The 136,275-nt window shown below is 35.6% G+C and overlaps 19 protein-coding genes across 19 annotated transcripts; 11 read left to right on the top strand and 8 right to left on the bottom strand.

The window, feature by feature from the left end:
- Positions 1-41,264: 41,264 nt before the first annotated feature.
- J4E88_010798 (uncharacterized protein) lies at positions 41,265-41,765 on the top strand (the record flags this gene model as incomplete). Its single annotated transcript, XM_049404388.1, has 2 exons — positions 41,265-41,385; positions 41,440-41,765. The coding sequence occupies 2 exons, from the start codon at positions 41,265-41,267 to the stop codon at positions 41,763-41,765; spliced, it is 447 nt and encodes a 148-aa protein (XP_049249869.1).
- Positions 41,766-45,220: 3,455 nt separating this feature from the next.
- Positions 45,221-47,733, bottom strand: J4E88_010797 (uncharacterized protein; the record flags this gene model as incomplete). The annotated part of the gene is made up of 3 exons (XM_049404387.1): positions 45,221-45,292; positions 45,348-45,539; positions 45,589-47,733. The coding sequence occupies 3 exons, from the start codon at positions 47,731-47,733 to the stop codon at positions 45,221-45,223; spliced, it is 2,409 nt and encodes an 802-aa protein (XP_049249868.1).
- Positions 47,734-49,552: 1,819 nt separating this feature from the next.
- On the bottom strand, positions 49,553-50,557 carry J4E88_010796 (uncharacterized protein; the record flags this gene model as incomplete). Its single annotated transcript, XM_049404386.1, has 1 exon — positions 49,553-50,557. One exon carries the CDS (start codon positions 50,555-50,557, stop codon positions 49,553-49,555), a length of 1,005 nt encoding a protein of 334 aa, XP_049249867.1.
- Positions 50,558-51,407: 850 nt separating this feature from the next.
- J4E88_010795 (uncharacterized protein) lies at positions 51,408-52,121 on the top strand (the record flags this gene model as incomplete). Its single annotated transcript, XM_049404385.1, has 1 exon — positions 51,408-52,121. The coding sequence occupies one exon, from the start codon at positions 51,408-51,410 to the stop codon at positions 52,119-52,121; it is 714 nt and encodes a 237-aa protein (XP_049249866.1).
- Positions 52,122-53,109: 988 nt separating this feature from the next.
- On the top strand, positions 53,110-54,678 carry J4E88_010794 (uncharacterized protein; the record flags this gene model as incomplete). The annotated part of the gene is made up of 1 exon (XM_049404384.1): positions 53,110-54,678. The coding sequence occupies one exon, from the start codon at positions 53,110-53,112 to the stop codon at positions 54,676-54,678; it is 1,569 nt and encodes a 522-aa protein (XP_049249865.1).
- Positions 54,679-55,722: 1,044 nt separating this feature from the next.
- Positions 55,723-56,706, top strand: J4E88_010793 (uncharacterized protein; the record flags this gene model as incomplete). Its single annotated transcript, XM_049404383.1, has 2 exons — positions 55,723-55,729; positions 55,793-56,706. 2 exons carry the CDS (start codon positions 55,723-55,725, stop codon positions 56,704-56,706), a joined length of 921 nt encoding a protein of 306 aa, XP_049249864.1.
- Positions 56,707-56,864: 158 nt separating this feature from the next.
- J4E88_010792 (uncharacterized protein) lies at positions 56,865-58,439 on the bottom strand (the record flags this gene model as incomplete). Its single annotated transcript, XM_049404382.1, has 3 exons — positions 56,865-57,740; positions 57,800-58,308; positions 58,352-58,439. The coding sequence occupies 3 exons, from the start codon at positions 58,437-58,439 to the stop codon at positions 56,865-56,867; spliced, it is 1,473 nt and encodes a 490-aa protein (XP_049249863.1).
- An 834-nt stretch (positions 58,440-59,273) lies between these two features.
- J4E88_010791 (uncharacterized protein) lies at positions 59,274-60,341 on the top strand (the record flags this gene model as incomplete). The annotated part of the gene is made up of 1 exon (XM_049404381.1): positions 59,274-60,341. One exon carries the CDS (start codon positions 59,274-59,276, stop codon positions 60,339-60,341), a length of 1,068 nt encoding a protein of 355 aa, XP_049249862.1.
- Positions 60,342-60,481: 140 nt separating this feature from the next.
- On the bottom strand, positions 60,482-61,711 carry J4E88_010790 (uncharacterized protein; the record flags this gene model as incomplete). Its single annotated transcript, XM_049404380.1, has 2 exons — positions 60,482-61,447; positions 61,703-61,711. The coding sequence occupies 2 exons, from the start codon at positions 61,709-61,711 to the stop codon at positions 60,482-60,484; spliced, it is 975 nt and encodes a 324-aa protein (XP_049249861.1).
- Positions 61,712-62,939: 1,228 nt separating this feature from the next.
- Positions 62,940-64,005, bottom strand: J4E88_010789 (uncharacterized protein; the record flags this gene model as incomplete). Its single annotated transcript, XM_049404379.1, has 3 exons — positions 62,940-63,655; positions 63,722-63,907; positions 63,963-64,005. 3 exons carry the CDS (start codon positions 64,003-64,005, stop codon positions 62,940-62,942), a joined length of 945 nt encoding a protein of 314 aa, XP_049249860.1.
- A 456-nt stretch (positions 64,006-64,461) lies between these two features.
- On the bottom strand, positions 64,462-65,358 carry J4E88_010788 (uncharacterized protein; the record flags this gene model as incomplete). Its single annotated transcript, XM_049404378.1, has 1 exon — positions 64,462-65,358. The coding sequence occupies one exon, from the start codon at positions 65,356-65,358 to the stop codon at positions 64,462-64,464; it is 897 nt and encodes a 298-aa protein (XP_049249859.1).
- A 1,375-nt stretch (positions 65,359-66,733) lies between these two features.
- Positions 66,734-67,902, top strand: J4E88_010787 (uncharacterized protein; the record flags this gene model as incomplete). The annotated part of the gene is made up of 2 exons (XM_049404377.1): positions 66,734-67,115; positions 67,172-67,902. 2 exons carry the CDS (start codon positions 66,734-66,736, stop codon positions 67,900-67,902), a joined length of 1,113 nt encoding a protein of 370 aa, XP_049249858.1.
- A 1,991-nt stretch (positions 67,903-69,893) lies between these two features.
- J4E88_010786 (uncharacterized protein) lies at positions 69,894-70,697 on the bottom strand (the record flags this gene model as incomplete). The annotated part of the gene is made up of 2 exons (XM_049404376.1): positions 69,894-70,643; positions 70,689-70,697. 2 exons carry the CDS (start codon positions 70,695-70,697, stop codon positions 69,894-69,896), a joined length of 759 nt encoding a protein of 252 aa, XP_049249857.1.
- A 260-nt stretch (positions 70,698-70,957) lies between these two features.
- J4E88_010785 (uncharacterized protein) lies at positions 70,958-74,239 on the bottom strand (the record flags this gene model as incomplete). Its single annotated transcript, XM_049404375.1, has 5 exons — positions 70,958-71,959; positions 72,434-72,607; positions 72,669-73,426; positions 73,556-74,137; positions 74,191-74,239. 5 exons carry the CDS (start codon positions 74,237-74,239, stop codon positions 70,958-70,960), a joined length of 2,565 nt encoding a protein of 854 aa, XP_049249856.1.
- Positions 74,240-75,279: 1,040 nt separating this feature from the next.
- Positions 75,280-77,061, top strand: J4E88_010784 (uncharacterized protein; the record flags this gene model as incomplete). The annotated part of the gene is made up of 1 exon (XM_049404374.1): positions 75,280-77,061. One exon carries the CDS (start codon positions 75,280-75,282, stop codon positions 77,059-77,061), a length of 1,782 nt encoding a protein of 593 aa, XP_049249855.1.
- A 7,030-nt stretch (positions 77,062-84,091) lies between these two features.
- On the top strand, positions 84,092-86,475 carry J4E88_010783 (uncharacterized protein; the record flags this gene model as incomplete). Its single annotated transcript, XM_049404373.1, has 2 exons — positions 84,092-84,229; positions 84,295-86,475. 2 exons carry the CDS (start codon positions 84,092-84,094, stop codon positions 86,473-86,475), a joined length of 2,319 nt encoding a protein of 772 aa, XP_049249854.1.
- A 1,663-nt stretch (positions 86,476-88,138) lies between these two features.
- J4E88_010782 (uncharacterized protein) lies at positions 88,139-89,430 on the top strand (the record flags this gene model as incomplete). The annotated part of the gene is made up of 2 exons (XM_049404372.1): positions 88,139-88,146; positions 88,191-89,430. The coding sequence occupies 2 exons, from the start codon at positions 88,139-88,141 to the stop codon at positions 89,428-89,430; spliced, it is 1,248 nt and encodes a 415-aa protein (XP_049249853.1).
- Positions 89,431-90,017: 587 nt separating this feature from the next.
- Positions 90,018-91,371, top strand: J4E88_010781 (uncharacterized protein; the record flags this gene model as incomplete). The annotated part of the gene is made up of 3 exons (XM_049404371.1): positions 90,018-90,094; positions 90,184-90,940; positions 90,997-91,371. Coding segments are annotated over 3 exons (1,209 nt in total), but the record flags the coding sequence as incomplete, so codon positions are not given.
- An 83-nt stretch (positions 91,372-91,454) lies between these two features.
- J4E88_010780 (uncharacterized protein) lies at positions 91,455-91,688 on the top strand (the record flags this gene model as incomplete). The annotated part of the gene is made up of 1 exon (XM_049404370.1): positions 91,455-91,688. A coding segment is annotated over one exon (234 nt), but the record flags the coding sequence as incomplete, so codon positions are not given.
- Between the last annotated feature and the right edge of the window lie 44,587 nt (positions 91,689-136,275).

The raw sequence follows: 136,275 nt of genomic DNA, 5'->3' as shown, positions 1-136,275 counted from the left end.
CTACTACGCTCTAGATTCTTAAGCTTAGACTCTACTAGAGTATACTAATTATAGTAGATTTAATAGAATTAATTTTAGTAAAGTAGATTAATACTCTTACTACTCTAGAAAGTATATTAAAGTTAGAGAGTAGTTATAATTACTTAATTATAGATACGTAATTGCTTAGCTCTTAGGTATATAGCTAGAGATTTTATTCTAACTTTCTTTTATAGTAGATTAATTATAATATACTTAATTATCTCTAATTATTAATTATCTCTAGCTCTAATAATAGTTTATTTTTAAGCTAAGTATTAAAGTACTCTTCTCTAGTAGAGGCTTCTAGCTATAACTAATTAAGTAAGTAGTATATAGTAGTCTACTTATAGTAGTATAAAGAGTATATATAAAAGAGTAGCTTTTAGAAAAGTAGTATAGTCTAGAAATATAGTAGTAAGAATAGGTTTAAGAAGTAGTAGTTAGTATAAAAAAGATAAAAGTTATAAGTAAAAAGCTTACTTTATATATAGATATAGTATAGACTTAATATTATAGATAAGAGAAAAGTAAGCTTCTTTTATCTTATATACTAGAGTTAAACTCTTATAGAAAGAAATATTATAATATATAGTATTACTAAGATATAAAGTAAGTAGAGATAAAAGTATTATTTACTACTAGAAATAGTATATATAAGACTATAGTGTATATAGATTACTAAGTAATAGTAATAGTAGATAATATTATAGAAAAGCTATAGTAGCTTAAAGTTCTAGTAGAGTATAATTAATTAAAATAAAAAGTAGCTACTACTTTATTAAACTAAGCTTATATAAGTAAATAATAGTTATTAGACTTATAGATAGAAAAGTTAGAAAAGCTTTTTAAAAAGTAAGCTATAAAAAAAGTAAATACTATAGAAAATACTAAAAAGTAGAAAAATGCCTATAAGTAAAAAAAAAGTAAAAATACTAAAGTTAAGAAAAATAAAAATCTACTATTTATAGTAATAAGTATAATACTTTAGAGTAGTATTATAAAAGGTATAGTCTAAGTATAGTCTACTATCTACTAATAGAGAAAGCTACTAAGTTAGTCTTAAAAAGTACTTTATTATTAACGCGTATAGTAATAACTTTCTTATAGTAGTTACTAGACTAAATAGACTTATAAAGAGGCTTATAAAAAAATAAAAAGTTATAACTACTAAAGTTATAAATAGTATTAATACCTTAGAGATTAAGTTTATTATAAAGTTATAGATTCTTTACTTACTATAAAAAAGATAGTATATAAACTAAATAATTATTATTAATACTTTTATTAGTAACTATAGTACTTTCTAGTAAAACTAGTATTATTATTTCTTAGTGTTATAGATTAAATCTATAACCTCTATCTAATTAGAACTAGCTCTAATTAAGTAAGAAACTTTAAAAGTTCTACTATATAGGTAAATTTATCTATACGTAATATTTTATTTTAATAGAGGTATATACCTACTATTATAGTATATACTACCTTTACACTATATTACGTTAAATCTATATTTCTAGAATACTTTATATTAGACTTAGTTATCTAAAATATATCTACACGTAATAATAAGTCTTATTATTACTACTACTACTAATTAAGTAACTACTTACTATATTAGGTAGAATATCTAAGATTATTATTACTAATACTTATAATAGCTATAAGCGCTATATCTACGCGTAATAGTTAGATAAGTTAGTAAGTAACTTACTAGAATAGCTTATAATATATTATATTATAATAATAAGAATTATATAAGTATTACACTAAAAGCTTATAAGTAGAAAGATACTAGGCTTAGTAAGTAAATATTACTATTACTTATAAGAGTAGTTACTAATACTAGTAGAGAATAGGTCTACTTAATAAAGAATAAGTAGGTAGAAAGTAAAGACTAGCTTATATAAGCGCGACTCTATAATAAGCTCTATACTAACTAATATAACTAAGACTATTATAATAGTAACTAGAATCTAGAATACTACTACTAGTAGTATAACTCTTAGATATACTTAAAACTAATTATTAATAAGCCTACTACTACTTCTCTACTAGATATAAGCGCGTATCTTATAGCGCTAGAAGAGTATACTTTAGATAGTCTATTTACCTATATCTTTAGATCTAGATAGTAAAGACTAAGAGTCTATAACTATATAAAAGTAAAAACTTATTAGTATTAATATTAGTAACGCTTTCTTAGAATATCTTAAGAACACTAACTATATATACCTATACTAAACTACTAATAATAAGTAGTATAAGCTTTAAGAAAACTCTAACACTAATAAATATAGTAAATACTTCTACTTTATAAGTATAGACTAACTTTACACTAAAGGTAATATCTAATATAATATAATAAACGTTACTATTACTAATACTTCTAATCTCTAGAAGAATATTACTTAGCGCTCTAACTTCTAGTAGACTTTTATTATTACTTCTCTTATTAACTTACGTAACTATACTAACACTATCTACGCTTACTTTATTAAGAATAAGTAAAATAAATAAACTATTAATAATATACGCGTATAACTATAGAAAGTAGAATGTACTCTTAATAATACTTTATAGTTATAGTCTATAAAGTCTATAGCTAGCGCTATCTACTATAAAAAGCTTACTAAGATTTATTATCTTACTTCTAAAGTAGACTAACTTAAGAAGCTTACTACTACTATAAATAATATCTATAATAACTCTATTTATAAAGCTTTTATTTAAGAATATAACGCTTTATATACTAAGTGTAATAATCTTAAGTAATAGATTAAGAATTTTAGTTACTATAGTAATAAGCTTAAGAATAGACCTATCTATATATAACTTAAGAAAAATCTTTAGAAGAAAGTTAAGAGTATAGACTAGTAAGTAAATAAAGCTAAGGCTATAGCTAAAATCTAAGATAAGTATAAGAGTTAAGTAAACTACTATAGTATAGAGCTTTATAACTATAATATTAAGTATACTAATATAATTAAGAATAAAAATAAAGTATATAATAAGCTTAATAATACTCTTACTAAAGTCTATTATAAAACTAAGTCTATTACTAATTATCTTCTCTACTATAAACTAAACTACTAACTATATACTTTATTTTATTAAAAGCGCTTACATAAACCTATTAGATAGTAACTATAGTAGCTATAATAATAATCTATATCTATATCTAATTATATAAGTATTAACTATTAATAAAGTAGTTATACGCTAGTATAAAAGTTTTTATAACTACTATTTCTACTACTAAATACTACTTCTCTAATATCTATAAATTCTTACACTAACTCTACTACTACACTATTCTATCTACTACTAGTTTCTATATTAACTATTAGTAGTAGTGTATATATCTATAAGCTATCTAAGCTTAAACTCTTTAAAGATAAGACTAATAATAATTATAAGCGTTAGCGTAAGATAGCTATTACTAAGTATAGAATATACCTAGAGAATTAGTAAGCTATTAACTACTTAAAGTTTTATATTTAATAGAAAGTCTATAAGTATATCTATAATATTAAGACTAAATACTTCTTAGACTATCTTAAAGTTCTAGATAGTTAGTATTTAATATATAACTAGAAAGTAGATACTAAGATAATAATTACTAATAGATTATTATAATATAAGTCTAGCTAGAAGTTTATAGAATAAAAGTTTAACTTTATATTCTATATATATATTCTTAAGTATAAGAATACTACTTAGATTTATTACACTTACAAATTTATATAACTAGGTCTAGCTATTACTACTACTATAAGTTTTTATAAAGATAAAACTATTTACTTATTTTTTTTTTACGCTTAGTATATTAACTAAGAATATTAGTAGATTAACGCTAGCTATAAAACTACTACTCTAGTAATAAAGTTAGCTACTTCTATAACTAGATAAACTATAAAGTTAGTATCTTTCTAAATATCTAATACTAGTAAATATAATAATGCTACTAGTATATATACCTATAGAAAGATAGTATTTAAGTAGTTAAATAAAAATAAGAAGTAGTTAGCTAAGCTTAAACTATACTTTAAGTATAGTAAGAATAACTATTAAATATATTACTAGTTAGCTTCTTACTATAGAAAAGCCTTTATATCTTTAAGTTAAATTTCTGCTCTTATAGCAATCTATATTAGTACTTTTAATACTAAGAATAAGAATATAATAATAGAAAATAAGATAGAACTAGATAATAATAATCTAGTTAATAATAATAGCTTCTATATTAATAATAAAGCACTTCTTAGTTATTTAAACTAGATGCTTCTATATAGAACTATATATAGAAGCTTAACTAGCGTATAGTAAGTTAATATTAATACTACGTTTAAGACTAGTTTTACTAAGTTAAGATTACTACTATACTACTTACTAGTTTATATAAGACTTCTATAATAAAGAAAACTCTCTTTATCTCTACTATAGCTATTAGTAGTAAAGTATCTAAAGACTTTAGTTAATAGCTTAAATTTCTAGAGTCTACTATAATATAACTAGATTATTAGTAGCCTATCTCTACTTTTATTAATACTAGAGTAAGTGCCTACTTTATTAATAAAGTATAGACTAATAACTATTACCTTAAAATAATTCTAGTAGTAAAATCTATCTACTTATTTCTTACTAATAGTAAGAAGGTTACTAAACTTACTACTACTATTAACCTTTTAATCTAATATAGTAGCTATACTAGTTATATTATATATTATATTATAAATATTAGTAAGTATAATATTATTCTTAGAATAAATTAGATAGACTATTACTAACTATTACTTTACTTTAGAGACTAGTAGTTTCTTACCTTCTTAGAAGTAGACTATAAGCTTAACTACCTTTATAAAGGTCTACCTAAAATAGTCTATAATAATAAAGTTTATTATAGCTATATCTATATTATTAAAAAAGAAGATAAGACTAGAGAAACTATAACAAAGACTAATAAGTATAGTAATAATATCTCTAAAGAAACTATAGTAGATATCTATTTTATTTTAGTATAAGCTACTACTTTACTTACTACTAAATATTCTAAGTAAGTAATCTAGATTAACTTAGTATATTAGATATAATCTAAAGATTCTTCTAATAAAGACTATAAGAGTATAGAAGTAGCTACTATATTATAGAATAACTTTAAGAAATATATAAATAAAATAGAGTAACTACTAATAACCTAAGAGTAGATTAGTAAGATAGTTTCTAGTTAGATCTTAGATAAGTTACTAGACTTATTTAATTCTTACCTTACGTACTAACTTCTAGAGTAAAGACCTAGAGTAGACTACTCTATAGATATTCTTCTAAACACTACTATACTAAAATCTTATATCTATAGCTTTATACGTATTAAAACTAAAGTAGTTAAAAAGTATATTAATAATATATTATAGAAGAGTTTTATTAAAGCTAGTAACTTCTTTTATACTTTACTAGTTTTAATTATTTATAAATCTAAAGGTAGCTTAAAAGTATATATAAACTATTACGCTCTTAATTATATTATAAAGAAGAACTAGAACGTACTACTAGTAATTAAGAAGACTATAGCTTAAATAGTAAAAGTTAAGATTATAATACTAGTTAATATTATTACTACTTTTAATACTATATAAATTAAAGTAGGTAATAAGAAAAAAATAGCCTTTCTTACCTAATATAGACTATATAAATATAATATTATACTCTTTAGCTTATATAATACTTCTAGAATATTCTAGAACTTTATTAATAAAGTATTATAGAAATACTTAGATATTCTATATAGTGTATACTTAGATAATATTCTTATCTATAGTAAGAGTATAAATAACTATTACGCTTATATCTTAAAAGTTCTCTATAAGATTTAGAGCACTAGTTTATTTTTTAATTCTATAAAGTATAAGTTTAAAGTAATCTATATTAAGTATCTTAGGCTTATTTTTACTACTAAAGGTATAGAGATAGATTCTAATAAGGTCTCTACTATCTTAGAGTAGAAGCTTCTCTAATTAGTAAAGAATATTTAATTATTTCTTAGATTCTATAACTTCTATTATTACTTTATTAAAGAGTTTTTATATATTATAAAGCTTTTTATAGAACTTACTAAAAATAGTAGCTAATAATACTTCTCTTTAGATTCTAATAGAGCTACTATTTATACTTTTAAGCGTCTTAAATAAGCGTTTAAAAACGCTAGAGTTTTTACCTACTTTAATCTAAACTTAGAGATCTAGTTAGAAACTAATATATCTAATTTTATTACTACTACTATTTTATTCTAGATATACTATAACGTATTAAAGCTAGTTACGTTTCTATCTTATAAGATAATACTAGCTAAGTATAATTATAAAATCTATAATAAGAAGCTTTTTATAATTATTTATACTTTTAAAAAGTAGCGCTTTAAACTATTAGAGACTAGTAATTCTATTTAGGTATTATTAGATTATTAAGTATTATAGACTTTTATAACTAATAAGTAGTTAAATTACTAATAAGCTTAATAGGCTAAGTTTCTTACTAAGTTTAATTTTAGAATTAAGTATTAATCTAGAAAATAAAGCACTAAGCCTAACACTCTTACCTATTACTCTAGTAATCTACTAGCTAACACTAAAGATAAATAATATTAATATTAAGTATAAGTTATTCTAAAGCCTAACTAGGTTAACTCTATTTATAGAGTTACTACTATATAATTTATTTCTAATAGTAGAGGTTAATATACTATCTATCTTATCTAGATACTTTAAGAAGATATATAGAAGATATCTATTACTCTAGCTATAATAATATACTAAGATATAGAAATAGATAACTTTAGTAATAAGTACTTTTTTACTCTAGAAGATAGTAATACTACTAAGAACGCTTTACCTACTACTAACGTATAAAACTCTACGCTAAATAAAGTAAATATACTTTAAATAGTGTATAATACCTATAAAGATAATACTATAGCTACTAAGGTACTAAATACTAAGGCTTAAGAATAATACTATATTTTATATTACTTTATATATAGTACTAACTAATTATAGATTAAGTTAAGTAACTACTTTATATATAATAGCGTACTCTATATTAAAGAAAAAATCTATATTTCTAACTCTAGTATATTATAAACTTATATTATTAAAAAGGTCTACTAGTTCTTTTATAAAGGTTATAGTAGTAAGTATAGTAGCTATAATACTATTAACTAATAGTATTACTAGCCTAAGATAATTAATAACGTTACTTAATATATTAAGAACTATCTATCTTACTAATACTCTAAGCTATATTAAAATAGTAAATATAGCCTATTATATCTCTTACTAGTACCTAAGCGCTATTAGAGTAGTATTAGTATAGACTATATTACGTATCTACTATCTTATACTAATAATAGTTATATCTATATTAATATTCTTATTATTATAAACTATCTAAGTAAAAAAAAGAAATTTATTCTTATTATTAATCTTAAAGTAAATACTCTAGTATAAGCTTTTATTAAATACGTCTAGCGTAAAGAAAGCTATCTAGATAATATTATAAGTAACTATAGAGTCTAGTTTCTTTCTTACTTCTAGACCTAAGTATATTAATAATTAGAAATAAAGCCTAAGCTCTCTATAAGCTATTACCTAGAAACTAATAGATAAACTAAGAATATAAATATATAGCTTAAATAGTATCTCTATTTATATATTAACTATAACTAGAATAACTAGGCGCTTTTCTTACTAATAGTAGAATTTAAAGCTAATAATACTATTAATACTAGTATAGAGATAATAGCGTTCTAGCTAATAAAGAGATATAATTCTAAGTATAGCCTAGAGCTTCTAAGACTTACTTAGAAACTTACTATACTAGTTTAATATAATTAGAATAATATAGATAAGTTTATAGATAAGCTTAATATATTACGCTACGCTCTATAACTTAAGCTCTAATAGTTATAAGCTAAGTAAGCTAAGTATACTAATAATAGCTATCTATCTACTTCTAAATCTAAAGTTAGTAATTAGATTATACTTAATATAAGAAACTTCTATACTACTAGACCTAGCTCTTTACTAAACTATAAGAACTATAAGCTATTTACTATTATATAAGTTATTAATAATAGAGTTTATAAACTACTACTACTACTAGAGATAGGTAAGTTATATAATATATTTTATCTATAGTTACTTTACCTTTATAAAGAAGCTCTCTTACCTAAGTAGATTTATAATATAGCTCTAGTATAGTTTACTAACTCTAATAATAAAGATAGTACTAACTATAAAGTAGAAGCTATACTAAACTTCTATATTAATAAGTATTACTATAACTTTTATACTTATAGTAAGCTACTCTAATACTTTATTAAGTAGATAAACTATTTAAAAAGTAATAATAATTCTTTATAAAAGCTTTATATAAACCTAATTAGTTTATCTAATATTATTAACTAGTTTTATAAGATAAAACTAATATTACCTAGACTATATAAGTAGTTTATAATACTTTTAGATAAGTAGAACTTACTTATAATATATATAGCTCTAAAATCTAGTAGTTAGTAATAAATAAATATTTTAATAGTTACGTAGTAAGTATTTACATAATACCTTACTATATACGTTAACCTATAGTAAGAAGAATACCTCTACTACTTATCTTACTAGAATATTCTTATTACGTATATAAGAATAGAGTAATAGTATATAGTAAGCTAGCTATTATTATAAAGTATATTATATAATCTATAGATATAGAGTTAGAGATGTAGACTAGAGGCTTTATACTACGCCTAGTTAATAGATCTAATATATCTAAGTTAATCTATTATATATTTTTTATATAATAGCGTGCCTAAAAGCTAATAGACTTTAGTATAATACTAAGTGTACTCTTATAGTAGATACTATACGCCTACTATTCTCTACTACTTACTTCTATTCTTTATCTTTTACTCTTTAAGTTAGATAAATATATATAATTATTATAATAATGTAATAGCGTAGATAAAGTAAGCTAGAATTATAATATACGTAATTAAGGCTATAATTAGTATAATAACGTATTTATTATATATAATTTTATTTATATTATACTTAATATTTAGACTTATAGTAGCTTTTATAATAGTAAGCTAAAAAGAACTATATATAATAGTTTAAGTAATAGAACCTACTCTTTTTTAAAAAGAGAGGTAGTATTATAAATTAAATCTATAATCTCTACCTAATTAGAACTAGCTCTAATTAGGTAAAAAACTTTAAAAGTTCTACTATATAAGTAAATCTACTTATATATAATATCTTATTTTAATAAAGGTATATACCTACTATTATAGTATATAGTACCTTTATATTAGAGCTAGAGTACTAGCTCTACTAGTAGAGCGTTCTTATTAATAGCTATAATATTTTCTAGTAAAACTAGTATTATAGTTTCTTAGAGCTAGAATTCTAGTTCTACTAGTAGTAAGTTATCTTGCGCCTAAGGTTCTAAATCTAGTAGTTATTCTATAAGCTTATAATCTTATATAGTTTATTAGAACTTATAGTTTTATATATAATAAAGCTTACGCTAGTTCTACTTAGTAAAAAGAAATTAGAAATTATAATTATCTTATATCTTATAAGTAGTACTAAGCTATATAGTAGATAGCTATTAGTTATAAGTAGTACTTTTATTCTTCTATTTAATAAAGTACTTAAGCTTAGTAGTAGTATTATTTACTTAATACTTAAGTATATATTTAATTAGCTTTAGCTTTTACTTACTAGACTTATTAGTTACTATAAAGAGAAGCGCTAAAAAAAAGTAATAGAAAGAATTTTATTCTATAGTATAATATAGTTTAAGCTAGATAGTGTTTATAATATTAAAGATATAAAAGTCTAGTAGTTACTTAATATAGTAAGCGTTCTTACCTACTTTTCTAAGTACTTTTAGTAAACTATAGCGCTACTAACTAATCTTTCTAAAGAGATTTTCTTAAAGCTTATAGCTTTTATTTAAGATAAGTATAATATAGTTACTAAATTAGAGCTCTAAAGACTAATAGCGTAAGTTATAATAGTTTTTTTTAGATAACTTTAGTAAATATAAAAGCTTTCTTAGTTTCTTTTTAGTAGTTAAGATATAAGCTAAGATAGTTTTTCTAAAAGAGTATATATTTAGCGTATATAAGGTTAAAGCCTTCTACTATAGCTTTATTACTATAGTTTTAGGTATATAGAAGTAGTAGTATTTACTTATTACTTAGCACTTAGCACTTAGTATTTGTTTATAATCTATTATATTATTATAATATAGATATAACTATGTAAATACTAATAATAATAATAATAGCTTATTTCTTTCTCTTTCTTTCTAATACGCTCTACTAGTTACCTTACCTATCTAAGCCTAATACCTACGCCTAACTCTTAATTTCTATCTATAATATATTCTTCTATCTTATTAATTCTAGCTATATATTATTAAAGGCGTGCGCTTTAGTTAGTTAATTTAATTTATATATAAGATAGCTTATAAAGCTATATAATTCTAAAAAGAGTAGAAAAGTAGCTAAACTACCTAAGCTATATACTAGCGTAACTATTATTAGCTATATACTTAAGAAAGTCTTTCTTCTAGTCTAGAAGATTCTAGAGCTTACTATAGGTATTAAGCTTTATAATTATAGCGTATAGGTTTTTTTTTTTAACCTAAAAATCTACTAGTTCTATATACTCTTAACTACTAGAAACTAAAACACTAGCTTACTTCTTAATAATTAATAGCATGCGTAGTAGCTTATTACTAGTAATATAGCTTAGAATTAATCTAAAAAGCTTATCTATAGTACTAAGGTTATAAAGAGAAAGTATAGGCTTATTATAAAGTCTAAGGTTAAGAAAAAAGTTAGTTAGCTAAATATATAGTATATATATATTATTCTAGATAAACTTCTTAAAGAGAGTTAGAGAAAGCGTCTTCTAGTATTAATTATAGTAGTTATTTATATCTATTTTCTTAGTTTATTAAATACTTTATAGATAGTTATAATAGATATTATAGATTATATAGAATTGTAGTAGGTCTAGAAAGTAGCGTAAGATATATAGATATCTCTTTCTATAAACACTTATTTACTTAGTAAAGTATTATATACTATTACTCTATACTTTAGACCTAGCTATTTAATAATATATTATTATAACTCTAAGTCTCTAGTTTACTATACTCTTCTCTCTCTTACCTCTTACCTCTATAGGTATAACACTAATTATAATATTACTTATAGTATTACTCTAGTCTAATAGTAATTATGTAATAGTTTATTATATAATTACTTTTACTTAATACTTTTAGAGTCTTAAAGCTCTAGATAATTATATATTAACTACTTTAGAATCTAATAGAATAGGCTATAAGACTCTTCTAGATCTTTCTACCTATTATAAGCTTACTAGAGCTTATAGAATTACGTATTAAGAATCTTATTAAATTATAGCTCTTTTAGACTAGCTTAGAAGTTTAAATTAAAGCCTTCTATATATAAAAAAACTAATCTTTCTTACTATATATTTATTAATTAAAAGTATATAGTAAAGTACTAATTATAGCTATAAATATATAGAATAAAAATAGAATAGTAGTATACTTATAAGAGTAAAAGCTTAGAACTCTAAATAAAAAAAAAAAAAAAAAAAAAAAAAAAAAGTTAAAGCTTTAGTAGAGATTAAAACCTATAATATATTTATAAAGTAAATAGCTAAAAGAGTAGTTTTAACTTATATTTAGTATAAACTAAATATATAGTAGTACCTCTATCTAGTTAGAGTCTTAATTTATAGTAATAAAAAACCTAGAAGTAATACTAATAGTTTAGTTTATACGCTTAGATTAGCTATCTACCTAAGAATACTATATAGTAGTAGTATAAAACTTAGTGCTAAAAGTATAGTATTACTTACTAAATATACTTTTAATAAATATTAGAGCTTAGTTACTAATAATTACTCTTTAGTTTCTCTAACTAGAAAGATAGTTTATTCTAGTAAGTATAATAGACTATTTTTCTCTAGACTAATAGTTCTTACTAGAGATAATATTAATAGCCTTAGATACTTAGTAGATCTTAGTTAAGATAGTGTTAAAACTATTAGTTATCTTTAGTAAGTAAGTTATAATATTAATATAAATAGCCTTAAAGAGCTAAACTTATTAATTAATAGATTCTAATAATCTATACTCTTTATATTAAAGAGTTTAGTTAACTTTATACTATAAATAGTATTTAATATAGATTTTAAAGTACTTTATTAATTTATAGATAAAGAAAAAAGACTTAATATAGTTATAAGTTTAATTAAACTCTTAATAATAGAAACTATTATAAGTATACTTAAAGATTTTATTTATAAAGCTTTTTAGAATATATAGCTACTTAGAGCTATTCTTTATATTCTAGTAATATATATAGTTACTTTTAAGTAGAAAATAAAAGCTATATATTAGGCGTTTAGAGTCTTTATTATTATAGCGTTTACTAAAAATTACTATAAGAATATATACCTATAAAGTATTATTATTATAAGTTTATTTAAGCTATATTTTAAAGCTATCTTCTATTTTAATAATAAGTACGTAAAATATATATATAATATTAGTAAGTATATTAGTCTTAAAGTTAGACTCTAGTATAGCTATAGAGTATAGCCTTAATAATGTATCTAGTATAATATATAGCCTACTAGAGTAGTAGTATATATTAAAGTTAAACTATTATAAGTATATAAAAGTCTTAGCTAAATAAAGATTAAGACTTTTAAGTAACTCTATTATAGTTAGCTTTCTTTAATAGATAATAGTAGTAATAGCTATATAATCTATAAAGATAAATACCTTAGAAGTAGCTTTAATTATATAGTATAGCTTTTTTACTATCTAATATAATTCTACTATTTCTAGCTTAGTTAGAAAGTAGTAATACTTAGTACTAGATAAATACTTTAATAGAAATATAAAAGACTTAATACTAGCTATTATAAAGTTAGTTAAGTATTTTAGCTAGGCTATTAGAGAGAAATTATTATTCTTATAGCTAGTAGGTATATTAAAGTTAACTATATTTAGATTAGAGTTATTCTTTACGTAATACGCTATAGCTACTATACTATACTATTTAAAGGTATTAATATTAATATATAGCTTATAGCTATAGTTCTAGTATAATAGTTAAATTATATTACTTTATAAAAACTAAATATTATTAAAAGTTTTATAGATTAGTTTAGTTACTAGAATTAGTACTTTTATTAATACTATAGTTCTTACTCTACTTTTCTTCTTTAGTGTAAACTATAGAAGCTTAGTTTTAAGTAATATAAGTAGCTCTAAAATCTATATAAGGTATAAAGTCTATTTATTAAAAAAGTTAATAGTACTATAGTAAATCTTTATATCTTTTATATACTAAAGAAACTTAATATTTTAAAGTACTTAAATTTACTTATTAGTAGAGGTAATACTAAAAGCGTTTACTTAGTAACTTAAAAGCTTAACTATAAAATATCTAATAAAAGTCTTATTAGAAGTAAGTAATATATTTATCTAAGTAATCTAGTAAAAGAAATAATTAAAGTAGTAGATATATTTATTAAGTATCTTTAAGAAAATTATAAAGTTATCTATATAAGCTTTTATAAAGTTAACTATATTATATAAAAATAAGTCTCTATAGCGCTATATATAAAATATACTATTCTTAAACTTTATAGTATATATATTAAGTACTTCTACTCTATAATAAGTATTAATAGTAAACTTACTATAGTCTTTAGGCTAGATAGTAAACTAGTAAAAATACAAGAGTCTATCTATAATAGTAATATAGTTAGCTTCTTAGAGCTATATAAGAATATCTATCTATATAGTTAGAAAGTAAGTATTTTTAATTAACTAGAAATTAATCTTCTTTATATTAAGAACTAGTTAACCTTTCTAATCTATAGTAGCTACTATACTATTAGTATTCTATATATATATCTTCTTCTAAATAATAAAAACTAGTATAGAAAAAGAAGCTAGTAGATAAGCTAGTTCTATCTTTTAATTATACGTAAGCTTATTAAAAATCTTATTAATAACTTTCTAGTTCTATAGTCTACTATTATATACTTTAAAGAAGATTTTTATATTTTACTACTTATCTTAAAGATTAATAAGTATTATAAACTCTAGTAGTATATTTATAATTAATCTATAATTAGTTTATATCTTAGAGTATACTATAGCTACTTAATAAAAACCTTTCTTAGTTACTAAAGTTCTATAAATAGTAATACTAAGATTAGTTTTAAACTTACTAGATAGAGTAGACTATAAGTCTAGTAAAGTAGTAAGAGCGTAATTATATAAGTTAATTACGTAAATAGTATCTACACTAAGTAGTTTAGTATACCTAACTAGAGTTTAGCGTAGAAGCTAAATAACGTTACTAGTATTATTATAAAAAATAATATTAAGATTAGTATTTTTTAGAAGTATACTATATATATAAAAATACTATATAGCTATATTAAAAAGCTTAAATATATAATTATATATATCTAAAAGTAGATATAAAGCGTATATCTTAACTTTAATAGCTAAGTAGAGAGAGATTTTTATAGCGCTATTAATAGTAACTTTTTACTTTTTTTTAGTATTATTATTCTTAGCTCTAATAATAAGTTTAGTAGTTATATCTTTATAGAGTAGCTATATTATAGTATACTCTTTAATATTTAAAATAATATTTTATAGTACTAAGATATCTATACTAAGAAGTATATTTAGACTAAGTTATTTAATAATATAAACTTAGATACGCTATAGTATATATACGTATTTACTAAACTTAAGAACTAAAAGTATATAAAGTATAAGATAAGCTATCTTAGTAGTACGTATACTTTTTAGTTCTATACTAGTATAGTAAGTAAGTTTCTTAAGTTATCTATATAAAGTGCTTAAGAAGTACTATTTAATAAAAGCCTTATTAGTAAAGCTAATTACTACGCTAGTATCTAGAATAATAGTAAGATTAGGTCTATCTCTACTACTATAGATAATAAGCTTTATCTTATACTAATTTTATACTATAGCTATACTATTAACTAGCGCTAGAGCTATAGACTTTACTATATATAAACGCTATAGCTTAGAGCACTCTAAAGTTACTAGATTATTAATTAGTAGCTAGAAACTCTAAGAGATACTAAGTACTATTATTATAATAGTATAGATATAAGTAATATTAACTTAGATTTAGCTACTTTAGTATTTCTTATAAACGTACTAATATAGCTTATTATTTAAAATAAAAACCTAAGTATAGTTATAGTAAGAAAAAAGCTAGGCTAGCTAAGTAGTATTTTTATTATATAGAACTATAATATAACTAGTAAAGTATAAATACCTATTATTATTATTCTTATAGTTATAATATATATATTTATTACCTTACGCCTAAGCTAAGAAATAGTAATCTTTAGAATTATCTAAGAAGTAATCTTTATTACTAGAGAAGTAGCTAAAGTTAGGTAATTAGTCTAGTAGTATAGAGAGTTTATTAAAAAAGCTCTTCTTTTAATACTATAATATTATAGTAGCTTAATTATTATATAGTAATAGTAGTTCTTTTAGAAATAAAGCTAGAGAATAAGCTAAGATATTATAGTATAAGAGTAGAGATTATATAGTAATACTAAGCTTATTAAAGCTAAAGTTCTAGTTAAAGTAGGCGCTCTAGACTTTATTATATAATTAAGACCTACTACTAGAGTAGAAACTATTCTAGCGCTAGCTATTACTCTACTAAGTATTATTATAGCTACTACTACTCTAGGCTTAGTAAGAGTATAATATAAACTTACTTAACTAGCTCTAGTTACTATTTCTATTCTACTATAGAGACTTACTTCTATTTTACTATATATAAGTATTAGAGTTACTACTATAGGCACGCTAATTACTATTATTATAATAACTATTATCTAAAGAAGTAGAAACTTAGAGTTACTAATAAGAGGCTCTACTAGTATTATCTTATACTAAGTTATTTAAATCTTTATAGCTTTAGCTATTATTTAGATAAGAAAAAGTCTACTTACTATTATTTACGTTAGATTAAAAAACTTTCTTAAGAATATATTTATACACTTTAAGTATAAAAAGAAAGTTATTAAATAATATTATAGAAATATTATTATAAAAATAGATTTAAATATAAGTATTAAAAAAGTTCTATATATAAATAATATAGAGATTATTATTATTATAGCTATACCTAGCGTTCTAATAGAAATACTTAACTTAAAGAAACTACTTAGCTAAAAAATAGTCTAAAACTAAGTTTTTTAGAGTAAAACGCTTTTTCTATAAGCTTTATATAGTAAGTACTAGCTAAATCTAGAAAGATTATAGCTTCTTTTTTTAGTAATTAAGTCTCTTACTAGAGATAATAAATATATAGCGCTTACTATTAAGATTTAATTAATACTATAATAGAGTAGTTCTCTTAAAGTACTAGTATAGATAGTTTTAGACTATATACTTTACTATTATATTTACTATAATATAAACTTTTATAAAGTTAATAAAGTTATAAATATTATAAAAGTAAGTCTTACTAGAGAGATTAACTATATTATCTAGATACTAGTTCTTAGGTATATCTAGCTAGAAGTAACTAACTTACTTTAAAGTAAACTTAAGAAAGCCTTTTATAGCTTTAATTATAGTATTATTATTTAAGATCTTAGCTTACTTAGATATAAGGTCTTAGTAATTAATATTATACTATAATAAAGCTAGTATATAGAGAGCGTACTACTATAGCCTAGCTACTATAGTTTAGATATTATAATAAAAAAGTAGATAGTTAGTAAAGCCTAGCTAGTAAAAGCTATTATTCTAAATACGCTTATACTATCTATATATTATATATTAAGTAGATAGAAACTTTTATTAGAATTACTAAAGTAGAGTAAGTATAGTGCTATCTAATATATACTTATTATAATAATCTTTAGTAGATAGATATTTAGTATATAAAGGCTACTAAGTTAGTATATATATATAATATTCTTATAATATCTCTACTAAGTTAAGTAAGTCTTATATAAAGGCTTTAGTAATATATAAAAGTAGACTATTTTATACTAAAAAAGAATTTATAAGTTAATAATATAAATACTAGTTAAGAAGCTAATAACTATAAGCGCTAGAAATCTAGAATAGCTAAAAAGGTAGAATCTAATATAACTAAGTATTCTAAAATAAGTAGAGTAGTAGTAGTTATAAGTAGCTATAAAATAGTTTATTAAAACTATATAGTAGTATTAGTTAGCTAGCCTATTAAAGCTATAAGTTCTAGTAGTAGCTTTAAAGCTTATTTAAATTATTATATAAATATAATATAAAATTTAGTAGAGTATCTAGTAGATTAGAGATATAGAGATTAGAAAAGAGTAAAGAAAAAAAAGTATTTCTAGTAAGCTATATAAAGATAGTAGTATATAAAATAAAGTTTTTCTATATAAGCTTACGTAGAAATAGTTTATATATAGTAGAAAGTAGTAGTTATTATATCTACTATAAAGGTACTAAAGAGTTCTACTACTTATTAGATTTAACTATTTTACTAGATTAGTTTATAATCTCTAAAGTCTATTAAAAAGATTTCTCTTACTAGACTTTTAAGTTATACTATCTTCTCTAGTTTCTAAAAAGTAGTTTAATAAATTCTAATATATTCTAAAATAGAAAGTATATTAGTTAGTGTATAATAGTATTAGTTATAGAGAGTAATAAAATATAAAAGTATTTTAGTAAAAGTATAGTACTATAAAAAAACTCTAAGTTAGTATTATCTTAGATAGACTTATAGAGAGTTAAAAAAAAAAAGTATTAGTAAAAGAATTAGTAATAAATATATAAAAATATAAAAAGCTATAGTAAAACTTTTAAAAAGCTAGTAAGTCTAGTAGTAGAAAAACTAATATAAAATAGAAGAGTATAGATTATAATAAAAGTAGCGCTAGAGGTAAAGAAATATAAAGCGCTACTATAAATAGTAAGATAAGTATAATAGAAGCTAGTTATATAATAGTAGAGTAATATTAATATAGTTTCTAAGTTCTTAAAGTAAATAAAGAGTAGAATTTAGTAGTATTTTATCTAAAGATATTAATCTTTTTTATAACTTTACGTTATACTATAGTAAGTTCTTTAATACTAGCTATCTAGTCTTAAGAATACCTTTATTTAGAGTTATTTTTAAAAAAAAGTTATTTTAAAAAGAAAATTAATAAAATTCTTTATTAAGATAGTAATATATCTAAAAAAGAATAGTTCTTAAAAGTAGTAAGCGTTTTATATAACTTAATAATTACTTAAGTAACTTAAAAATTAGTATTAAGTATAAAAGTAGTATATTAAGAAGTACTATAATAGTAGATAATAATATTATATATATAAATAATATTTATTATTATAATAGCTAGAAAGTTAAAAAATATAAAGTAATATTATAGTAGTAAAACTAGTAATATAATAATAGGCTAAATAGCTATTAGGCTTAAGAGTTAGTATGCTAGAGAAAGCTAGGTCTAAATAGCGTTTAGATAAAAATAATAACTAGATATATATATATAATATAATTAACTACATTAAGTATCTATTCTAATAGAGATACTTCTAATCTCTCTACTATATATAGTAACTAACTAAAACTTAACCTATTTAGCCTTTTACCTTAGAAAGGCTACGCGCTACCTTTAAGTGCGCATTTTACCTACTAAAGGCTTATTAGAATAATAGTTTAACTAGACTTTAGAAGAGACATAATTATTACGTAATATAATAAAATAAGTAATAGGTAAGTATATAAAATAAAGAATAAGATAATACGTAGAATAGTATACCTAAGAGACGTATAGAAGTAAACTATAAGCTATAGAAACTTAATAGTATAGATACCTAAGAAGTAGATACACTAAGAGACCTCTAATAATATAAATAATTAGATAATAATAACTACTACTTAGGCTAAAAAATAATATAGCTATAGTAGCGCTGCGCTAAGTAATATAAAAAGCTAGATAAGAGGTTTAAACTAGGCTAATTGCCTCTTAGATAGCTGTATAGATAAGAAATAATATAATAGAAAGTATATAGCTATATTATTCTACTAAAAATAAATAATAAGATCTAAGAAAGGTTAGAAGAGCTAACGCAGTAGATCTTAATTCTAGTATAGCTAGAAAGAAAGAGACTAAATAATAAGATAGTAGTAGAAAGCTATTATAGTATATAAAAAAGGTAGTAATAGCTCTTTTAGCAAAGAACACCTAACTTTATTAGTAAGTAAATAGTTAAACCTAATTAATAGCACTTATACGTTTAATATTTACACTAGCTATTATACTATTTATAATACTTATATACTACCTTATATAAATAAGTAAAAGTTAATCTAATAAAGCTAAAGTTAATAAATAATCTAAGTTAGTTACTAAAGCCTCTTTAAAAGCCTAGTTTACTAAATAACTATTTTTACCTTTCTAAACTAAGTTTATAAAACTTAAAGTAACACCTATATTATTCTAGAAGAATATTAAGATGCTAGATATTCTAGAGTTCTTAGGCACTACTAGCTAGTAGCCTTAGGCATAACCTCTAGTACAACTCTAGAATAATAATATAGTAAAGCTTCTTTAGATAATAGCTTAGTCTCTCTAGTAGCTAGGTAATTACTCTTTAGTCTATTCTATCTAGCTTTCTCTGTACCTATTAGAGATAGTTCTAGTATTTAATAGAACTAACGTTACTATATTCTTTAAGCGTTTTAAGAATATATTAAAGTACTATAAGTTTATAGATAAGATAAAGATTAATTATCTTTTAGCGCACTATAAACTTAAGTAGAGAGTAATTATCTAAGCCTTAAATAAATATTCTAATACTCTAGTTACTAAATTCTAGAAGAAGTTTAGAGAGGCTCTTAGAAAGCTCTTTTATACTAATAACAAAGACTAATAAGAAGCTTAGACTAAGTACTTTAAGCACTAGCTTCTCTAGTGCTAAGTAAAGTCTAATCTAAATATTAAGAAGTATTTATAGAAGTTTTAGATTTATAGTAAGTACTATATTAAAGTATTAACTATTAATAAAAATTGCTAAGGTTTCTACCTAGTTAAGAAACTACTCTTTAGGTATACTATAAAGATACTTAATAAGTTTAGTTTAAAGACTAATAATCTAAAGGCATTTAACTATACTAAAATTAGTAACTATCTTACTACCTATCTAAAGGTAGAGAAAGAAGCTTATATACTTAACCTCTCTAAAGTAGTTAAAGAAATTATTCTAGAAGTTAAATTTAACCTAGCGTAGCTAATAGCCTATTAGTAACTTTAGTAACTAGCACTAACTCTCTAAGATAACTATACGTAGGCTTTCTAGCTACCTAAGCTTAACGTTCTACTCTAAGATAAGCTACTTAGACTCTATACCTTCTAGTCTTCTCTAGAAAAAGCACCTACTAATATAAAGGTAGATAACTTAGTTAATAAGATACTTAATCTAAAGATTAATTATGCTAGCCTAAAGATAGAACTATAGAAGATCTAGTAGACCTACTATAAAACTAAACTTATAAATAACTCTAATATATATAGTAAAGTAGACTATTAAGCTAATAAATACGTAAACTACCTAAGAGCGTACCTATCTTAAGGCTAAAGGTAATTCTAGCTAAATAACTAGTATTAACCTTAGTAGTAGTAGTAATATAGTAGTTACTAATAGAACACTAGTTAGACTTTCTATAATAACTTCTAAGGCTTTTAGAATCTAGAAACTAGATATAATTAAGGTACTATAAATAGATAAGCTCTTAGAGTAACTATAAATTATTAGGTATATAATAAAAGTAATTATTATAAGTAGAACTATCTAACTTTTTAAGCGTATATAGATAAGAGCTAGCTTTATATAGATAAATAAAATATACTTTAGTAGAGTACGCTAGAGAACCTCTAGAGTTATATTAATAATCTAGGCTAGAGACTATAGGCTAAGAGTATTTTAGCTAAGATTAAGTAATAATTTCTAAAGAAGAATATTAACTCTCTTATAGTTAACGCTTAGTTTAGTAACCTAAAAGCTCTAATTAGTATAGAGAATAACGCTATTTTAGTTTAGCTTATGCTAAACTCTACTAGAAGCCTCTAAGTAAATAATGTAGAATAATTCTAGAAGCTTTTAAGTATCTTTACTAAAGACAAATTAGACTACTACCTACGCCTAGTAAACCTAAATTAATATAACAACACTATTATAGCTATAACTATTTCTAGAGTATTTTTAGAACTTAAAAAAGTAATATCTTATAATTCTTCTAAGGTTTAGAAGAAGATAATACTATAAAGACCTAGTAATAATTATATCTCTTATCTCTAAGATTATAAGAATAGAATAGAACACTCTTTAAGCTATTAGGCGCTAAACAAGAAGAGAGTTATCTAATTTAGTAAAGAAGATAATCTTATATAACTAGATAATAAAGTATCTAGAATACTATAAGAATAATTAGAGCTAAAGCCTAAGATAACTAATAAGTAACTAAGAAAGTATAAGATTATTAATAAGCTTAAGCCTAATATACAGGCTATAATCTATAGTATTCTAGGCACTTTAATCTCTTTTTAGATTAGTACTCTTCTTAGTAATATACCTAAAGTCTATAAGATGCTATTTAACTCTAACTATATAAATAAGAAGCTAGATAAGTTTAAAGTTAATATTATTAAGACGTTAAAATAATAGGCTAGATAAGAGAAGCTTTAAGAAGAGAAAGAAGAATAGAAGTTTAATAAGCTCTTAGGCGCTGTAGTTAATATAATTACTCTTAGCACTCTTTCTAACTACGTACTAGTAGAAGTAGAAGCTAGTAGAGTAGTTAACTACTATAGCCTAAAAGTAGAATACTAGACTAACTAAGAGATTAGCTATATATAATAGTATATTATTATAGATTAAAGCTAAGAGTATAACTCTAAAAATATAGATTATAACTATCTAAGAGATAATTAAGTGTATAACTAACTAATAGATATTAAGTACTTACGTTAAGACTACCTAAAAGTCTTTATTAATATTAGAGAGAACTCTTTTCTCTACCTCTTAGACTTAGGCACTAAGCTAAACACTATTAAGAAAGAAGTAGCTAAGAGAGCTATATTACTAATTATATTACTACTAGGTAGTATAAAGGCTGCTTAGATAGTTACTATAAATAGAAGTATAGTAAGCTTTATAGGTATTGTCTAGAGTATCTCTATTATTATAGAGTAGATTAAAGTCTAAATAAACTTTTTTATTATAGAATTCTGCACTAATCTAATTATTCTAAGTAACTCTTTTCTAATAGACGCTTAGGCGCGTATTAAGTATATAACTAATAGATTAATATACTATTACATCTTTAGCGTAGATAGCTAAGCTAATATAAGATTTATATATACTAGAAGTAATAAGCTTATAGCTTCTAGTCTTTATACTAGACTTATATTAGAAAAAGGTATAGAAGTATAGTAGCTAGCGCTATACTCTAGTATATAACTAAAGAGCTAGTAAATAGTGCAGCGTACGTATATATAGAGGTAGTAGATATAATAATAGAGAAGGTTAGAGATAGTAGACTAAATAGTAGTTAGATACCTATATAATCTATTAGTAAATAGATTCTATAGAAGAAGCGTAGAGCTTCTAGAAAAGATCTAATAGTATACTTATTAAGATTAAATAGTAAGTTAATAAGCCTTAGGCCTAATAGAAGTCTACTAATAAAAGATAATAAAGGCCTATACATTTTTAAGATAGAAAATATTAAAAAGTTATTAGCCTAACTTCTAAGTAATATTATAGAGATTATTAGTAATAAAAATACTATAAAATAGAGTAAAGTGTTCTTCTAGGTAAAGAACCTAGCTAAGATAGATAAAGGCCTTGCACTAAAGATTAATATAGTTATAGTATTACGTAAACCTGCGCGCCTACCTACTAAGTATATAGTAAGTTAGCTAAATAACACTTAGATTAATAGAGCTTATAAGCGCAAAAGCGTTAAGATTAAATCTATTAATAACTCTAGCTAACTAATGTAACCTATTAAGAGGTAGTTAGACTAGAAGAAGAGAGTAGTAGTAAAGTAAGTACCTAATACTAATAGCTAATTAGCTTTATTTACTAAGTATTTTAAGCTATAATACGCTGCATTTCTCTAAAGTACTTAAATAATATCTAAACGCATTTTAGAGATAAAAATCTTATTAAAGTTATTACTAGTAGAGAAAGATATACTCTTAAAGGTTCTCTACTAATAAGAAGTAGTACTAGCCTAGAACTTTAGAAAATCTAGAAGAGTTAGTAAAGATGTTATCTTTCTAGTTATTATTAATATAGTACTATATTAAGCCTAGAGAGCTAACTAGTTCTCTATTCTAAGAAAGCTTTAGTAGATTATAATTAATATAATTTAGAACTATATTAATAAAGGTACCTTAGAGTTATATAAGAGCTAGTATTATAATCTATAGTTCTTAGTTACTAAGAAAGATAAGAGGTATTACCTAATTAATAACGCTTAAAAACTTAATAAAGTTATAATTTATAACGCTAACTTACTACCTAATTCTAATAAGTTTTTAAAGAAATTCGCAGAATGCGTTATTATAAGCCTATTAGACTTCTTCTTAGAGTATAACTAAGTAGAACTATATAAGAACTTAAGAGATATAATAGCCTTTTTAATACTATTAAAACTTATATAATAGTGTACACTTCTAATAAGTATAATAAACTCTTTAGTAGAGTTTATACGTATTATAATAAAGATTTATAGAGACTATATTTCTAATAGATATATACTATACCTTAATAACGTATATATTAAGAGGCTAAAGAAGCGCTATAGTAACTATAAGGTAGAACTAGGTATAAGATAGTTTATTACTAAATACTTTTTAAATATTAATAAAGTACTTATAAATATTAAGCGCGTAGGCGTAATAATATTAGGCTATAAGTCTAACTTCTACTATCTTTCTATAATTATTATTAGCTATTAAATTAATAAGTATAGCTACTACTCTAATAAGAAGAAGGTTAATAAGATTACGCGTTAGCTAGATTATTATAATACTAAGAAAGTCTAAATATTTCTTAGAATCTACGTTTACTATAGAGTATAGATACTAGATTTTACTATTATTATAGTCTCTTTATTTAAGCTTCTTTATAAGAATATACTATTTAAATAGAGCCTAGAGTAGAAGCAGGTAATAGAATATCTTAAGGTAACTCTAATAACTACTCTAGCACTAGTTTCTATTAATTACACTAAGCCTATCTAAAAGATTATTCTTATAGTTAATAGTAGTAAGAAGAGTTAGAGTATAGTTATTATGTAGCTTAACCTAAATAGCTATTATTACCTAGTACGCTTTAAAAGTAGAGTTTAGTCTACTACTAAGAGAAATTAGAATTTAAGTAAGTATAAATATAAGGCTCTTCTACTTACTCTAAAGAAGTTTTAGTTCTACATCTATAAAGTAAACTTCTAAGTTAAGATAGATGTAAAGACGCTTATTACATAACTTTAATAAAGTATAATAGATCTTTCTAGAGCTCTAATTACTTAGTAGCTTATACTTCTTAATATATAAAAGTTTAATATTATCTATATAGCTAGTAAGAAGAATGTTATAGCTAATACTCTTTTAAGAATACCTAAGCTAGATAGCTAGAAGCTATCTAATAAATTTAAGAAAGATATAGAAAACTTTATTAATACGCACCTAAATATAGTTTAGCTTATCTTTAGTAAAGCTCTAGCGTACGCGTATAAAATATACTAGATAGATCTTTATTTTAATAATTAACTACTAGTAGATAGCTATAGTAATAAGTTATAAGTAATTATAGGCTAGCTTCTATTCTATAGAAGGCCTAAGTATATATCTACTACTAAGTTTTATAAGTTTAAGAAGAAGATGCTCTAAATAACTATTAGAAAATAATATCTCTTTATAATTCTCTTAGAAGGCTAGCTTCTATAAAGAGTAGTAGACTTAATAAATAAGTAGTATAAGATTATTAGATCTTTCTATAATAAGTCTAGCTACTAAGGTAAGAAAGGTACCTAGTGTAAGGTATAGGTACGCTACTATTAGAAAGAATAGTATAATTAAGTTAAATAATATATATAGTCTTACTCTAAGTGCTAATTATATATATTAGTAATAGTTTAAGAAGAGCTTTAGCTTATAGAGCTACTAATAGTACTATTTATATAAATTACTATTAATATTATTTATATACTACCTAGTTGTAATAGTAAGAAGTTTCTTATTATTACCTAAGACTACCTTTTATAATAAGTAGAAGCTAAAGCCTTAGCTAAAAATAACTTAAAGAGTATTTAAAAGTTTCTACTATATAATATATTTTATTAATAAAGTATTCTACTTAAGATATTAGCTAATAAAGGCTCTAAGAATAAGAGCCTTATTAAAGAACTTTAGAAGTAATAGAGAATTAATAGAGTTATTTTAAGCGCTTACTACTCTTAGAGGTAGAAACTTATTAAGTAAGAGTACGCGCCTATTATAGCTACTCTAAAAAAGCTTTCTAGTAACTAGGTAGATAACTTACCTAATATTCTATAGACTAACTATATAACTATTAAGTAATCTATAAATAAGATACTAGCTTACTTAGCCTTAGGCTAGTAGCATATCTTATCTATTAAGCTATTAATTCTAACTTAGTAGATACTTTTATAGAATAACGTTTAGAATATACCTACTTTTCTTATAATATAAGCCTACTAGTTTAACTATAAAGATAAATAATTTAAGAAGTCTATTAACTACACTATACGTCTTAGGTATAAGAATAAGAACTATTTTAACTAGTTAAGAGTTCTTTAGCTAAGTAAGCTTTTCTTAAGTAATCTTATTCTATTAAAAGACTCTTTCTATAAAAATAACTAATCTACGCTTACTAAGTTTCTACCTAAGTAGAAGAGGCTATTTTACATTTATAGCGTTAATAAGAAAGATTAGTATTAGTTAGAAGAGCTTAATAGTACTTCTTTCTAGAGTTATATACTAGAAAACTACCTAAAGGCCTTTTACTAGCGCATAGTAGTAGATCTTACTAAGATTAATAAGCTAGACTACGCTGCAACTATATCTTCTACTAATAAAACTAATAATATAGATTAAGAAGTAAGTAGTAATAATAATAATAAAACGCCTAAATAGTCTACGTATAGCTAAGATATTCTAAATACTCTAAAGTTAACTAAAGCTTAAAGAAGCCTATAGCTAAGAGCTTAACTAAATAATCTATTAGTTAATATAGAAGAGAAATAAGATATAGAATAGGTATTATCTAAACCTTAGTAATTATTAGTAGTTATTCTAATAAAGAAGCTAGATTTTAACTAGAATAAGTATTAGGTATATATATTATAGGTATAGTTTTAAGTAGTTTTAGATATATATATATTAAATACTATAACTAAGCTCTAAACTATATCTATAAATATATATAAAGAATAGCTACTACTATTTTAGCCTATAACTAAGTAATATACCTACTTCTTACTCTTCTTCTTCTTCTTACTAGAGATCTTCTAGACTAATAAGCTTTTAGACTTAAATAGAGTAAGAAATTTATTACTCTTATTATTATTAATATCTATAGCTTTAGTAGAAGGTATAGTAAGCTTATAAGTATAAAAAGTGCGTATAAAAGTAGATAGTAGTACTAGTTTCTTTATCTTCTTAGTAGAAGTAGACTTTATAGTACTCTTAGAAGAAACGCGCTTATACTTAGAAAATAGTAAAGCTAGAAGACTCTTTAGAGTAGCTATAGCCTTCTCTAGCTAAGTAAGCTTTAGCTTATAATTCTTCTTAGAAATACCTTTACTATAGTTACTAATATCTAAGTTCTAAAACTTCTTAGTAGAGTTATAGTTATTATTACTAACTAGCTTCTTAGAAGTATGTAGAGTCTAAACTATAGAACTCTTCTTATATAACTAAAGTGCGCTTAGACTATTAGAGCTATTAAGAGAAAAGAAAGGCTAGAATAATTAATAAAAAAGGTAGAATACTATAGAAGGCTTATTAAGATCTACTAGCTTAGTAAATATAACCTTCTTACTAGAGAAGTTAAGCTAACCTAAGAACAAGTTAGCTATTATACTAATACTAAGAAAGTAGATATCTAAAAGGTAGTTAGAAACTTATAAGTAAAAGAGTACTAAGGTTCTACGCTCTTTACGTAGTAATTAGTGTAAGTTCTTTATAGTATTAGAAAGCTATTTAATATAACTAAGTAATATAACTTAAATAGAAGCTTTAAACTACGTTTATAATAGCTATATATTTTATTATATCTACTAAGCTCTTTATTCTTACCTAAAGCTAACTTATACTTAATTGCGCTAATAAGATAATAGTATATAAGTATAGTAATAAGAGGCTTAAAGATAATTTACTTATAGTTTATACTAAGAGAGAAGAACTTATAGAAGAATAAATAGTTCTTAAATATATCTAGAGGCGCTAAATTAATTTTACGCTTAATCTAAGATTTTTTACTTTAAGTTAGAAAGTAGGCTGCTATAAGAACTAGTCTAGCTAGAGTCTCTAAAGTATTAAGGTTAATAATATATCTATAGAGGTCTTTAACCTAGTTAATAGTAAAGTCTACGCATAATATATATATTACTATAAAGAAATATAATATTAGTAAAATATCTTTTAGAAAGTAAGAAAAGAAGATAGTAGACTTACTCTAGCTAATAATAGTATTAGAAGTAGAAATACGCTTTAGTAGCTTATACAACTCTACTACCTAATTACTAAGAGCTCTAGGTACTAGACGCTTTTTTATAAGTAACTTAAAAAGAACTTTAGACTTAGATAGGCTAGAGCTCTTAATAGAGAGGCTAAATTTTTTAATATTAGATAGAGTTTTATAGTAGTTAGATAGCATAGTAGAGTATAAAGTATTCTTAACTATAATACTCTAAAGCGCTTAAGAGGCGCTTAGCGTATAATTAAAGTTAAAATCTATTTATATAATACCTAAGAATATCTTAATATTAATCTACTCTTAAAGGCTAAGAAGAGATCTTTTATTATCTAAAGTAGAGAAGTTAAAGTTATTAAAAAGCTGTGTATTTAGCTTATTAAACTTATTAGTACTTATAAGTATAGGCTAAGTAGTAATAGTAGCTAAATAGTTCTTAGCCTTAGACGTAGTAGTTATCTTATTAGTAGAAGTTAGCTTAGTAGTAGTAGCCTCTAGTATAGTAATTATAAATACTTACTTAAGTATAGCGCGTAAAAGAGCTTATAGAGTAGTAGAGTAGGTATTATTAAAGTTAGAGAAGATAATAAACGCGCTCTTAATAAGAGGCTACTTAATAGTCTTATCTTTAGGTATAGTGTTAATAGAGCTAAAAGCTATAGTAAGAATACGCGTAGAATAATAGTAGTAGTAGTAAAGTAAAAAGTAAGAAGAGGTAGAAAAGCGCGTAAAAGAGTATAAGGTAGTTAAAGTATAGAAAGAGTAGAAAGTAGTAATAGAGATATTATAGAAGAATTTACTTAATATATTTACTACCTAAAAAGCTATTAAGTCTATAGTAATAGATCTACTTTTCTTATAAGAACTACTATATAATACTAGATTATAACACTAAGATTTTAAAGCTAGCTAGTATATAATAATACTCTTAGAATATATTAGCGATGTAAGAAGAATATTATAATACTATAATATAAAATATAATATATTTAAAGTAGTTAGAAATTTAACTAAAGGCTACTTAGCTAGAGCTATAGTAAAACTCTAACTAGACATCTTAAGTAGGCGCTTAGATTAGTATCTACTAATAAGAAAAAGCTCTTAGATAGGCTAGAGAATAGCTTTAAGAACCTTAGAAATAGATCTTAACTTTATAGAAGAATTATTTTAATATAGAAAGATATTAGAAGATCTTCTACATAATTATAAAGGCTGCTAAGGCTATTACTATTAGTACTTCTTAATTATAGCTTAGAATCTAGTATTATTGTAATAGCTACTAGAAACCTAAGAATATTGTAATAGAAAGATTATGTCTAAACAATATTTAGAACCTAAGGCTAAAGAAAAAGAGACTTTCTTTCTTTTAAGTATAGAAGAGAAGTAATATAGGTTTAGCTATTATAATATTATAGGCGTAAGAATGTAAGGTAATAAGAGAAGACTTAGAAGTATATTATAATTTTATTTGCTATAACTATAGAGTAGAATAGATAGACCTAAGAGTTAATTAGAGAGAAAAGAGACTAGAGAACTACCTACGTATAGAAGAGCTAGCAGAGCTAGAAGTTATAGAATTAGTAGAAGTTAAAGAAGAAATAGGCTTAGTAGTTCTAGTAGAAGTAGTAATAGAAGTAGTAACAGCAGAAGCCTTAGACTTAATAATATTATTACTAATAGTATTAGCTTTATTAGTAATAGCTTTCTTAGGCTTAGGCTGCTTGTAAGGTTAACTACAACCTCTATCTAGAACCTAGACAGAAGAAGAAGCAGTACAGAGAGCGTAATAATAAGGTTTTCTAGTTAGTGTAATAGGCTTAAGAACACTAGCAGCTAAACTACTATTAGACCTAATAGAAAGCGTAGTGTCTAGAGTAGACTAGCTAGTAGACAGATTAGACTTCTTAGGTTAGCTCTAACTCTTAGAGATAGTTAACCTAGACTTATTATTACTCTTACTAAGAATCTTTAAGTGTAGTAATAATAACTAAATATAAGGCGCGCTAGCAGAAGTAGAAGTAGCCTTAGTATTAGAAGCCTTTTTAGGCAAATCGTAGCTAAGATCTCTTAGGCTTAGTTAGAAAGCTAAGTTACAACTAGCGTTAACATTACTTAAATAGTATCTATACTAAGTAGCTAGACTATTACTAGCCTAGGCAAATAAGGCCTTATTACTCTCTTTAGATATAGTAGTTAGCTTTTTACTAGCCTTAAGACGAGTAAGAACGCTCTTAGAGAGACTAGTAATTATATTAGAAGTAACTATAGACTTAGTAGCTATAGTAGACTTAAGGCTACGCCTTACTACTTAAGTCTCTAGAAGAATATATTAGCAAAGATATAGAGAATAAGAAAGTAAGTATCTAAAGAATAGTTAGCGACTTACTACAAAAAGAGTAGACCTAATAATTACTATGCTTTAAATAATTAGTGTAAACTCTACTCTTTATTAGCTAGCTATTAATATAGACCTAGATACACTAGCTAAATATCTTTCTATAATTTAATAACGCACACTAACTATAGATAATAATCTTAATAGAAGAATTCTTAACTAAAGAGTTAATTACACTAACTAACTTAGCGCTAAAATAATAAGATAGTATAAGCGCCTCTATATTAGAGTTAAATAGCTAGCGCGTAGACTTATTATCTAACTAAAAGAATTTACTAATAGTTATCTCTAGATTAGCTAAGTAGAAGTTACTATAAGCGTTAACTTATATATTAGACTAATAGCTTTTCTAATTAGTAGCTAGAATAGATAGAGAAGGTCTAAGTATGTATTCTACGCTTTATAAGGCATGTAAGTAATTCTACATATCTATAGTAAAGCTAAGAGTAATAACATAGACTCTCTAGTTAGTTACTAATAAAGTAGAAGATATTAGAATAATATTTAGTTAAAAGGCTCTAGAGAAGAGAAAAGACTTACGCTAGGTAATATACTAGTTGCAACTAGAGTTAGAAGTTTTGTACTTATATAACTTTACTATATATATACTACGCCTACTCTCTTTAATAGCCTTAGTTAGAGTAAAGATAGAAAGGCGTAGAGACTTACTCTAGTTCTTCTACTTCTTAGAAAGGCAAGATATAGACGTCTAAGAGGCTTTTATTAGAGACTTAAGAGCTAACTTAGGCTAAGAATAGCTAGTAGAGTTAACGTTATAGATAGAGGAAAGTAGTAGAGTAGTATTAGGTACGTTAGTTATAATAGTATTAGTTTTGCTAATACTAGCGCTAGTTTTAGCTTTAATTAAGAGCGTAGTCTTAGGTAGAGTAGATAGAGTAGGTTTAGCTAACAGCTGTTTAGGCGTACGCAAAGGTTAGAATAATAGCGTAGTATTATTACTAGTACTCTTAGTTATAGGCTAAGTAGTAATAGTAGTAGAGTTATCTATAGCCTTAGGCTTAATAGTTATCTTATTAGTAGAAGTTAGCTTAGAAAGCGTAAGCGCGTGCGTAGTAATAGTAGTAGCTTACTTAGCTATAGCAGGCTTAAGAGTAGATATAGTAGTAGAGGTAGTAGAGCTATTATTAGCCTTAGATATAATAGCTAGCTTAGCAGCAAGCTCTTAAGTGTAGAAGATAGATATAGTAACTAGTATAGTATCTATAGTAGCTAACTCGCCTTTAGAATACTTAGGTAAAGCTATAGTAAAGAAAGAAAGTTAAGGTAGAGTAGAGTAGAAGAAGAGAAAGAGATAGAGAGAGAACAGCGAAAGGCTACGCGCGTAAAGGTAAAGTTAAGAGTAGTAATTACTATGCGCAAGAAGAAAAGTTATAATATTATTATTTTAATAGTCTAGTTACTAAGCGCTAAAGAGCTTTTAGGTAAAAAAGTAGAGTAACTAGTGTATAGGTTCTAATAGCAGTGCAGTACGTGTAAACCTTCTAGAATATCTCTATAGATATACTAGTAATGTACTAAAGATAATAGAATATCTATTAGAGAAAAGGCTAATATTATAGAGAGTTAAGCGCTAGATAGGTAGGCGCTATAGAAAAGTAAAGATTAAACCTAAGAAAGACATAGATCTAAGCCTAAGAGATTATTAGCTACTAATATTAAAAGTAATTAAGATAAGGTTTAGAATACACTAGAGAAATAGAGGAAGAGGCTACAGGCTAGTAGAAGAGATTAAATTAAAATAAAAAGAGTAATAGAAAGAGATATACTAGAATAGAAATAGCCTAAAGAGATTTTGTATTTAGATTTCTAGGCAGAAGTTTAGCGTATAGTATATTTAGATTAAGTAGATAGAATCTAGTAATATAATAGGTAGAAGAGAATGTCTAAGAGCTATTCTCTTGTTTATACTTAAGAAGAAGAGAAAGCCTTCTTCTTAAGTATAGAAGAGATATAGTAGTAAAACTAGTAATATAATAATAGGCTGAATAGCTATTAGGCTTAAGAGTTAGTGTGCTAGAGAAAGCTAGGTCTAAACAGCGTTTAGACGAAAACAATAACTAGATATATATAATATAATTAACTACATTAAGCACTTATTCTAATAGAGATACTTCTAATCTCTCTACTATAGTAGGTTATAAGGTCTTACTTTATAAGGCAGCTATAGACTATAAATTCTACTATAGCTCTATACATCTTCTTTACATTAGCACTAATATTAGTATTTTCTATATTTTAGGCTATATCTATTAGCAGCGCTACTACTGTATAAGGTAGTAGTTACTATTTTCTATAGGCTTATTATCTACTAGCTATAGTTATAAGCGTAAGTAAATGTATAGTTAAAATAGAGAGAATATCTTGTTTTGTATAAGAATTCTAAACGCGATATCTATTAATAGCACTAGAGTAGCTAAGACTAGCTAAAATCTAGCCTATAGCTAATAGTCTATAGCTATATTTTATATTAGAATATTAGTGTAGACTCTAAGAGCTACTAAGAGCTTAGCCTAGCTAGGCACACCTAGTGCTTAATATTAATTAGCTAGTAATAATAAGAATTGCTAAATAAAAGACTAGAAACAGTAGTACTATAATAAGAAGATTAGAGTCTAGAGTTAATAGAAAGCAGGCTCTTAGGTCTACAGCTTCTACCTATACTACTCTACTAACACTTATAATACATTACACTAGTATTACTTTCTAAAAGCTCTAAGATACTAAAAATTATAACTATAGCCTAATACTTTTATAATCTTATTTAGACTATTACCTACAGCGTTAGCACTAATAGAGATAATATTTTAGATAGCACTAACCTTAAGGTTACTAAGAAGATAGCTAAATAAGATTAGGTTATTAAGAATATTAGAGCTAAACCTAGTAAAAATCTAGAAATAATAAGCAATTAATAGGCTACGCTCTTTGCTAGCGTCTAGAAGAACGCGAAAGAAGCCTATACGCTACGTACCTATAAGAGCTATACTTTATATATAACACTTTTCTTATCTAGGCTCTTTAGTTTTAATAAGTTTATAGTTAAATTACAAAACTAAAGGCTTTTACAAAGTAGTATTGCCTGCCTAAGTATTAAGATATTAGTAGGCTCTATAAGCACACTCTATAGATTCTATATCTTTAGATCTACTTTAGCTATAGAAAGAAACTCTATAGTCTCTTAGTAGATATAGAGGTTTTAGCGCATAATAGTAGTATTAACAAAGTAGATAATATGCTTTATAAGAAGAGCTAACCTTTTAGGTAGTCTACTACCTTTACTATATAAGCTGCTACTACGTACTACTATATTTACAAGCTTAGCTAGTCTAATACTACGTATACCTAAAATATTAATAGCTCTTAGTTAGAAAATCTATATAACTTAAACTCTATCTAGCTATATATATAGTCTCTTAAACGCTAAAAGGTACGTTAAAGCTCTATAATACTAAGGTAGCAATATTCTATATACTAACTACTCTAGGCGCGCAAGAGTATACTATTATCTAGTTAGAAGGCTATTACTAAGAAGGCGCTTAAGCAGTTGTACTAACATAACATAGGCGCAGAGTATAAAGCTAGAATTAACTAAGGTTCTTTTAATAAATCTAGAGAAAGACTTTAGAGTAGATACTACTAGCGACTTATAATAACGCTTACGTATATAGTTACGTTTTGTTATCTATTGCGCCTAGATAAAGTGCTACACATTTAAGTGTAATATATCTACTAGCAGAATTGTAAATTAGGTTAAGTTAAACTTACGCTAAGCTTCTGTAAAACTATATAAGCTAGAGGTAAGTCTCTATAAATACTAAGGTTTCTACGTAATACTTATAGAGGTATATAGGTGTTAAGCTCTTTATTTTATATTTTAACTAGAAGAAGCTATAGGTTAATATACCTACTCTATTAGTAGAGTAGCTTACTACCTCTAGAATTAAGAGAAAATACCTATTTATACTATTTACTATATCTAACTAACTAAAGCTTATAGATAGATAATAGAAGAAGCTAGTACTATTTACTAGAAATACTAAGCTTTTATACGCTAATACTCTATAGAGCTATATAACCTTTCTCTAAAACTTCTACTATAACCTACACAATATTAGTAAAGAGGTTTAGCTATATAGTAGCTACTTCTTTTAATAAGAGGCTGCATAGTAGTATATAATAAATAAGATATAGAATATTATTACACTTATTTAATAGAGAAGTTAGAGTAAGAAATTTAATATAGAAATAATTATTTAGTATATAATTAGCGTTTTTAATAAGTAGACGTATAGCTAGGTAGACTACCTCTATTTCTTCTCTAATAAGAATAGCCTATATTATACATATAGAAGAAGCTATAGATATAAACTCTAGCGTAGTTATTAGATTATAGGTTCTATAATAAAATTCTTATAAATACTAATAAATTTCTCTTTAGGTCTAGTAATATTACGTCGTGTATAGATTAGCGCTCTCTAGGCCTATTACTATAAACTATATAGTTCTACTACGTCTTTCTATCTTATAACTCTAAAATTCTCTATATACTCTATATTATAACTAACGCGTTGTAAACATAGACATAACGCTCTATATCTATTATAATCTCTACTCTTCTTTATACAGCCTTTTACTTTTCTCTTTAACACGTTTTATTACTAGTAATAGCTCTCTAATTAAAAAAGAATAGAAAGCTACCTAAACTGCGCGCGCGAGAAGTTAGTAGAAAGTTCTAGAAGTAATAGAATAAGCTTGCTATTTCTAAGGTTACTACTAATAGAACCTAGAATATCTATAATATTCTAGATAATAAGCTAGCTTCTATAAACTCTAAGCTACTATATAAGGTTTCTATTAATTCTACACTATATAGGCTGCGCAGAAATAATAGAGTCTAGTAGTAATAACCTTAGAGCCTCTATTACTCTCTATTACGCTTACTCTTACTATCTACACTTAATAGAGCTATTAATAGAGATAGAGGCAATAGTGCTACACTAGATAAAGACTAGGTAGCACTAGTTAGTATATAACAGGCTTCTACTTTATTAACCTAGTAAACTTACGTAACTATAGTAAAAGCTTTAGAAATTAAAGAGTATAAAAAGTAGAATAGTTAGCTACCTAAAGGTAGCTTTACTAGCTCTAGAGGCTGCTGTAAGACGTGCCTACTAGTAATTACGTTAGAGAAAAAAACCTAAGAACTCTAAGATAATAGAAGAAAAGCTTTAGTAATTCTAAGAACCTATAGCTTCTACAACGTCTACTTACATTAACTAAGTCTTACTTTTAGAGTAATAGTAATACCTACTCTTACTATTATAGCTATAAGATGTTATAGTCTATAAGCTATACCTTATTATTTCTAACATTCTAGCTACTAACTCTTAGTACTACAGCGCCTTACTATAGGTAATAATAGCTCTAATAGTACTAAAGATAGAAAGCTTCTTCTATATAGCTACCTCTATAAGGCATCTGTATTAGAGATATAGTGTATAAAGAAAGGTTTTTTTGCAGTATACACTAACTAATACTTGTTTTTTCTAGTCTTTCTAACATTAATTCTTATAGAATATAGAGAATAAATAGGTAGAGCTTAAAAAGGTAAGTAGCTAGATAGAGTATATTAGTTCTAAAACCTTTAGAAAATATAAACTACTACTTCTCTAATTCTAGAAGATAATATTTAGGCGCTTTAATTTTAATATAGTAGATTGTATTACACAGCATTTCTAGAGCGCCTTCTTATTATTAATAGATATAGCTATTTAATTACTATAGATAATAGAAAATAAGACTTATTACTTTTAATAATAAAGAAGAGCGTACTACTACCTATCTTTATAAGTCTATATTATTATAATAACGCGTCTATAGCTAATACGTAATACTAGAACTAAATTCTAGTTATATATAGTAAGTATAAAAGAAGTATAAGTAAATATAAAAGTAGTTACGTAGTATATAAATATAGTCTATACTAGATATTTAAAGTTTATCTAATCTACTACTTTAACTACTCTTATAATGTCTAGGTTCTACTATTATAGCTTTATTTATTATAAGATTCTGTTCTATAGTGCTATGTACTAACTAGTTATCTACTTCTCTACTTACTATAGAAATTCTACCTAGTTCTAAAGCACTACTACTTTATAGTAACTAGTAGGCTAGCTAGAATCTATAAGTTCTCTCTTACCTTTTCTCTAGTCTTTTATTTTAAAGCTTATTAATTCTAATTATATTCTTCTTCTCTACGTTAGAGTCTATTATAACATCTCTACTCTTAGCTACAACCTCTAAATCTATAAGCTTTCTCTCTTACCTTCTTAGTAGCTACCTTAGGCAGCGTAGAGTTAGCTTCTAATTTTTATTTTATATATTATATCTTACTACCTACTTACTACTTTTTGTTTTAAAACCTTATACTTTACAAGCTTTACTATCTTTTCTCTAGCTTCTTTCTTACTCTATGCTAACTACTTTACCTTCTAGACTTAGCTTTATATCTAGTAGAAGGCTCTACGCCTATAAGCATAATAATTATAATACTTCTTACTCTACTACTATTTTACGTGTCTCTTAAGTTACAGAAAGAAAAAGTCTATATAAAAAATAGCTATTTAGAGTAAATACCTTATTAAGACTAAGAATATTATTATAAATAGCTGTTAGAACGCGCTTAATATCTCTTAGACAATCTTAGTCTTATACTAGTAACTTTAGAAAGAAGAATAATAGTTAAGATATATATATAGAGAATAAGTTTTATTCTATATTCTATATAGCGAATATTAATTAGACTATAAACGTAGTAATAAGAATATTAAGCTCTAAACTCTTATCTCTACTAAGATTACGCCTCTAAAGAGCTAAAAGAAGCGTAATAAGCTATAGTAGTAGAAGCGTATACTAGAAGAGCCTAAGAGCTGTATTTAGGTAGCTACTCTACGCACTAAGTACAACGCTAGATAGACTAAGCTAAACTCTAGAAGTAAGAGTAAGAACGTATATTTCTAGACCTCTTAATTAAAATCTTATTTCTTCTAAGTAACTTTTTATATCTACTAGGCTAAATATAATATAAAGAACAAGATTATATAAGTAGAGCTCTATTCTCTTATTCTCTTTCTTCTACTACTACTTCTCTTCTATTCTATCCCTCTAGCACGCTTAGCTCTTTTTTTTCTTCTTTCTAATATCTACCTAGCTCTCTATTCTAAGCTCTTAGTTCTTCTAGTATCTACGCTTAGATATCTATAACTTTATCTATACAAAATCTAATATTCTCTAACTAAATATATAAAGATTTAAAGTGCTACTATAGCTAATCTATAGTAGTCTTATATATAGCCTATTTCTTCTTAAGATCTAGTTTCTTCTAATTATTCTAGATAGAATGCACAGAAATGTATAGCCTTTATAACCTCTTTATTTTCTACTCTATTACTATAATACCTTAGTAGATTTTATACTATAGTTGCTATCTAGTATATATACTCTTCTTAGCCTACGCTAAATAGCTATTATAATTTTAGACACTCTATACCTATTTCTTAGTAGTTCTAATCTCTACTACTCTAAATATTAGTAGTATTACGCTTTAACACCTTAAAGACTTTATAGTAGAGTTTACTCTCTTTTATATATATAAGGTTCTCTATACCTTCTTATAGTAGCTCTTAGAAATACTAAGAGAATAGTATTAATATCTATAGTCTATACTGCGCTAGATAAAGGTATACGCGTAGTAACTATACTATAAAGACTAAAGTAGTTATATACCTAGTATAGTATAAGCCTATAAACTTTCTCTTATATCTTCTAAAGTTATAATAGTCTTTTAACGTTTACTTTTAAGGCGTTATTTTTATAGTTAAGTTAAAACTATAGCTATTAGTATACTTAGAGAGTGTAATAGCTATAGTATAATAGAAGTTATATAGTTAACGTATAAAGAGAATAAGAACTAATATATTAAGTATTATTTAAGGCTTAATACTTAGTATTTCTAAGGTCTATAGTATAATTCCTAGTAAGTCTACTAACTTTTATTTTATTTATAGCTCTAAGAAATTCTATATATAATAATATATATTACGTAGGTATCTATACTTAATAAGAGAAAGCTAAAGAGTGTCTACTCTCTCTAAACGTATAAAAAGAAAAGCCTATTAATACTTACTCTTCTCTATATACTATTACTATAACTCTACCTCTATATATAGTACTTTTAAACCTACTTTAGTGCTATATATTATAAAAAGAGGTATACGTTTATAAACTCTATTTTTAATAGGCTTTTTAACTCTAGTACTTATATAGAGATACTAACCTAAAGTTAGGTTAGCTTCTAGATTTTAGCCGCGCAGGTTCGTGTTTACAACTTTACCTCTTAGCGCCTAATTCTGCATCTGCGCAGCTGTCGTGCAATCTTCAACATCACATCACATCACATCGTGCCGCTCGCTACGCCTTCATCAACCAACTGAAGTCTACGCCGTATCTCGGTTCGCGGAAGCTGCATCGGCCTGGAACATCCTTCCCGATCGCAGAGCCGCGCCGTACCGGCTTACCCATCCCACAATGTCCTATTGGTACGGCGCCACAACGTCCTGACCTGGAAGACTGCTCGGGTCTTTCCAATGCCGTCTCCGATTGACTGATCGGCTTGATGAAGGGTCTACCATACAGATCCCTCTGACGCGATTGTGACGAGCCTGTCGCTCAGTGCTGCTGATGTCAGAAGCCACCATACTGTTGGTGGAGTCGACTTCAGCAATCACGGTCCATTACAAGAGCAAGGGATGCGCCACTTATCTCGTCGATACGTTGACTTTTACGCCTGGAATCTTAAGAGGCGTAACTTGGTGTAGTGAGTAGGTCCAGAACAGGACGATGCGGACTTCTAGCCTGTGGGATTGCTCCACTGCCCTGCACAGTAGCGGTTTTCATCTCGCTATGCGACGGATGCGATTGTGATTGTGAAACGATTTGCAGCAAGCGACGTTGTTGATGTGCTGGAGCGGCGTAGAAGCGCGAATGTCACCGCAGTATTCGTCTTAGCCCCGGTGTCGGTTAAGAAAGATATTGCTGTGTACACACATGTCTGACTACAGGCCCTCTAATTCAGACTAGGATGGTAAGATTTTAGGAGCCTACAGGATAAAGTGCCAGAGGACGTACCACCTGCCTGTGAGCTTTTTGATCCGCTCCGACTAATGAAGGTCGCGATAGTCCACGAGAGCGTTATACCTGTAGGGCTCCGTTTTAAGAAACTCCTACTAAGCTTTGCTAGCGACGCTGTACAATCTAATAGCTTTGCCGCTAGATCTAGCGCTCAGTCGTACTATCTGCGCGGCATATAGTGCCACTGATGTCGATGCGCCGTAGATGAGAACGTTGGTTGCATCAGGTCCATCTGCTTCGTTGTATGTGGCTCTCCAGTCTGGGTGCTCTTGAAAGACTTGGTCGCGATCGTAAGCAAACGGAGCTTGCAGGCGCAGCCGATACCATATCGCTTGCGCGGCCGTGAGAGCTACGAGGCTCACACCAGCAGCCCGCTCCATGGTGACTGGCTTAGGTATTTTCCAGACTAGATCCCACGGTGCGACAACAAGTTCTGCGAATGCACCTGGCCGGTCATTGACGCTGCAAGCACCTGGCAAAAACCCTCCGACCTCATCGCCGACGCAAAGGTTCGCCTCCACGGGCACATCGCAACCTGCTTCGATAATGACCCTAGCGAAGTCGCTTCCAACGGTGCGCCCGGAACTGCCCGGTGGATGCGCAACGTATAGTGGGTCAACAGGGTTGAGCGCTATGGCTCTTACCCGGATGAGCAACTCGGTTGGTGAAGGTACCGGCTGCGGTCAATCGCGAATAGACGCCGTTCGAGCTTCGGCTGCGAGCACGAGGGCTTTCATCCTTTCTGGCGCTAGCTCATTTGAGTATGGGTAGGCTATACGGAATCGAGGCACGTTAGGAGACGTTATTTCCTCGCGTGTCTTTGGGCTAATGCCTACTGCGACGGCCTCGATCAAGGCCCTTTTGTAGGAAGAAAGACGTGTGCATGTAATGCTAAAGGGCGTGTGTTACTAATGCCGTGCAGGGTAAGCGACGTTCAGCTGGGAGCAATCTATCATAGGCAGCGCGATGTAATGGTACTCTCAAGTTGAATATCGATTACAAAATGCTTTTCGACTGTCACAGATGAACTCATGAACTCATACTCTACGCTTTGCACTTTTCAGTCGGCTGCCCGCACGGTACTGTGGACAGCTAGCGCCTGCACTGTGCGAAGTCTAGGACTATGTCTTGGTCTTTCTCCGTTCCTTCTTGATCTCTTCAACCATCGATTTTATCACTCATCATGTAATAAATTCGTCGGACTGTAAATAAATTCGTCGGACTGTAACGCCGACTTCCCGCCTACGTCGTCGCACCCCGACGACGACTCCGGCTACGATTCCAGCTTTGAAGACGACGCGGACGCCGCAAGTTTGACGTGCGAGGCCTGTGGCTACGTGGATACATCCACGCTGCAGCGGGTTGAAGCACCGAAACCAGTATGTAGGAATTGAGGATTAGTAGGCTCGGCCCGTTGGCGGCACGAAACATCCGATGCACCTCCACTCTATGTGAAGATGTGATGTGGCTTTGCGTACCCACAACCCCTGTCTAGTCCGTTTCAAGACCATCCAGACCGCAAATCCCATGAGACTGCGTAATTGGGTGGTACGTGTTTGTGGATCACCTACTCCTTCTCATGTAAATGGAAAAACACATTACCGTGATCGAAGGGGTTGGTGTTGTATAAGATACTCAATCGCTGTGGCTAAGCAAACCCGCTTCACCCCATACTCACAACACCACACGCTCGTTACCCGCTATCTACATCAAAATGATGTTCAACAATTACTCCATCGCAGCAGCCTTCATGCTAGCCACAGCCGTCACCGCAACCCTCGACCCCGCAACCTCCAACACAAACGGCAGTTACCCATCAGCCCCATCCTGCTCCCGTAAGCTCCCACGCCTCGTCACCCTTACCTTGCCATGAACTGACCCTCTCATAGCCATCAAAACAAGCAAAGCAATCCAAGCCGCAGAATGCAGCCACAACACCCGCACGTCCGGCCAGACCTTTGCCGTCTTCACCCAAGACCACCAGTACGACGGTAATCACGGGTACCCGTACGGCACGTGTGAAGCGTATAACTGCGCGCCGGGGAGTGCGATGAAGAAGAAAGCGGGGACTTGGACGTTCTTTTGGGCGAAGGCGGGGGTTGAGGGAGAGGAGGAGGGAGATGGCGCGGGGTGTATTAAGAGTCCGAAGGATGGGAGTTGTGGGTGTGAAAACTCGGATGGTACGTTCGTTTACAAGGGGACGAACTGCAAGTAGGGTGTTGGCGAGTATCAGGCGGGGAGACATTTTATATTCGTTTCGTTGTATGTATTGAGCTCAGCCTTCACAAGAAATTCTCTTTTGACTTCAATATGGACTGCGGGCCCGGAAAGACTCTTGGGTGGAAATTCTTCAGCTACGGACTGCTATGAGCCAGCGCTCATGCTCTGATGAACACATCCAAATCGAGTGTGTGGCTTTTGGTATTCTTCGTCCGCATGGAACAGCTGCATCGGCATTTCCATGAATTGAGAACGCCATAAATCGAGCCTGTAAAGGCTGACCAAACACATGGGTATGCAGTGGTAAATTTCGGAGTCTTTTCGCTGCTTTCATATTCTTCTCAACAGTACTTTGGTGAATCTTCACGTTTGTGATTTGATGAGACAAGTTCATACGACTTGTCAGAACATTGTTCTGGAGTTGCAAAGATCCCGACAAACATACGAACTTTTTTCGCTGGCTTAGGATTGCACATGCAAAATTCTGGTAGGGTAAGAAGAGTGAACTGTGGTGGCTGCAAGACTTTTATACGTGCGCGCAAAGGCAGAAATGATCGTGCAGCCCTCATACGTCCCGCTTCAAGTGCAAACGATCGAGTATCAACGAACACGATACACCAAGCTCATGAGACGTCTAGGTTTGCTTTTTGAGTACCTGGCTTTTAGTAGAGCGCAATGACAACGAGGAAACAATCTTCTGGAACATGGCATCGACCCAAATGCTTTTCACGACCGAAGGAGGCCAGGACTTTGAGCATGTCTTGTCTTTTTGATGAATTCAGAGTGTTGATATCCGCTTTTGAAATTGGGCTGCCTCGACGACAGCGAATTTTACTAGCGTTTTTTGGCACGCAGGGAAAGAACATGCCGAAGTCAAGGATGAATTTTGAGCGAAGCGAGCGGACAACATAAGCATGACCGCCTTCATTTTTGATATCGAACAATGTGGAAGAGGTTGAACAACGAGAGTCTGGAAGCACGGAAAAGAAGTTTATATAATGACCTCTAGATGCAGGCTCGGATCATCGTGTTCTTCTCCGAGTCTCAGCACCCAGACATTTTCAGTGAAGGTAAATCTTTGTGACATATTTACGCTCGGCGTCAAGATAGATCATGCGCAGAGTGATATCAAGTTTGAAGTGTTCACCCTCGGTCGCGGGAAGATTCAACATGACGGGTGCGAATACCATATTTTTGTCAGATCCGGTGGTCTTCTTCCCAACATCACCACAATCGTGCTCTTATTTAATTGAACTCGAACAACCATGATCTTTTTGGACTTCGTATTTTCGTGCCATCCAAAAAGACATAACAACAGAGCCGAAACATCCAAAGCTCGATTCGGCATTCTTTGGTGCCAGACGAGACAGCAGACATGTAGTTGTCTTCAGATCATTTTGGTGAAACAAGTGTAATTTTGGAGAGTAGTGGAGAGCAGAGATCCTGCTGTGCAGGACATGGCTTTTGTAGGCAGAAGCGTCAGGTAGTCGGGGTGCTTCAGCGCCGGCCGAACCATACATCGATGGTCGTTGCTATTTTGGAAGCAGCACATGCGGTATAGAGTCTCCGCGTTTTGTAATTTCGTTTAGAACAGTCGCTATCGCATAGAGAAAGCAGTCCATGTCTTTGATATGTCGTCCACCGGCAAAGTCATAGGAGGACAAGGCCACGTTTTTGGAATTTTATCGACGGAAAAGAGAGGAAGACTGGACATGGGTCGAGGGGGTAGTAATTTTGAGAAGCGCGAACCGAGCGACGGACATCCAGGAACTCGTCGTGTATTTGGTAATGAGAATGTAGGAATTGTTTTGTGGAAAGGAGAAAGAGAGTGAGAACATGGGAGATCTTATATAGTCGCTTCCGGCGAGACGTGCACATGCAAAGGTGTGATAGACGAAATGTTCAAAAAAGGTGTCGGCGTGAAGGCATGGTGAGTTTTGCGAAACGCGAAAATCGACAGCAGCAGTTTGCCATGTATCGATTGCGAGAATTCAAATCCGAGCGCTGCACCGTTCATGTAGAGGCTGGTCTATCATCACCCCCGAGTCCAGTATCGTTGACCGTCGCGCTGTCTAGTGATACACTGAGAGCAGTCCTCCATCATCGTGCCTGAGGTATCTTCCCTCTCATCCCCGGCGGCAACAGCGCATCCGCCTTCCTCGCAGCATCCACCTCTTCGGCTGTCGGCTCCTGCGGTACATCGACGATAACGCTGGGATCTTTCGAGCGGGAGGCCAGCATCGCGGCGCGTTTCTGTAGTATGTCAGCCCAGTGCTCTAATCATCTCGTCCGCCATCCACCAGCCACAATCGCGTAGCTGCGCCTTATGCCCAAAGTCTCAAGATGAGTGGACTAATATAGACATACCTCCCTAACCCCCCTCCCCGCCCCCACCCCCTCACCCAAAAACTCCGCATCAATCCCCTCCGCATCATCCGGGCTCCGCATGGAGCCTCTCACGCCCCCCAGACCATCTCCCACACTACCTACCCCATCTCCCGTTGTACTCATACGCCTCCTCAGCTCCTCAGGCGTTATCGCGCCGCCGTCCAACTCGACCGGCGCATCGTTTATCGCGGGTGTATTCGTGTCGATCAACGGAGTTTGGCTGGAGACTGCTGGACTAGTCTTGTGCGGGAAGGTAGAGGTGCGGGAGACGGGGGAGATGGGATCGGAGGTGGGAGGAGAGGAGGTTGCGGTGAGAGGGGGAGGGGAGATGGTGGGTGGGTTTGTCATTGTGTGTATGGCGGGGGGAGTCGTAATGTCGGTAGCTCAGATATGAAGAGGTCTTGGTAAAGGGTTGTTGGTAGTAGTAATGTGATGCGTACTTCTCAGCCTCGTCGCGTCGCTCTCACGGCTGTATATGGAAAAGGTGAGATGCGTGACGAGCAGACGTCGCAGACGTACGTAGGCGGTACAGCTGCCTCTTGTGCAACCCAAGCCTCAGGCAGGCCCGCCTTTCGCAGCCTCACGGCCAAACAAAAGCCCGCGAGCGCGTAAGCAAGTCGTGACCGCGATGACGTTTGACAGCCCACGCGCCGGCAATTCAGGGTCCAGCGGTTGAAGTGGGGCAGCGACGTGGGTCGATGTCTTGGTATGGACCTTGATCGTCGCGGGCTATATCGGGATACGAGTTGGGTGGAAAACGACACGACAACACTAAGGGTTGAGTTGGCGAGGAAGGCATGGGAACACTGCGTATGTGGGGATTTGAAACAAGCGCAAAGGCTGAGCTGAGTTCATTCATATTTGCCATCGCAGCGCGGGGCACACATGGGTTGCTGCGCCTCCTTCCTCCCGCCCTTTTGTACATCCAATAGCTGACGGGTATCTAGTAACACCACCAAGCTTCGGCCTCCGAAAGTACAAGTCATGCAAATACAAACGGCGCTCAAGTTACATAATCATAGGCTCATTACCCGCTCGCAAACAACGTAAGAGCGCGAAGTACTAGTTGGACTGCTTCGGCATCAGGAATCCCATGGTGTACGCTTCACCAGAGTTCGTCTTCGTGGGATCAGCCTTGTTGCTGTCAGCTATCAATAAAATGCAATGAATCATGATCATCAGTACTTACGCCCATGTAGACATCCTGCCCGAACATGTTTGCTCGGTTGCCTTGGATAGGTTGCTGGCTCGGTGTCTGTCCTGTGGCTGGCATTCCGTTTTGCTCAGTTTGCATAGGCATGCTACCAAGATCCATGGGGAAGAAGTTGTTGGTCGCTTCCATGCCAGGATTAGGACCTTGGATGTACGAGTCCCATGCGTCCTAGTCATGTTAGCCGAGTGATAATCGCGGGATTGTGATGACGACGAACCCAGTTGATGTTGTCTGTCGGCGGGAGATCTAGATTTTGGAACAGATTCGCTCCGAACAGGTTTGAGAACGGACTTGGTGCATTCTCTGGGCCTGTTGGTCCGCTTGTCGGCTGGTTGTATTGTGGTGTCAAGCCCGTCGACGGCTGAGGCATAGGGTCGTTTAGTAGATTGGCCATACCGGCAGGGTATCGCTGATCGAACATGTTGGCATTGGGCGTCATGCCGCCTGTGCTGAGTAGACCCAGTGTCATCGCTGCCGAATGTTCAGGTGCTACATTGGCGTCTTCCATTGGTGCCATTGTCGGGTATGCGGATGTAGCTGCTTGGAAGCCATTGGGCGTCTGTTTGGCTACCCGGTTCTTCTTGAGTTGATCCAGCATGACACTGAGCGTGGTGTGCGCTTTGTACGCTTCCATGGAGTGATCTTTCAGACCATCCCAGATGCCCACCGCTATCTCTATAGCTTCGAGCATCTCCTCGCAACGATCTGAACTCCACACGAGTGTGTCTCCTGACGGTGGAGATCGAGATGGCGCTTCCCTAGCAGTGTGGTAGAGATCAGAGGAGATGATCATCGCTGCAAGAAGGAAGTCGACAGTGGTCAGCGATGAGATGAACCATTTGACGTTGCGCAACCGACCGCCGGCCTGGCATTCCCGGTGCAAGGTCGCTTGGTGCTTGAGAAGCATCATCGAGGCTTCGATAACCGCTTTCCTGGAGTAGGCAAAACGTGATTGTACTCTCGCATAAGACAGGTACTTTCGATGCAGTACGCATATGATCTTGAGGAAGAGGAGATCCAATGTGAAGCGTTGCATGATCAAGGTAGAAGGGTCGCGCGCCGCTTCATCCATCCCTCGCATCTTGAGATGCGGCGAGATGTTGTCGTGTAGCTCTCGAGCCTCCGCGTCTAGCTTCATGACCTCTTCATACGAAGAGCATGTCAGAGTATCGGTGCACTCGACCGCTTCTCCGAGCTTGTAGATCAATCTTGTCCGATTGATGAGGAAGAGTGTAGGTGTAGCTTCGGTTTCCGGTCTCGAAGGAGGCAGTATCTTCATGTCTTTGTGGAGTTCATCGTCGTATATATTCCGCGGTATCTCAGTGTTGGTATCCCGCGGTCGGACGATGGGTGGCAACCCAGCCTGTGCGGAGAACAGCAGATCAAATGAGCGGACCGCAGCCCAGACACGTCTTCGCATCTCCGCCTGGAAAACGGGTATGCCGGCATATGGCGCCGCGTCCCGATGCAAACCCATGCGCATCGCTAGCCGCACAATGATACCCGTGCTTATCAAAATGCCAACTTCTGCATCTCTACTACGAGCATACTCTGCATGAACGTGCAAGATCAAGGTCTCCATCATCCCTGTAATGGGCTGCGTAATGTCTGACATGATCAAACATTGCGCCGTCAAGTCTCCATATTCTCTTGACATCTCCCAAGACTTGTTGTGGTATTCCGGAGGCTCATCGCCAGCTCGTGTGTACGACTGTAACGCGATACACATCATCGCAAACACAGTACCAAGCCAGATAATAGGCGTCTCTTCTGGTTGTGCCCAATGCCTGTCATATTCCTCCTGGAATGAAGGACCGTGTATTATGTGAATGCCGGGATCGTATGTGTTGAAGAAGCGCGAGACGAGGAGATCGGCTGTGGGCTTTGGTGGAAAGCGCGATAGAACCTCGGCTTTGGAGGTTGGTTTCTGTCCGCCCATCAGGAATGATGTGCCCGGCGGTCGATCTTCGACGTGAGTTGCCTTGAATCGCTTAAGCTGATCCTCGTACTGCTTCTTGTGCTCGGCGAAGTAGTTCTTGACTTCCGACAATTCGCCCAAGATTGCGTACCAGTGTGCTTCTGATGCGAATATGGTGTGGTTGTTGTGCACCTTCATCACTCCAATAGACTTTGTAACGGTCTCCATCTCGCTTTCATCGTTCACGTCCTCCTCGGGTATCGACTCGGGAGCGCCGGTGCTCATGCTCGTGATCATTTGGCTTGGATCGAATTGCTGGTCCGGGCCAGCATTGGCCATGCTGTTCGCGATAGCTGCTTGAGCAGCGGCAGGCCCTGCGCTCTGCGCGCCATTGGTCATCAGCGAGAGAACCAGCCCCTCGAGACGGTCAATGCGATTTTGCATATCATCGGGCGTCGTGGCGGAACCGGTGCTGGCTGAGCTCTTCTTGCGGTTGCCTGGAGCAGCGTACGTACATGATGCCGTATCTCCGCGTTTGGTGCAATTGTCGCAGGGATGACCTCGATTGCATTTCAGCCTACGATGGTCAGCATGTGGCGATGATTGCTTCGTTGTCGAGGTGTGTGCCTACTTTCGATGCCTGCATGCTCCACATGATAAGGGAACTCGATTCCGTTTACGTACAACTCTAAATTGCGGATCTGGCGGCGACTGTCCTGCGCTCGAAGAAGTCGTTGAAGGCGGAGTGGGCGGCATGGTCGCGATCGCGTCGTCCGCAGGTGTGATATGGGACGACGGAGAATGCGGACTTAAGCGCTAAAGTCCGTTTGAGATATATGATGGAATCTCACGCCTTGATGGTCGCCTAAGCAGCAAGACTAGGGTGCTGAGTGGTCCAGACTCGTGTCGTGCAGACGTTGGTGGTCGCTAGCACGCGCTTTGCAGAGGAGAGTGTAGCGAAAGGTCGTAAGGTGTGCGATTCTGCGATTGCGGCCCGGTGCGGTCTTAAATCTTCCGGAGCTGAGCTATCTCCATGCGCCAAGTGCTATGACTCTGAGGCGTGGACTTGAAATGGCGATACTGCCCTGGTGTTGACTTGTATGCGACTTGCTTCCGCCCTTCCCACCAGTGAATGTCGTCCAATACGGCACACTTTCCGCTCTTCTTCTCCCGATACTGCCTCTTGTATTGCGCAGACGTACGCTTCAATCGATGCGTAGGGAATCCGTCGTTGGGTGCTTCGTCTAGATTCGGCTTACGCAGCGCTTCTTATGAGGGGAAGGTGCAGCTCATGCAATGGGCAGTCGACCTCGCGGTGAGAGGAATGTGGTCTAGCGGTATACCGAAGGCTTGTTGACACCTGCTAGCCTCTGTCAGCAGCTGCACATTCGCAGAGCCATGCGCCGATTCGTACTTACTCTCAAACAGGCTTGCACGCACTGCCAGCTTTCCGTCTAACGCGCCCGACTCACGATAGCGACCTTTGATGTCGCAGGCTCCTCAATTAGGCGGTTGATGATATGCGCTAGCTTTGGCGACTCGCAATCCACAAGATAAGAAGGTCGCAAGAGGGTGTTGTGGTGTTGCAGTCAAAGGCTGGTACGGCCATGGGCAGAATTAGGCGGCCTTTAACTCCGACCACCCTCATCCGTCGCCGCCAAGATGTCCTGCGACATGCGACTCTTCACCATGTCGCCATCACGCATGTCCATATGACTGACTGTACAGACTCGGTCAGCTCCTTCGGTGGCGAGCTCATCTCCACCACTACCACTATCCTGCCTCCGTAGGGTCCCTCATCGCACACAGCTCTTTCCACATGTCAAGATTGCCCGTGGTCGCGCTTGCCCCAGGCGGGGTCGAACTAGCCCACGCTCAAGCCACCTGCTCGCTGGCGGCAACTCAGGCCCGCTACTTCGCACAGCGACAAGCTTTTGACAAGTCTGGGGCCTGCTCACAGTTCTCTGTATCACGCATCACTGTGCATATGGTAATTTGATGCGAAAAACTTTCCGAACGAAACTTTGTTCGAAGAGAAACAGAACTATCTGACGAAATACACCATCTAGGTCCGAACGCAAATATCGATTTCTTCGCAATCACCTCATACGAGGAAAACCCCGAACTGGTCTGCAGCCAACATCAAGCTAAAACCTTGCAAAGTAGGTAACCTAACGTCAACGTAGGCTCTAGGCTGTTCAGTTTATACCTAGGTTGGCGTGCAATAATCATTATCATCAAATTCGCCATATCGTCTGATCCATCAGGCTCCATTATTTGGCCCCGCGCTATTGCCATCGCCGTTCGAAGACGCTTGAGGCTCTGCAGCCGCCGTCCAAGGCACCATCTTCTCTGCCTTCGCGTCCCACCTGTGCACGCCTCCCGTGCCAACGTTATACTGGTAGTAGTTCTCAGTACCGCCCTTGATCATCGCCTTCCTGAAAGTGATATTGATCCTTCCCTTGCCAGCCTCAGGGCCGGCGCGCTTTGGAATACTATGTAGCCAGTTCGCCTGCGTCTTGCCACGCATCAAGACCATGTCTCCCGAGCCGAGAGGCAGCTTGATGCCCTTTGGCTCCTCAATCACAACGCCTGCCTTGGGTGGAATAGGCTTGTGCTTCATCAAGAAGTCGCGCTTTGCACCGAGACTGAATGATGCGATTGCTGGATTAGGACCGAGGAACCTCTCATCGTCGGAGTGGTACGATATGCTGTCCTTGCCATCGGCGTAGTAATTGACGAGGCAAAAGTTGAAGGTCTCGCCAGTGGTGCCCTCTGTCACTTTCTTCAGTTCCTCCAGACACTGTGGGATAGGACGAGGTGCGCACTTGTAGCGGCTCTTCTCAACCGGCTTTCCAGTCTTTGCATCTACGATGCTGCCATCAGCTGCAAAGCGCGATGTGTCATCCACACCAAATACGGTCGTAAACCGTGGCGTGTTGATCTGTGTTTGCGCTCCTCCGCGGGTGATGTTGTACTGCACGCGGTAGAAGGGAAGTTCCTGTCGAAGGAACTCGAAAAGCCCTGGCGCAATACCGGAAGGTACGTATGGCTGATAGTATACAAGTTCCAGATCCAGCTGGTCGTTCATGAGCTTGCCCTCCTCAGCAGGTGCGAATCCCAACTGCTCCGTGAACGGGGCAGGCAGATGTGGGATGGCGAAGGGATAAGACGCATGACTTGACTTGTGAAGACTTGCTTCATATCTGGGCTTCTTGGGCTCAGGGCGCTTAAAGAACGAGTCAATGGCACCTCGCTTCAGCGACATGGTTCTTGAAGCTGTGTTGGTCCACACCTGTCCAAGCCTTCCACCAACTATCACGGGCTGGAGGGCCTTCGCTATCACTATCTGGAAGCAGTACAGATCAGTTTGCCGAGGCGCTCAGCGTGAATTGCGTGAAGCGCGCGGAGTCTGTTAATTTGTTGGACCCTTTCCGAAACTTGAGACTGAGGAACGGAGCGACGCGACTATTGTACGCGACGATTGTGAACTTCTTGGGCTCCTGCCGAAACTTGAGAGCGAGGAACAGAGCGACGGGGTCTACCGGGACCAGAATTGAGGGATGCAGAACGTGTAGTGACCATTGTCGCGACGCGTCTTTGCGCTGATATTATTCAACAGGTCGATGACGTATGTGATTGGTCTGCACAGACGTCGATGTGATTGGCTGACGGCTGGTAGCGGGCCTTAACACCTGGGCAGGTGCGCGATGCGCGATCCTGTCAACCTCGGAAAGACCTCACCAAATCATCACGTTTCATCAGATCTTTCCATTCCCAGCACTCGCCCCAATCCTGCGCATCACAACAACAGTTCAGTCAACGTCGACCCTACCATGGATCACTGAATAGCATGTTCGACGCGGTACCACACAGCTGAAGTCGATGCCTTGAAGCCTGAGTACCTGTTCCCCACCGGGGTTAGCGTATTGTGCCTGAATGGTATCGCGGGGTAGTAATAATCTCAGCAACGCTTCCCCCAAGTACCACTTCTGCCTGATACATAACAGCGCTTACTAGCCAAAGTTTTTGAGAGAACAGCAATGGCTTCGAAGGATGCCAGTCTAGCGGTGTTGATAGACGGTGACAACGTCTCACCCAGGGTCATTGTCGGCTTAATGGCTGAGATAGCCAACTACGGCACGGCCAGCGTAAAGCGAATCTATGGCGACTGGACTTCTCCGTCGCTCAAAGGATGGAAGGAGTGCTTACTCAATCATTCAATAACACCGATCCAGCAATTTGCGTACACCACGGGCAAGAACGCAACTGATGGCGCCATGATTATCGACGCAATGGATCTACTATACACTGGTCGTTTCTCCAGCTTCTGTATCGTCTCGAGCGACAGCGACTTCACCCGGCTCGCATCCCGCATCCGGGAGCAGGGCGTCACCGTTTTCGGGTTTGGCGAACGCAAGACAAACAACGCGTTCATTGCCGCTTGCGATAAGTTTACCTACTTCGATGTACTCAACTTGCCGCCCGAGGAAACTGCCCTCACAGACCGGCCATTCGGCTTCGCCAGTTCCCACCCTGTGGTCAACACAATTCCCAGGCTGGGCAAAAGGCCTCTTGATCAGTCAGCAGTCGAGGGCTTGTCCAGGGCCGTGAATAGTTGCAGGAGCGACATTGACAATTGGGTTCATCTAGCCGACGTCGGCGTCTACCTCAGCAAGATCTCGCCCGACCTCAACGCACGCAACTACGGTTACGAACGCCTGCGTGATTTCGTGGAGGCGTCTGGGATCGTGGACGTCAAGAAGAGAGACATGGGTGATCACCCTCCCGTTGTTCTGGTCCGTCTTAGAGAGCATCGGGATCGAGCCTAGTCAGTAGGGGAAGAGGCCTCTACGGGGCCAAATGCAAGTTGTGTCACTCGTACAGGTGTCATGATGAGATGTTCAGCAAGTGGGGAGATTCCTTAGCTCCGCGATCATCTCATAACGAACAGATCATTTCACATCAGAAGTCATACTGGGGAGAGTGCGAAGTGTAAGGTATCATGGTATACCTTGGATGTACCCGACACTTCAACGTTGCCTCCGATATACTCCGAACCGTGAACTATCCATCCATACGTCTACTCCATCTTAATGGCAGGTACCTCTTTCCATCGTTTACTTCTTTTCCTTCTTTCTTGTTCTACCTGGGTTCATGAATTCTTCAAATTGTTTATCTTTTTCGTTCACCTTCACGTTTTCCTTTGCCTCCCGTTCCGCCTTAGCTTCACGCGCCCATTTGCCCTTACATGATTGACAGCCAGGCTGATTCTTCATGTGAGACTGGTTGACGCAGCCTTGACGACACGGCATTTGGTGCTTCTTGCAGTAGATGCCCCCTAGGTCCCCGTGATACTTTGTGTTGCAGCCACTAGGGCTCCATTCGCCTACCCAGCCGTTTTCGCCAGGACAGTGATGTATAGTTTTCTTAGTGTGCTTCGTACATCTGGGTTGATCCGATTCGCCAAAATTTCCCATGGTGATAGTGTTACAGGGGTCACTCTAGTGTAGTCTTTGGTTGTTTGTGGATTGTATTACTGTCGGGTTGCTTACAAGTGTTGCGCTGCACGTATGGAGCATTATATACGCAGACTCCAAGAAACCCACTGCGACAATACGGGACTTGACTCGGAGAAAGTGAATCACATTGAGCATTCACACCGCTCCTGCAGTGATGGTTCAGAAGGAAACGACCTTGTGCACCGACAAGGCTTGGCGTCCAGCAAACAAAGAGCTACGGCACAACAATGCGCCCTGACACCTTTTAAAGATCCTTCCGCCTACACTGCAACGTTCCTCCGTATTCAGAAGTCGCATCATGTCGACTTGCTCCCCCAACCCGGCGGCTCCGCCGACACGCATTTCGGATGCGCCAGACTCTGTCAACGCCCCCGCCGAGGACACTTGCATGCAAGACCAAGACAAACCAAAAGACATTGATGATGAACAGCATCACGATGTAGCAGACGATGCAGTCTCAGAAACAAACACGATGATTTATGGCCAGGAGCCATTCGAGACGATCCAACACAAAGTCGCCGCACTAGCCGCGAAGATATTCGGGCGAGACCCGCGAGACATCACAGTCTACGAGATGAAGGGCGGGTCTTACAACCGAGTCATCGGCGTCTCAATCGCGCAAAAGCCCAAAAGGTTCACCTTGGCCTGGTTTCTGTTTCCCTGCTTGCGCGCGCGCAAGAAGAAGGCGGCTACGAAGTCAGAGTCGTACGTCGTGCGCGTACCGAGAATGGAATACAACAATGACGAATCCATGGCCCAAGCCATGGAAAGGGAGGTGTCAATCCTGAAGGCAGCGGGCTCTCGGCTGCCTCTGTCCATTCCCAAGGTTGCGAGCTATGATCTTACCACTGCAAATATTTTCGAACGTCCATACATGATCCAAACCCATCTCCCTGGTCGCACTCTCGCGACGAACCTTTGGAACAATCTCAACATGGAGCAGAAGAAGCACCTCGCCAAGGAGATCATCGCTCTCGCTCCCACCATCGCCTCAGTAGAAGGATCAATTGGCGACATATCTTCTCAGAACCTGAACAAACCTCCGACTTCTCCGATCTTAACCCAGACGTTTTATATAACAAGTCGTGAGGGGTTTAAGCCTGAGCCGGCTTTGAACGATGACCCTTTCGACTACATGCTTGGGCGATGCAAGCAGTGGAGCGAATACCACAACTCCGAGGACGCTCCTTTCGACGACATCTGGATAAGCTTCGCGAGGATCACGAAGGCTCTAGAGGCTCGTGGCTTTCTCGAAGGGCCATGTGTACTCGTTCATGGTGATCTCAAATGTTACAACATCCTAGCCGAAGTACGTAGTGACACCGAGGCTGTCGTCACAGGCGTTATCGACTGGGATACGGCCATTATCGCGCCAGAGTTCATGGCTTATAGAGCACCGTTTTCCCTTTGGACTCCTGAAGACATGCCTAGCGCTAAGGAAGATGACGAAAGCGTGGCCAACGTGGAGCCCGTTACTGAGGAGGACAAGATCTTGAAGCAAGTTTTCCTTGACAATGCGTCGGAGAAGTACAAGTTCTTTGCCTTTGCACCAGAGGCAATGCTTGCTAGACGTATGTTCTATATCATGCAGAAGGGGGCGAACAGTCCTTGGTACAATGATGAGGCAATAAGCGTTGTCAAGGCGTGGGATAAGCTCCACCCTGAGGATAATGTTCGGTTCCGTTATGACTGGCAATCCGACTCCGAGTCTGAGTCTGACTCTGATGATGAGCCTACAGAGGACGATAAGATTACGGAGGACGATAAGACTACGGAGGACGATGAGACTACAAAAGACGATGAGCCTGGTAAAGACATTGAGTCTACAACGGATGCAGAAGAAGACGAGCCCATTGTCACGGAGTAGCAGTTACATGTTTTCGATATGTGAAGGAAATGCCAATACTGAATCACTTAGTTACATCCTCGTATTGAAGCTTTCGCGTTTTCTCTTGCATGACATGTGAAATGATCGGTGCTTCGAATTAAATGTACTTTATTGGTTCGCTAAGCTCCCTAGATACGAATATCCACTCTTGGTTAGCTATACGACCAAATTACCATCAAGACATATCTCTTAAGGATTCGAAGCTACATAATTTACGTCAACGTCTTCGAAGTGATTATTAGCATGAACCCATGAGTGATTGAAATGCCAGACAAAAGCCTTCAACGGCATGTTTTCGCAAACCTCATAGTGTTCATTGTGTTGGCTATCCTCTCAGAAGCTGTGCCGCTTACACAGCGCAAAGCTGTTTCACTTCCATCACACTATTGGATAGACGTTGTGCATTTACAGCGACTGTCGTATTCGAGCGATCGCTGAAACCTATTTCACAATGCACAAATCAGTTCAATATCGACAAAATTATCCGCGTAACTTCCCTTTCTGGGCTCGTCAGTAACGGAAACAAGAAAAGTGAAGTTCACATAACCATCAAGGCCGCACTTGATGGCGCATCTCAATATTCCATTTCATGGACTTGGCAAAGTTGACATCGCCTGCATTGAAGCGGCTAGAGGATACCTCCCAGATCGCATCCCGAGCAACGATAAGCTGACAACTTCTGGATATGAGAGTGAGAACCCCTTACGGCGCTTGTTCGACGACGAAAATATCTTCACTGAGGGTGGCGTAGGCTTTCTGGAAGGGAGAGAAACAGTCTTGAGATTGAAGTTCCGAATTCTTCAACTCGTTGCCGATCTGTTCCCTGAGAGCGAGATCGAAGAGTCTTCACTTCAAGTGCTTGGAATGGGCTCTTTCAACATCGTCGTAGCTGTCACATTGCAACACGAGGCGCAGCGACGTGACTCCGGGGTCGGAATTGGCGCTAGAGTGTCAAGGCTTCTTGGTATGCCTCCACGAACCCGTAGGTTTGCTTTGAGAATTCCACGGGACAAGAATGGAGACATGGACGGTCCTCCTGTGAGCGACGTTGCTGGCGACATTGTTACACAACGCATTCTCAGCTCCTGCCTAGGGCTACCCATACCCAAGATTGAGAAGTACGATCTTGGTCCGACAAATGCCTTGGGACGGCCATATACCCTGCAGACTTTACTACCTGGTAAAAACTTACATGCATTGTGGCTAGAGCTAAATCCACAACAGAAAGCGTCGGCCATCCAGCAGATTACCCAAACAGTGGAAAAGATTGCAGCCGTCACGACGCCCGCGGCTGGGTTCATCTCCCTGAGTAACTTGACCACCTCCAGAAACTCGGCTATAGCACTGGATCAATTCCCCGTTCCGACAAACCGAGAAGCGAAGAAACGACCACACTTCGCTCAGCCCAGCCAGAGTCCAGCGCCATCTCAAACACCTTTTGGGTATCTGATTGATCATTGCCAGCGCTGGCAGAAGTACGAAGAAGAGATTGGACGTGCAAGTCGAAACAAAAACCTGTGGCGAATCACGATCGCCGTTGCGAAAGCTCTGGATCGGCGCGGATGGCTAGGGCAGCGCTTCCATCTTACGCATGGCGACTTGTTTCCCCGTAACATACTCGCCAAGATCACAGGCCCAGAGACTGTGGAGATCACAGGTATCGTAGACTGGGATATGGCTTGCTTCGCACCCAAGTTTGTGGCCCTCCGGCCCCCGTTCTGGGCGTGGGTAGGTCACTCGATGGACGAGAGAGACGAAGACTTGGCAACGTACGAGCCGCCTGAGGGAAAGTTCAAGACGTTGAAGCAGGCTTTTAGGGGCGCAGCGTCAGAAGAATTCATCGTATTTGGTCTTTCGCGCGAGAGTGCCATCGCGAGAAAGCTGTTTAGGGTAGTCAACAGTGGATTGCTGGGCGATCGTCGGCATCTGGCGCTTCAGCTGGCAGAAGAATGGAATGCCTTGTATCCGGAGGATAAGATTGGTGATCTTGAAGCAGAGTGGAATTAAGGGAAATTCACTTCATTGTGCATATAATTCCAAACAACCGTATAACTTTCTTACTTCCTACCTACACACGTGCAACATTCTATGCAAAGGTTAATGGGTGGACTCGAAGAACTTCGTAACTACCAGAAACACGAGCCGGTTACTGAAGTTGAGGTTCCTCATCTCAGGGTGATGTAGCAGTGGTGACCCTTGGGGGCAATCAAGAAGTTGTTATCCATCTCCATCATCTCATCGTTCATTGAGTCGGCAATTCTGGCGCCGCGACAATGTCGGAACAAGAGAGCAGCTCCTAAGCGGAGCTCCATGTACGCCAGATGTATGCCAACACATACCCTCGAACCACCTCCAAAGGGCATGTATGACGCTTTCTGATGTGCTGACATCGTGCTCTTGTCCAAAAAGCGAAGGCCGTCAAATTCGTGGGGATTGGGAAAAGCGGAGGGATCGCGATGGTTTGTGTAAGCCTGAGTGCTGACCACAGTATCGCCGGGGATGTGATGGCCGCCTATGACAGTGCCCTGTTTCGGTACAACCCGAGGTAAGGCGCCAGGAGCAGCGCCGTAAAGCCTCAACGTCTCTGCGATGACGCTGTTCAATAGAGGCGCGTTCTCGAGCTCTTCCTTTGTAAGCTCCTCGCTGAGTTCTGCAATCTCGTTCTCGAGTCGAGACTGCAGATCAGGCTGCTTGAGAACCGCCCAGACGAGATACGTGAGCGTCACCGCGGTAGTGTCCGATCCGGCCACAATGAAGCCGGCCGCTTCCTCCCTTATGTGTTTATTCGAAAGCGCGGCAGTCTTATTGTCTTCCCCAGCAGCTATCATTTGATTGAAGAGATTCTTGGTATTGCCACCCTCACTGCGCATCTTCTGTATCGCCCGCTCGCCGTGTTCGTTGAGGACATCATCGATCGAGTAGAGAAACTTTATCCGTTTGATGGGGAGGCAACTGAGAAGTTTCCACAGGGTAGTTCCAATTTCAGACCGAATGATACCGCAAATAAGCGCAGCCTGAATAGCATCGATGTATGGTGTTTGCTACCTCAGTTATTAGAAAATGCATACATAGCAAGACTGAAGAAGGCTGAGTTGCATACCTTACCCATCTCAAGCATTTCGGAGCTCTCTCCAAAGCTGAGGTGAGCGATTACATCATTCGCCATGAGCGTCCACCATTTGAGGACATCGGCTCCTTGCGATGAACCCATTGCGTCGTGTCGAATTCTCTGGACAGCTAGGTTTGCTTTCGTCCTAATCTCTACGTCCCAGTTGCTGCTCAAGCTGGTGTTGCTGAAGGGTCGGGCAAACAGCCTTCTTCTTGCGGCGTGGGCATGTGGATCGCGCATCGGGAATATACCGGGTGTATCAGTTGGCAGGAGAGACGAGTAGAAGTCCGACTTCAGGTATCCAGCACCGATCTTGTGTATCTGACTGACACCGGCTATATCTGATACGGCTGTCTCGTTTGGCGATATTCGTACGACGCCGCCATAGCGCTGGTGAAGATTGTCCACGTAGAAAATCCGTTTGCCTGAAACCGTCTGGTAACGAAGGACGAGGTTGGTGTACTTAGTGTACCACGGCCCTGGCAGCTTTGACAGTGGACCTGTGAGCCCTGTCCATACGATCTTCGCATTGTTAGTCTTGACGTAAAGGAGCTTGATATGAGTCTTTTACCTTGATGATGTAGGCCAGTACCACCAAGAGAGCGGCCAAGACGCCCCGCTGAAGTGGCATGTTGATGAAGTTCGAGTGAGCTCGCAGTTCCCGCCCGTATAGATCTTGGTCGAGTAGAGAACTGATCTTGTGATCCAACTTGCAATATGTTCACTCAATTCTCTCGCTGCGTGGGCCTTTTACATATCGCCAGCACTTGCGGAATGTGGGGGCCAAGGTCGCGAACGGCCCTTCATTTTTGGCGGCGGTTGTTCGATTCAATGGTGACGCACGTCCTGGAGGGTACTTCGTGAGCCACCTTGGAAGTAGCATACCTCACAGACGCTCGCATCCGCACCATGAGAGACTTGTTGCATCCGCTCAGAGCTGCCGGTCAAAAGCATGGATGAGATCGACCGAGTAGTGGGTTTGAACGCATTTGAGTAGACACCATGGGACGCGACCAGTCAGGAGGCCCAAAAGGTATACGAGCACAAACACACGCAATTGGTCAGTCGAAGCCGATTGATGAGGGGATATTGCATTGGAGTGGGCGGAGCGGTGTATCAGATTCTCCGCCTCCACCTACGAATGGCTCGGATGTGTTGTTGCCCCGAATGAGGGCTCGGCACCCTAGAATGCGCTTCGTTTTGGGTCGGCCGAGTTTCGCTGGGTAACGGTGTTACTCCAGAGATTGATCACGGGGCCTACGGACGCCACGGCCGCCGCCGTAGCTCGTAAGTCGCTCCCGAGTTCGTACATTCCGGGATTAGCTCCCAGGCTAGACTTTATGAAGATTAGCGTGCGGGCCGCGAGCGGGGAAGGTGATGACGCAAGGAGGCTCAACAATATCACCAAAATCTATTCTCGCCATCTCCAGCTTGCACACATCTACTCAATATCGCTAGCGAACTAATGGAACGAGCTGAGTTCCCGAAGAACACATCGCGAGGGTTCGCGAGCTTGCCATTAGAGCTGTTCCTCAACGTTCTCGATCAACTTGTGGGTACCCACAACGGCCAGCATCCTGTAGCGTATGCACCGTCAAACATCATCACCAAGACGTTGCGCGCACTCACCCTGGTGTCGCGCAATACATATCTTATAGCAACACAGTATCTTTACTCGCATTGTCTGTATCTGGACAGTTGCACGACCTATGCGCGATTTCGCAGAACACTCGGACTAAACCTGGGGCATCACCCACAAGCTCTCAACTATGGAGAAGCCGGGCGAAACGAAGAACTGTTCGCGGAAGCCCAGGCACTCCGCCATATAACATCCATGTTCATCTCACCAACCGAGGTGCGCAGGCTCATCGAAGGCAACTACACGCCTTTGGTTCGACTACCACAGATAATTGATCTTTGTAGTCTGACAGGAACTTCACTCAAGAGACTGGCTTTAGATCTCTCTCCGATTTATGCACCACCAAGTGAGGTTGAGCAAATCAGGCCGCATATCACCGAGAACAGGGTCTTTTCACACATGTTGCACCTTGAAGAGCTCATTGTCAGCTACGATGTGGTCAACTACTTTCGACACCCACCGCCCAATCTCAAACGGCTTGCCATCACTACGCAAGAGATGTCGGATCTAGAAATAGCATTCTGTCTCAAGATCCCATCCTTGCAAACGCTTGTGATGATGCGACCCGTCAATCTAGCAGCGAAAGACATCGATACGATATTCAGATCATACGACGGGAAAAGCCTGGACGTCGTTCTGGTTGATGTGAACTCAAACCACAGGACACCAAACAAGACTCGGAACTGGACAGATCAAGATACGGTACGTATCTGGGAAGCTGATGTACCGGTCAGCTTTTACGGCGATGAGGACGACATCATTTTATGCGATGCCTGGATATGGAACCACGGAGTAGGTGGTACCCTATGGAGTCGAGACAAGCGGCGGATGGCATCATGGGAAGAGGTTGAGAAGCGTCTGGCCGGACCAGTACACACCATTGTTGATTTGTAGCTTCGAGGTTATTGTACACATCGGGACATCACGGCTTCAGCAGCACCAAGGTGGCATCAACATTGGTTTCGCATTTCTTGTCCGAGGCAACTCTCGGATCGACCATCCATCCGAATGCTTAATCTCCTCGCGATGAGGAGTTACACATGTCTTTCCGGTCCAGGGATATGGGTTCCCCAGGTTACACCCTCTTGTACCAGCAAGCCCCCCGGAAACTTGTCTTTCAGCGTACCTCGCCCGACTATATCGTCTGCTTCTCTTTCTAACTCTTCTATATCCCATGTAGTATGCACATAGCTACCCTTGAGCTTATCCGCTCTTCCGCCGCCTAGCCAAACCGAGAACATGCCGACTAGCTCTGGACTATCGAACGCAAAGGGCCTGAACATATCGCTCGTCCTCTCTGTCCTCACAATCCCAGGATCTAGCGAAAAGGCCTTCATATCTGGATATTCGACGTTGAGGAACTCGATGAGCCGGCGGTCGGTTTGTTTCGCTATGCCATAGGAAGAGAGACCAGGTGTCACGACCGTACCCGCACCGGACGTGATGGAGATGAATGTCCCGGTTGGTGCCGGGCCAAATGTGCGGATGTATTGGTGGGCGGGAAGATGTGTGCTGCGGAAGTTTGTCGTCATATCGGCCCACCACTCGTCGTTGTCGTCGGTCTCATCTATCCTGCTGAGATGTGCCGTACCGACGTTTGCGATGACTACATCCAGCTGACCGAACTGTTCTCTTATCGCATCAAAGAGTCTGGCGACTTCGGCCGATTTTGTGGTGTCGCAAGCCATGGCTAGGACCTGTGTTGTGGGGTTGAGTCGCTTCAGTCTGACGATGAAAGGCTCGAGATCGTCTTCGTTGCGACTACTGATGGCGATACCCGCGGCTCCTGCCTTTGCCCACGATGAAGCAATCGCTCTACCGATTTCCTCCGAAGCTTCGGTAACGAGGACGTATTTGCCGGCGCCTGTCTGTTGTACTTCTTCAAGAGCGGGATATGGTTGGCGATAGTATGTGCTAGTGAATTGGCACATCTTCGTGAGCATATCTGGATCAATGTGCTGGGCGATCATGGCGACGACGAGAAACTGTGTGGTATCTCCCTGCGGATGTGGTGGATGACTTCCTGATATCATCATTACATCCCCCAGAGACGGCTCCTCGCGGAATTAGCGTGCTATCAGCATCCGCCCGACGCGATACCACTTCAGAAGGCTTCTACACTCCCTGTGGTGTTGAGGCAACAACAACCGGTCACCAGCACCTCGGCAACATCCTTCGCGTGCTCGACCCACGGACGAGTATACCCAAAAGATAATGTCGATGATGGTTATATGCAATCTAAAGTTCTTTCACACTCCTAACATCTCTTTCACAGCAACTTCCTGCATGTGCTGCTTTGATAAAGGTGTAAGGCTATACGACCAAGCCAGTCACAAACTGCCCACGACCTACTCCAGCACGAAGGGGCAGGCCTAGGGCTACCTGGCAGATGACGTGCCGACTCCAGACACCAGTCTTTGAGCATTTGGAAAGGCAGCTGTCTAAGTATAGAGCGCTTCTAGGGAGAAAGTGTACAAGAGCATCTCGCTTGTATCCGCGGCCTATAATTAGGCCGCTAGCATGCAGGCCGGAGGGCCCACAGCACGGCTAAGAGACCGATAACAGGGTGGTTGGAGGCTGATCTATCCAAAATGTGGTCCAGACATTCGCCTTACGGTGTTGTGAACCAATGCGAAGCGATCAGACAGGTTGGCGCTCTCGCGTGTGAGCATTTGGGGGCCAAAAGCGCGGCCAGATTTTACCGGCGGAATTCTGCCGGTCACTTCTTAACATGGAATGCAGCGCGAACCTCGGAACGGCACGTGTGGACTTCTGTGTATAATGGCGATGATTGATCGATTAACAAGCATTAATTTGGCATCTAATGCGGTGTTTGTGGATATCGCCGAGGTAACCACGCATCCTATTTCATTCGCCACTCACTTCATCCCGTAGTACTGCGATGACGCAGAGCGAAACGAGCTACTTACAACTTCTTCAACATTAACAACTTAGACAAGAAGATACTCTCACAAATAAGAGAAGCCACAAGTATAACATACCATCGCGTATTTACTTGCAGTAACGACACACGTCTTCTCCACCAAACCTACGCAACAACCACCTCCTTCGCCCCAACATCCATCTTCGCGCTCTCCCCTTGCTTCGTCTTCTCCTGACCCCTCTTCCACTCCTCCGCCCTCCCATAACTCTCCCTATACCCCCCCAAAATCGCCTCTTCAACCGTAATCTCTCCCCACCTCTCCCCCTCCCCCCTACAATTCGGCAAACAACCTACCACGTAATTGTATTCATTAATCTGGTGTTGCAAGCAACAGTATATAAGTATATAAGGATAAGTATAAGGTGCAGGGCCCTTGCAGCCTGCTTACAATTAGTTAGGTTATAAATTTTGTAGGGCTTAGCGCGCTAAGCCTCTAGCTAATATTTTAACATTTTTAATTTTTTGCTAAAGGACTTTAGTACTGCGATCTATTAATGTAACGCCTATTTGTAGGCGTTTATTAAGTATAAGGTCTAGTACTAAGATACTTAGGTGCTGCGCATACTAGGCGCGATAAATAAAAGTTCTGTGAAGGTATCCTCCTGTAAACAACCCACCACATACTCCGGATTCCCGCTAAAAAACACCGGAATACTATACCTCTCCTGCCCACTCACATTGATAACACGATGCAGATTACTCACATACCGGTCGTTACTCCACCGCATCATCAGATTACCTAGGTTGATGACGAAAGCGCCAGGCGTGGGAGTCACATCGAGCCATTCTTTCGTGGCGTGGTCGTAGACTTGCAGCCCGGAGACGGTGTCTTGGAGGAGGAGGGTTATGCAACCGAAATCTGTGTGCGCGCCTATTCCGCGGGTGAGGTGTGTGGGGCTAGAGGGGGGCTGGGGCGGGTAGTGCAGGAGGCGCATTGTTGCTACTGCGCCTGTGGCGAAGGCGTTGAAGTAGGTTTCTTCCAAATCGAGTGTCAAGGCGAGGACTTTGAGGATGTCTTTTGCGAGGGAGACGACGGCGGCGTAGTATTCCAAGGATGTGGCTTTGAAGTCTTGGACCGAGGGGAGGGAGGCGGCGGACGGCCACATGTTGGGTCCGGAGTTGAGCTTCTTGTTGAGGAAGTAAGGGTGTGTTTTTGGGATTTCGTCGCCGATGTAGAAGCCTTCTTTTAGTTCGGGCGAGGTGCCGGCTTCGAGGATTTGGGACTTGAGGAGCTCGTAGCCGCGGTTCCAGGTGTTGGTTGTGTCTGGGTGGAAATGAGGATGAGCTGATGTGCCAAGAAGCTATTGCATGATGGTGGTACTGAACGTACCTTTGTTCACCTTGTTCTTCTCTTCCAGTGGTAGATCGAAGAACTTTTTGTTCCAGTCCATCATCCTGTTTTGCAGCTCGATTGGCACGTTGTGACCCGTGATCTGGAAGAAGCCATTGTGCAGGCAACAATTTCGCACTTCGTCTACGAGCTTTTTCTTGGAGGCTGGGTCGTTTTGGTAGAACTCTAGGCCTCGTCAGCAAGGTTTCGACTGCTAAGGCTGTTTAGCAGGTAAACGTACTTGAGAAGTCTAGGATGGGAGGCGCTTCACCGGCGTTTGGCATGGTGGGCTTTCTCAGTCAAGTCCAATGTGGTATCGAGGTAAAGGGTGTGATTGAAGTGACCAAGTGGTTGGAATGTGATAATACTCGGGTACCTGGTCACGTTGGGTGTGGATTCTAGGAAACAGCAGCGAGCTATCGAGACGTGTCGCCTGCAATTATACCACGATTGATCATTACTTCCGCTTTCCGTCATTATCATATCCCAGTATGTCGGTTACCCCTCAAAAGTGTTGCGCTATCGATAACAGCGGTGATGTTGTCGAAGATGGGGCAAGTGGGATTGCGAAGCTCTTCACCCCACTCTTGCTGTGAGCTTGTGATTGGCCATGCGACACATCATCTACGGGACGCATCATGCATAACAAGAGGTATTCTGCCAAGATCAAGATGTGCTATTGAGTGCAGACTGACATATCGCATGTCTTCTTCAACCACCACCATACTGTATTGCAGCCCTTAGTCATGCGAGTCGATAGCCCCGTCATCCTCGTCCCGCACATCGTCGAGCTCAAGGTCTTGTTGAGCCAACGTGTATATGCCTTCATCTTGGTCCCCAACGTCCATATTTGCCTCGGCACCATCGCTCTCGTCACTCGCGTACGCTGTGGCAAGCCTCTGATCGTAATGCAGCTTCTGCCACTCATCGACAATAGACCTGGCTTCCTCTTTGTCTCCATCATGACGAATGCCATCTCGGAGCAGAGCAAACATTCTCCTCGCGATCATATACTCCGGTTCGTAGGCGTACCGCTTCCACTCGACACTCACCGCTTCTTCCCACAAGCTCTTCAATCGCCGGTGATCAGCGTCTTTTGGCTCGTCTGCAGCTATCATTTCATTGTACTCGTGGCCACCTGATACCCACAGCCAGAACGGCGCACGATAAGCGACGAACTTGGGGCAAAAGTATGCGAACTGGGCATCCCAGTCCAGCAGTCCGGTGAGTGAGAGCTTGGAATCATCTTCAATCTCTACGAGCATGTTTCGTGGATAGAGGTCGAGATGGCAGAAGTAAAACTTGTCATCATCCGGGATGAAGTCTTTGTCGTATAATGCCTGTGTGATAATATCGAAGCAATACCAAGGAGCTTTGTCGCCGTCGTCACGGTCTTCCTCTAGTATCTTCCATCTATAGCTCTGATGTATCAAGAACTGGCGTGTAGTCATAGCCTCAGCGGGGCGGTCCGTGGGTCCTGAGAAAGCTGATGCCAGGTCTTGACTGGTTTTGAAGGCTTGAATTTCTGGTGTCACCTTGTTGGGAGAATGTGGTAGTCTTGTTAGACTGGCGATGATACCTGCCTTGGGTTGCTGAATAGTATGCAATTTCTCCATAACACGGACAACGATGTGCATAGCGTTTATCTTTTGGCTGATTGTAAGTTCAGGCTATATCTTGTTGAGATTTTGGCCGGACAGACGGCTCTGAATGGTATATGTCCGTGACAGAGGATTATGCGGGTGCTTATCTAGATGTATGACGTGAGGTACGATAATGCTGAAATTCGCGCACGCGAACACTAGGGTAGCTACATTATACCTTATGTCTAAGTTATTGCCTGAAGGCTCTCTTCGTGCGGTCCTGAGTATGTATTGCTTTGGCTGGTAAGCTTTGACGTAATCTTCGTCACTGGTCAGGATCGAACGGATCCACGGGACGCTAAAAGCGCGGGGAGGTAAAGGCGTGACAGTGATAGCGGTGATTCGGTTATAACTTCCACCGCGCAGATGCTCGATTCGATAGGTTGCTCTGGGAAATTGAGTGGCGCAAAGCTTCGCGACTCTTGTACTGAAGAATTCAAAGGACTCTTGACCATAGGCCACAGTAGATGTCTGAGATACACTGGAGCAGTCTTCGTCTTCAAAATCCTCGCTACGCTCTTCGTGCTGAGCCCTGACGAGGAGGTATCTGCGTATGTCCGTCGCTTTGAACCTGGAATTGGGCATGGAAGCTGTAGGAGTGTACGCGTCTGGGAACAGTGTCGGAATGTGTGCGAGCAACTAGATTAGTGGTAGAACGCCCTTTGCAATCTACAAAGGTGACATTTGTGCGACATTGCGACGTTCCCAAGGGAATATTTGCAGGTGTTTGCAGGGTACGAGCGTTTGCACGTACCAGAAGCTCCATAAGAAGCGGGCCGAAGAGCTCAGACGCTTGACATGAAAGCGAAGGAAGAGTGAGGACATCATGTCGAAGGAGAATGAAATTCACGAACCCTAGAGAATAGGAAAGCTGATACAAGACATGGGATTCTTGAACCCGCCGTCGTGGCTAGATGTCACCGGAATACCGTGATACGCGACGGTGCCGGGTATTGGGTGTGGGAGAACATCATCGACGTGTCTACACGTATCTTAACGACCTTGAGTATGGGGAGTAAGAACATGGTAGAACGGGACAGCAATGCGACGCGATGAGTAGACTCAAAGGAATGCTGGGTGTCGAGACGCGAGAGATGACGGAAGACATTCCGTCATCGACTCTTGTCTGATTGGCCACCGGAAGCTCCACCTTCCGTCAACCGCCCCACCTTCGCATTAGTGTTGCTTGGTCATGCTCGACATAAGCAGCGCACTCTCCGCCAAGCCTCAGGTTAACACGCGCCGGATTGTTAAACCTTTACCAACCAAGCAAGCTCACGATGGCACCCACACCAGACCGCCCCGAAGCCTCGCTCGAACATTCTCGTCACCCTAGTCGCGTTTTGCATAAAGCGCCCCCGCCCGACCCATGAAGACGCTTTCCTCCCTCTTCATCGCCCTCATCGCAATTGCACTTGCCGTATACAACAACGAGTACATGCTCTCGAGACTTACACAGTCACTGAGACACGTCACATCCCTCGCAAAGACCACCAAGCCCTTCTACAACGCCACCGAAGATATGTCGACCATGTTCCGCGGACTGCCCGTCATCCCCGACGAGAAGTTCACCACCGATGCGCCCCGCAAGATCGCAAAGTCGTTTCTTGCTGTCGAGCAATCTGAAGGCGCGGGAGCGAAAGTGAGGAGGAGTGTTGGCACCCCAAAACTCCGCAACTTCTCTCCCTTCCTCATGCTCGACCACTTTGCCATTCCACCAGGCGCAGGCTTCCCTGACCACCCACACCGAGGTACGTGATGAGCACGACGGAGTACTTAGGATCTACATACTGACTTTTTATTGCAGGCCAAGAAACCATCACATACCTCCTCTCCGGCGCCGTCGACCACGAAGACTTCGCCGGAAACAAGGGCACCATCGAGCAGGGCGACCTACAATTCATGACTGCCGGTCGCGGCATCGTCCACGCCGAGATGCCGCGCCAAAACGAGGACGGCGCGCCCAACGTCGGAATGCAACTCTGGGTCGATCTGCCCAAGGAGCTGAAGTCATGCGAACCCCGCTACCGAGACCTACGAGCGAAGGAGATCCCCGAGACGACCGCGGATAACGGCAAGGTGCACGTCAAAGTCATCAGTGGACAAGCGTACGGCACCGAGAGCCTGAAGGAACTGGCATACACACCTGTCTGGCTGCTCGACTTCACAGTCCAGCCCGGCGGCAAAGTTAGGCAGCCCCTACCAAAGGGCTGGAACGCCTTCGCATACCTCCTCAACGGCACCACTATCTTCTCTTCTGACGGCGTATCGCGGCCCATCGAACAATACCACAACGTTGTTTTCGAGAGCAACGGCGACAGCATCGAAGCTTCTGTGGAGGAAGGTGCCGACAAACCGTCGAGGTTCATCCTTGTCGCTGGTCTGCCGCTCGATCAGCCCATCGTACAATACGGGCCCTTCGTTGTCACGTCAAGAGATGAGGTCATGCAGGCAATGATGGACTACCAGAGCCACTCGAATGGTTTCGAGAGGGCGAATAACTGGGAGAGTGAGATTGGAAAGAGTATGGTGCATTGAGTTGCTTAATGCTGGTAACGGTTTCCTTTTCGACTTCTTCTTCTGTATATACCAAATCACGATACCTTCATTCCTATTCTCACAGCGTTTTCCACTACCCTATCTGCCGTCTCATTCCCTTTTTCTACGAACATCCATTCTACTATCAGTTGCCCAGGCACAACATCACGCTCAGCAAACGTTGTCTCATGATACGTCTCGTGCGTTCTACGATTGTCTTGCTAGTTGTCTCACAGACCTACAAATATCCCACCAAATGCACGATTCATCTGTTGCCTCTACAAGATCTAACAGACCTCAACCACCATCAATCTTTACCCAGGGCCGTCAGTTTACGATTCAATGGCAAATTCATCCACCACTCAAGCTTCAACAAGCTCAACGCTATGTTCGATGTGTCCGCAGCCCGGCACGATAGTTTGCCCTGAGTGCGACTGTAGCCGATACTGTTCGGAAGCTTGTCAAGAGGATGACGGGCCAACTCACAAGCTTCTGTGCGAATCGTACAAGGACTTCCACCAGAGCTTGGCTCCCTCTTCAGAACACTTTCGCGCAATATTCTTCTCAGAGGATGGACCGGGGCCTGTCTTTGTATGGCTACGCATCGAAGACTGCAATCAGCCTGATCAGGCGATGACCATCCACTGCAACAGCGTGCCATTTCCACCACGGTCCCAGGTCCACGGATCGCCACAGTCAACAGGCGGTAACGACGAAAACCGGGTTCTCCAGCGTCCCCACGAACCAATCAGCCAAGTTGGAGTTCTCGCTGCCGACGCAAACGGCGAGATGAGATTCGCAGGGAGACCGACTGGTAGCGTTGGAAGCATTGATCCAGAGTTAGTGGGTGGCTACAAAGGACCATTGCTATTCTGCGGTCTGCGATACCACCTCGACATGATATCCTTCCGGCACATAGTCGACGATCTGCGCTCGTATTGGTACGATGCCAGGATCGAGGCCGAGAGGCGGATACCAGGTCCCATAAAAGGCGTTCGTGTAAACTGCCTCGGCGACACTGTCATCAGCAAGCGACCAAATTACGAACCGATCAATACACTCCACCACACCTTCTTCGACACTGATCGCATCTTCAAGATCCCTGTAGGTGAGAAGATCGGTATCCCGTTAGAGGTACACCTTATCGAGCCAGCTGTACCGTGGAGGAATCGTCGTCTTTATGGCGACACGATTATCCCATACTCACTCAGTTTCGACGCGCGGATACTCAACCCGGCGCAGTGGCGGATGATAACAGGCTCGATTATGATCATCCGCAGAGACCTCAAGCCGCTTCATTGCGCCCATATAGACGCACTACGCGAGTACTGTCTCCGCGAAAGCTTCAGTTCCGCACAACTATCCAATCTGCCCGGGGGACCTCATAGCCCTAATCAAGACTTGACTCCATTTATCGACATCGTTCAGCAAGCAAGTTCACAGCAATTGCTGTCTCGTGCGTCGAAACAGGGCTTTGCAGACTTCTACCTCAACTTCATGCATAACGGTGGACACGCGAAGTATGGATTTATTACTTCTCCTTACATAGTCTAGGGACCTGGGTTAGATAGCTAGATTGTGTAGGTATTGACTATATTAGTCATGACGCATACTTGATGAAACAAATTTGACTTTACAGTCTACGAATCCGCAATCTATATTGTCCGCGAGTGTGCACCCATACACCGTTCTCTGACTGGACTCAAAGACTGACACACCCACTCGAGCTATCTTCTACAAAGATGCCACCGTAGATTTGTCCTTCACCGCGGAGTGGAATGTGCTCTTGATACCCATCAAACACCACCGTCTCAGTCTCAGTCGGCTTCTTCGCAATCCCAACTTGCAACTGCCCACCACCAGCATTACTATTAGGCGTAGCCTTCGTAACCGCCTTCAACGGCTTATCGCCCACAGAGTAATAAACCTTAATCGTACTAATCACCTCGTCAGCATACACCACCCACCACACCCCAGAACACTCAAAGTACTTACTCCCTAACATAATCCAACTGCACCCCAAAATTCTGCCACTCCCCCCTCACTATCCTCGTCTGAAACACAAACTCATTCTTCGCATTCTGCACCTTCCACATCTCCCTCTCTTTCTTCGTATCTAGCCCTGTCCCGCCATCGCCAACCAACACAACACCTCCGACGAACATAAACTGATTGCCGCTATAGTCACCCTTCTCATGCCACACGTTCATATACTCATGACTCAGATTCAACGGCCTGTGTTCATCCTGCCGGATACTCCAATGGAACGTCACAACGCCTTTATCCGAGGCATCAGCCCCGGCATCGTTAAGATCGTTTTTGAGAAGGAGGCCGGCGCGGCGGAACCCCGTTTGCAGGTTTTCGCCTGCGCGGAAGAGGGAGCCGGAGTCGATTGTTACTTCGATTGGTTTGTGCTGAAGCGGGTTGTCGAAGCGCGATGGAGGTGTGGTCTTGGGGAAGAGGAGAATTGATGACCAGGTGCGGTTTTCGCCTTTTACGTAGTCGGGGTTGTAGGGGGTGGAGCCGGTGGGTGTGTCGAAGGATTGGAGGGTTAGGTTTTTGGTGATGCGGCCGTCGAAGATTAGGGGGCATTTGATGTTGGACTTGGGAGCGTGGGGATAGGGATGGAGAGGAGGAAGAGGTGGTGCGGGTGCGGGTGCATGTGAAGGTGGAGGCGGAGGTGCAGGTGGATGCAATGGGGTTGCGAGGGCGACGCCCAGGAAGGGGAGGAGGTGGAGAAGCTGCATTTTTTGGACTGAGATTCCCAAGATACTGCCTATGCTCACGATGCACATCAGTACATTTTATAGGCATCATGGCAGATACGCGCTAGTGAGCCCTATGCATATTGGCTAATTAAGTAGAGCGGCAGAACACTATGGGCGAAGTTCTAGTGCAGCCACATTTACCGGAACACCATTCGCACCAGTCCGACGGACCTGGACGCCGGATTCTTTCGCATCCTGGAACGACCAACATCTTACTTCTCAAATACACTGGTTCTGCTTCTAGACGCGATTTAGAAGCTTCATGACGCGATGAACGCATTCACGCACTAGACCGCATACGGTGAAGAGACATCCCCATACTTCCATCGCCCTTCTTCCTCCATCCACTTGATCCAAAACCGCTCGAAACCCGCTCTAGAAGCTTTTTCAAGTAAGACGTCATTGTGCATCTCGAAAGCCTCGTCGAACTTGAGGGCTAGGTTCCACGGCTCCTTGCTGTCTAGGATCTCTTGAACTTGCCCACTACCGATGGAGTATAGATATGCCATCAGAGCCGCAATGTGAGCGACAAACAATGGCTTCTTGTCTTTCCTCGCGACGTAGACACTACCCAAGCTAGCCGCCCACTCAGAAGGGTTGAGTTGAGCGAAGCCGAAGTTCCAAGCATGGTTCAAGCCTTTGTAACCACCGCTACGGTTTCTCCAGGGTAGCGCTGGGGGAATAGTGCGAGCGAAAAGATCGATACCGAGTTTGGACGCGATCCACATGAGGAGATTCTCGTCCTTTTCGTAGAAGCCGTCGGTGACTTTGCAAGCCTCGAGTGTCGGACGATCACTGATCAGCCGATCACCGATGCAGTTGATGCGGACGCCAGGGATGTAGCCTTTTCTTTTGTCTCCAAGTTGGCGGAGTGATTTGTCGTACTCCATGTGCATCATGTCGATGATATGCCGTAAACTTGTCATGTCGAGATGTGCGCGATGGCCGACGAAGAGTATACTACCTTTGCAGCATCCTAGTAGCTCGGGCGCAATATTTCCCATGCTCTTGTTTCGGACGCCAGTCAGGCATAGTTGATCTGGTAAAGCTGGGCAGGCTTCAAGGCAGCCAAGCATGTGGATAGTATCGTGCGAGCGTTTCAAAACGCAGTTGTAGGATGAGTTCCCGCAGTTGACGAGTCCCTTGCTCTGGTCATCTGGCATCAGATGGTATTGCAGGGCAAACCCCTCATTGCCGGACTGAGACGTCATCCTCACCCATACCCATTCGGGCGCGGTCTTTCTGGCGTTGAAGAAGATGGCCTTGAACAGTCCAGGTTCAGGAGGGATCTGTGTCTTGTAATTTCGATAAGCCCGGCAGAGTAGTTGATGAACGGATTTGTCGTCCTGCAGACACTCTGTCGAGCAATAATAACTGCATTTGCATGTCGTGCACATGCATGTAGCTTTGCGGTGGCACATGCAGCAGAGGCGAGCAGACGGTCTCGAGACTTCATTCATGACGACGTTGTTAGTCAGGTATCAATATGGTGTAAGATTAAAATAAGAAGGAAGGATGAAAGGCTAGGAATGCTAGAACAAACGTATGCATCTGATCCGAGAACCGAAGGGAAATAGCGCGAAAGTGCGCCTAGCACCCACCAAGTGCTTTGACAATGGAAGCTTTCCCATGGAAGCAGCTCGATCTTAGCGAGACATTACAATCAATCTGCAGAGGTGAAAGTATTGAAGCCGTGCCAGGTAGTGCAGACAGCCCTGTGCATATGATCATAGCCGGTAGAGATTAGTCATCTTTCTCTTCACTTTTCCGGGTTGGGGCTGTTGCTCGTTGACGCCCCAGAATTTGAGGAAGGTGATCGGTTTCCAGGTCCACTGCGCTTCGTCGTTCAGAGCATTGTCCAGGATCCACGTGATGACAGCGGTGAATGCGACGACTCCGATGGCGCTGACCCAATAGACCCAGAATTCACTTCGGTTCTGAGAACGAGCATGAAAAGTTAGTAATCGTTCACTGACAATATGTTCATGGTGATCTTACCGGTGCGTAGTTGTCTTGCATACTGAACAAGCTGCTCGTGTACGCCAAGGGAATAAAGAGCAGGGCGAGAAGATTGAGTCGTTTCACGCGCTTGGCCTCCTCCAAGTTCTGACGATTACCCGCGATCGATGCCAGTCCAGTCATGGCTTGGATCAGATTATCGGCCCTTTCTTTAAGGATCTTGAGACGGAAGTAGACGTATTGGAAATCCTTCTCGCAGTCCTTCCACGTGTGCGCATGCAACCTGACGGACTTGTTGATCTGCCCATCTAGCGAATAGTCGAGACTGAGTAATGCATCTTCAAGATCGTCGCGATAGTTGCCGCACCGACGTGAAATAGTCTGCAAGCTCTTCCATTGACCCTGCTCTTCAACCCATGCGGTAGTTAGACGAAGCTCCAACGAAGGCAGCATTGCTTTGATGTAATCGACAAGCTGGAGGTAGTGCGCAGCGACTATCTTCTTGAGGAAGATTGCTGATGTATTGGGCGTAGCCCACTCGTCTTCGGAGAACAGATCAGAGTGTTGCTGGTAGTAGTGGAGGAGGTCGCGCAGCATTGACGTATGCGGATGTTGCGTCTTGCTATGTATTTGATGATGAGGGACGGGCGGGATGAAGTCAACATAGCCTTCCTGAAACGGCGTGTTTTGAAGTTCGTCGCGTACATTGGCGATTGGACGAAGTGTGTTGTCGTCGGGATCGACTTCTTTGGGCGGAGGACTTAGATGAAGCAGCTGGGGATCACACAATATGACCACTACGTAAATCAGCTAATGTCTATCAGACCTTCCCTTACTACCTTGGTCTCCGGGACTGGAATCGGGCTTCTAAGGCGGCAATATGCTTCCAGAGAATGGTCCCAGGATCGAGAGTGAAATTGACGTACCATCCCAGCCGCCGTTCTCGGTTTGGCGAGACCACCACCCGACTTTGCGACGTAGTATTCCGATCGTACTGTTCTCCTTCTGACGGGATGCTGTCATGCCCACATGCCGTCGCGTTCGCTCGCAGAAGAAATAGCGGTTCTCGAGCGCCTTGTTGAACTGTCGCAACTCGCAATACTGGAGCTGGAAAGCTTGCCGTGGGTCAAGCAAGCTAGGTTGGGGCAACGCATCGCTCACTGGTGTAAAGTCGTTACTCCAGACACATGTCCTCTCTTGCCGCTGGAAGAATGAAGGATCCATGAAAAAGTGACCGCCGACGGCTGCGACAAAATCAGGTGCCAGACCCTCCATGATATAAATGCGCCGACGGTTGTGGTTGTGCCCCGCGGATTCAAAGTGCTTAACAAGCTCTTTCTCGCCTCTGAATTCAGTCGTTGTGAAACCAGATGCCCCAGTAGGAGGAGCGTCTAAAAGCGCGACGAGCGCGTTGCCATATTTCAGTGGCTCATCCTTGTTGTTTGGATCGGCCTTCTTCAGGCCAGGATTGGACCCGCTCAAGGCCTCGATATAGTCGCGATATTTGCCTGCTCGACATTAACGACACCTGCAAATGGCACTTGGACAAAACATCGTCTACCATTAGCACAGAGCCACGATCCAATCGGTGGCTCTTCGCTTTTCAGCATGTTTGGGCTTGGGGTGACCGTCCTCGAAGTTGCAGCAACGGATGTTTTGGTAGCTTTTGGAGCCCCGGCGATAGTCGCCATCTCGACTGCGTTGACGCCGTTGTTGGCCATTAATGTAGATGTGCGTAGCGTGCCCGACATCAGGGCCCTGGAAATATATTGGCTCTTGAGCAGCTGGCGAGAAACGCGTAGATGCTAAGGGTTCGGAACGCGTCGTCGTGAATAAGACGGGATGAAGGAAGCGAGCCTTCGATTTTCCGAAGGGGCCGCGGCTCTGCATCGACGCGGAGCTTTTTCTGCATCAATTGGGGGCCAGAATTGCGCCACGTCATCCGTGCATTCACAAAGTTCCGCTTGTGGACGCATGCTCAAGTCTTGTGTCTGTATCGCAGGCACATTGAGGCTGTGAAACGCGGCCGGTGAGTATTGGGAGGCGGGGAAAACCTGAGGCAGCCTGGGTAGTTCGCGTCGCTCGCCGCTGCGCATCTTCAGGCGTCATCGAAGTCTCTTCCTGATACGCATTGCTAAAGTCATGACAATATTCGTGCAGCGACGCTGTGGCTTGTCGCAGTTAATTACGCAGTCGAGGCAGCACCTAGGACTAGACTAGGGTGGAATTGGAGAGGCTGGGGCTGGGGCAGGTCACGTGAGAGATTAGCGCGTCAATCTTGCGCGCTGTTCCCCGAACGCGTTCACTGCGAGTTGCAACGGCGAGAAGTCTACACATTTTGTCGCAATTTCATCACCACTCCACCACCGCAGCTTGAGAGCGCCGTAGGCATAGACCTACGTATGCATCGATGATTTGCACAGTCACGAGTTGGAGCGCAGGCTTTACCTTATCTTACCCCGCATGCATGCATGTGGCACGACCTGGAGCATGATGTCGACTCTGGCACGTTTGAGGCGACCGCCGTGATCCCACATGTCTCCCACTACTCTCTTGCCGCTTATACTTGGAGAGTCTTTCAGCCTTGCATCACGCAAAAAAATCGTAGTCGTGCCTGACCATCTGGGCACAGTACGACGAGTGCGCAAACATGAGGCTCCTCAACACGTATACCCTGACGCTCACGACGTTCATTGGTGAAACACCTGAGTACGTTATCCTCTCACACCGGTGGGAAGACGAGGAAATTCTCTTCGAGGATGTGATGAAGGTCCCTATCAGCGACACCAGCAACCCAGCCCGAGCCAAACGTGGGTTTCCTAAACTGCAGGGGACCTGCGCACTCGCGCTTAGGGACGGATTCGATTGGATTTGGATAGACAATTGCTGCATCGACAAATCCAGCTCTGCGGAGCTTCAAGAGGCGATCAACTCAATGTTTCGGTGGTATCAAGAGGCTCAGTTTTGTTACGCTTATCTGAGTGACGTTTCCAACGGACAGGCTGGATTGGATGTAGCATTCAAAGAGAGCTTGTGGTTTACCCGCGGTTGGACCTTACAGGAACTACTGGCACCGTGTAGCGTCGAATTCTACGCAGCCGACTGGACGTTCATCGGCTCCAAGGCATCGCGAGCCGAAGAAATCGCAACTATCACTGGGATCGCCCTTGCTGCTCTTCAGAATGTCTGGGCAGTTCAGAAAGACAGATATCTCGCTGCAGAGAAAATGTCATGGGCTGCGCATCGACGGGTCACTAAGTCCGAAGATATGGCTTATTGTCTGCTCGGTCTCTTCGATGCGAACATGCCATTACTTTACGGCGAAGGGGGACGTCGGGCATTTCGCAGGTTACAGCAAGTAGTCTTTGAGAGCGAACCTGACTATACGCTGTTCCTCTTCGCTACTCACGATAAAACTGATGCGGAAGGCCCTGGTGTGCCAGAGCATGCACCATTGCTCGCGTACTCAGCCAGGCAGTTCTGTAGGAGAACTCCATGTAAAGAGTGTGCGAAACAGCCAACGTGCCTTCCTGATTACATCGAATATTCTCGGATGGGCAGCGTCGTTGACGCACAGTGGAACGCACTCAACGACCCCTCCCTGAAGTTGGTCAAAAGCGGTGTGCAGTTGAAGGTGCCTCAGACTGGATACAAACCGGGCCTCCAGTATCTTCCATTGACCACCAACCGCTATTCAAGGAAGCCAAGTGGAAAAAAGGACGGATTGGTCGCACTTTTGCCTTTGACCCTGACAGGATACAAATTCCACCTCTTTGGGATCGTTCTCGAGCTGCTTCCGACATCCAATTACGCTCGCCTCAACACAGCCCCTATTATGGTAGATATGAGGAGCCTCAATAGTGATGCCTTTGATCCCAAAGCTCTCATAGTATCCGACGTTTTCCTCTCTCCAGTCGAGCACATGGGTCCCGACCGGGCGCTTGCCTGTTTCGAGTTCCACAGTTCTTCATTCATGGTATCATCTTGGGATAGCAATTACGTTCATGTCCCGAACGAGTGGAAACCTGAAAGCATCTTCACAATGGCCAGCACCGCGTCCCACGGCTTTGGTTTGATGATAAGGACGTCCAGTAGCTCTTCAAGAGTCTCTCCCGTAATTATACTGGGCGATTCCATAAAGGATATTCGACTGCTAGGCGTGGAAGTGCAAGGCGATGATGGCTCAACGTCGCGATTGGAATCAGAAGGGAGCAGCCTTGCAGATCGCATAATCATCCCCCTGGAATCAGCACAGGCTTGTATCAAGGTTACTCTTCGCCGTTTATGCACCACAACAACTGGCCACATCCTTGATCAAGTCGATGTGCGTGTCCGAATAGATGTGGAATACGTTGCAGACGATATGCACGGTATCGAACCTGGAAAGATGAACAAGGAGACGAAAGATAATGATGCGGACGAACTAGACTGAGACTGCATTCTACACACTTCTCTTTCGACTCAGATTGCTACGCATGCCATGTCGCACCGGGGCCGAGCCTGACCTACATCTATGCCAGCGCCATAACTCGAGCCAACGCACTAAGCTATATCTACGCATTCACTCCATTATCGCTTTCTTTACCACGCAACGAAAGATAGCCCGATTTTGGCATCACGCCACAAAGACAGCCTCTCAGGAATCTTTTGGACATACGAAAAACCCACCACCATACAGGCAGACCATCAGTGGGTACATCAAGACTACCGATATGCACAGTAATTCGCGCAGGCTGGTGCGGCTTTTACATTGGCATCGTCGCATTGATACCTATGGTGGCAGCAACTGCGGTCGGCGTTTCCTGGGTGGCCCAAGATGCCGACGCGTAAGCAGTCTTCGCATTTCCTGCCTTCTTGCTTATTGCGGCCATATGTGAGTGTATACATGCACTGAGCCTGGATGTCATTGACGACAAGTCAGCGAGACTCGTACTGATGGCAGTAGTGAGTAAAGTCGAGCTTTAAGGCTCATGAGCTCGATCGCTCTCATGAGAGACAATATCGCGGCGAGGCCCTTGTTGTTGAACTTATGATACACGATATAGCTCTAGATAGCCGTCCCTTGTAAATTTCGATTGTACACAACAATTAGTTTCCAATCTACCCAATCTGTCAAGCATCCACACCTCATCCATGAATGCCGCGTTCTCATTCTTCAACTTCCACCTCATCGTCATCATCGTCCTCTTCCCCTGCCTCGCATGCCTCGCATGTGAAGGTGCGCTGAGGAATAACCTTGAAACCTTGGCCACTTGCACGTGAGGTGCTGAAGCGCACCTGGGCAGCGCGGGAGGGTCCCAGGGTCCCCACCTGCCCTCTTCGTGATACGTCATCGGCTTTGCCCCGCTTTTGCTCGTCATTCCTCCAAATCGCCTTCCAGCGCGCCACCAGCCGAAACTGACACACGCGCAACCACTATACAAGGAAACGCTAAAAAGGTTTGCAGACTAGATTGAGATAAAAACGTTCAAAGTATGCAACCTAACGTTAACGTAGGCTCTACGGTGTTTTGACCCTTGGCCTCATTTGCCGTGCAACGATCAAAGCGGTAGGAGATTGGAGCGCATCGTCAACTTTGCCATCTTGTCTCCAGGCGCACAATTGCAGTGCGAGTTTGCGACCACACAGATTCGGCCGATCGTTCCGTCAAGCTCTCGAACATGCGCCCACTAGTACCCGTGGAAACGATCTCTTGAGTAATGGCAAACGCTATTAGCGCAATGTCGGAGACCAAATTATGTAAGAGGTGTCGAGAAGTTTTCCATGAAGGACCAGGAGAAGACCAAGACCAAGATCTCCAAAGACATCATAATAACAGCGAATCATTCTTTCAAGCAGTAGAACAAGGTTGTCACATATGCAATTGGACTTGGAGAGCTTATACTTGGTCCGGACGGTCTGGGCGACGCGCTTTCACGCCTCTTGGATATACAATGTACTATTGGAAGCCCTCCCTGGAAGCCTCAGGCGGTATACCTCCAGACCCGTTGAAGCTGGTTATCTTGGTTTACACTACAAAGGACACCTCTCAACGCGCGTTGACGTTTTTCTTACTGGATTCGAATGTCACAGGTAATATCCCTACGCATTATAAGTATCGCAACTGATAAGCTCAGAACGCCAGCCAAGCGCCATCCGTACTGAACTACATCCTGCGATAAAATCACAGGAAACGTTTTCTCTAATTCAGAAATGGATTGAGGAATGCTGTTCAGAGCATGCCGAATGCCCACCGCAAACAGGATGTAGGCCGTTGCCGTCCAGGCTCATTTGCGTCCGGCCCATTGGTACAAGCCGCGAAGTGATGGCGAATGTATGTCGCGGCGATTCATTGCCTGCAGGAACACCATACCTTACTCTTTCCCACTGTTGGGGTAACGTCAAGTTTCTCACAACTACCTGCGTGAATCTGCTTTCGTTCGAGACATCGCTGCCGGTGAACAAGCTTTCCAAGACATTCCAGGACGCCCTATACGCGACAGTGACTCTAGGCTTCCAGTACGTCTGGATCGATTCACTCTGCATTGTGCAAGATGATCCTGAAGATTGGGAGCGAGAATCGCTTCGAATGCATGATGTGTACAGGAACGCTAGCTGTAATATCTCTGCTTCTGGTTTCTCCGATGGACAAACAGGGTTTATGCTGCCCCAGCGTTGGAATCGAAATGTCCCCGTGCTTGTCACTAGCAAGACAGGAAAGCAGCATTATGTCATCCGTGATAACCCCTGGGAGGAGATGAAGAAAGGCCCCATCTTTTCTCGAGCCTGGACGTTACAAGAGCAATTACTTGTAAGCGCTTCTGTTATCACACATAAGTACCATTCACTAATCGGTAGGCTACCCGTACCGTTCACTTTAATGATGATCAAGTGTACTGGCAGTGCAAGACAACGGCTGCAAACGAGGTCTGGCCTAACGGTTGGCTAAACAACTTGTTGGATCACAATTTTCGAACCATGACCAACAGCACCTGGCGGTTCAGCCTCAACCGTTTTCGTAGCGGTAACGTTGGTGTCAACTTTATCAATCTATCTAAATGAACTAACACACTACAGACTTCGCTTTACAATAGCTGGTTTGACATCGTTGGAGACTATACACGCCGCCATCTTACGTATGCTGCAGACCGCATCCCTGCCTTTGCCGGTATCACGAAAGAGTACACGAAACATGCCAAAGACCAGTACGTATGTGGTTTGTGGGACGGATACCTTCATCGGGGAATACTGTGGGGAGTAGCCCGAGATGGTTACAGTGTATCGCAGGACTCTACCACAGTCACAGTCTTGCCGAGTTTACCAAGTTGGTCATGGATAGGACTGGGTAAGCCCGTTATCTGGACCCACTTCGCACGCATGGAAGCAGAGCATATATGTGACGTCGAACATTTCGATTACGAGGAAAGATCTCGACTACGACTTCGCGGCACTCCAATGCGATGCCCCAGCACGTTCAAAACCATTCGGATCATAATCGATACGGAATCTCAGTACTATCGGGGCTCGGGACCAGACGGAAGCGGCTTCACTTTCACCTTTTATCCTGATCAATGGTCCTTTCCGACCCCAAAGGAAGATAGCGTTGACAACGTCCAAGCCTCTGTCTCACGAAGGTTCGATCTTAGCAAGGAAAAAGAAGCAAGAAATTGGATAGAAAGCACTATCATCATGCCGATAATTTGTTCTGCCAGGCCAACATACCCTGGATGCACACGAGCTGGTCTCGTAGGGTGCCTTCTCTTACACGAGTTACCTGGGGACAAGCGTGGGGTCTACAGGCGGGTCGGGGTTGCAGAAGCTTTCAGAGATCTTGACTATAACGTGACCACTGAGATGCTCAAAACCCAGTTTTTGGCTTTGCCAAGAATTCTTGACCCCAAACTCTTCGAAGAGGTAGATGATCGCGGAAATTGTACGGTTACGGTTTTGTAGTGAGCTAGAGTTTTCAGAATTGTATTGAGAAGAACTCGTACTGCGCCAAGGGAACTCTCGGAAAGGCTATAGACCTGCGAAGAAGAAATGGGTATAATAAAGCAGCCGAATCTGTCAACTCCCCTCTACCGGTGTCCACCGAAAGCGTAATCACAAGATGTGTAGACTGTGAACGAAAGGGAACCCTCTACCGATGCGCCACGATAATCGACGAAAAGAGCACGTCACCCCAGATGGGCGCAATAATATCCAATCATCGCCAGCTGAAGCCAGGACGCTGTTCGAGCACGCGCCCAGATCACCCTTACTCCGCAGAACCAACTCGATCGCCATGCACCCTCATGAGATGATCTACCATCTTGTCCTTGCGCGGAAAAGCCCTTCTACCCTCCCGCTTGCTTCTGTCGCATCCATCGATTGGGCACCAAAAGCGCGCATTGCGCACGTCGTGTTTGGAGGCGTGGTGCCTTCGCAACTCGTGGCTTCGACCGAAGGTTGCGCCGTTGCAGGGTGCGATGTTGCAAATGTGCCTGCGGAATCGGTTTGGAGAAGACCTCGGCGTGATACCATCCATCAGTTGTCCGCTCATGAACGCATCGAGGTCAAGCGGTTGTGGGAGTTGCGCAACATGGGACGTGGTAGTGGGGTAATCGGGGAGCTCGTATGGTATGATATTTTGACACGGGTCGAAGGCTATGCTTTGTTAGTCAAACTACGACGTGCATGATTCTATGCAGTACTCACTTAAGCTGGAAGCGGGGAAGATGTCTTGAGGAGCGAGCCCAGCGGAAGGGCCACCTGGTAAAGCAAAGGCCGGGTCGATTTGGTCGTTGAAGTACCATGAAAGGTCAGAGTTGGAATTGTAGTCGACCATAACCGCGATGGTGTGTGAAATACTGGGTCTAAGGTATTCGCGATAATGGGCACTAGTCCTTTGTATGATCGATGCGGCTGAGGTGGGGCAACGTTGAGCTGTGCCCTACGACGTCATACTATAGAAGGGCGTCAACATCAAGGCTGTGCACAACATGTTGCAGGATTGGGAATTCAGGTATGAGATCTGTCGTAAGCGGGGAATAAGGTTCTCCGACAGCACCCTGCTCACGTGTGCGCTACAGGATGCGCCTTTGCAATGCAAGGTAGCTCGTTGTAAAGGAAATGACGACACGGCGAAGGTCAAAAGCTGTCACATTGCAAACGTAGTCTCGTTCATGAGTATCCTCGGTGCGCCAAAAACGGTCCTGCAATTCCGACGTCAATTCAGGCTACGCGACTATGAGAACCTCCGATTCACAGATCCGGTACATAGGATTCAGAGTGCAGGTCTCTCATGCGATTCCTGTTATAAGGAAATATCTTGAGATCCTTCTTTTCCCTGAAGACTGCTTTCGTACCAGCTAGTAACCGATCATTCTCTATGTATGGGTCTTGGGGATTGTCGCGGCCGTATATCGATATCAGGCCGGTTGATTCTCTCCACGACGAGGCCAGAGTGAACTTGGCTATTTCATTCGGGTAGATATTTTTCCTCGTTGGGGCTTCATCGTACAACTGTGTTCACCTCGTAAGTAAACGAGTTTCAAGCACGTTTCGATGCAAAGGACCATGGAACAGGAGCGCGTACAGCGGTATTGACACCAGCCCCTCCGCCAGTGCCAGAAGCTTCAGCGTTAGCACCGACTACTAGTCGATGTGGTCGGTTTGACGAAAGTACCACGGTGATCTTCTCGGTGTGTGCATTTTGTATCCAAATACAGTTCGGAACCATAGTGCGGAGAATGCCCTCACTATCGAGCGCAGTAGACGAGCGACGAGGGATCGAACTTCCCTTATAAATAACAGCTTGGGCCAAGAACTCCACGCCAGAAAGGCTGGGCCAACCAATGTCATGCATCTGAGCCCGAGCCAACGCATGCATAATCGCGCACCCAGAAAGACGCGTGCGTCGCTCACCGGTGTAGCCACCCAAATGCCACCCAATCGCATCGGTCCTCACCTCCAGGCAGATCATCATGTGTTTCAAGTCGGCGCATGGCACTTTCGACGTCTGGAGCGTAAACAAAGTTAGCGAAGTTGGAATATGTTTGTACATACAGAAAAACATTACGGTGGTGTCATGACATTAGTAGTCTCGTAGAGATGTAAACTTTGCAAGGCCTGTGTTAAGCCCAGGGACACCAAACGCGGGGTATGAATAAGTTGTTGCTAGATTGCGCCTCTTTATGCACGATGCGGCCGATGGCGGGCATGAGGCAGAGCTCACCACTGATCAACGTTCCAGTCCATCAAGCCCACCATAACCCAGCCCCCAAACATGCGCAGCGTAGTACCTGCCATAGTTCGCCATCCACACATGACGATAGTTTTTCATGGCCTCGCTCAAACGTTGGAGTAGCGCATCAGCCTTCTCCTGTTCTTCCACTGACGCCCGCGGAAAGAACTTGGCTCGCAGCACGTGATACCAGAAGGTCGTTTCGACAGTGGCCATCAGACCGAGACCAGCATAGACAGTGTAACGGACTGCTGGCTTGGCATCGCGGACCAGCTTGAAGAGGTTGAAGGATGGGAGCGATGGGTCCTCGGCTTGGTGGTCTGGTTTCGGTGTTGAAGGGACGTGGTCTTTGAGGGAAGTTACGGAGACGTGAAGGCGACGTTGGGTGTTGGTGACTGCGGCTGACGGTGTATAATGCAGATGAGCAGAGCACTGTATCGGAGAAGCGATGCGCATCGTCGTAGTCTTTGACATAATTCGTTGAGCCATTGGATCCTGGGGTACAAGCTGGAGTGGTTCACGTGACGCGGGGTTGATAAGGTGAAAGAGTTGACTCGATATGAAGATTCGCGACCTACCTGAGACTCACCAGTATGCAACCTATATACTCACCTTGTTGGCCTACTCATCTTCGCCTACGCACACCTGAGCTTGTCCAAGTCAGCGCGAAGTCATCGCGAGGCAGCCGCCAAGACAGTCGTGTTTGTTTTGGGCACAAGATTGCGAGATATTGGCGTTCGCATGTGCAATCTTAGAATTTGCGCAGGGGTATCGAAAACGGTGCGTCCGAGCGCCGTTGACGTCGACGGCCTGGTGAGGGAAATCCGTTCACGATGCCTGGGGAAAGAGTGAAGGATGTGCGCAGAGTGTAATGTCACATGTGCGTGCGGATCCGAGTGAGGTGTATGTGTGGGAGAAACAGGGAATGGGGTGGTGGAAAAGGCGGTGGCAGGCTTGCGGGCGGGGAGTGTGAGCTGGCAGGGACAGGTGGTTGAGTGGAGCGTGGTCCGCCTGCCGGCATAGTCAGGAACAACAAATCAGCCCTCGACGCGCCCGACTAGTGACCACCACGACGCTTCACTCCCTCGACGCTTGCTTTTCCTGCCACCGCTCTCTCCCTCCTATGTAGCTCCTACCCGCTCATAATTAATTCGAGCATGAGCGAGACCATCCACCACTCTGCGACGCATTTTTAACTCACCACGCTGCTCCCGCCGGCTCTGCACGACTTGTTTACGCGCACGGAGGGGTCGTACACATGGACTCGGCCGGCCTTGGTGCCATGCCAGGGCCTCGCTGCTGTTGTGGGAGCCATGACTGCGCTTTCCTCGCCCACAACGGAAGACTCTTAGAAGGATTGGAGAGGGATGTCTCCAAGGCTGCACAGCTGGGCCAGGTACGTCGCTCACTCCCGCATGTCGGCTCTTACTACCGCGCATGCCGCTAACCTTTGCCCTGCAGGCCCTGCTCGTCCGCCATGAGGCCTACGTCGCCGACTCGGAGCGCGAGCGGAAAGAGATGATCAACACCATCGAAGGGCTCGAAAAGGACAAGATCGAGCTCGAAGCCAAGAATGCGCAGACCATCAAGGCGAACCGCGACCTTCTCGACCAGCTCGAGCAGCTCAACAACGCCGTCGCCGAGTCAGACGCCCACATCCGCGCGCTGGAAGACACGCTGCGCTCCACCGAAGACGAGATCGACCGCCTCAGCTCCCTGGCCGCACGCACGCAGCTGCTCGAGCGCCAGCTGATCGACCTCGAGCGAGAGCAGTCGCAGATTCAGAGCAGCCTGGACGCCAAGATCGTCGACGAGCGCACCGCCATACAGCGGTGGAAGGTGGCCGAGCGGACTATAGGAGATCTCCAGGACCAGATCGACCGCATCGAGAAGGAGTCCCGCGCCGAGCGTCAGCGACACATGGAGGTCGTGGCCCGCATGGAGCGGAGGATGGTCGTCGAGGGCGAACTCCACACCGCTGCCGGCAGACTCAAGGCCAAAGCTGGGACTGACAAGGGCGGGCCCAACGTCGTCTCCCACTTTGTTAAGGACATTCTACTCGATAACGCGAACCTGCAACACGGCATACTGGAACTGCGCGAGCTACTGGGCAACTCCAACGAGGAGGTCGAACGCCTGCGAGACCAACTCAAGGTTCACCAGCCTGTCTCGACGTCACCCCGCCCCGATGAGGACGTCACGAGTCCGTCGCTGCAGAAGGAACTGGAAATGGAACAGGAAGCTTCGCTACAGCAGGAACTGCACATACATCACCATTACCACGGTCCGAAGGTCACCAGAAATGTGCCTAAGCCACCGGCGCAGCGACGGCCCAAGAAGAAGCGCTTCTCCCTCACTCCGACGCACTTCGATCCGCCTGCAACCCTCGATCGCTCATCCACGGCTACAATACTGGAACACACCGCGGTCACTGTGCCTAACTCGCACAGATGGTCTCAGGCATCGACCCTCACGCCGGGCTCTTTCGCAGGGTCACCCGTCTCGGACTCACACCGTGGCTCCATGTACGACCGTGTCTTCAGTGAGGCCTATGACTCTTCCCGGCCCACCAGCCCTCCCGATTCCATCGACTTCCAGTCTCCCATGTTCGGGCCCGTCAAATCGAACGACTACAGCTCCGATCCGGATGCGTTGCCGCCCATGCTGCGAAGGTCGTCTGGCACTCTTGAGGTCGCGAAGGGCGGAAACAAGCATCTGCGACGCAAGTCTCGCGGCCTCATGCCACCAAGCCTCTCGACAATGCGCAGCTCGAGCACGCCGATTGCCCTCACTGCTAAGAGCAGTCCTGCGACGGCCGTCATATCAGCTGTCAGCCCCGCCAACTCCTTCTCGGATGCCAGCTTTACGCTCTCGCCCTACCTCCAGCCGGAGCCACAGGCTGCTATCCCTGAGGAAAGCGAAGACTCCTCGCTATCGACCGCCGAGCCATCGCTGATGACGTCCAACGGCGAATTCGAGCCCGACGACCTCGTTTCGCCCATGACCGCCATGCGACCCGGATTACGCCGCCACGCCTCCCACGAATCCCTCATCTCGGTCTCCGGCATGGACATCCACACACTGCAGTCACGACCCTCACAACTCCTATACTCTAATGCAGCGCGATTCGCAACGCCCGGCAGTTCTGGCTCCGTCGGCCCCGAACTCACACCATGGACCGCCACCGCGCACGGCACGCTTTCGAACAAGACATCCCAGAGCAGCATGGCCAACCGCGACTTCCTCTACTCTAGCATCGCGAACCAGAAACGCGGACCCCGGAAGAGCGACGGTCCCCAGCCCTCCAGCGGCCCCGGTCTCACAAAGAAGGTCGGAGGTTGGGTGTTCGGCAAATGGGGCTCATCGCCTGCTCCCGTCACTTCGCCGACGGCCACCCGCGCGCCTTCGATCCTTAGCCAGGAAACGCAGTCCACGCAGGACACGCAGTCGAGTGAAGGCACCACGACCACGAATGCGGACGGCTCGAAGAAGAAGGATAAGCCCAAGCTGAGGCCGAGCGGCGTGAACCAGAACGGACCCATATGGGGCTTCTTTGATGAAGTTCCCGATGCGCCGGCGAAGGTCGTGGTCCAGGATTACGACGCGGATGCGCTTGGTGAGGCCTTGGCTGAGGCTTCATAGAACAGGACAGCGCGTGTGTATAAGAAGGCTCTTTACATATGGAAACATCTCTTACCATCTATCTCCTTGGTTCTTTTTGGTTCCGATAGATTGCATCACTGGCGTTTGGATTTCTTTTTGTCCAAAGACTTTGGATGTCGATATGCTTAACGAAGCGCATGAGCAAAGGAGGACATTTCCTTTTTGTTTGGATACTGGATAGACGAAGATACGAGCTGAAGATTGATACCCAATTATATTACCATGGCGACGTGGTATGCTTGCTGCTTACTCAGGGTCTCCCGATCACTTTCCTTTCCCATCCTCCACTCATCCTGCGATGCTTACATCCTTATTATAGATTATTTGCCTTGTCCAGGATCCAGTAATCCCAGCGGTGAACGATGGACAGTCATGCTTCCCGATGTGGCATCGGTCGCGACATCGGCTGGAGTAGTTTTCCTCTTATCGATTCGCATCGTGATCCTTCCTCGCCAGTAAGTAAGGGTGACCTTCTTTGGCCATCAAGCAAGGGTAAGGTCGGCGACCACCTACATTACCGCGACTTCCGTACTTACGCGCATCCTTCAGTCTGACACTGCGGAGGTACATGGCTACCGCTACAATTGCCATGACTCAATTTGGCTCTGAAGCAAGGGCGAGATTGACGTCATCGCGAGTTCCGCACTTACGCGCATCCTTCACCCTAACACTGCTCAGGTACACGGCTATCGCTACCACTCCCGTGATCCAATCGCGCTCTGCTCCTCAATGCAGTCGTTCCTAAAGCGAACATTAGTACCTACCCGCCCGCGCCGCTGGCTGCTCCCGCGGAATCTTGCTTCCGCAAGATCGATTTCGGGGGATCGTCTTCACCGCATCATATCGAGAAGCAAAGTGAGATGATGCCGCACGCGGCGGTCAGTAGATTCCATGGGTGGGTAGTGGAGGTCTCGCACACTATCCGCCCAATTCGCGTCAAAGAGCCGCGTTCTGCTTCCACGAAAAGGAAGATACTCATTGTATCGCATCGGGGAGCGAAGTGAGACGACGCGGCGGCCAGCGACTTTTGCCCCAGCTGTTCCTACCTCGCATAGAGGCGCGGTCTGCTACAGCGACCAGGGAACTCCATTATAGGATGCAATCCTTCGCGTATCCACAATATCTTACACAATCTCTCGGCCTCTCAAAGCGAGCACATGTTTGACCGCCTCGGGAGGTGGAGGGGAGGTTGTGGAGGTCTCGCACACTAGACTGTCCTGGGGATCATTTGGACCCAGTTTCGAGGACGGTCGTTCCTGAAGGATGGATAGAGTCGATGCCGGAGAAAATCGAGGGTAGTTATATACGTGAGCTGAACAGAGCTAGAGTCACTAATTCTGTAGTCCAAGCACACTTCGTGGACCCCGACTGCAAACAATGACCTTTCCGATTGCTAACTTGGAAACATCAAGCGACGACATATGTACGATTTGCTTCTACGACACTGGAGCCAGAATGCGATGCTTTCCGACGAACATCTACGGATACATCTCAACTCCAGTCGACGGCATCCGTGGAGACGAGATCCTCAGGCATCCCCGGTACAGGAGAGCAATCAGGAAAGGGCATGAAACAGCCAGGAAATTTGAACAATTGATCGGCTCTGTGGGCAGCAAGAAAAGCAAGATTTCCGTTTCGCCCCATGGTATTGTTGGAGGTCATCCATGGGGGCATCACGAATGGGCCACAAACAGAATCGCCTTCTTCGTCGAGACCAGGTTCGACTTTCCGACTTCTCTGACACCGGCGAGCATCGTGTCCTCTACGCAATGGCTGCACTTCGCTGGCCCATCATCGAATGCTGCGATCCAAGGTCTTTTGACTTCGGGCTTGCGCAGTATCACTATTCTATCGGGAATCTGTTTGTTCTCGTCCAAGGTCATGACCACGGCCACCAAAAACATGCCGATCATCGACTTCCAGAACGGGCAGTGCAACGGTGCTACACTCTACGAGCTGGAGTACATTGCCCGTAGTGCTCCAGCCATTGCAGATCTTGCTATCGCCTCCCGACCCGCGGCGGAGCGGACTGGTCATAATCGCGAAGACAAAGCCTGCCAGCCACCCCAGATTTGCTTGGACATACCCAGTTTCCATTACTACCAGACCATCGACGATCTATTGCGGTCTGGTCGTTGTGGATTCGCTGAGGCTCTGAATTGGCTCTGTGCCATTGAGACGCACCATCAGCAGATCTCGCATATCTTCTGTGGTTATCTCCACGTCGAGCTACTGCGAAGAGACCCGTCCGTCAAACCATGCGCCATCAGTGTCACACCGGGGAGTGAACGAATACTCTCGTGCATCCGCAAGTCGCTCATTATGCTTACGCTTCCATCGGTGCAACAAGCCGTCGTCGATCTCGGTGTCCATGAACCAGCCTGGACAAGGTTTATGCAGTTTGTGCCCGACGCGGAAAATCCAAAGGACTTCAAATCCCTCGGGCAAATGTTCTATGTGTACCAGGTGGTACGGCACGCTCTAGGGGATGAGTCAACACAACCAGACTTGTTGATTAGTGTCGAGGACAGCGCGGAGCGCGGCGTGTATTCACGCGCTCAAAAGCTTCTCAAAAGAATCCGAGACGCTACATCCTCAGCTTCGCCTGTACTACTAGAAACATACCTCTGTCCGCGTGTCTTTGTCGAGAACAACGCTCACGGGTCGGAGCTTTATGCCCATGACCCGTATCCAGCGTCAATCTACGAGAAATGCAACTCGGAGGGTAATGGACCATTTCTTAGCAGTTCAAGAACGCTCTTCAAGCTGGACTGTTCTGGTAGTCGCAGCGATGTTTCCTTTGATACTGATGGGACGCTGTTGGAGCTGGACACTTTGGAAGTAATTGAGAGATTGTATGGCGAGAGGGCGGCTACGCTGCTGCGGGAACTGGGTCAAGAGGTAGGCCTCTTTGACGGGCTGACGCAGCCTTAGATAGCTCTGAAAATAATGGCTTCGATGTCGTCGATCTTGCTGCGAGATGGAGGGAGACACACGTTTCACGCCTATCTACTTTACTGCTTCTTTCTGCTGTTGTGCTGCATGTTCTTCGGCATCTCAGATCGCTTTGAACGGCGGCAATTGGTTGGAGCTCGCGCTGACATGCGGCACAACGGGTGGTCATTCCAAATACTGCGGTGACTCTATTCCGAGCATTGCGACACGAACTGGTGGTTGTGCGCAGATGGAGCAGGACATCCGCGAGAAACCTACTCCGCATAGACCATACTCAGGCTGCTTGAAGAACTCTCGACGATCAACTCTGACTACGCCGCAGTGATGAGTAAGAGCTTGAGGTGTTCAGCGCGAGCCACCTACGTCATTGCGACTTCATTGCTTACGCGCATCGTTCACTCCAACACTGCTCAGGTGAATGACTATCGCGTCAACCAATCGCGGTCTACGTCTCGCTATCTCCGAATGCGGGGAAGTATCTGGTACATGTTTTTCCACTGGCTTTCGCTGAAGAGTAATCACTTTCTACTCGAACCTCTCTGTCTATCGCTGGAATGTTGACAGCAATGAAGCTCATCCCTAACAAGATACCAGGCTACGCGCTCGCATCAACCTTTGTCGCCCTCGGTGGTGTACTAAATGGGTAAGTCATGAATGCCTTCCATCTCTCGTCACATACATCGCGCATCTTGCCCAGCGCAGACGCGAACCAACCCACTAACATGCCACCAGATTCGACACAGGCTCCGTCGGCGCCGTCACCGAGATGCCATCCTTCACCCACACATTCGGCTACCTGTCACCCACTATGCGCGGCTTCACCGTCTCTCTAATCATGCTCTGCGGCGCCATCCCAGCAACAGTCGCCGGCCACCTTGCCGACCGCTTCGGTCGCCTCCGCATCATCATCGTCGGCGCAATCCTGTGCACCATTGGCTGTGTCCTCGAATGCGCTGCATTCCATCTCAGTCTCTTCCTCGTCGGCCGCGCATTGATGGGGATCGGTCAGGGCTTCGCGCTCACCAACATCGGTGTGTATATCTGTGAGATTGCGCCGAGTCGAAGTCGCGGTAAGTTCGTTTCGCTCCCGCAGTTTGGCGCTGCGCTGGGGGTTTGCGTTGGTTATTTCTCGTGCTATGGGAGTCTACACATCAATGGCAATATGTCATGGCGTCTTCCCTACATACTGCAAGCCGCACTGGCCACGATGTGGGCTGCTGGCTCGTTCTTCCTGCCCGAGAGTCCCCGCTGGCTTATCTTGCACGGGCAAAGAAGTCGAGCGATGCAGGAGCTCAGAAAACTGGACTTTGAAGCCGCGGAGGCGGAGAAGGACGTCCTGCGCCCCACGGAGAACGCCAGCCCGGAGGAGCAAGTCGACATACTGCAGGGCCTGCGCTTGATCTTCAAGAAGGAGTATCGATCGCAGACATGGCTCGCGGTGTTCATCCTGTCATTCGTTCAGTTGAGCGGCATCGACGGCGTGCTCTACGTATGTTGTGCCCCAACAACGTGAACTCACCTTTGCATGCTGATCAAATCTCGCAGTACGCCCCAACCATCTTCGCGCAAGCAGGAATACCATCGCAAACAGCCTCGTTCCTCGCCTCTGGCGTCTCCGCCATCCTCATGCTCGCCTTCAGCATTCCCGCCACCCTCCTCGCAGACAAATGGGGTCGTCGCACGTCCGCCATCTGCGGCGGCGTCATCCTCTCTGGCACCATGCTTCTGATCGGCTCGCTGTATGCCGCAAACGTCGTGCATTCTGATGGAGCTGCGCGATGGGTCGTTATTGTCTCGGTCTTCGTCTTCGCAATTGGATACGTCTCGACGTGGGCTATCGTGGGTAAGATCTATGCGTCTGAGATCCAGCCCACGCGGACGCGCGCGACGACGAATTCGATGGCCACGGGCGGTAGCTTTGTAAGTCGCGTCATTACCTTTTCCTTCACGGCCTTCGCTGGCATCGGTGTCGCCCGTTCTTTGCTGACCTCTTCCACGAACAGCTTGCGAATTGGCTCGTTGCGTTCGCGACTCCAATCTTTCTCGCGAAGTCGGCGTACGGCGCGTACTTCCTCTTCGGTGCGATTGCGCTTTTGACGCTCGTCGTGCTCGCAACGTGTATGCGCGAGACGCGGGGCTTGTCGCTTGAGGACATTCAGGTTTCGTTCGCGCAAGCTTCGTCGCGGTCGTTCGGGATTCCTCTAGGTTTGGTGCGAAGACGCGGATTCGGGACGTAGTTGCAAATGCAAGACGAGAGCGGAAGCAAGAAGAAACTAGAATTAAAAGAGATAAAAGTAACAGAACAAGTATACATAGATTATACTATAGTAAAGTAAATTACACTTATTTAGTATTATTAGTACTTTTAAGCCTATATATATCTATAAGTAGTAATCTATAGTAACTTAGAATAGAAGTATAAAAGCTAATTTAGTATCTTAAGTCTAATTTAGAGTTATCTTTATAGTAAAATAATATTAAAAGATATTAAAAAATATTAAAAAACTTTAAACTAGTCTCTTTTAGAACTACTAAATAATTTAAATATTAATTTAGAATATTATTTATTAGATATACTAGTTCTATAATATAGAAATAATATAGCTAAATAATATAGTATATAATTATAATTTAGATATATATTCTAAATACTTTTATTTATAGTATATAGTAGTATATATCTTTAATAAGATCTAATTATTAAAAGTAAGCTAATTAATTTAGTATATATTACTTTAGTAATATAGTTATTTTAGTTTATAGACTTTTATATAATTAACTATATAACTTTCTAGTTTATACTATAACTAGAAATAACTAGAAATAATATAATATATAGTAACTAGTATACTACTAATAGAACTAGCTATATTTATTCTTTATTACTTTATTAAGTATACTAGTATAGAAATATAAGTATAATATAGTTAAGTAATATAGTATATAATTATAATATAGATATATTTTCTAAATATTTTATTTTATAGTAGATAGTAGTATATCTTTTTTTAAAAGTTTTAGTAATTAAAACTAAGCTATAGAGTTTAAAGCTTTAAAGCTCTATAAGCTTAGATTATATAAAGAAAAAGAAATAAAAAAGTATATATTCTATATACTCTAATTCTAGAGACGTAGAGCTACTTAGAAAGATATTTAAAAGTTATATATATATCTTATTACTCTCTAGAAGCTTTATATAAAAGTAGAAAATAGAAAAAGCTATAACTATAAAGAAATAGTAATAAATATCTAAGAACTTAAGTATTTAAAGCTATTTCTAAAATAAAGCTATAAAGTAGAAAGATTGTAAAGTATAGTAGTTTATAGCTCTTAGTACTATATAGAATAACTTTAAATCTATTATATAATAGCTATTTTAAGATAGTAGAAAAGTTTTATATATATAATTATACTAAACTCTTTAGCTATAGTTATAAAAAGTAAAATTCTATACTTTTATCTTTTTTATCTTCTATATCTTTTATATATTCTATCTACTTATTAATATAGTAAGTATATTAATTATAAAAGCTTTTATTATCTCTAAGCTATATATAAGATATTCTATATTTACTATAACTAAGACTACTATAGTTATTACTAAGTATAAGCTAAGTAAGTTTAACTTTATAAACTATTTTATAAAGATCTACTAGTTTAAAAAAATAATACTTAAAGTATACTATTATACTAGGTTATTTTCTAGATTTAATATAGATAATATAGTATAATACTATATATCTAATATATCTAAAAGTATTAATATCTACTATCTAGGCTCTATTTTTATTATACTAATAAGTAGTTCTATAAAAAAGTATACTAGAGTATAGTATATACGCTAGCTAGATCTTATTACTACTAGAAGAAATTCTAGATAGACTAATTATTAAAAAAACTTTATAAACTATAAAGTACTTATTTATTAATATAAAAATTAGATACTATATATTCTAACTATAGTAGAAAAGCTATTTAAGTTTAAAGCTAAAAGGTTTTTTACTTTTTCTACTATTATTCTATCTACTACTATACTCTAAGCTATACCTATAGTAGCTTATATATAAACTAACTTTATTCTATAAAAGATTAAAGTTAGATTCTTTACTTTTACTAATAAATTACTAGTGTCTATACTAGCTATCTACTACGTTTCTTTATTCTTTATAGCTATAATTATTTATACTTAACTATTAAAATATATTTCTAGATTTTAATAGTAGTATTATAATTATATATACTTTTTTTTTTAATACTTACTATACTCTAAATACTATTATATATTATTATTAAAGTTATACTAATATAAAAAGTTAAAGTTTATATATAACTCTAAGTAAGCTATATAAATATTTTATAGTATATTAAAAATACTAAGTTTATATATATTATTTTTCTACTTACTCTTTAGTATTAGTACTTCTATATCTATTTTACTATAGATAGACTTACTATATAATACCTAGTACTTCTACTTACTAATTACTAGTCTTAGTATTATTATTACTATAGCGTATACTTATATTATATCTACTATCTACTATAGTAAGTCTATACTAGGTATTATAGATTACTTATATCTACTTAAGATATACTTTATCTTAGCGTAATAAATTAATACTTATAATTATTAGAAATCTATATTCTAGATAGTTAGATAATATTATATAACCTAATCTAGTGTAAGTATAAGTAGATCTAGAGAATTATTATCTAGAAGGTAATAATTTATCTATTCTTACTAGATAATATACTATTACTTAGCTATCTTTTATATTCTATATTAATTAGTAGTTACTTATTTAATATTTAAATTATTTATCTTATAATACGCCTATATTATATAATATTTACTTATAACACTTATAGTAATAGTTATATACTAATAAATATTAATAATAATATAAAACTATCTAATATAGTAGTATTAGCTATAAATCTATTAGTACTAACTTCTATTAAGAAGAAAGTGTATAAGCTAATATCTTCTATATCTAAGATAAATAATAACGTTAGTAATAGTTTAATTCTACTACTATTACTATAGAATTATATTTTTACTTCTAATAAGATCTAGAATATTCTAAAAGAGGCTATTCTAAACTAGAAGCTATAACGCCTTTATATCTAAAGAATACTCTAGCTAAAGTATATTAAGCTAGCTAAGTTATAGAATCTTTATACTAGAGTTACTATAAATAATCTAACTACTTTTAAAAAGAATATAAAAGCGCTATCTATAACTTACTTAGAGAATACTTTTTTAACTAGAAGTTTTCTAAAATCTAAACTTTTATAGTTATTCTTAAAGACTAACTAAGTATAATATAATTACTAGAAGTAGAATTATAAGTTATACTTTATTTATATACTATAAAGCTTTATAATAAAAATATAGAAAGTAGATTTTAGTACTATATATATCTTAGAGCTATTAAAGACTCTATAGTATACTTATTAAGTATTAGAAAAGTACTAGAACTCTATCTAGATACTATTATAAGTAGACTTTAAGTATATTATATTAAACTTACTTAGTTTTTTATAAAAGTATAAGTAATATACTTATAATTACTTTAAGTATACTATATAGCGTAGTAATTAGAATTCTATAAACTTTTTAGATTATATAAAACTATTATAAAAGAAACTTAGATTAGACTAAATACTAGATATATAAGTACTAAAGTATACTATAGCCTTATAGAATAATATTAGAAAAAGCTTACTTTTACTCTTTATAGACTAATACTCTATACTTCTATAAGTAGAAGAATATACTAACTTTATTTTCTAATAAAAGTTCTATATTTTAGAAAATAAGCTATAACTATCTAAGAAGAATAGGCCTTAACTTATCTAAGATTAATCTAATATTTAGAGTACTAGTAAACTTCTAAAAAATACTAAGCGTGCTAGATTAGTCTAGAATAGATTAAAGAAAAGTAGTTTAGATAATAATAATATATCTAAAAAGTAAATTATATACTATAGATATAGTAAAGTTAGTTATTATAAGAATAAATATCTAAAGGCTAATATATCTAATACTATAAGTAAGTCTACTAATAAGTCTAAGTTAGAAAAAGACTAGAAGTAGAAGAATTAATCTTCTATTTTACTACTTATATTTCTCTAAATAAAAAGAATAAAAATATAGAAATACTATATAAGATCTTATAGTCTACTCTATTCTAACTTTTAATAGTAAAGTTTACTCTTAAGATATCTAAGCCTAAAGAGATAATAATTAATAGTAGTTTATAACTAAACTTTATTTCTACTATATTAGTAAAAAAGTAAGAATTAGTTATTAATTCTTTATCTAATCTTCTTATAGAAGAAATTAATAGTAGAAAGCTTACTATCTATAGAATAACTAAAGTAGATATTACTATTACTAATTTATAAAGCTATATAAAGATATAGTATATTCTATTTATAGTATCTAATCTAAATAAGTATACTATATATTTAGAATTACTATAGATTAATTACTATAACTTTAAGTTAAACTATACTTTATAGTATATACTCTTTAGAGATAATAAAGCTAAGAAAGTTAACTCTTTTTAAAAGATTATAGTAGAAAATATTTAATTATTTAAAAAGAGTATATATAATTCTAGTATAAATATATATATATATATCTAGTAAACGTAGTAGATTAGAATAATCTATTCTTAGCTTAAATAAGTAATACATTTCTACTATATATAAAGTTTATTAATATTTATTCTAAAAAGAACTTAGTAATTATTACTAAGTATAGCTTATAAAACTTAGCTCTAAATCTAAAGTCTAAAACTAATCTACTATATATACTATTATATAATCTTTTTTAAACTAAGTTAAAGCTTTTTAGAAAGTATCTAAAAGAGTATATAGTATAAGAGTAGATAAAACGCTTAAAGTTACTAGCTAGCGTACTTATTCTTTTTATTAAGAAGAAGAATAGCTTTATAAAGCTATATATTAACTATTATAGCTTACTATAGTTAGAAATCTAAATAAAGTTTTTTTAGGTTAGAAGATCTATACGTAGAACTCTATAACTAACTCTATTTAAAATAAATCTAAATAGAAACTTTTTAGTAGAAAGTTCTAGGTCTAGTAGACTAGTAAGTATTTACTACTAGATTTAAGTTTATTTTTTATAGTTATAGATTTTATAAACCTACTTATATAGTAAGATATCTATAACTAGCTTATACTTATAAGTTTATAAAACCTATCTTTATTATATAAAGAATTAGAGTTAGATTCTTTACTTTTGTAAATAAATTGCTAGCGCCTGCACTAGCTATTTACTACGTTTCTTTATTCTTTATAGCTATAATTATTTACACTTAACTATTAAAATATATCTTTAGATTTTAATAGTAGTATTATAATTATATACGCTTTCTTTCTTAATACTTACTACGCTCTATATACTATTATATATTATTATTAGAGTTACGCTAATATAGAGAGTTAAAGTTTATATATAACTCTAAGTAGACTATATAGATATCTTATAGTGTATTAAGAACACTAAGTCTATATATATTATCTATCTTTATTACATAAAGAATTAAAGTTAGATTCTTTACTTTTACAAACAAATTACTAGCGCCTATACTAGCTATCTACTATATTTCTTTATTCTTTATAGCTATAATTATTTACACTTAACTATTAAAATATATTTCTAGATTTTAATAGTAGTATTATAATTATATACGCTCTCTTTTTTAATACTTACTACGCTCTATATACTATTATATATTATTATTAGAGTTACGCTAATATAGAAGGTTAAAGTTTATATATAACTCTAAGTAAGCTATATAGACATCTTATAGTATATTAAGAATACTAAGTTTATATATATTACCTTTCTACCTACTCTTTAGTGTTAGTACTTCTATATCTACTTTATAATAGGTAAGCTTACTATATAATACTTAGCGCTTCTATTTACTAATTACTAGTCTTAGTGTTATTATTACTATAGCGTACGCTTATGTTACGTCTACTACCTACTATAGTAAGCCTATACTAAGCATTATAGATTATCTCTACCTACTTAAGGTATATCTTATCTTAGCGTAATAAATTAATACTTATAATACTTTATAGTTTATCTATATATAGCGTATCTATTATTTTTCTTATTAACGCTACTATATTAAACGCGTAGATTTTGTTTTTTAAGTCTATATAATACTATATAGGTTACTCTATTTATATTATTATAATATCTATATAAGTTACTTTATTTATATTATTATAATACTTATACTAGTTACTTTATTTACGCTCTTACTACGCCTACGCTATTATCTTACTTAAGCTTTAGAGCTATTCTTACTAGTTATCTAATCTATACTTTCGCGACGCCTATAGAGTCTATATTCTTCTAGTTTCTACTTTACTAGCGCTAGTTATCTAACCTCTATTACTACGTTATTATATATATTACTATATCTTCTTTACTTTATTTTAACTATATATTTTTCTACTTATATTATTATAGTGTATATATAAATACTTTATTTATATTATCTAATACTAGTCTATCTAGCGCGTAAGATTAGAGAACGCTAATAGTCTTACTAAGATAATTATATTACGTCTTACTCTATAGAAGACTAAGAGTAAGTATACTATATTTCTAGAGAATAACTTAATCTACTATAATAGAGTATTAGAAGAATAATATATATAGTTTTTTCTTATAAGTTATCTTAACTATATAGATTATTATATCTATTTTATCTAACTATATACGTAGAGTACTTTTACACTATTTTATCTAATTTCTAATTTCTAATTACGCTCTTTTCTATAGTTAGCTTATACTTCTACTATACTTATTCTTTAACTCTACTTAGCTCTTATTAAATATTAAATTCTATTTAGTTACTAATCTTCTTTACTAGAGCTTACTAGAATAAATAAATCTAGTAATAATAGTTTTTGCTAGAGTTTAGTAGTCTAATTATTATATTCTAAAGCGCCTATACTTATATTCTTCTTATCTTTCTCTTCTAAACTATTATTCTTATTCTTACTTTTATCTATTTTATAGATCTTACTATAAGCTATACTTATTACTATTTTAATGCTTAGTACAGCTTTTCTAGTAATTAGTGCTTCTTTAATACTTTCTAGGTCTAGCTACTTTTCTAATACTTAACTAGCTTTATATATATTAGACTTTTTCTTTCTTACTAGCTAAAGAAATAAGTCTAACTTACCTACGCGTAATACGCGTTTAAACTATTACTTTAATATTTTCTTATATAGAATAAAAAGTAAACTACTCTAATCTAAGTTCTATATAATTATATACTACTATATTACTAGTTTAAGTCTTGCGTAGAATATCTTATAGTCTACTCTAGATAGTAAATAGTAGACTAGCTAAATAAGTTCTATAATAGCTTTACTCTATACTTAGCCTTTACTATAATAGTTGCGTATAACGTCTCTACTAGCGCGCTTATCTTCTAGTTAGATCTACTCTATTTTATGTACGTACGTCTACCTAAGTAATACTATTATCTATTATACGCTAATATAGATAGCTACTATTACTATCTTATACTTTATATATATATTCTACGTAAAGTAGAAGTCTTAGTTTACTTTATTTTCTAGTAAACCTCTAGATAATATAGCTATAACTATCTAGAATTACTTAAAACTTTAATAATTACTAGATTATCTAATAAATAAAGTATTTTATTAGCGCTAGTTTTAAAAAAACTATTAGATATTATACTATAAACTAGTATTACTAAACTAGCGCGTCTTTACTAAAAATAAAGTTACTTTAGTGTATAGTATATTTATAGATATATAAAATACTCTATTACTATCTACCTTTCTACTAATTAGCTATATAATTATTATTTTATTTCTTTTTACTATATTATTATAAGCTTCTTACTTTTTTTATAGTGTATTTACTATAGGCGCTTATAGCTCTATTAGATAGTGTTACTTTATTTATAGGTCTTACTAGATTACTATTTTATATACTTCTACCTATTAATTATTATTTATAACTATTATTATATATATAATTTTCTATTCTATTATTATATTCTATAGTAGACTATTATTCTTCTTTCTTTCTTTATTTTTTTACTTTTTCTTCTTTTCTCTAGCTACTATATCTTTCTCTCTAGTAACTACGTCTTTCTCTACTTTATATTTTACTTCTTCTTTTACTTTTCTATTTATATTCTTTTTTATATCTTTCTTTATCTTTTCTTCTACTTCTTAAATAACTTTTTCTTTTATTTTCTTTTTTACTCTACTTTATACTTCTTCTATAATAGTTTTTAATATACCTTTCTTTATATTATTTTCTCTAACTATTTCTTTATTATTCTTTTCTTCTCTTTCTACTATTACGTTAATAACTCTTACGCTAATAGTTAGATTATTTTATATATATTAAAGATATAACTAAATAGTTACTATTATAAACTAGCCTTAGAGTTAGAATATACTAAGTATTAATAGAATATTATAAGGCTTAGAACTTAAGAGGCTATATATAGAATCTAGAGGTTTATATAGTAAGTTTAGACCTTACCTATATCTTCTCTATTCTAGCCTAGGCTTAGATAAAGTCTAAGACTATTATATATCTCTAAACTTACCTCTATTATATTAGTTAGAAAAGTAGTATAGTATTATAGAGAATACTTTTATACTAAGGTTATAGACTTAATAAGTAACGCGTAGAGGTAGATCTATGTATATAGAGTTTTTAGACTATATAAAAATTTTATCTATATAACCTTTACTACGCCTACGTATAGAGTTATAATAACTCTAAACTATATCTAGACTAGAGTTATATTATAATTTTTTATAATTATAATATAGCTTTTATCTAAGGCCTTACTTATACTCTAACGTAACTTACCTTTATTCTAATCTACTCTAAATTCTTTACTTTATAACTTCTATACCTACCTCTTTTAAAAATCTATTAGTTCTAGACTATATCTATACCTCTTATTATAAGGTTCTATATTATTCTTACCTAGCTTATAGCTCTAGTACTATTTACTTTAGCTAGTTCTTTTAACGCGTAAAATAGTAGTACTAGTATTACTACTACTAGCGCCTCTAGCGGCTAAGATCTAAGAAAGCTAACTAGTCTCTCTAGATATAGCTTTTTCTACAACTCTAAGGTAAGAGCTCTAATTAGGTCTAGACTATACTCTAACTAATATATAATAGAGTAAGTAGCGCTGTATAGACTAGTATAAAGTTAAAAGTAACTCTAATAACTTTAACTTTACTAAAGCTAACTCTAAGAATTATTTATATATTCTATATATTACGCTACTCTTCTAGTTTAGAAAGTATAAGTATAAGCCTAGTACTAGTTTATTCTATTTAGGTTCTCTTAAAAGTCTAGACTATAAGCTAACTTCTTTTAGGCTCTTTATATTCTTTCTATAGCTATTATAAGGTAAAGTGCGCTTTATATATACTTAAGTTTTTTATTAACTCTAAGCTACGCTGCGCGTTCTATAATTAGAACTACTATATTAAGTAAAGTACTAGGCGCAGAAATACTTATATTATAGATCTAAAGATATATAGCACTATATAGTCTATAACTAGAACTATACTAAAGTTTACGCTGCGCTTTTATATTCTCTACTACTACTTTAAATTAACTCTTACTATAGCTAAGTAAGGCTCTAGTCTAGCTATCTTTTATAAACTTTCTACTTAACACTAGTATAAAGCTTTACGCCTATCTAATAACTAGATATCTTTATTTAATTCTTCTTAGAGAAATATAGTTATTTCTATAGTATCTAGTTATAGCTTAAATAATTTAAATAATCTTATATATTTTGTTAGTAGCGCTCTAAATATTATTAGTAGTTAGTTTTAGTAGTAGAAGAATATATTTAGTAAGATTATAGTATAAACTCTAACTTTCTCTATACTATCTATATATTAACTTTTGTTAGAACTAACTTCTATCTAGTATGCTCTTAAAGCACTACTACTAAGTAGACTATCTACCTCTAAGTAGCTCTAGTTTCTACTACTAAGCCTACTAGATTAATAACTAGCCTAAGAATAAATATAACTTAGATAATAAGGAGTATAGAGTCTCTACGCGCTACGCTAACTACTATACTAACTCTTTTTATAACTACTCTTAAACTACTAGAGATACTATCTACTATAGTTACTATTACGTTAATATCTAGTCTAGCGCTATTTTTTTTCTAAACTTAAGCGCGTAAGCCTTTTCTACTATATATAAGTAGCGCAGTACTTCTAAGCGTAGTACTCTAGTACCTATCTTTATATAGAATTCTCTAGCGCTTTATATAGATATAGTCTACTATAGCACTAAAGTCTATAAGAATATTAAGTAGAACTAGAATAAGCTAATAGAGAATTTTGCTAAGTAGCTTAGTAACTTTAGACTAGCTCTAAACTCTACTCTATCTACTAACCTCTCTACCTCTAACTAACTCTAGTACTATATCTTAATATTATCTAGCTAGCCTATATCTAACTCTAAGTCTAAGGCTAAATTAGAGGTCTATCTTTTCTAGATTCTACTATTATTAACTTCTAGTAGTAATACTTTGCGCTAAGGCTCTATTAAGTAAAAGACTTCTCTACTACTATATAATAACTATTCTACGCACTACTATATTAAAGGCTAACTTATTCTAGAGCTACTTCTCTAGAGCTTTAGCTACGTTTAGAAGTAGCTTCTACTTAAGAAGAAGCTTTCTCTACTTAAGAAAAATCTAATTCTATCTAAGAAGAACTTATAATAGTAGCTAGAGTAGAAATTTTCTAAGATTAAAAAGAAGATTCTAGAGCCTAATAAGTAGTTTAATATAAGTAGTAGTTTTTCTAATAAGTAGATCTATTATAAGATAGAGAATAACTAAGTAGACTTTATATACCTCTAGTCTAGATCTATATAGTGCCTATAAAGTTACTATTCTTAAGATTTATAGTACGCACTAGATAACGTAGACTAAAGACTAATTAAATTAACTTTTTTATTATAGGTCTAAGGCTAAATTTATTATATATCTTTTCTTTTCTTATTATAATGCACTAGTCTATTATAAAAATATACGTTTTTATATTTAGATTTAAAATAATCTAGCGTCTTAGTTTTAGAGAGTTTAAGTAGGTTAACCTATATTAGCGTAACGTAGCTAGCCTACTTTACTAAAGCCTTCTACTAGCTCTAACTAAGAGCGTTTTTTACTTATAAAACTTTCTCTACTATTTATTTATATAAATTCTTATTATCTTTATATAAGTCTACTATAAGCTCTAGTTATACGTCTATTAGCAGCTAGCTTAGTAGAGAATCTACTACTATCTACTTTACTAGATTTATATAGATAGTCTTATATAGATTTCTAAGTAGGTCTAAGATAACTATAAGAAAGAATAGTACTACTATTATAGCGTACTTTACTTAGAGCTAGTCTAATTTCTTACTAGGCTAGTTTGTTTTAATATTACGTATAGAGAACTATACTTTATTACTAACTTAGAATTACTCTATAGAGTAGCGTAACTAGTTTATAGCCTTCTATTACTACTACTAGATAAAAATAATTATAGCTTAGGCTAGATTAAGTCTAGACTTTAGGTACTTTATAAACTAGATAGCGTAGCTCTTAGAAGTATATATAAATCTCTTCTAAGATAGAACCTACTATAGCATCTCTACTATATATCTATTAAGTAGTAGATTTAGGCTAACCTCTATAACACTTAAGTTATAGTTATTTAAGGTAAGTTAACACGCTAGAAGGTAATTAGGCTAGTTAGTCTATTTAAAGTTTACTATTATATATAGTACTATCTATACCTTCTAGTTTATACGCTTTATACCTCTATTAGTCTAGAAGTAGTATAATATTAAGAGTAGCTAGTCTACCTTTATAAGCTTATATAAGGTAGTCTAGAAAGTCTCTAACTAGTTAGAGCTATAGTTTATAATAAGAGCTAAGAAAAATCTATAGAAATACTACTAGTAGTTATAGAATACCTACGTAATGTAGTCTAAGGCTATAGAAAGAACTACTTCTAACTAGATAAATTTTAATAGATAATCTATAATAACTAAAAGATACTATAGTAAAGTTTTATTATAGGCTAGTAGTTCTATTATAAAGTCTATTAAGATTTGCTACTAGTATCTATCTACTACTAGAATAGGCTATAACAGCTCTTAGCGCTTCTTCTAAGAGAAGTAGATAGCGTAGTAGTAGTAATTTCTAATATAACGCGTAACGTTACTTAATATACTATTCTAGTAATAGTTTTAGTATATATAGTAGAAAGTAATATTCTTCTCTAGATGCTTTACTAGGTCTAACTTATAAACTCTTTAGATTACTATTATAGTAAGTAGCTTCTAATTTAGTAGCTATAAAACGCTTCTCTAAAGTAGTATACTATATACACTAATAGCGTAGTTTCTAATTTACTAAGTTATATTAGCCTTAGGTAGAAAAGCTTTTATATCTAGATAGACTACTCTCTACTTCTTAATATAGCTAGAATTCTCTACTAGTGTAGTATTCTATAAGCTTTGTATATAGAGGTTAAAAAATACTAAAGAGCCTAGTAGAGGTATATTCTCTACCTAGACCTAGACTATACCTACTAAGATCTAGATAGATATTATAATACGTGTTAACTAGCAGAAATTCTCTATATAGTCTTACTTATAGTAGCTTAATATATTAAGGCGTACTATAAGGCGCTTAGGCTAATAACGTAATATATACTAGAATTTAGAAAGGTACTTTATCTAGTAATACTATTACTTACTAAAGTTTTATATACTAGTAAAGTACTCTAAGTTTTTATAGTTAGTAAGAACTTTAAAAAGCTTATATACGCTAGTAAGCTTAGCTACTTATATCTTAAGATAGTATACTATAGTAAGTAACTTTTTATTATAAATAGTATAGTTACGCTTCTTACTTATAAAAGCTACTAAATAGTAAGTAACTAGGTATAGAATACTTCTAATATACTACAAAAGACATTTTTCTAAAGTAATACCTAAGTAGTCTATCTTAATAATTATTTAGTAAGAAAGGTTTTACTAATAAAGAATAGAGTCTATAATAAATATAGACTTTAATATTTAGAAAGCCTAATTCTTTTCTAGTCTTTATTTAAACTAGGTAGCCTTTTCTATAAGTTAGTAGAAGAGAGTAGCTATCTTAGAGAAGTTAGAGATAAAGTTATAATAAAAGTTTATAAACCTAAGAAAACTACGTATACCTATTACTATTATAGGCACTTACTAGTTCTAGACTATCTAGAGCTTATCTAGGTCTAGACGTATAGCGCGCTCTGCCTTAATAATATAACTAAAGTAGTAGACTTTCTTTACTATAAATACGCTTTTCTTAAAATCTAGGTTAAGTTAGATATTATATAGTAGAGTTAGAACCTATTTTACCTTTATAAAGTAGTTAGCTCTACTTTCTCTAGAGTAGATTAGAACGTTATTAAGGTACGCTATTATAAAATTACCTAGTACTTTCTTTAGCGTACTATTAATATACTACTAGAAGAATATAGATATACTAGTTAGACTAAAAGAGTAGATAAGCTACTTAAATAATCTAAATTAAGTATAGAACGCTATTTTTGCCTTATTACTATTAGCTATACATAGCTTATAGAATATAGTATAAATATTAATCTTAGTAAACTAATAAGCCTCTAAAAGTATACGCAGCGTCTTCTTAATTAAGAGTAGTAAGTAGTAATCTATAACTATAATCTTATTAAGGCTATAGTAGTTAACGTAGAAGCGCTAACTTCTAGAGGCCTTCTTTACTAAAAGAACTAGTAACCTAGTAGAAGAGAAGCTAGCCTAGATCTACCTCTTATTAAGTAGGTTTGTAAGCTATGCGTATAGCTCTAGTAGCTAATTACGTAATATTAGATATAAGAAGCTTTATAGCGTATTCTACTTATAGCTATATATATCTATAGATAAGTTAATATAATAATTAAGGTAGCTCTAGTAAGAGAGTAGTCTACTAGCCTTATTCTTATTAAAGAGGTTGTAAAATATAGCTAACTTAGATAGTAATTTACTTAGCTTAGGCTCTATAAAAGGTTAAATACTTTCTAATAAGAGATAGAACTAATATAAAGTATAGATAAGAGTATAGATACTTATAATAAGAACTACGCCTCTATACCTAGAAATACGCGCTCTATAATCTACTATCTTAGCTACTTTCTTAATACTAATTATTATAATCTCTAGCTACTTTAGAGCCTAATTATACTTATACACTACTATTTCTCTAGTGTAACCTATAGTAAGAAGACCTTATAGAATATTAAGAATAACGCTCTTCTAGCGCATTTATAGCTTACTTAGAATAATATTATAATATAAGTTTAGAACTATATAGGTAATAAGGTAAGTTAGCTAACTATTAATATTATACTCTACTATAGCTAACTATAAGATAATAAAGTTCTATAAGAGATCTACTACTTAGCGTAGTAACTATAGAGTTAATTTAAGAAATTAAGTACTTACTCTTCTAGTAACTACTTTATTAATTATATAGAAATATTTATACTCTAAGTTAACTAATATCTATATCTACTTAGCGCCTTCTAGAAATAAAAATACTAAAAATAAGCTCTTATCTATAGACTAGCTAATATTAACTAAGTAAGTATTAAGGCTATATATTAGCAACTTCTCTACTAATATAACTATAGTCTATCTCTAAGTAAGACTCTTTCTAGAGGTAGTTAGTTTTCTAAATATACTTTCTTTTTATCTAAACTAACTAATTATATTATAATAGAGCGTATTATAGCTATATTTAGGTATACTCTTATATAGTAGCCTACGCGCCTATACTATATATAGATATCTACTATCTTACGCTTACTAAATATATCTATAGAAATCTAGTTCTTTTAGTTAGAAGCTAGACCTCTATAAGAGCCTCTAGATATAGTATCTACTACCTCTACGTTTACTATATAAATATTACTATTATAGTTCTACTTCTAAGATACTATAGGTATAGAGTAATAGAGCTAAAACTTTTAGGTAGACTCTATCTCTACTATCTTAAGGTTAACTATAATAGCCTTATACGTAAAAACTATAGTATTATAGTTAGTATATAATATACTCTAGTTTATAGAGACTTTTTTTATATAATTATTTAAGGCGTTGTAAAGCTAGCCTAGCTTATACTTATTAGTCTAGTAGAGCTTACCTACCTACGCTAAGGTCTAGCTAAAGGTAATAAAGAATTCTATAAAAGACTAACACTTTTTCTAGTATAGGTAGTCTAGGTATACTAGAGCCTACTTCTTACTATAGATATTACTATAGTAGAATAATAGGTAGTTAAGAAACTCTAGTAGATTCTAAGTACTATACCTACTTATCTTAAAGTATAGAGTAACCTACTACTAGACTATAGGTAATAGTTTAGTATTAATAAATATAAACTATAACTTTCTATTCTCTAGAAACTTTTAGTCTATTACTAGCTTATACTTAATTATTACTTTCTAAGCTTAGAAGTACGCTTTATTACTTCTAAAGCGCTTCTCTATCTAAAGAAGCCTATACTTATCTATATATATAAGTAGAAGAGAAGAAGAAAATAGAGAGTCTACACTAGCGCTAAAACTACTAATAAGTACCTCTATAGTAGAAGTAGTATTTCTCTTTTATAGAGTATTACTAGAAAGAGGCGTAGTATTAAACTACGTACTTAAGGCCTTAAGGCGTTAGGTAAAGTATTTATTCTAGACCTAAAGTATTTAGAATAAGGCGTAGTCTTTTACGTAGTTTTAGATTAGTTATTATAGTTAGTTTAGAATTACTTATAGAGTTGCGTTTTTAGCTATTTTTATTTCTTAAGTTTAGCTAGTTTATCTCTAAACTTATATATAGTGTGTAAGAAAGAAGCCTTATAAATATTATAAACTAGCCTTAGAGTTAGAATATACTAAGTATTAATAGAATATTATAAAGCTTAGAACTTAAGAGGCTACGTATAGAATCTAGAGGTTTGTATAGTAAGTCTAGACCTTACCTATATCTTCTCTATTCTAGTTTAGGCTTAGATAAAGCTTAAGACTATTATAGTTATACTTCTATAGCGCCTAGAAATAACTAGTTTATTATTACTTAACTTTACGCTATTTTTATTAAACTACATAGATAGGTTACTAGTAGAGTTTCTACTAGTTAAATCTCTATTATAGAAGTTATATTTACTATTCTTTATATTCTACTACTTCTATTATAATTACTTTATATATACTAGAGAGAACTAGTTTACTTAGCTTTAAGCTGCGTATTTTCTTAATAGCACTACTTAGAAATATAGTCTTTATACTAAAAGTAAAATACTATTCTTATTCTTAGACTTATACTCTATAGATACTATTAATATATCTTTATCTAAGTTTTCTAGAGTCTTATTCTATAGTTTATTAATTCTATCTATTAGTATAATTATATTATGCACTAAGCCTACCTAAAATTTATTATTTCTATACTTTAGTATCTCTTTTACTAGCTATATAGCTACTAGAAGTAAATATACTATAAAAACTAGCTTATAAAAAGTATTATTCTCTATAGTAGAAATAACCTAACTAGCTAACTATAGAAACTTATCTCTATTAGTAGAGCTTATAAATGCGCGTATAAGAAAGCGTATATAATATTAATTTAGAGGTTTATAAGTATACGCGTTATAGAAAGCTATATCTTAGAAAGCTTTATTACTCTTCTATAGAAAGCTTTATATACTACTATTAAAAGTACTTATTATATTTATAAGAATCTTATATATATTAGTAATAGAATATATAGGTATTAGTAGCTATATTATAGTTAATAGAAAGCTAGTACGTAAGTAATTATATTTATTTAATAATACGCGTAAATGTAATAGTAAGAATAGAGTTTATAGTAATACTTAGATTTACTTAGCTACTAGAGCTTATACTAGCTCTAATATCTAACTTATAGTACTATACTCTCTTATATTAGGCTACGCGTTATACGCTATTACTACATATTTTATAATCTATATTTAACTTATATATAATCTATAGCTTTTAAACTATAAAATAACTTCTCTAAGTATTTAATTATTACGTAACGTATTATATTCTTATATACTACTTCTACTACTTTATAGTTCTACTAGTATATATCTATATATATTTTAATAACTTTTATAAACTACTTATAGATATTATATAGTACTATATAATTATATGCGTTACTAAAGAGCTTAACACTATTACTTACTAGCTTTATAATATTTAGCTACTTTCTTATCTTACTAAAGCTATCTCTACGTTATTTAAGTCTATAAATAGCTTTACCTATACTATTACTTTATATTACTATATATATATAACTAAGTAAAGTATTTAAAAGTATTATAAAGATAAACACTAATAGATTAACCTATAAAGGCGTAGTAGAGACGCAAGAAAAAAGTATATTAACTTTTCTAACGCTATATAGATAGCTAGTTAACCTTACTAGTGTATTTTTATAGTATTAGAGTAGCTTACTTTTATTACTCTTAATATCTTTACTCTACTTATTTTAGTAGATAAGGTATATAATAGCTTTACTATTTAACTAAATAGTTTCTAGAAATAGAATACTATAGCTACTATCTAATAAACTATTAAAGAGAGGCTTTATTAGATTCTAGATCTCTAGATTAAGCTAAGCTATTTTAAGAAATAGCTATATAGTAGTATTTAGGTAAAGCTATTAGTAGTACATAAGCTCTCTCTAGTAGATATAATCTTTCTCTCTAGCGCTAAATCTAATTTCTTTTTTATACTCTAGCGTATTTATAATACTTTATAATCTCTTATTAAGCGCGCTTAGTAGATAGCTAAATAATCTAATATTAGAAAACTAGCGCTAAAGCTTCTAGAGCATTATAAGATAAAAATAGATAGTAATAAGTAACTTTTATATCTTAGCTACTAGTTAGTAACTTATAAGAAATATACCTAGTACCTTATTAGAGTACTCTACTATCTATAGAACTTATCTAAGTCTATTAAACTACTACTTTATCTATTTAGCTTTAACTAAAAGTATACTATAAAACTTCTAAAGATAATTATATAGAAACTACTATCTAAGAATAAAAAGTAGTAACTTAAGGCTACTTATCTAAACTTATAGTTAATATTATTAGATTATAAGATTAGCGTAAATAAAAAAAATAGTAGTCTACTTATTACTATTACTATACTTACGCTAAAGCTAGACTATCTTAGTAGAAGCTAAACCTTTATATAGCACTTTTTCTAAGTACTATTAGAGCTTATTACTATATTAAAGGTACTTATACTACTTACTTTATATAATAAGTATTAGTTTATACTTAAGTTAGATCTAAAGTGTTATCTAACGCTATATTTACTAGTATAAGCTAAGGTAAGACGCTTTCTATAGCTTACTACTCTAGATATATATATAACTCTAATAAATTAACTACTAAGAATATAGACTCTTATAAAAAAGATAGTATTCTAGTATAATATATCTAGTCTTATAGTATAGAATAGAGACTATCTCTTTATTAACTAGTAAAGCTTTACTCTTACTAGCTTTAAGTCTCTAGGTAAGAGTTTATATAAGACTACTTATATTATATTATTCTATAATATACTACTACTTAATATTAATATATAGAGTTATATTTATAGTAGCTTAACTAATCTTTTATAATTATTACTAAATACTCTAATTAACTAGCTATCTAAGCTTTCTACTAGGTATAGCTTCTTAAAGCACTCTACTAACTAACTTAGATACTAGAAGATCTAGCTTCTCTAGTAGGTAAGTAAAGAGGCTACTTTATAGTAACGCTTTCTTAGTATAACTATACCTATTACTTAGTATAGTTCTTCTATATAGGCGTATATAGATAAGGTATATTAATTTAAAGAAATCTTATTTACTTTAGTATACTTTACTAGTAGCGTATCTACTTATAGAATAGAGATTACTTCTATTCTATATAAGAATAATTCTAGTAAAAAAGAAACCTAGAGTATTTATATAGACTATAGTTTTATTATATTTATAACTATATACTATAAAAGCTATAGCTATAGTAAGAAAGTTAAGACTATCTACTACTACGTTTCTACTAAAGTTAGTAAGCTTATTATATACTTTTTAGGCCTAGCTTACCTCTTTATTAGCTTAGTGTAAAAGCTATACTACTAAACTCTAGGTACTTTATTTTTTCTCTAGAAGCCTCTATAAAAGATAGATATATAAGTAAGTAGTAGTAATAAGAGTAATATAGCTTTTAATAATAATAATATTTCTAAAGATAGAGATACTAATATAAAGTCTTTAGAGAGAACTTTAGTTAAGTAGAAGAAACGTTAGACTTAGCTATAATAGCTAGCTCTAGTTTTATATAATCTAGATAGATTCTAAAGTACTAATTAGATCTACTATATTTTTTAGAAATATAGTTAGCTCTTTATAAATATAGCCTTAGATATATAAATATAGCGTTACGCCTATTCTACTATCTACTATAAGCTTATAAGAAATCTAGTAGCTAGTAAATTTATTAATATACTATATTAGAGCGTAGAGTCTACTACTAATAATATCTACGCTTAGTAGTCTAGCTATACGCTTTAGATAGAAGAGACTAGGTATAGCTAGCTATTTCTTAAGTTATCTATATAGATATAATAAGAGTATAATTAGTTTTACACTATTAGCGTAAATTAGTACTATATTCTAGACTTTTTATTTATAACTAGTAGCTAAAATACTTCTTTCTATATAAAGAAGACGTATAGAACCTAGTGCCTTACGTAGGCTAGCTAGTAGTGTAGAGTACTAACTATATTTAATCTTTTAGCTAAGTTTTATAGTTTTATTAGTAATCTAACTACTAAGTTCTATAGTATTTAGGTAGACGCTCTTTAAGCTATTATTAAGAAGTAGCTCTAAATTCTTATTATTATAGGTATAAGTACTAGTAAAAGTCTATTATTTATACTTTCTATAGTACTTATATCTAGTAAACTTACTATTATAGTTACGCCTTTTAATATCTTTTATAATAACCTTTATAACTATTATAAATAACTTAGTATTAAGTTTACTAACTAGAATAGTACTTATTTATTCTACTTAGCTAAGATTATACTTATAACACTAGAAGGCGCTAATAGTAATAGGTTTAGTTACTTTTTTAATAAGAAATATATAATATAGAAACTTAATTATATTATTATTAATAAGTGTTATATTCTATTAGAGAGTTTAGAGACCTAGCGTCTACTTATACTAAAGTTAAAGTATATAACTAAAAAGAATATCTAGGTTATATTTATAATAGCTACTCTACTACCTAACTAGAAGCTTATATTTATACACTACGCGTAGCTAAATAGTAGATTTCTTACTTACTTTTAAGCGCTGCGTACTACTTAGTATAATATTTACTACTATATTTATAACTATAGCTCTAACGCGCTATAGTCTATAATCTATAATCTAGTGTAGTAGAAGCGTACAGAATATAGCTCTACTACCTAGATTATAGTATACTACCTAACTATTAAAGCTACTATATAGATAGTAATATTTTTATAGTGTAAGCTATTCTACTATAAAATAGATTTTAACTAGCTTAAGATAGACTAAGTATATTCTTTTGTCTATAGAACTATTTCTCTATACACTACTATAAATATACTTAGTCTTAGACTTAATATACCTAGCGTTTATATTATTATTTATATAGAAATATACTACTTATTAATATAATATACGTAAGAAAGTAGTTATAGAGAAAAAGTAGAAGTACTAAGTAAAGCTATTATATTATATTCTTTTTATATTTTGCGTTAGAATAAAACTACCTAGTACTTCTTTTATAATCTTAAGCCTACTATAAAAGAGTTTCTTATTACTACTAACTACTATTACTTAGTGCTTAATTAGTATATAAATAGATATAAAGACTATCTTTACTATAAGTTATATAAGAAAGCTTATAATATATATAAACTTTATAAAAGTTATAAAAGGCGTTTATCTACTATAGACTCTATCTCTAATAATAAGCTTACTAAGTAATAGCTATAAGTAGCTAAGACGCTCTAAGTTAACTAGTTATATACTATAAGTACTTATAGCGCTTTAGACTATACTATTACTCTAGTAGATCTTAAGTAATATATTTAGGCCTAGACTACTACTTTATATATACTTTATCTTTATAAGTAGAGCTAGTTAAAAAAGTAGGTATATAATAACTAGTATAGATATAACTCTAAGTAGGTTACTATTTTTAAGTAACTAGAGAAGAAGTAGCTATATACTATTAAATAGAAAGACTTTTTAGAGTATAATATATATTATCTTTCTTAGGTACTCTATAACTAATAGGTAGAGAGTATAGACACTATAAAGTTTTATTATAATTATAGCTATAGCTAGTATTAGTATTCTAATATACTTAATTTAGTAGTAGCTATAATATATATAGTTAATAATAAGTAGACTCTTAAGTATATAAATAGGTATATAGTAAAACTTAAACTTTTAACCTTACCTACTAATAAAAAGCTAAATATTATTCTTAGTAAGAAGGTTAAAATTAGGTATATTAAAAGTAGTATATTTATTAACTACTTTCTTTATATCTTTACTTATAAAGGCTACACTCTATAGATATAAAGCGTTTTACTTTATATATATATAAGCTACCTCTAGTTTAGAACTAAACTATAATCTACGCTATAGTTATTATCTAGATAGTTAGAGTAATTACGCGTAGATTACTATAGTAGTTTTACGTAGATTATACCTATATAGTATTATATAACCTACTCTTATTTTTTATAATATTCTTTACGTAGTATACTACGCTACTCTACTCTATCTAAAGAAGCTTAGTAGAAATATAAGCTCTAGTAAGTTAGAGCTAAGTAGTTTATATACTAAGCTTTACGTTAATCTATAGAACTAACTATATTAGAACGTACAATACCTAGTAGAAACTAAGCGTAGAATAGCCTGTGCGTAATAAATTTAGTTTAGAAACTAAGTATAGTAATCTAAGAACTAAGTGTAGTAATCTAAGAACTAAGTATAGTAATCTAAGAACTAAGTGTGCTAGTTTAAGAACTAAGCGTGCTAGTTTAAGAACTAAGCGTGCTAGTTTAAGAACTAAGAGTAGAGGTTTAAGAACTAGAGGTAAGAGTTTAAGAACTAAGTGTACTAGTTTAAGAACTAGAGGTAAGAGTGTAAGAATATAAGAAACTAAGAATCTATTTAGAGCTTAAGAACTAAGTAGAGCTATCTAAGAACTATACTAATCTTAGTATCTAATTCTAGATAAAATAGCCTTTACGTAGATAGGTAGTAGGCGTACTACTAAAGAGTAACTATTACTTTTACTTAATTCTCTTCTTCTCTTCTAGTACTACTATGTTTTATATATTACTCTTTTACTAATACTACTCTTTTATCTTCTCTTATACATTTAGTTCTCTACTTTTCTATTTTTTACTTTAACTTTTCTCTAAGTTACTAACTTTAGTAACTATACCTCTTATCTAGCTATTAGAAAAGCACAGAACACTACGCGTTATAGACGTATACTTACTTTATTAAAAGCGCTAATAGCTTTATTATTAAGTCTATTCTATTTAACTACTCTAGAAACCTAAAGTTATCTAGTAGAGGCTTCTCTTATACGCAGGCAAGTAGTAATAGCTCTATCTAGAGTGCTATTACCTAAGTATTCTTATTATATATAGTAACTATTTCTATCTATTATTATATATAAGTCTGCGTTAACCTCTTCTTAATAAAGATATCTAGGTTATTAGAATTTAGTAGCAGGCTAAACACCTCTAGACTTTCTATTCTTGTCTTTATTATGTTCTATCTTTGCCTACAATCTAGTCTTTCTCTAAACTTCTTCTAGAGTACTAGGTCTAACTTCTTTATTAGCTCTCTACTAAGTTTCTTTAACTACGTACTTACGAAAAGTACTTTCTTAGTAAGTAAGTTATACTAAACTCTGCGCTATTCTGTGCTGCGCTTTTATAATCTAATTTTTACGTCTAGACGCTTAAACCTCTTATAGAAGAAGTCTAACTTATACTATTTTCTTATTTAACTAGCTAGAGTGTTAACTTCTATTTTGTTAAGCTTAAAGTACTTATTCTAGAACCTAGCTGCCTTATTATTCTCTAATCTAGTAGCTACGCTACCTAGTATACTATTTTCTACCTATAAAGATTATTACGTTATAACTAGAAGACATTAGGCTACGTAATTATAAAGCTCTTTTCTATAATAAGCCTGCCTTTTCTATATAGCTAGAGTTACTACCTAGTTCTTAAATACGTTAAAACTCTCTACTACCTCTATCTAGAATATTATCTAAGCGCTAAGCAACACGCCTACTTTAGAAAGGCTTATAACGTAAGATTAATACTTTAATTCTTTGTTACTTACTATAACTACACTCTTAGCTTCTTTCTAGTTCTACGTGCTTACTATAGAATAAACTAGGTTTATATTTATCTTATCTACTAATGCTTTATTTACTTATCTAGTAGTTAATTTCTATTTTTACTTTAATCTAGTTGCTAGCGCGTTAGACTTCTATAAAGTATTCTTCTTCTTATCTAAGCCTATACTCTTATTAACGTGCTTAGACTATATTAGATTATTATAGTTATACTTTATTATTATTAGCAGCGTAGGCCTAGCTAGATGTTAGTATATCTATTATAAGGCACGCTCTAGCAACGCTGTAATAAAAGTAGTAATAGGTAGAGAGCTATCTAGAATTATAAGAAAGAATATAAGATTAGAGAAGTATAACTATATTACTATCTTAGTTATAAGTTAGCAATTATCTTTCTTAGAGTAGTATATAGAATAGAAGCAGGCCTTTAGAGTTTTTAGTATAGTAATTATAATAAAGTTAAAGCTACAGCGTTAGCGTAAAGACACAGAAATATACGTAGTTTAATACTCTACTTTTCTTAGCTATAGTTATAATCTTAGTCTAAATATTATACCTAGATTATATAACTCTTTTTTTTATTTAAAGCACTAATAATTTATCTAATCTACTACACTAAGCTTCTTTACTAGCACTATATATTATATTACTTAAAGCCTTCTTCTATCTTTATATAAAGCCTAGCTATAGCGTTCTTATCTATAAGGCCTATTACTATACTATCTTACTAAGTAGCATTATTATCTACCTTAGCTTACCTACCTATAGTAAATAACTATTCTCTTCTACACGCTAAACTATCTAAAACAAAGTAGAATTCTAAGCTATAGAATTTACACAGAATTATAGTAACGTTAAGCTACTTACTTAGGTTATACCTACTCTTATAGATCTTACTCTCTACTAATTAGTTAAGTATAAGTAATATAGGTATATATATATAAGCGTCTCTAGTATTAAGAATATAAAGAAATATCTCTATAACTAGTATAACGTACGCGCTACTAGCGTAAAAGTAGATATATAGATAGAATAGTAGGCTACACACTAGCGCGTTGTCTATACGCAGTAGTTTTTTATACGTATTCTAGAAAGTAGAGATCTAAAGATACTATAATATTTTAAGGTTATACTAACTATACCTCTCTATAGTTATAATAGTCTACTAGAACTTAAAGACTAAGAGAAAGTTACTATTAAAGCTATAGATAATAGTAAGACTGTAGCAGCCTATAGCTCTACTCTAGAGAGTACTAGCGTAATACTTAAAGAGCTATTTACTTACTATAAAGCTACTAAGTAATTCTAAGTCTAATACTATAATAATAAAATTACACAAATCTCTCTCGCACCTAAGTAGTAAACTAATCTATACCTTTAGTACACAAAATTCTAGAAATATGTATAAGACCTATTATAGAAGAAGATATATTATTATACTACCTTTCTATTAGAGGTAAAGGCCTACTTTCTATTTAATATAGTTAAAAGTATAACACTTATATATTAATACGTAGTTACGCGTATATTGCAATAAGCGCGCATTTATATTATAGTAGAGAATAAGTAGTATATACCTACTTCTTCTCTTGTATATTACTAGGTATTTAACCTCTAGTATAGCATTATAGTAGCTAAGATCTTTTAGTTCTTCTTCTAGATACATTTCTAGCGTTATTCTTAGCTAGCTACTCTTCTAGCCTTTACTTCTAATTAGCAAAACGTATAGAATACACTTATATTCTATCTTAATAGCGTTCTAGAACTCTTCTCTAAAGTTTCTCTTTACTATTACTAGTATAAATTAGACACCTTAGAGCATTTATATTATTCTTTCTAGATATCTTTTCTTAAATAGACTATTATTAAGAATAACTTTAAGTTTACGCTTATTACTTCTCTTACCTTTCTTACACTTAATATATAGTAGCCTAGCTTTTAACCTACCTACCTATTTAGCACTAATCTAAGTATAATTAAGAAGCACGCGCGTTTTACAGCTTATTAAAAACTTTAGAATAAGATTAGTTTAACGCCCTCTATACTAGTAGAAGTATTAGATAGCCTAGATAATAATAGTAAGTCTAATATGCAGCCTATAGAGGCAGCTGTGCTAATTAATAAGTAAAATATAGCTACTACTACTATTACAACTATATAGTTAGAGTAGAAGGCGTAGAAAAAGAATAATAGCTTCTATACTTAGATTAACTGCTACCTAGAAGAGACGTACTACACGCCTATAGCGTAGATAATCTTATCTACTTAGTATATTAGTTAGGCTTAATATAGAGAGACTATTAACGCCTTTATTTACTAGAATAGCTCTACTATTACTATAAAGAAGATCTCTACTACGTTTAATAAGTTCTGCGCTATAGTGTAGTTCTTGTAGTATAAAGCTAAAAACTTAATTCTATATCTTACCTTTATAGATAGTCTTGTAGATCTTTCTATACTACTATAGAAATCTATAGACTACTACTCTAGTAAGTAATAGCTAGGTTATTTGCTATTTATAACGCTAGAGTCTTATAAGAATATATCTATAAATTTTATTCTACACTAAATAGTAAAGGCTATCTAAGAGAAGAAATATAATAAAATAATATTTTAGTTAGACTAGTATAACTATATTCTTTAGTATAGCAACGTTATATAAGAGCTTCTAAGTACTTTATTTCTTCTTATATACTTTATAAGTAGATAGCTAGCTTATATAATAGAACTTCTTAGCGCTTAAGTAGAGAACTCTATTAATAATAGCTTGCGTAATTTCTTTATATATAAAGGCCTTATTACTATAGTCTTACGTTACTATAAGAGATACAACTGCAACAAATCTCTTAAGATAATCTATTACTATCTACTAGAATAAGTAGATTTACTTCTTGTATAGTACTATAGTTTTATTTACCTATTTTAGCAGATTATTATAGAAGATTAAACTAAAGAGTAATAAAGAGCCTATTACTACTAGTTCTAGAGTCTACTGCTATAGGTAGATATAGACAGAAAATAATTCTCTTATATATAACGCAAGTACAACACTGTTTAAGACGCTATGTTACTATATCTTAGCTAGTCTATTATACTACGCCTTATATAATACTTAATTATAGCGTTTAGTTATAAACTTAATAAGAATTATAGTAAGAGCTATACTAGTAGTGTATAGATCTTATTACTAGAGAAGGTTAATAAGGCACTTAAAGAAGAGTAGAATAAGTATTATAAACTTTAAGCTAAACACACAGCACGTACTAGAGTTAGTATCTATAGCTCTACTATAGTAGTAGTTTTTTAAGGCAGATTTACTACACTAGAAGTATATTAAATAGTATCTACTACGTAGTATATAGACTTAGGCTTTTACAGCGCTAACTCTAGCTATAATAGTAGTAAGAAGATTACTACTAGTTTCTATTTTAAGAAGTAACTTACTACTTAAGCTTTACTTAATATTAGAGTAGTTCTTTAAGATAGCTTTAGCGTAAAGAGCTTTTATAGCAACTAGAAAATAGTAATTAACGTAATTCTTACTTATAAACCTGCAGTAGCCTATATTACTAGTATAGAATCTAGCAAGAGTATAGCGTTTCTACTACCTATCTACTATAAGAATTATAGGCAGGCTATTCTAGTTACACTACTTATTATACTTTAAGAAGATATTATCTCTAAGTGTAAACGTCTAGCAATTATCTAGAGTAAGTAAAGTAACTCTTTATTTAACAAAACAGCTAGTATTATTCTAGCTATACTAGAGCACCTATTAGATACCTATTTCTAAGAGATAGTAATATAGGCTTAAAACGTTAGACGCTTAGAATAAGTAGTAGTAGATAAGTTCTACTACGTTCTTCTTTCTAACTATAAATACTACGCTAGACTTGTAAATATATATAGCGTAGCTTAACATAGCATTTCTATTACTTTACTTTCTATTACTATTTCTTATTATAGTAAGAAGAAAGCGTATTATCTTATAGAACTATAGAGATAGGTATAGATATTCTAATAACACACTACCTAATCTAACTTAGTATATTAAGTACGCACTATACTACCTAAACTTACTATCTAAAGCTCTGCTATAGTCTGTTACCTATCTACTAAGGCTTAGATAGCTAGTAAACTTCTAGTATATATCTCTTTCTAAGATAATACTATATAGCTAGCGAAGAAGCTGTATAGCTTCTAGTATTATATAGGCATAAGTAAAGATAAGTAGAAATAGGCCTAATTTAGGTTTAAGCAAAACTCTAATAGCGTTATAGTAGCTATATCTATCTTTAATTCTAGTGTAGACGTACCTAATATATCTAAGATTATTATTATAGAAGAGCTTAATTATTCTATTATATATAATTAAATAGCAGAATATAGAGAATAGAATAGAATATATTATATTATTTATATTTTAATTAGAGGTAGACTAAAGTCTTTCTTCTATAAACTAAGTTTGCCTAACTAGTAACTTCTTAACTAAATTATACAGCGTAATATCTCTATACCTAACTAGTGTATCTACGTTACATTAGATAAATACTTTAATAGACTAATATAACGTATTAGCTACTACTAATATAAAGAAAAATATAATATCTATAAGACCTGTATAGTTAGCTACTTAACACTACGTTCTAGTAGATCTATAGTACTACTTCTAGAGCTACTCTTTCTATCTAGTTTATACGCTATAGCTACTACAAGTATACAACGTAAAGCGTTTTCTAATTCTAAGCCTAATATATATTCTTTGCCTTCCCTCTATACTATAGCACTATCTATTAACTAGCGCTATACTAATCTACTACTATAAACTCTAACTCTAACTTAGTTTAGTATAATCTAATCTATTAGGTCTACAAAGAGATATAGGCATTAGAGTATATCTCTATTTAAGTATTATCTATATCTATTAACTATCTATAGTTTTAATAATAGAATTATCTCTAATACTAAATCTCTTATCTAAAGCTGCGCAAATTAAGTAGATATTAGTATTTATAAGCTATTAAGCTACCTTAAATCTCTAATAAACTAAACTTCTTTAGTAATAACTTATTACTACTAGTAAGTTCTAGACAAGCTATTATGTAGCTTACTTTATTGTAAAAGAAGACTTTAACTACTCTAAAGGCACTACTCTCTATAACTATACCTAGACACTAGTAAAGCACTTTCGCACTATTAAGATAAATAATAATATAGTAGGCAGACTACTATATTTCTAGTGTTTCTTTCTAATATCTATCTGTAGTAGATAGCAAGATTTAGATAGTACTCTAACTAAGAATCTAAAGGTAGAAAGCTATATATTTCTACACGTAGTAGAGAATATATAAGCTATATTATAGTCTACCTTATTCTACACAAAAGATATATAGCTATACTATATACGTAACTATAATAATAACCTAAATAGTAATAATAACGCTAATTTTACGTTCTACTTCTAGAAAATAAAGCCTTTCTCTAAGCTACTTAGTAACGTTAGCTATATTACATTAGATATAAATTAGCTAATATAGAAGTTCTTCTTAATAGAGAAAGCAAAGTAGAAGTTACTATAGAAGAAGAAGATAACTATAGTACGTATAGTAATAGCGGTAATATAAAAGATAAGCTAAGAAAGAGGTAGAGAATAGTTTAGAGAGAATAAGAAGAGAGCAATAAATACTCTCTTAGATAGAGTAGAAATTAAAAGAGAGTAGAAAATTAAAGAGAGTAATAGTTACTCTTACTAAGTTATACTCTCTTCTTGCCTCTTCTCTCTCTATAGTTTCTTATTTCTATAGCTAGTAAAGCTAGTGCTGTTAATCTACTTTATATTATAATAAATACCTATAATAACTAAATATATACGTACGTAATAGAAACTCTCTATATCTATATTATAATAGTCTAGTAGTAGATAAGGTGTAGATCTTAGCCTATATACCTACTAATTAAAGAGTAGAAAACCTATTCTAGAAATTAGACGTAATCTAACGTATTGTCTATAAAGTAATACGCATAGAATAATATAGTCTATAACTTACTATATAGCTGTTAATAAATATATTTACACTAAGGCTATTTCTAGATAGAATAATAGAATTAGAAAGGTAAGATAAATAGAAAAGGCTTTGTAGATAGGTAGAAGGTAGAGAATTAAAGAAAGAAAGAAGAAGAGGAGAGTATATACAGGCAGAGTAATAGCTAACTCTATTTAGTCTAGTACCTTACTTTAATCTTAGTATCTATTTTAATCTTAGATCTCTGCTTTATTATTCTTCTACCTACTTATACCTACCTATCTACACTTAACTACTAATAGTAATCTACGTCTACGCCTACTTTACGCGCTTTTATATCTCTAGAGCGTTTATAATTATATAAATTACTACTAAATAGCTTCTAGGTAATTGCAACATTAAGAGCGTTAATAAGAGAAATACTAATAATTACGTAGTAATAGTCTCTTACCTAGACTATAATATAGAGACTAAAAGTAAGTTTGTAAACTATTACTCTCTTTAAATTCTCTCTCTTCTTCTTTTCTCTCTAACTACTAATATTTGTATATTTCTAAGCAGTTCGCACTATATTAACTATTACTAAATCTAAAGTGCAAATATTAGAATTAGAGATTTACTACTATTTTCTATTTATAGAAAGGTAACGCAAGAAGTAGAGAGTTAAAAAAGGTAGAAAGAGGTAAATTTAGTAAGAGCAATAGTTACTCTCTTTAGATTCTCTTCTCTTTACTATTACTCTCTCTAGTTTCTTATTCTATTACTATTACCTTCTTTAGTTTTCTTCTCTCTTTCTATTTCTCTCTCTAGTTTCTTTTTTCTTTTTATTACTCTTCTTATATTTCTCTACTCTTTATTCTTCTTGTATTACTCTTTATAATTATCTATTACTTTTGTACTAACTAAGGCATAGAGCTAAAGGTCTCTATATTATTTTCTAACTTAGACTATCTTTATAAAGAGAAGAAGTTCTATAATAAAGATTTACTCTCTCTACCTCTAGATATAAATAATAAGAACTCTAATCTTAATATAGAGGCTAATTAGTAACTTAATATAAAGAATATAACTATAACCTTTTCTTTTCTAGAGCTATTAGAGCTTTACTCTAGTAAGATACGTACTATTAACACTAACGCTGCGCACCTCTATAGCTTTAAATATACTACTACGTTTAATAATATTCTTAAGTAGTCTAGAATTAAGAATAACATAGCATACTTTACCTATATCTACCTTACTTAGAATAGAAAGTTTAAGATAGCTATAGATATTAAAAACTATTCTACTCTTAGTTAAATACTTAAACGCATTAGTAACCTTTAGAGATTAAACCTCTACCTCTTTAACGCTAGTCTTAGGTATCTAGAGAATAGCCTTTCTAATAAGAAAGTAACTCTATATACTCTTATTATTACTATATTCTAAAATTATTAGTACGCCTCTAATAGAGCGCTACTAGAAAGCACTAGTCTTAAGTAAAATATAGAACCTAAGTAGGTTATAAGTTTTATTAAGCTCTTAGACTAATAGAGTAGTAGATATATAGACGTAAACACTAGGTAGAATATATAAAAGATTAATAGTAAACGTTATAACGTACTATCTCTAAAGTGTAAGCTAATTAAGCCTTTCTATATTCTTTAATAGAGAGCTACTAACACGCGCGTAGCTAACGCTAATCTCTTCTAGAACATTAAAAAGCTAAGAGAAACTACTACTTCTATCGCTAAGATATAGAGATAGAATTCTAATAGTACTCTAGTTATAAAACTTATTAACAGTATAAAGCTTACTAAGTAGGCTATTATAGTTAATTCTAAAGGCAACGTAGAAGAACTAGATAATTCTATAGCTAAGCCTTCTCTAGATAACAAAGAGAAGAATAGTAAGAAAGGCAAATCTAAGCGTAAGACAAAGTATAAGATTATTAAGTCTACTACTAGTTTTAGTCTTAACACTAGCTCTTCTTATAATAGCTTTAAGTAGTAGGTATAATAGCTAAAATTTAACTATATATCTAACTCTAATAACTCTTAAGCTACTTAGTTCTATAATAGCTATATTATTAGTTACTCTAAGAATGTTCTTAATACTATTATAGACTTTTAGAAAACTAAATAGTATATAACTAAGGCGCCTAGTATAGTTATTAAGCTTACACTGTATTAGAACAAAGTAAAAGTAAGCACTTTACGCACTATAGAGAATATAACTATCTAACTATAGAAACTAAATGCGTAATCTACTAACCTTAATAATAAGCTTATAAAAGTAACTAGTAATACGTTTAGAAAAGAGGCTGCGTAATTAAAGAAAGAGGCAGATAAGACCTAGTATAAGATAGTAAGCACTAAGGTATAGAAAGACTAAGTTAAAAAGATACGTATATATACTAGCTACTAGGTAGGCAAGAAACTCTAGAAGACTACTAATAACGTTTCTAACTTTATAACCTAAGTTTTAGCGTTAAAGTAGTATAAGTTACTTACCTTAACTAATAGAGAAGACTAAGAGAATAATAAAGATAGATCTACTCTTAATATATATAACTTAACTATACGCGCTAACGTTAATAACGTAGCTAATATTATAGATAACTATGCCTACTAGCTAAAAGATTATTATACAGCACTAAATTATAGTTATATATAGACTTATCTAAGCTCTAAAGTTCTAGAATAGTTAGCTAGGTTCTACACTAATTTATAGTAGCAAATAACTAGCGCTGTAGAATTATTAATATAATAAGAGGTTACTAATATAAAGCGCCTACGCTAGTATAATAAGATTGTTAATAAGAACTCTAATAGTAAGTAGGCTACTATAGACGCTAGATATAATATAGATTATAGTACACTTTTTATAAATAATGTTAGCATTAGTAAGTTAAACACTATCTACCTAACCTAACTTATAGTATATTTTATAGAAAGTAAGATAGAAGAATTTAAGAAAAGCAACGCTAATAGAGTAGAATTGTAGAGAGGGCAATAGTTACTCTCTTTAAATTCTCTCTACTACTCTTCTTCTACGCAAGAACTACAATTAGCTAACTCTATTTATAGTATATTAATAATTATAAGTTTAAGCTATAGATATATTATAATAATAAGAACTAGAAGTTACTTAAGAGAGCTTCTAAACTCTAATCTATATTTATTATTATATAGTTGTATCTTATTAGTTAGCTTATAGAAGACTACTCTAGGTTCTTAGAGTATTTTTTAGTCTATATCTATAGAAATAGTGTATAAACACTACCTCTAAAGACTAGCTATATTACCTAACATCTTACTTACTTCTACCTAATATTTAACGCCTCTAATAAACGTAACGCCTACATTATTATAATTATATTATACTAGACACTTACTCTATAACATAGTCTAAAGACTTAGAAGTAGTAGATACTAGCTAACAACTAGAATAAGAACAATATTAATAAAGATAAGTAGAGTAGTGTTTATAATAATAATTAACCTAATTAGCGTACGCTTTATAACCTAAATAGTCTTATTAATAAAGTATTATTAGATAAAGGTTAGAACTTAAAGAGTATATTTCTATTTCTTATGCCTAGTTTGTATCTTCTCTAGTATAGAGTAGCTACTAAGAAAGAGAGGTAGAAGTAGAGAATAGAAAATAGAGAGAGTAATAGTTACTCTCTTTATAATTTCTTCTCTTTATAGTTACTCTCTTTAGTTTCTTCTCTTAAACGTTACTCTCTTTACGTTCTTTTCTTTTACTATTACTCTCTCTAACTTTTCTTATTCTACTATTACTCTCTTACCTTTACTATTATGCACTAACTCTTTTTCTAGACATAAAGTTCTATATATTAAACACTATCTGCCTATTAGGCTGTAATTAGACTACTATTTTAACTACTACTTCTATCTCTTATAAGTATTATAACTTTATAAGCCTTCTATTATTTATCTAGTTACTTTATTCTAATAAGATAGCGCGTGTCTATATTAGCAGCACTCTATATTAGAGCTATAACTAGCTAATTCTTTTTAACCTATATTATAATAAAGCTAAAGATAATTAAGCGCCTATTAATTCTAATAATGCGTACCTTAAGTTTACTATCTATACCTATAAGGCTTTTATTTATAATAGTAGCTTTACTACTAAGGTAATTAGAACTTATCTTACTACTATATAAAAGCGTTTTATAGTTAGACATAATTTTAACTTATTATGCGTTATTAATAATAAAAGTAATATTTATTATATTAGTAAGGCTATATCTACCTTATTACGCTATACTATTAAGCTTAAGAACTCTATACCTATCTAGGTTCTATATAACTTTCTAATAGAAGAGTATGTATACTTAACTATTATTAAAGATAAGAAGAATCTAGGTAAAATATTCTTTAATAGAAAGAGCGTCTAACTACTTAGACTTATAGCTATTTCTCTAATACTACTTCTATTAAAAGATATACACTACGCTAAGGTACTAGCTAGTAAGATGTTTAGCTCTAAGTCTAAGCCTAAGTATAATAGTAATACTAATATAGATAATAATAAGCCTAGTATAGAAGAAGAGGTAAAAGATATTCTACTTATTAAAAACTCTTATATGCGCAAGTACTGCTAGCTTTATAATAATAAAAAGAATACTAAGTTTCTCTAGAAGCTTATTAAGAACGTGTATAAAGAAGTCTATAGTATAGATCTACTATAGAACTAGTATCTTTTTTCTTATAGATATAACTTTAATAAGATAAGAGCTTAAAAGCTAGCTAGCTTCTTTATTTAAATATTAGCTTACCTCTAAGTATTATTCTCTATAGTAATAGACTAGGTTAACGTTCGCGATAAGAAGGCTCTAATTTTTACAAACTTACTATAGAAAATAATCTTCTATATAACTATACTAAGAGCCTTTTAGTATAAGGCTTTAGCTATTACGTTATACATAAAGAAGAACGTCTAAGAGGTAACTATTAAGAGGTTTAAGTTCTATTTTACTTAATAGAGATTAGCTTTTAAAGGCGCTATATACTTTAATAATATAGAGGTTTTTATTCTCTTATATTATCTTAACTCTAGCCTAAACCTTTACTATAAATGTTACAACTTATATACGCTATTACCTCTACTATTACTATCTATTTAGGTCTAGTCTTATAGTTAGCTAATATAATTTAGCTAAAAATACAAAGTACTTATTATTTACTATTACGTAAAAGAAACGTACAACGCTACTTAGATAGCTAGTATAATACGTAATACTCTTACTTATATCGCAGCCTTTACGTACAAAGAGCCTACTATAGTTAATAAAGAGAGTTTTATTAGCGTTTAAGTAATACATAAGTAGCTAGATACCTTTTATAGATTCTAGAATATATTAATTTTAGAGAAGTATCTAAAGTTCGCTAAGCTTATTTAGTAGAATAAAGTTAACGTTACTCTAAGTAATAATAATAAGTTCTTACGTCTACTTAACATCTTATTAGAAATTACTATAAAGCCTTACTTATCTATAACTAGCTCTAGTTTTAAGACTACTTAGAACTTATTCTATTACGCTAGCTAAGTTACGTATAGTAGAACTCTAGAGAGTTAATCTAAGAAGTACACTACTATTAAGACAGTTAATAGATATAAGAAGCTAGACTCTATTATAGAAGAGAAGAATAAAGGTAACGTAAGTAATAAGGGCTTTAGTATACTAGGTTTAAATATAGCTACGCTAACCTACTACTATAAAAAGAAGAATAATAACACTAAGGTAGAGAAAAAAGAAAAGGTTAAAGCAAAGCTAGCTAAGAAAGCTACTAAAAAAAAGAGAAAGACTACTAATAACGCTTTCTTAACTCTAAAGCGTTCTAAGAAGAGTAAGTCTAACCTTACTAAGCTAAAGTTATCTAGTAGTACGTCTAATACTATTCTAACTACTAGTCTAGCTTAGAATACACGTAGTCGCAGCTAAAGTACTAACGCTAGTAGTACTAGTTGCAGTAGTGCTAGTTGCAGTAGTAATAGAGCTTAAGTTTAGAAGTACTATTTTAAGTTAAGACTTTATATAGTTTAGATTAAGTTAGTTTAAGTAAGAGAAGTATTAAATAAGAATATAACATAGATAGCTAGTGTAGATAGTTATTAATATGTAGTTAAATTACGTACATACAGTATACTATATACTATTATTCTACTATAACGTTTATATTAGTAGTTAAAACGTACTATCTTATATTATGCGCAAGTAACTATTATTCTAGTAATTACTATATTAGTAGAGAGGTAGACGTAATAAAGGCAATAAACGTATAGGTAGAGTTATCTATAGCGTATTAAGAACCTCTAGAATTAGCTAAGACGTTTTTTAAAAAAAGTAAAGAGTTAGGTAGAAGTAGGTAGAATATAATAGAGTAATAGTTACTCTCTTTCTATATATAGAAGTAGAGACTTTAGAGATAAGAGAAGAGAAAACTAAAGAGAGTAACTATTACTTTTTTTAAAAAGCCCTCTCTCTACTTAACTCTCTATACTTAGAACTAGTATAACTTCTTACGTAAAATCTATTTTCTATTATAATAAAGCTATCTAGTAATAGAAGTTATACTTACCTAGTATTAAAAAGAGTTACGTAATCTATAAATGTCTAATAATATAGATACAGCGTAACTAAGCGCTTTATCTTATCTCTATAACCTCTATATAATTTATATACTACCTCTTAAGCTAGTTATAGCGCGTAAAACTAGACATTTCTAGTAATTCTATACTTATACTAGACAACAGCGATAACTAAATTTATATAGAGAGAATAAAGTAATTAGAGGTAATTAGATAGAGTTAAGATAAAATAAGAATAGAAAAAGTAGAGGTAGAAGAATAGAGAAAGCATATTAAGGTAAAGTAACTACTAGCTCTATACGTCTTAGCATCTTGCTTTAATCTTAGTAGTATTTTTAAACTAAAATTATATTCTCTCTTCTCTTTCTATCTACCTATATCTACTTATAACTACCTTCTATAACTTGCTATAAATACGCTATCTTATTCTAATAATTACTTTAGTAGTTACTAGATAGCTCTAAGGTAATTACAGCTTTGCGCGCGTTACTATAAGCTATACTAATAAATACGTAGCTATATACACTTATCTTTACCTATAATATAACTAGCTAAGGTAAGTTTATAAAAGGTTACCCTCTTTAAAAAGCTTTCTCTCTCTTAGCTCTAGGTTTCTAGATAGCTAAGAACACTAAACACTATTTTTATATTAGTACCTCTATATTTAGTCTGCATAGCTAATACAAAGTATAGACTTTAAGATTAGAGGCTATATCTATATATAGAGTGTTAGAGTAGATAAACTAATAAGCTTACTAAACTAGAGAGAGGCAAATTAAGAGAGGGTAATAGTTACTCTCTTTAAATTTCTGCTCTTCTTATTACTCTCTCTTATTTCTTCTATCTAGCCTCTCTCTAGTATTACTCTTTCTAAATTTCTGCTCTTCTTATTACTCTCTCTTATTTCTTCTATCTAGCTCTCTTCTAGCGTTACTCTCTCTAAATTTCTACTCTTCTTATTACCTTCTCTTATTTCTTCTATCTTACTACTCTCTAGCGTTACTCTATACCTTTATATATTATATATATACTAACTATATTTAGCTCTTAGCTCTAGTACTCTACTTTAGCTATAGAAGACTATTCTTAAAAACAAACTATATAGTAAGAAATTAGACTCTAACCTATCTTTAATAACTAATAACGCTTCTAAGAAAGACTCTAATCTTAATATTAATAGTAACGTATCTACTGCTATTGCAGATATAGTTATTAATAGTGCTAACCTAGAGCTATCTATAATATATTTCTCTAAATAGTAATCTATTAATAATAAGATTACTAAATACTTTAGTTTTAATTACGCTACTACACTTAAAGACGTTATTAAGAATAGTAGTATCTAATAAGACGTAAATAGGTTTACTAACCTACGCTGCGCATTTAACGCTAGATATAAGACTACTAATAGAATTACTACTTATCTAGACCTTTTATAGATTTATAACTAACTATTAGCGCTACGTAAGAGTTAATCTTACCTATTTAAGTATAGTCTCTTAGACCTTAAGTAGAATCTCTCTAGTAATAAGACTACTTTATATGCTCTAGTAACTATAATATTCTAGAAGTGTTAGTTTATAGCGCCTAGCGCACTATTATCTAGTTTTAGTCTTTATCTAAAGATAGAACTAGAGCGTGTTCTTAGTCTAGTAAAGCTACTTAATTATCTATATAATAGCTATATAGATATAAATAAGAGTTATACTATAGTAAAGAAGGTTAACAGCAAACGCTATTCTACCTCTTCTACTAAGCGTACACTAGTTAAGAATTCTTAAGTCTATAAAGTAAAAGTAGTAGTATCTTATAAAGCTAACACTAATCTACTTTACTATATTAATTAGCTTAAGAAGTCTATAGCTACTATTATAGAGTATTAAGGCCTAAACCTAGATAGCACTCTAAAGGTTATTAACTTTAACAGCGCTAACCTAGCGCTAGCTTTCTTTACTACACTAGAAGAGAAGGCGCCTCTATTAGATAGTCTAGACAATAACTCTACGCTAAGTAAGACTAAGAAAAAGAAGAGTAAAAAGAGTAAGAAGCTAAGAAAATTTACTATAGTTAAGTTAATAGAGGGCTACAGCCTAAATATAACTACTTCTAGTACTTCTAGTTTAAAGCAGACCCTCTAATAGCTTAGATTTAACTATATATCTAATTCTCTTAACTCTTGCAAAACTTAGTTTTATAATAGAAAGGTTATAAGTTACTCTAAGAAAGTTCTTAATACTATTATAGATTTTACTATAATAGAATAGATTTATTAAGGTAAGAAGAATAAAGACGTTACTATAGCACCTTACGCTAATAAGCCTATTATACCTACTTTATAATCTATAGATTTAATTACTAAGCAGCTTAATAAGCTTTTAGTAGAAAAGAGTAACTATACTAATAAGCTTACTACTATAAACAGTAACTCTTCTAGTAAAGACACTATACATTTAAAGCTTATAGCTAAGTAGGCTAAGTTTAAGATTAATAGCACTATATTACGTAAGTTGCGTATTAAGAAGATTAGAATATATACTAGATATAATAGCTTAGATAAGCTCTAAAAGGTAGAAAATAATATTCTAGACTTTATAATCTACGTCTTAGCTTTAAAGTATTATAAGTCTCTTATATCTATAGACAAGTCTATAGATAAGTCTATAAATAAAGAGTAGAGCAAAGTTAAGTAAGAGAATATTAATAGAGTACTATTAGATATGCATAATAGTAAAGTACACGCAACTATTAATAACATAGCTTATACTATAGATAATTTTACCTTTTAGCCTAAAAACTACTAAGAAGCGTTAAACTATAGCTATATTTATAGTAGGCTTAGCTCTAGAGTACCTAAATAGGTAGTAATATCTTTTACTAATCTTTAGTAGTAGACTATAAGCGCCGCTAAACTCTTATAGAGATAAAATATAGTAGAAGAGAAGTACCTACGCTAGTTTAAGACTCTTATTACTACTAACTCTAAGATAAAAACTACTACTATAGATTTACGTATAAACGTTAACTATAAAGCTTTACTTACTAATAATATAGGTATTAGAAAAACTAATATAGCGTGCTTATCGCGCTTAATAGTAAGTTAGACTAGAGTAGAGTAGAAGAGAGAGTTTAATAAGGGCAACGCAGCTAGATAGAAAAATTAGAAAGAGTAATAGTTACTCTTATTAAATCTCTCTCTATAGTTATCTTATTATATAGTAAATTAGATAAGCTAACTATTATATTAGTATATAAATAACAGAAAACACCTTCTCTAGACGTATTATAATAATAAGAATTAGAATACGCTCGCTAAAGTAAAAGTACTCTACCTAGTCTTTATTATTATATAGTTATATCTTGTTTTATAGTTTACTAAAGACTTTATAGCCTTCTTAGAAAACTTCTCTATTTTTATCTATAGTAATTTAGTGTAGACACTACTAGAATATATAACTTATATTACTAGCTATATCTTTTAGTCTTACTCTATATTTAATACTATAAATAAGTAGAATATTTAAGTTATTATTGTAATGTTCTATTAGACATTAGCTCTCTATTATAGTTCTAAGGCGCAAAAGCGCTAGATATTAGATAATAGCTAGAGATAACGTAAAGCTAATAGTAAGAAATAGTTTAGCGTACGTAATTAGAACTAACCTAATTAGCGCGCTCTCTATAATCTTAATAGTTTTATTAATAAGGTCTTACTAGATAAGAGATAGAATAGTAAAGATATATATATATTCTACTTATTTAGCTTATAACTTTGTGTATATAGAGAAGGCTCTATAGAGAGAGATAATTTAGAAAAAGTAATAGTTACTCTCTTCTATTATTTCTCTCTTAGCTATTACCTTCTCTAATTTTTCTCTCTATTATTACTCTCTTCTATTATTTCTCTCTTAGCTGTTACTTTCTCTAATTTTTCCCTCTATTATTACTTTCTTTAATTATTTCTTCTCTAGCTATTACTCTCTTTATATTATTACGTCTTACTAACTTCTCTTATAGAAATAAAGTTCTATACCTCTATTACTATCTACGCACTAGGCTCTAACTAGACAACTATTATAACTATAACACTAATTCTATATAAATATAATAACTTTATAAGTTTTCTTAGCTTTATATAGTCTTCTTATACAAATAAGATTACCTAAGCCTATATTAATAGTAATATCTATTAAGGTTGCAAGTAGCCTACTCTTATAGACTTATATTAGAATAAGACTAGTTCTAATAATACTCTAGTTAACTCTTTAGATAGTTCTATAAAGTATACAGCGTATACCTTTAAACACTTTATCTATAACTAAAAATTTACTACTAGTGTTATTAGTATCTACCTAGCTACTGTATAGGCTTAATTTATAATCTATAGAGATTTTAATTTCTAGTATAAGATTAATAATAAGAGTATAGTTTATTACATTAGATAGTCTATGCCTAAGTTACTTTAGTATACTATTTAACTTAAGAATCTAGAGGCTACCTAGAATCTATATAACCTCTTAATTAAGAAGTATATTTATTTAACTCTTATCGCAGATAAGAAGAATCTAGAAGAGATACTTATTAATAGAAAGAGCGCTTAGCTACTTAGTCTCGCTACTATCTCTTTACTTCTACTTTTAGCTAAGAGTATTTATTATATAAAGGTTAAGAGCGTTACTTCTAATAAGAATAAGCCTAATAGTAAGAACAAAGATAATAATAAGCTAGGTTAAGAAGATAAAGCAGAGGACGTCTCTCTTATAGAGAATCTATACCTTAAAGAGTATTATAATCTATATACTACTAAGAACTACTATAGCTTTCTCTTAAAGCTTATTAAAAACATCTACTAAGAAGCTTAGAAGATAGAGCCTCTACAGAACAAAGCTCTCTTTTCTAATAGCTATAATTTTAATAAGATAAGAGTTTATAAGCTTACTAGATTCTTTATCTAAACCTCTATTTAGCTATAGGCTCTATACTCTACTATAACAGACTAGGTTAACGTTTAAGATAAGAAGGCCTTAATCTTTACTAACTTTTTATAAAAGGTTATATTCTACGCTATAATCTTCTAAGCTTTTTAATATAAGGCAGCTACTATTATCTTAAACATAAAGAAGAAGCTTAGAGAAACTACTATTAAGTAATTTAAGTTGCGTCTTACGTAATAGAAGTTAAACTATAATAAAGTAGGCTATACTAATAATATAAAGATAATAATTCTATTATACTATATAAACTTAGGCTTAAACCTTTATAACTATTATTATAACCTTTATACGCCTTTACCTACTTCTTCTCTTATAATATAGGTCTAGTTCTATAGGCGCCTAATTTGCTTTAGTTAGAAGTATAAGGTAGTAATTATTTAATATTACGTTAAAGAGATATATAATACTATATAAACTACTACTATAATATATAATACGCTTATATACGTCGCAGCCTTTACCTATTATAAGTCTATAAGTATAAGCAACAATAGCTTTATAGGCGTTTATATATTATATAATTAACTATAGTCTCTATATAGCTACTAAGATTTACTAATTAGTAAGAATAATAACTAATTTAACGCGCTTATAAAGGCTAGAAAGATTAACCTATATCTAAGCTATAAAGATAAGTTTTTACGCCTTCTTAATATATTCTTAGATATAACTATTAAGCCTTGCTTAAGTAGAAAGTTTAAAACTACTACTAACTTATTTTATTACGTAGGTTAAGTTAATTTTAGTAGCACTCTAAACAGCAAGTCTAAAAAGAATATAACCTTAACTATAGTGTAGAAGCTAAAGAAGATAGAAGAGGTTAAGAAAGAGAATAAAGATAAGATTATAAGCAGCATAGTCTTTAGTGCATCTATACTAGATAAGACTATACTTAAGCGCTAGCGTAAGAAGGCTTAGAATAAAGCTAATATAGTAAAAAAAGAGAAGCTTACATTAAAAGTAGAACTAAGAAATAATAAGTAATAACTAGCTAATAGGTTCTCTCTAAAGAATAATAAGAAGCCTAAGCTACTAGCCTCTACTACTTTCTCTCTTTAGCGTAGTACTTGCAAAAGTAACTATAGTTATAGTAGTAGTAGTAGACTTAGCAGTGCTGCCTCTAGACATAGTAACACTAAGGCTTAAGTAACAAGACTTAGGTCTACGCTAGGTATTATTAGAAATAGCTCTATTAGAGTTAGGTAAGATTTAGAAAGTAAGATTAGATAAGAATAAGATTTAGTTAATAGTTATAGAGTATAAGTATAATACACATATATATATTATATATTATACTTTAATACAACTATAATATTTTACCTAACCTTATAATAGGTAATATTAGTAAACGCGTATAAGAAACTTAAATATACTAGAGTATACGAATAGAGATAGAGTAACGTTTATAGTAGTTAAAAATAAAGTAATTTAGGTAGATTCTATTAAGCGTAGCTATAACTTTTACTAGTAGTATATAGTAGAAGAAGATAGCAATTATAGTAGAGTAACTATTACTTACTATATAGATAGAGAATGCTTAATTAGAATAAAATAGATAATTATTTCTTTAATAAGTATAGATTATAAAAGAAAAGATAATTAGAGAGAGTAACTATTACTATATCGCAATTAATTATTTCTCTAATAGGTATAGATTATAAGAGAAGAGATAATTAGAGAGAGTAACTATTGCTATATTATAATTAATTATTTCTTTAATAGATATAGATTATAAGAAAAGAGATAATTAGAGAGAGTAACTATTACTCTATTATAATTCTCTACTCTCTTCTTCCCTCTACTCTTTCTAATTACTACTAGCAACGCTAGAGTACTAGAACAGAAAACTATATAGTTACTCTAGTAATTTATATAGGTATAGTGTAATATACGCATAAGAATTAGAGGCTGTAATAGTTACTCTCTTATAATAACCTCTCTTTACTTATAACCTACTTTACTATCTATATAACCTTAACGCTTTTATATAGTTTAGTACTATCTATACTCTAACTACTATAGATTAGCGCACTTATAGTTATACTCTTACTATAAACTAACTATTAAGGTACGTAAAAGTAGCGTTAGGTGCACTAGAGACTATATCTATAGGTAGTAGCTATATACTCTATTCTACGTCTATCTTAATGTACTAGTAGAGATATAGAGCTATATTATTAGTGCTATTACTATAGACAAGCGTTATAAAAGTTACAACTATAATATACTAGCTTTTAAATACAATCTTAAAGTGTATAGCTAATAGGTAGATTATAGTAAAGTTAATAATATTATTTATAACTCTACACAGACTAAGTAGCTAGTGTTTATTAAGAATATTAGTATTACTATATTAGATAATAATATAGAATAGTTTAGTGCTATATATACTTACTAAGGTCGCGTATATAAAGTCTATAATCTTATTTACTAATATATAGCTATAGATTATCTTTAGCGCGTTAGACGTCTATAGGTAGATAATAAGTTAAGAGAGCAATAGCTACTTAGTTATAGCAAGGTTATTCTTAGATAGATACACTACCTTCTACTCTATTAAACCTATAGCTGTCTAATTAGACTACTATATACTAAGAATTTCGCGATAGTCTAGTGCTCTATCTTATAGAATTAACTAGTAGATAATAATAGCCTAGGTTACTAAACAGAACGCAACGTAGAGACTAATAGTTAAGATAGATAAGGCTAGAGTAATATCTACGCGTAAGATTAGAACTACGTTAATCTAAGATAATTAGTAAGTAATAGAGTTTGCGCAAGAGAATAACAGACGCTAGAGACTATAGACATATACTTATAGTAGGCTATACTCTACTAATCTATTAAATATAATATTAGACTAACTAGCGTATTAATAGTAATACTAATAACTTTAAAAGTAGCGTTAATGTTTACTATATTAGTATTAATATAATAGTATTAGACGTCTAAGATTGTATATAAACGTATAGTAGTGCGACATAATTTAGGTTATAGAGTATAATTAAAATATTATATCTATCTAGCGCTAGTGTCTTAGTGTTACTATAGTAACTACCTTTTATGTATATAACTATTACTCTATACAAAAACTTTCTCTCTTCTACCTTTATCTATCTTTCTACTATATATTATACCTATAGTTTAGAATTATATCTACGTTACTATAAATAATAGATTGTATCTCTACTAATAGACGTTATTATAATAATAAATACTTTGTTTAGTAATATACATGTACCTAGAGTATTTCTATTATCTAGTATAGTTATTAGATCTCTTTAGTGTGTATTCTATACAAAGTGTTTACTAGCACTAATAAAAGTTTTTATAATATAAGTATAGTAAAGGCCTTAAGTCTTAATAGAGTATATATATATAATATTCCGCGTACGCTACTTAGTAGACTCTAGAGTTCTTGTAATAAACTAGGTAACCTAAATAGGACTCTAATGTAGCCCGTGCAAAGACGGCGAACCCCGTAGGGCCCCGTAAATAGGGTAAGGGTAGCCGTTAGGGTTAGGGTTAGGGTTAGGGTTAGGGTTAGGGTTAGGGTTAGGGTTAGGGTTAGGGTTAGGGTTAGGG

Source organism: Alternaria novae-zelandiae (assembly GCF_023758075.1).
Source record: "Alternaria novae-zelandiae strain BMP 2774 chromosome Unknown scaffold_40, whole genome shotgun sequence".
NCBI lineage: Eukaryota > Fungi > Ascomycota > Dothideomycetes > Pleosporales > Pleosporaceae > Alternaria > Alternaria novae-zelandiae.
This window is presented reverse-complemented; position numbering and strand designations above follow the sequence as displayed.